This window comes from Nelumbo nucifera, chromosome 8 (genome assembly GCF_055504915.1).
Source record: "Nelumbo nucifera cultivar China Antique chromosome 8, China Antique-T2T, whole genome shotgun sequence".
In the NCBI taxonomy this organism is placed as follows: Eukaryota; Viridiplantae; Streptophyta; class Magnoliopsida; order Proteales; family Nelumbonaceae; genus Nelumbo; species Nelumbo nucifera.
Window position 1 is genome coordinate 4,348,413 of NC_142656.1, and position 144,179 is coordinate 4,492,591.

General features: G+C 36.6%; 5 protein-coding genes, 2 long non-coding RNA genes and 1 pseudogene across 66 annotated transcripts in view; 3 read left to right on the forward strand and 5 right to left on the reverse strand.

Moving 5' to 3' along the window:
* Nucleotides 1-2,542: 2,542 nt before the first annotated feature.
* Nucleotides 2,543-31,342, reverse strand: LOC104600658 (dihydrolipoyllysine-residue acetyltransferase component 3 of pyruvate dehydrogenase complex, mitochondrial-like). Of its 2 annotated transcripts, none has more exons than XM_010263731.2 (19): nt 30,966-31,342; nt 22,654-22,747; nt 18,001-18,137; nt 17,738-17,832; nt 17,612-17,652; nt 15,196-15,251; nt 15,031-15,105; nt 14,840-14,932; nt 12,394-12,636; nt 12,120-12,192; nt 5,985-6,088; nt 5,808-5,893; nt 5,624-5,699; nt 4,132-4,199; nt 3,958-4,024; nt 3,768-3,863; nt 3,560-3,662; nt 2,998-3,093; nt 2,543-2,920 (listed from the first exon to the last, which is right to left on the reverse strand). In XM_010263731.2, the coding sequence occupies exons 1-19, from the start codon at nt 31,002-31,004 to the stop codon at nt 2,850-2,852; spliced, it is 1,713 nt and encodes a 570-aa protein (XP_010262033.1). In that variant the 5' UTR covers nt 31,005-31,342; the 3' UTR covers nt 2,543-2,849. The 2 variants fall into 2 exon arrangements, with proteins under 2 accessions (XP_010262033.1, XP_088749297.1); XM_088893171.1 differs by lacking the exon at nt 30,966-31,342 and adding an exon at nt 24,295-24,848.
* A 2,589-nt stretch (nt 31,343-33,931) lies between these two features.
* Nucleotides 33,932-43,293, forward strand: LOC104600657 (uncharacterized). Of its 21 annotated transcripts, none has more exons than XR_016079484.1 (6): nt 33,956-34,406; nt 35,541-35,703; nt 35,963-36,170; nt 36,334-36,468; nt 42,438-42,470; nt 42,538-43,293. XR_016079484.1 is itself a non-coding variant. In XM_088893189.1 (6 exons), the coding sequence occupies exons 3-6, from the start codon at nt 36,078-36,080 to the stop codon at nt 42,754-42,756; spliced, it is 369 nt and encodes a 122-aa protein (XP_088749315.1). In that variant the 5' UTR covers nt 33,970-34,406; nt 35,566-35,703; nt 35,963-36,077; the 3' UTR covers nt 42,757-43,293. The 21 variants fall into 21 exon arrangements, 5 of the variants coding, with proteins under 5 accessions (XP_088749315.1, XP_088749314.1, XP_088749313.1 ...); XR_016079488.1 differs by having other exon boundaries at nt 42,581-43,293; XR_016079483.1 differs by having other exon boundaries at nt 33,966-34,406; nt 36,334-36,400.
* A 153-nt stretch (nt 43,294-43,446) lies between these two features.
* LOC148789573 (uncharacterized) lies at nt 43,447-48,351 on the reverse strand. The gene is made up of 3 exons (XR_016079495.1): nt 46,171-48,351; nt 45,782-46,077; nt 43,447-45,691 (listed from the first exon to the last, which is right to left on the reverse strand). It is a non-coding gene; the product is annotated as an uncharacterized LOC148789573 (long non-coding RNA).
* Nucleotides 48,352-50,493: 2,142 nt separating this feature from the next.
* LOC104600654 (ferrochelatase-2, chloroplastic-like) lies at nt 50,494-67,717 on the reverse strand (annotated as a pseudogene). Its single transcript, XR_016079435.1, has 9 exons — nt 67,685-67,717; nt 66,802-66,849; nt 63,595-63,688; nt 54,005-54,068; nt 51,987-52,087; nt 51,757-51,869; nt 51,505-51,657; nt 51,219-51,319; nt 50,494-50,944 (listed from the first exon to the last, which is right to left on the reverse strand). The product of XR_016079435.1 is annotated as a ferrochelatase-2, chloroplastic-like (transcript).
* LOC148789574 (uncharacterized) lies at nt 54,175-63,578 on the reverse strand. The gene is made up of 2 exons (XM_088893172.1): nt 58,666-63,578; nt 54,175-58,546 (listed from the first exon to the last, which is right to left on the reverse strand). The coding sequence occupies exon 1, from the start codon at nt 60,308-60,310 to the stop codon at nt 59,441-59,443; it is 870 nt and encodes a 289-aa protein (XP_088749298.1). The 5' UTR covers nt 60,311-63,578; the 3' UTR covers nt 54,175-58,546; nt 58,666-59,440.
* A 3,540-nt stretch (nt 67,718-71,257) lies between the features above and the next one.
* Nucleotides 71,258-84,090, forward strand: LOC104600659 (uncharacterized). Of its 29 annotated transcripts, XM_088893174.1 has the most exons (9): nt 71,295-71,913; nt 72,444-72,606; nt 72,856-72,909; nt 72,990-73,063; nt 73,226-73,292; nt 78,386-78,452; nt 82,069-82,112; nt 82,226-82,305; nt 83,609-84,090. In XM_088893174.1, exons 1-3 carry the CDS (start codon nt 71,669-71,671, stop codon nt 72,886-72,888), a joined length of 441 nt encoding a protein of 146 aa, XP_088749300.1. In that variant the 5' UTR covers nt 71,295-71,668; the 3' UTR covers nt 72,889-72,909; nt 72,990-73,063; nt 73,226-73,292; nt 78,386-78,452; nt 82,069-82,112; nt 82,226-82,305; nt 83,609-84,090. The 29 variants fall into 29 exon arrangements, 13 of the variants coding, with proteins under 13 accessions (XP_088749300.1, XP_088749304.1, XP_088749302.1 ...); XR_016079472.1 differs by having other exon boundaries at nt 71,258-71,393; nt 72,856-73,063; XR_016079469.1 differs by lacking the exons at nt 72,856-72,909; nt 72,990-73,063 and having other exon boundaries at nt 71,292-71,393; nt 71,631-71,827.
* A 7,538-nt stretch (nt 84,091-91,628) lies between these two features.
* Nucleotides 91,629-115,808, forward strand: LOC104600660 (uncharacterized). Of its 7 annotated transcripts, none has more exons than XR_016079789.1 (7): nt 91,629-91,937; nt 95,503-95,887; nt 106,035-106,256; nt 107,741-107,904; nt 108,413-108,963; nt 114,566-114,638; nt 114,715-115,808. It is a non-coding gene; the product is annotated as an uncharacterized LOC104600660 (long non-coding RNA). The 7 variants fall into 7 exon arrangements; XR_016079790.1 differs by having other exon boundaries at nt 91,630-91,937; nt 95,520-95,887; XR_016079791.1 differs by having other exon boundaries at nt 91,630-91,937; nt 95,602-95,887.
* A 4,375-nt stretch (nt 115,809-120,183) lies between these two features.
* Nucleotides 120,184-144,179, reverse strand: part of LUT2 (Lycopene beta/epsilon cyclase protein) — a 24,716-nt gene continuing 720 nt past the window's right edge. The window contains exons 2-11 of one of the 4 annotated variants that reach the window (XM_010263735.3): nt 140,779-140,950; nt 131,241-131,376; nt 131,027-131,137; nt 130,859-130,961; nt 129,367-129,510; nt 129,162-129,269; nt 124,698-124,794; nt 124,477-124,608; nt 123,104-123,236; nt 120,184-120,515 (exon numbers count right to left, since the gene is read on the reverse strand). In XM_010263735.3, the coding sequence (XP_010262037.1) occupies nt 120,350-120,515; nt 123,104-123,236; nt 124,477-124,608; nt 124,698-124,794; nt 129,162-129,269; nt 129,367-129,510; nt 130,859-130,961; nt 131,027-131,137; nt 131,241-131,376; nt 140,779-140,950 (1,302 nt within the window). In that variant the 3' untranslated portion in view covers nt 120,184-120,349. Of the gene's footprint in view, nt 120,516-123,103; nt 123,237-124,476; nt 124,609-124,697; nt 124,795-129,161; nt 129,270-129,366; nt 129,511-130,858; nt 130,971-131,026; nt 131,138-131,240; nt 131,377-140,778; nt 140,951-144,179 lie in introns of all 4 variants that reach the window. The other 3 variants (XM_010263734.3, XM_088893471.1, XM_088893470.1) reach the window with 3 other exon arrangements.

Here is a 144,179-nt window from a genome sequence, read left to right on the forward strand (position 1 = left end):
CTTGTTGGTCCATCCAATCCGTTCAAATTGATTTTGGTTTGGGCCCAATCCAAAACAGGTCCATTGATACCCCTTAATCGTATGCTCATTAGTTAAACTGTTTAGGGAAGTCTGGTTTTTGGCATATAAAGATGGCAGAGTGATTGATCCATCTATGATAAACGAGTCTGAAATTTTTGGCAACCAACTTCCTTGCATCGATTGATGACAAACAAGGCTTTTAGGTGGAGAAAATTTTCCCCTTTAGAAGTGGGCTTTTGTTTAAACTAAAGTAACTTTCCTTTCCGGGAAAGGACAACGAGGATTGAGGAGGGTGCCTTCACCCATATTTGATTCCTTCAGCTTTATCTTAGATATATTATTTAAAGCTAGTAGTTATTAATATTTCATGCTTATCTAATGGATTTGCATCAGCATTCATTAGAGATAGATAATAAGCATCTTGTGCCATGGTCGGATCCTCCTCTAGTTTAAGACTGAAGATATTGTTATTGAATGATCTGGTCTTTTGTCCACATTCCCCAAAACCTGGTTCTTCATCCAGCACCAGCAGATTACAGTAAGCACGTGGTGGCTCAATAAGATGTATAATTCACCAACCGAAGGCTGGTTCGTTGGTGTATTAGTTGATTTGTTTCAGTATTGACACAAAATCAAATCTCTCAACCAGTACTTTGAAAAAAGGGGTTAAAAGAAAAATTATTGGTGATGTATGTTATTTAATATAAAAAAATAGAAAAATTCCCGATTAATACCCTGTATTTTGGCTCAGTGACAATTTAATCCCCAAACTTTAAAATGAAAAATCTTCAAAATGTGACAATTCAGTATCCGAACTTAAATTGTCACTCGAACCAAATTACAGGATAAGGATAAAAAAAGACAGCACAACTCCAAACTTAAATGATCTGAAATTAAGTGATCAACCCGACACATCTATCGTACTTGACTTCTTCTCATCTCTCTGGTTAACTCAGGAAGTCTACTGAATTTATTTCAAGTGACTGAGAAATAGCAGACAATGACGTCTGGAGGCAAATTTCATTGGATGAATATTCGATCAAGTTGACAGAGAAGACAGTTACACAATTAATTCCATTTTCGGCTGTTAATGGCCACTGGAGTTTATTACGAGGAACGCTATGGTCTATGGAAGTGCCTGATGTTTTGTCATTTCCCCAAGTGGATGAAATTTTCATTGCTGAATGGTCCCACTTAGGTTTCGGTTCAGCAGCATTCCCCTGTTGTTTCTTCTTCTTTTCTTCTTGGTGGCACTCCCCTGTTATAAACTAACAGGATCCCCTCACCATCTGTCGAAATTGTATGGATCTAAAAAATAATCAGGATCCATTTGGTTCATAATTAGAATCAGAATCGGAATGGTTTATTCCTTCTTCCTGCTTGATTCAGACGGCAATCGGAATTGAAATCAGTTTAAATAAATTCTCATTCCCAAGGGAAGAGGAAAGGAATGGACATTGAATGCCATTCTACCAAGAATAAGAATAGGATTCTAATCCCACCCAATCAAACAGTTGGACCATTCCAGATCCCTATTCCCATAAACCAAATAGACCCTTAGTTATTTTAGTTTGGATAGGATTTAATGTGCATTTAGGTCCAAGAAATCCCTATATCAAGTTATTAACCAGCCTTTATCACCTTCTATTGTTTAATTTAAGGGAAAATTCTCAATTAGTACCTTGAACTTTGGGCCTAATGCCAATTTGGTCATCTAAAGAACATATAATTCAATACTTGAATTTTCAAATCATGTCAATCTAGTAATTGTTGTTAACCATCAATTAAAGTGACATTTTAAAAGACAGAAATGTCCTTCGAGTGTTATCTAATTTTCTTTATCAACCATCCAAATGTTGACAAAAAATAAACAGTCCCAAATCATTTTCTCTTCCATTCAAAAAAGTTAGTATCTTTGTCTTTTCAAATGCCACTTTAATAGCTGTTTTAACAGCAGGTACTAGATTGACACGATTTGAAAGTTCAAGTACTGAATTGTCATGTTTTAAAGTTCGAAGACCAAATTGGCACTAAGCCCGAAGTATAGGGTAACAGAAAACATTTTATTAAGCATTGATTTTCTACATTGGAGTAATCTATTAATATAACGTAGGCAATTGCTATTCATTTGGAGGTAAATTTCTGGTACAAAAATTTGAAGAATAATTGTAACACAATTAAGTCATATAATAGTGGTTTTTTATGTAAAATTTGAAGAATAATTGCTATATATGGTTCAGCAAAAGGATGGATCAGATTTTAAGGAGAAGATATGGAAAAAACTTATAAATAATATCATTAAAAGAGATAATTACTACAAGGGGAACATTATAATACAAAGTTGTATAAAGAATCAATTATCAAATTTATAAACAAGGTGGCATTTAATGTATTATTCTTTTTTTTTTCAAGCCCAATGTATTAATTTCTTAAAAGCAATTATATTGAGAAAAATAAAAAACCATAGCACTAAATCGAATGACATTGTCTTTGATAAATCAAGGTAATAGCAGGGCACTTGTTTGTCATCAAGAGGAAGCAGGGGAAGTGACTTTTTTTATTAGAACTAGGGGCTGTCCGGTTTTTACACTCTATACAGCAAACACCAGTTTATCAAGGTTCGACATCAATACCAGTGCCTCATCCCCCTTTGTCGAATGCATGTAAGATATGAAACCTTATCTCATTGAGGAAAGCTAGGTGGAAGAAATATTCTTCCTGATTGAATCCATGCCAAATGGATTCAAACTTACGTTGGGATCAGATTATGTCCCTTGTTTGGATCAATAATCGACAAAATTCTCTGAAAAAGATAAGTATCAATCAACTTAAAGCAACATGGATTCTGGATTCTCAATGTAGCCCTTGAATGCTTTCAACCATTCTGCGCCGATTGCACCTAAACAACAATTAAATGGGTGGAAAGTTAGGTTTGTTTAATCTAATACATTAAAAACTTGTATCCAAGTGTCTTACCATCAATTACACGGTGATCACAGCTTAGTGTAACTGACATGAAGGAAGCAAATTTGAATTGTTCGAGCCCAGAACCAGGTATGACCCTCCTCTCGGCTGCTCAAAACAAGTAAAAGCAGTCATGAAATAATAAAATGTAATTAAGGCATCGATATCTCATTGTTGGTACAGAAATTGAAGGAATGGAAGAACTGCATCTTTTTTTTTTTTTAATTTATATGGAAAAACTGTATCTTTGATAGGGCCAGCCCAGTCCCAGAAGTGATAGGGAAAACTGAACAAAAAATTGGTGTCCTCGGTCTCAATCCTAAAAGATTTTTCAATGTTTTTAGTGTGATCGATTCACAAGGCAAAGGGAGCAAATTATTTTTTATTCCTCCTTTGATGTCTAGAAGCCAATACACGTCTATGCTGGACATGGTTAATAAGGCAAGAATTCTTTGAAATATTTTATAATTTATATAACACAAAATATTATCACTTTAAGTATAAAAAGAAGAGCATTAGTGGTCCCAACAGGCTATAAGTATGATGCAAGTAAGGTGGTGTGCTTCAGTCTCACCTGACCCTACGGCAAGAATTCCAGATTGTGGAGGATTGATGATTGCACAGAACTGCTTGATCCCAAAAGGTCCTCCTAAATTAGATACAGTAAATGTGCCTCCCTGCAAAAGCGATCAACTCAATATTAATATCATCAATGTGGCCATAACCATTAGGCAATCAGTCACCACTGGCAACCATGTTAAGAGCTTAAAAGCACCAAGCACCTCATAGTCCTCAGGTTTCAAACTGTTCTCCTTGGCTTTTTGGGCCAAATACTTGACTTCTTCGGCAATTTTAGACAATCCTTTCTTGTCAGCACCCTGCAGTACAAAGTATTGATGGTTTTTCAAATACATCCTTACATAAGTAGGCTAATAGTCCTTCCAATAACATTGAGATGAAGCCATGACCCACCCTGATAACAGGGACAAACAATCCATTATCCGTCTGCACAGCAACATTGATATTCACATTGTGGTACCTGAATCAGCATACACAGATTTGTCAGAACCAGTGTCATAGAGCACATAATTAAGAACATCTGGAATTTTAAGTAATAAATGTAAAATGTCTGTACTCCATACTTACTGGCGGATGTACTCATTGTTCCATGAACTATTGCACTGAGGAACTTTGCGAAGGGCCAAAGCTGCAGCCTGTTATTATGGTTTCCCAAAGGTAAAACACAAAAAATGAAGATTATATCAAACACACCAATGTTGCAAATGATTTTACTAGATAGCTGACCAATCAGTTTAGGACCATACCAAATGCACCATCACTAGTCAGTTGATACCCGTTATGAAGCCTTCATAGTAAACTAAGTATCGACTAGGTTAACTAATCACTAGTTGACTTAGCCAGCCACAAGTATGTTCTACCTTTTTTGTATGCCCAAGTATTTAAAACTACTGTATATGTCTTAAAAGTTGTTATATGCATATGCACACGGATTGCTTTTGTTTTTGTGATGGCACATCACTATGTAAAGGTACATAAAATATAAACGAGGCATATAATAAAGGCCAAGAGGATTTCTTTTAAGTCTTCCACTTGGTAGTGTGCAGAGTTAAACACATTTAACAATAAAGGTCACCCTGTTCCTTTATGCCACCTTTTTTATGTGAAGAAAAAAGGATTATTATGAGGGTCCTTGCTTTCTTCCCCCTCCACTCATCACTGAAAAGCAAAGACTCTCCTGTCTTATCATAGTCCAGCAAACCTTCCTTTCATTTATTTATTTTGACGAAGAAACCAAATTATATGAGACAAACGAAAGGTGTACATGAGCAGATGTATAGAATGCACATAATATGGACACAGGCAGCACCAACCAATTCAAAACAATTCAGGCAGGATGCTGTCTTTTTTTTTTTTTTAATAAATAAAGGCCCCGTTTGGCATGTCTTTCCGTGTGGTCTTTCAGCTGTTTACAAGCCAGGCAGACCGCGCCACGGGTTCTGTTTGGTTCGTAACAGATCTAGCTGCCAAAAGTCGGTGTGCCGAAAAGACGCGAGAAGCCCATTTTGGGCTGATTTCGGGAAGCTCCAAATGGAGCTTTTTTGCATCTTTCTCGCTTTATTCTTGTGAGGAAAGACATGGAGAGACGGACGGTAGCCAAACTAGCTTCGGGCTGCTCAGATCTTTATCTTTTGACTGTCAGAGCTACCAGAAGATCTTCCCAAAAAGACTTGCCAAACGGCCCCAAAGTATTCAGGCAGGATGCTATCACTATACAAAAGACCTTACCAAACCTTCCTTTTTTATGTAGCAAAAGGAAATATATGCTTAAATATTCTATGCCATAATTACTAGTTGATGCTTAAATATAGTTCATATCCTCATTTGTAGTCAATTGGTCAGCATGCACACAATGACTAGTTGATGCATCACAAGGACTAAGAAGAGCAAAATGAGTGGTATGGTATGCCTGAAAACAAGGCATTTTCAAAATCAAAAGGATGTGATCATATTTTGTGCCATGTTACCTTCCAATATTGGGTTTTCTGATGTATTTAAGTTCATGTTAAACTGAAGATAAAAAGCTTGAACAATGCAATATTTCTCAATTGATGGATACCTTTATAACAAGATCATTAACTGATATCCGTTTCCCACCCGAAGCTTCTTGTATAGAATTAAGTTGGCTGCGCAAACTGTGGCATAAATAGGATGGATGAACATTAACCATCAGAAACAGTTTAGATTATAAGAATTACTATTTCTCTATCAGCAACACTCAGAAATGGCAGAAAACAACTCACTCCATCAGCTTGTCAACACAGGTGTCTACTGTTAAGTAATAATGAGGAATAGTTTGTTTTGAGAGTAGTAAGCGCGAAGCTGTGACCTGTCAAAAAACGGTAAAGAGAAGTAGGCATTTCACCATGATAATCTGTAGTTGTTTTGATATAAGCAGTGAAGAAGCTTTAAACAATTACTTTTCTTATCTGAGAATGTGGGAGGTCAGTGTAGTCTAAAGTTCCTGTTACCGTCGTATCCTTAGTCTTGGAGACTGGTGATGGAGCACCCTTCCTGCTGGACGCTGCATTATGGAGAAAATCATTAAGGGAAAAAAATGTTTTTTTTTTTAAAATAAAGGAATGAATTTTATTAAGCACCAAAGATAAGGAGTACAAACATCCCAAGGAGAGGCACGAGATACGACCTCTCCAGAAAAGTTAGATACAGCTTTCCAGACTTACTAGAACAAGACAAACTAGCCCCAAAAAGACCTTCCCTGGATACCCCTTGCTTGGCCAAGGAATCAGCCACAGTATTTGCCGACCTGCTTACCCATTTAAAATCAACTCTCATATTGCTGGTTAGCCACTTCACTTTTTCGAGGAGGTCTCTATAGCTCCAAATAGCAGTATCCAGATTTTACAGCCATCCTACTACCACTTGAGAATCTCCTTCAATTAAAAGATATTCCACCCCAAGTTGGTTGGCAAGCTGGATCCCTTGAACAAAAGCTAGTAACTCAGCTCTTGTGGAGTCTCCGACTCCCTCCAGTCTTGAGAACAAGAAATAATGTTGCTGTCCTTATTCCTTAGCACACCCCCTACACCTGAAGACCCAAGGTTACTGATAAGCCTATATTTGTACATATTTTCATACCTCTAACTTGATGATTTTGGTAATAATGTTTTTGGAATTAGCATGGTATTGCACTAATTATGATGAAATTGTCTTGCAAGATGATTTGGAGCTTAATTATGCAATTTTAAGGAGGAGTTCAATTTAATTGATCAAGATAATCATAGAGGAAGGACCATACAGCAATGATGCTCCATGATGTAGCCATGAAGGAGAGAATCCATTGAAATCGGATTTGATATGTATGCACAAAAATCAGGAAATTTCCTGTTTTGATATAGTTCTCGTATATTGGGTATAACTTTCTGCCTACAACTCGGATTGAGGTGATTCAAATGGCTAATTAAAGCTAAGAGCTGGGCTACAACTCTTGTGTTTATCACTCAACCTAATTCCGCCGCCAACCAAGTGCAATTCGAGCTACAAGTTTCGGGTCTGGCAGTTGGCAGTGCAGAATAGATAGGAATAAGAGACCTAATTTGTGTTAAATTAGGAGTCTGCATTGAGAAGCAATTGAGGGGAGGCTGCACTATAAAAAGGACCATAGACTCAAGGCAAAGGGGCACATCCTTAGAGAGAATTCAGCAGAGAAGAGAAGAGGAAACAGTCTCAACACATCAGAAGAGAAGATGAAGCAATTTCAGCACACCAGAGAAGGAGAGGAAGAATCTGAATTCAAGAGGGACAAAGGCTTAGTTGTTGCACTTGTCTTCTACCTTCAAAGGCTAAAGTTTTCTTGTTATTCTATTCATTCTTTAATGTGTTCTTGCTGTGTTTCCCCTTTAATTTTCTTAAGTATGTTGAATTTAATGATGTCTAGCTAAATTCTCTTAGCTAGGGTTTAGATGGATTTTGATCTTAAGATTATATAGTTATTTGTTTAATTCAATTCAAGACCTTTATTATTTGCATGAGGAATTTTTATTGTTGTACTTAATGCTTTAAAAGAATTGGCCAATCTTTTAATGATTTGATGATTCATGCATGATTGGCCAAAGGATTGTTATGAATTAGATCCCTAGGCAATAAAAATCGCATAATAGACTATGATATCGAAAGATGATTAGCTCATGTGTAGGAATCAAGGGAAGCTTAGTGAGTCAAATCCCCTTCTACGATTAGAGATTTCCAAAGAAATTAATGCTTATTTTTCCTTTTGACAACCACTTAGAAATTTGATGGTAGAATTGGATTAATAAAGGATTAATATGACTTGGGAAAGCTTATTAATTGATTTAGGGAAATCCACCATCACATGCAAATAACTTTAAAATACCTTAAGGTAATTTCGGTCTTGAGTTGGATTAAATAGGTAAATATATAACCTTGATTTAATGAAATCTAAACCCTAGCTGCATTCATCCATCAATTCAGTTTTTATTAAGTTCTTGGATTTGAATTAATTCTTTTAGTTTTTATTCATTCAATTGATTCACGAGTTCAACTTAGGTTAGTTTAAAAGTGATTTGGTACTATGATCTAGTCTCTGTGGGATCGACACTTTTCTCATCATTATACGCACATTTGACTAAGGTACACTTGCCTGAATTAACTGTGCATAAATTACACAACAGTTACCTTGGCTGCTCCCATCAAAGTTCAATTTAATGGCACCTTTTGAAGGAGGTTCCCACTCTACCACCCTTCTATTCTTCCTAGTGGAGGTATTAGCCACTTCTACCCAATTCCTCCAAAGATCAACGAAGGTGAATTCAGCAAACAGGGCCAATGTCTTCAGCCAATGGATTACTCTAGTTAAGATACAGTCCTTCACTTCAGCAATACTTCTTTCCTTCTCTAGGAAAGTTCTAGCATTCCTTTCCTACCAAACAGTCCATAATATAGCTGCCTTGATACATTTCCACATGATTTTACCTCTTTTCATATGCCACCCAAAAGTAGATGGATTAAACAGCATACTTACATCAGACGGCGGGTTCCACCTACATTCAGATAAACTAAAGCTCCAACTCCATAAGGTTGCAACAAAGGAGAAAGAAATCAATAGATGGTAACAGTTCTCATTCTGGGAAGCACCAATTAGGGGAGAGGCAAAGATAAAGTCTCTTTTTTTGTAAGTTTTCCTAAGTGTTAATTTTCCCACGGAATACTTCCCAGCAAAAAACAACAATTTTGTGGGGAATAGGTCTTATCCAAACTTCTTTAATTGGGAACACCCGAGGGCTAGAGCTGGCAGTGAGGGATTTTAGAAAGGATGCACAAGTAAAGGTCCCTTTTGGAAGAGGGATCCAAACTCTTTGATCAGATTTAGTGGGGTCCAAACAAACCAACTCAAGTAACTGAAGCAACTCAGAAATACCAATCAATTCAGCATCCCTTAATCCCCTACGAAAGCCAAAGTCCCAATTTAAAGACAAGTACCAGACTAGCGAGAAACTTTGAGATAAGCTCATTTTTTGTAAAGGGAGAGAGAATAGAGAGAGGGAAAAAGATAGCGAGGGGTTTGGTACCCACCCAAACATCCTCCCAGAATCAAATAGAAGTACTAAAGCAAGCTTCATACCTGATAAACCCAAGCGGTGGAGAATACCATGTATAGTCTTCCAAGGTGTTTTGAGAGTAGCCCGACAAGATATCCCAGCATCCCAACCCTTCTTTGAGCAACCATGAATGCTTAACACCACCTCATGCCATAATCTCTCCCTCTCCACAGGCCATCTCCATAGCCACTTCCCTAATAGAGCTTCATTCTTCTGAACTATGTTTCCTAACCCCAAACCTCCTTCCTTACTTTTATTGACTATCTCCCATCTAATTAGATGATCCTTCTTCACCTCTCCTAGTTCCCACAAGAAATCCCTCATTACCTTTTCCAATTTCTTAGCCTCCCTTGGGGGAATCCTAAAGACTAAAAGGAAGTAGGTTGGAAGGTTGGCAAGTGTTGCCCTAACCAAAGTCACTCTACCCCCTATAGAGATGTAATTCTTTTTCCAAGCTGCCAAATATTTCCCAAATTTCTCCACAATAGGGGACCAGAGGCTACTCTCTTTAGAATTTGCACCTAAGGGAAGCCCTAACTAGGTCAAAGGCCAAGAGGAGGTGGCACAACCTAAGCAAGATGCAATGGACTCTACCTCCCCATCCTCCAAATTTATTCCAGCAACACAACTTTTTTCAAGGTTTATCCTCAAATTGGAGGCATTCTCAAAGACCCTTATTAGATTCTTAAGATTGTCCATATTTCTTAAATCACTTCCCTTACCAAAAATAATAATATCATCTACAAACTGAAGGTGGGTCACTGGAACGCTACTCCCTCCTAATCTCCAACCCCTAATTAGATCTTGTTCATCTACTTTTGAGATCAATCTACTAAACACATCAGCAACAAGTGTGAGGAGGAAGGGAGAGAGTGGGTCACCTTGTCTTAGGCCTCTATTGGTTGGGAAGAAGTCCTTGACTACTCCATTCACTAAGAATGAGTAATGACAGGAAGTTAGACAACCACTTATCCAATTACACCATTTGTCCCCAAATCCTCGCCTTCTTAACACCTCCAATAAAAAACTACAGCCCACTAGATCATAAGCCTTTTCTAAATCCGGTTTGCACACAAATCCTTGACTAATCTCCTCATTTCCTCTACACTTTCATTTGCTATGAGGATCTGATCTACAATTTGTCTGTCATGTACAAAAGCTCCTTGTGTTTAACTAATGAGAGTAGGTAGAACTGCTTTGATCCTCCTGGAGAGTACTTTTTCCAATATTTTATAGATGCTAGTCACCAAACTGATCGGCCTAAAATCCTTGGGATGTTTAGCACTAGTCTTTTTGGGAACAAGAGCTAGGAATGTAGCATTGACTCCAGGATTCACCATATGTTTGTCCTCAAAATCTCTAATAACCCCAATTAGATCTTCTTTGAGTATATTCCAACAGACTTGGTAAAATGCCATTGTAAAACCATCTGGTCTTGGAGCCTTAGCTCTATCCATAGAGAAGACAACATGTCTTATCTCCTCTTCCTCAATAGTTCTTACTAACCATCTCCTATCCGTCTCATTCAAAGTTGGCCAATCCACATCCTCCACTCTCTCCCGAACCTCCAGAGGTCTTTGAAAGATTGATTTGAAGTGATCCACAAAGCAACTAGCAATCTCCTCTTGAGAGGTTATGTTAACTCCATCGACCTCGAGATTTACTATCAAATTTTCCCTTCTTCTCCCATTGGCCATAGCATGAAAAAATTTGGTGTCCCCATTCCCTTCCTTGATCCACTTATGCCTTGATTTTTGTCTCCATGAAATCTCCTCCCTCAATAGGACTTCATCTAATTCCTTTTTTCAGTTTCCATCTCACTTCTCGATCCTGCCCACTCATCAATCTTTGGGACTCTTTTGCATCTAGAATCTCAATCTGAGTCAATAAGGTAGCTTTTGTTTCCTCCACTTCCAAATTGATCCCTATTCCATTCTTTTCGTTTGGATCTCAATCTTTTTAATTTCTTGCGAAATCTGACCCCTTTCTATTTCACCCCCCCCCCCCCTCTCATTTCTTCACTCCACACCATTCCTTAACCTTATTCATGAAATTCGAATGTGGTAACCACATATTCTCAAACCTGAAGGGTTTGGGTCCGGTTCCAAGTGGTTCTTGTCCTACTTCTATAGAGCAGTGGTCGGAAGTAACCCTAGGTAAAGCCTTAGCCACCAAACCTCTCCAATGATTCTCCCAATGTTCATTGAAAAAAAATCTATCTAGCTTCGAGTAGGTTGCATTTTCCTAGAAGTTGGACCAAGTTAAGATAGCTTGTAATACGAGAAGCTCTCATAACTCACAGGAATTGATGACATCATTGAATTTACTCATACTAGTAGTTGTGGCCTATCTAGGATTATTTGACACGGAAGTAAATCTTATTGCATTAAAGTCCCCCCCCCCCTAGACACCATGGGCCTTCCCATAAGCCTTGGATGCCATAAAGCTCCTCCCACAACTCATTCCTCTCTCTATAATTATTTGGCCTGTACATGTTTGTTAAGACCCATGTAAAACCATCTTCCACCATCCTGAATTTTAGGGATACAGAAAAATCACCTATCAGCTCCTCTACTGGCTCTACAACATCCTCTCTCCATAGAGTTACTATTCCTCCGGATGCTCCCCATGAGGGAGCTGAACACCATTTCACTCCTCTTGTTTTCCAAATCCCCTAGTCCACTTTCTATCTAGTTCTGAAGGGAAAAAAGTGTTGTTTAACCAGAAACCAAGAAGAAAAAATAAAAGACATTTTAAAGAAACCAACAAGGCAGTTATAAAATCCAATTGTTGAGTAACTAAACAAAAGGAACCATATTGAATGAGAAACAATAAAAAAATGAGACCACATTACACCAAAAATATTAATACCATATCCCTTTGAGGTCAAAAGATATAAAGTTATGCAAAAATCCAAAATGTGGACTACATAACAATTGACAAATGGATCAAGAGAAGCATCAGAAAAAGGTGTACCCAAGTAATCTTCTATGTCAGCCTTTACAATGCGACCATCAGGACCTGTCCCTTTGATGCTTGAAAGAGGTATCTGTAGTTAAAAGAAGGCAAGAAAAACGAAAATAAAGAATAAGGTACAGGCAAAGTCCAAATAACACAAACAAGCTCTTAGAAAAGCAAATCTAAATGTTATATTTGAGACTAGAGAGAACAAGTAGCAACAAAAAGTAGATATAATTCTCATTAGCACACTGGAGAACAGAGCTTCAAGAGAGCAACTAAAGTCACTGACATTGTTATCTTCTGCCATTTTTCTTGCAAGAGGACTGGCAAAAATACGATCTTCTTCCATAGGAGCTTCACTAGGATTAGAAATCTTTGGGTCGGATGATTTTCCAGGCTCTTCAATGACATCTGTTTTTGGTGGTGTAGAACTGGACGACTTTTTAACTCCCTCAGCATCACTAGATTTTGAAGGTGTGTAATCTTTGAATTTGGCAATATCATCCTCTTCTTCAACAGTTATTGCAATCACCTTAGAAACACATACAAGTACCTAGTGTTAGTACAACTGTAGATCTTAAAAAGTATCACAATAAAAGTAATAGAAAAGAGGTTATCATATAACTTGAAGTGGCCAACTATTGTATAAACAATATTATTTAAAATTTAATGAATAACTTCCATTGTTTTTATCAATATAATTCTCACATGCTTTAATATCATTAACATCCATGGTCTAAAAGGAATGAAAACATTGAACTACATAGTACAGAAAATCAAGCTATTGTTTGTAGATTTAAAAAATCATGACGACACTGAGAAATTAGAACTAAGAATCTAGAATACCAAGTGAATGCAGCATAGTCTCATTTTATCCAGGAGGGCAGATCTTTGGGAGCCAAGGAGATCAGGAGGGTACATCTCCTTCTTCCATATTAGGAGATCAGCCAAGGAGCTACCACTATCAATTATGTAGGTATGGGTTGATTTGAAATCAAGCTTGGCCCTTCCAGAGTAGTAACTATTAGGAGTATTGGGGCGGGGGCAGTTGAAGGGTTGCTTGAATTTCTTTTATCCTTTTTGTTAATGAGATCTCTTTTGATCTTGTTAACAGTCAATAAGAAGTGGAACACCATGGAACCGCAAGGGGACAAATATCAACTAAAACAAACAGGATCTCATATGCAAATTGAAGATCAATTCCAAATACTAAAACGTTGTGAAATTTCATCTGCAATGGACATGAATATCAAAATTAATTGCATTCAATAGATGTCAATATCGTGATGCTCTTCCCCCTTTTAAACAAGAATGGTCAAGCTGCTATAGTGGAACTATAGTTTATCAGATACCAAAAACTAATTGGCATAACTAGGTTGTTCATTCTAGTAAGAGGGAGACATTAGACATTAATATTGTTTTTTGGTAATCAGTAGACATTAGTGTATAAAAATACCAAAATGACTACTACTTAATGCCAAATGTGGATACCCAAATTCCCTAAAGGAATTTTAAAAGCAAAGCAAAATAAGAGGATCACCACATTGTGAAGCCATACAAGCAAACAAATCAAGAAAATTAAAAGGGAAAAAAATCAGGAATTCTAACATGCCAATAGGAAATATATTGACATAATGACATCTAACAAGAATTATTTCCAAACCAAAAATACTCATTTCAAAAGCACAATATAGAACATAATCATTTCTGAAGATGATAAAAAAAGTACTGATAAAAAAAAGATGATAAAAAAGAGAAGCCATGGCTTTTTTGATCAGCAACCGAAAATGTTTTTATTCAAGTATATCAGAAATATACAGTACATTTGCATAGGATTAAAATGCAAAAATAAGTGTATGCACAGACACCTTACAAACAAGAAGTTTTAAATTAAGTAGGACTAAAACAAAATATATACTATGTAAATTTAATAATAGCAGGAGTACGAATCAGGTTTCACTTAGGATTGAAGAACAAGAGATAACTCAATGTGACCTTTTCCAATACCTTGGTTCAATAATTTATAACAAGGGAGAGACCGATGAGGATGTCGCCTATAGACTAAGCGCAAGATGGGCAAAATGTAGGGGTGCATCCGGAGTCTAATGTGATAAGCAAATACTACTTTGATTAAAAGGAACATTCTATAAAACAGTTTTTATACTATATGGAGCAGGGTGTTGGGCAGTCAAGAAACATGTCCAAAAAATGAGTGGCAGAAATGCGAATGTTGAGATGGATAATTGAAAAGGAAAGGATAGAGTCAGAAATTAAGTCATTGGAAGAAACCTAGGAGTAGCTCCAATAGGTGAAAGCGAGAGAAAGATAGAGAAAGATAGATTCGTCATGTACATAGAAGACCATTGGCAACATCCGTAAGAAGTGATTTGTTGCAAGTTGAAAGGGCTAGAAGGGCAAGGGGCAAACCAAAAAGGACATTGGTCAAAGTACTAAGAAGTGATTTAAACACTCAGAATTTAACATTTGATATGGCATTAAAAGGAACAGAATAGTAAAACAGGACTCACGTAGCCGACCACATATAGTTGGGATAAAGCTTAGATGACAATGACAACAACAATGATGATGATGACAACAATATATTTACATTAGTGTGTACTCTCTCTGTGTTGTAAAAATTAGACGTGGAGCTAGCTACACTGCTCCACCTTTGCACTTAAAAGAGAAACAACAGTTGCTAGCATCTTTGTCCTTATAGCAGTTAAAACAAATACCTCACCAACTCTTATCTCTTTTGAGCCATCACCATGTATTATCTTAGCAATATAGCCCTCCTCCATGCATTCCATCTCCACAGTTGCTTTGTCCTTGGCAAAAGATGTAAAAGTCAGATCAATATCAGAGTCAAATGCATAAATCACATATTTTACAAACTTGGACAAAAGACCAGCAGAAGGAAGCCTACAGTTTCAACTTCACAGAGTACTTCACCAGGAGAAACCGTGTCACCTTCTTTCTTCAGCCATCGTGCAATGTTACCCTATCATAAGACAATTACTTTGTAATGACAATACAGGATCCTTTTTCAGTCTCAATGTCCACATCATAACAAAATTTAACCTGTGCATACCTCTGTCATTGTAGGAGAGAGAGAAGGCATTCCAATTTCTTGGTGTGGAGGAAGCTCTGCAACCACATTCATACAAAAATTAGTAATATGGGTTATAAACTCAGTGCACTGTGGGAAAAACAACTAAACACTAAAAATCAACATCGTAAGGAAAGGTAAACATGTATTTTGGCAAATCAGTTTTAAGAAGCATATGATGGATGCATACAGATGCTCCAGAAAATCTAAAGCATGGATATACTCAGAATTTAATAGATATAGAGATGAGATCTGCTGAATGCACCAATCAGCAATAGAGAGCTGTTTCATCTGGACTCCTGTATGGAGGGCTTAAAGCCTCCAGAGCTCCACTTGACCTGTGCACAGGCCAAAACCATAACACATAGGATGGACAGCTGGCCATCACTAACTAGTGTGCACAGAACAGATCCAAACTATCTTGAGATATCCTAAGACATATGCAGAAGGTTGGAATGTTTATATCTAGCAGACAAATAGTCATCAATTGTTTCATCTGGTTCTGCACTTTCAAATGGATCCCTAGGGAGTTGAATCAGATTGCTGATAGCTTAGCTAAATCTGGGTTGGGAAGGGATTTGTATAGTGTATTGCCATCGTTTTTGATACTAAAAAGAAAATTTTATTAAAAGAAAAAAACAAGAATGCAAAGAAAAATACAATGCCCATTTTTTAGATTGAGCACATGTTCTTTTTTGTGTATAGTGTATTGCCATTGTTTTTGATAATAAAAAGAAAATTTTATTAAAATAAAAAAAAGAAGAATGCAAAGAAAAATACAATGCCAATTTTTTAGATTGGGCTCATGTTCTTTTTTGTGTATCCATGGCCCTTTCTTGTACATCTTCTCATGTACATCCCTTCCCTTTTTGAGGTTTTGAATACAAGTTACCTTTTCTCAGAAAAAAAAAATGTTTCTTCTGGTTTTGCTATTCCTTTTTCCTACAAATTGGGTAGTACTTAGGCCACTGGTTATACCCTAGCATGTGCACGTTATTGTGAACAACTGAATTTCATGGTAAGTTAATATTTATTTGCAAAAATCTTACAAATGGGATGGATGACAGTTGAAGATGAAGATGGAGGAAGACTCTTTTGTTAGGAAGTGCATCACCTAAAAAAGTGAAAAGTAATAGCTCGAAAAGTCTTCAGAGGAAAAGACCAGACAGGTGTCTATCTTCAAAAATTTGTCTCCTTGTAAACAGAGAAGATACTTTCCACTTGTTAATCTCCTTCCCTTTGCTATTGAAATTTGGGAATGGTTCTTTGCTCTTTTCGGGTGTAGGTGGACTTCAACATAATTACTTGGCTTTCTATTCTACTTATTTGAATCTACCATGGAAAAGAGGGAAGATCATCTGGGGATGCATGAGGAGTGCAGTATTATGGACTATGTAGGAAATGAGAAAGGACAGACTCTTGAATGGCAAGGCTCAGTCTAGACTCTAGAAGTGCAAACCATTGAGAGTATCACACTGAAAGTGACTCGTTGTGTTAAAACGGTGAAGCTTTTTGGTTATTCTCTTTTGATGACATCACAATTGGATGGTATTAGGCAGCAGGCTCCTCAACAGCCAGATAAATAGTCCCTTCACAATGGAGGCTCCCTAATATGAATACAATAAAACTATATTTTGATGGTTGTATCAGGGGAAATCTAAAGCTCATATGGCATACGAGGGATCTATAGAGGCCAACAGGTCAATCACGGCCTTGCATTCAGGTAATCAGGTCCTACAGGCCAAGGAAAAGCAAGGGCATAATAAACTTAAGTACCACGCAGTTTGAGGCTGGTAAGGTCTCTCAACTATAGAAAATTAGCAGTGGAAGGAGATTCAGAAGTGGTGGTGAGCTGGCTTAAAAATGACGGTCTGGTCCCATGGTTGTACAGAAACATCATAGGGTGATAAAATCAGATTATCAGAGTGATGGATAGGGATACAGTTATCAATCATCAGATAAGCCAATAATTTGGCAGATGAAATTGCAAAACAAGGGGTCAACGGGGGACATTTATTTTGGGGGCTGCTGTGGAACATGTAATGTAAAAGGAGCCATGTAGTTAAAACTTAAAAGGAAGTTAGGGCGACGTGGCAGAAGCCAACCTAGAAGAATTTACCTGGCATCATTGTATATATAATTCATTCTTTATTCTTTTCAATAAACCATCTCTTACCAATCAAAGAGAAAAAAAAAAACAAAGGGAAAAAATGATGCTTGTGATAGCAATTAAGACACAGACTCTAATAAAAAATATATATCTAAACATAAGAAGAAATCTCTCTAGAATGTTTTCATTAATACAATAGATAAATATACTGAACTTTCAAAGCCAAAAAGGGTTAAAGAATTCAAATCACGTAGTATAGATAATGTGAACCATGCTAGGATAGCCCACCTGAACCTGCTGAAAAACCTCTTTGCTGGCATGCTTGTGGACTGAAGGAATAAAGTAACCAAGCATTTACACATCTGAACATCAAGAGAAATATGAATAAAATGCAAGAATTATGCCATAACAAACCCTGAGAAGCCTTGGTTGAAAATTGATCCTGCCACAGCAACGCCCATTCTCATTGTTCCTGAAATTGTTCCCTTAAATCCCCCTACAGCACATGACTAAACAAGAACACATATGATACTTAGAACTCTGATAAAAAACATTTCACACTTGGGAGCTATACAAATAGAGATTAGTTCAGAAAATCAGCAATGAGTGATGAAGTAGAGAACAGTAAAATAGATGAAAGCATAAGAACAAAGGGAGTTCAAGAGGCTTGTAATCACCATGGAGAAGTCAGGACACTCTGTTACACAACTGTAGTTTAACCTGTTGATTGTACTTGGAGTGCCACCAATGGAAGAGTAGAAAGTCTCATCCTTCTTTCCAGGCAAAGAACCATGTTGACAACTCCTAATAATATCTGGAAAGATAGAGAAAAACTACTTAAAACAGACTAAACAATAGAAGCAAGAACCACCAACACCCCAAAACCAGATAATGACAGACACCAAAAAGCCTATCCACTTGGAAAACTACACTGTGGAGCATAAGCAAATCACTTCTCTAATCAAAACAAACACAATAATAAGTACAAATTTATATTTATTAACATTTTATTAGTTGAGAACTTAGTTATGCAATTTGTTTTTTAAGTTTTTTTTTTCTTTTTTGGCTTTGCAACTATTAAGTGCTTTCACAATTTAATATCTCCTAAAGTTAATACTTCTTTTGAACATAAAGGATTAACTCAGAAATTATTTGAGGTGTTCCCCTCTTCCTTGCTACCACTTATAATCAAGGTCAAATGTTCTTGAAGAATTTTTGAGTGTTTTAGGATTTTTTTAGAGAAATTTAACCAGATTTCATTGAAGGAATAAAGGGTACATGAGAAGATGTACAAAACAGGGGAAGAACCCCAAAAGATTACAGAGGAAGCTTGGCACTATAAAAATGATCCAAAAACACGCCACATTTTGCTAAGCCATCTGCTATATGATTTAGTTCCCTAGGAATCCAAGCTAATTTTGCATTTAAACAGTCCAAGGAGTCCCAAGTCTCTGCCAAGTAGTGGTTCAGTCTCCAAGGTCCCCCTTATCCCTTAACCATTTTATGGTATTTGCTGAGTCACCTGCAATGATTAAGTTCTGGATTCCCAAATTTTTTATTATTCTGATTCCTGTGAGAGCTGCCATCACTTCAGCCTTTGTGGAGTCAGCCAGTCCGATTGGACCACTGAAGGTCCAGCATATGTTACCCCTTTCGTCCCTTATTATGCCTCCAATTCCAGCTAAGCCAGGATTTCCCAAAGCACTTCCATCAAAGTTTAGGGTCACCACTCCACTGAGAAAATCTGGTTGTCTCAAGGTTATTTGAGAAAACCAACTTTGAGCTATTTAGGAATTTTGACCAGATCTAAATTAACAAAATCAGTAAAGATTGAAATTTAGAAGAAACCTTTATAGCCTGAAATTTGGCTTCAATTTTGAGCTTGGTTCCAAATGAGATTTAAAACCTGTTTGGGCATTGTTTATTAGGTGAGATAATGATTCATTTTCTGTCCACTTGTTTAACTGAGAAAATCCAACAGTTTCTCCATCCAGTTTCTTACTCTACATATATGATCAAAATATTTTAAATGTGTTATAAATATTTTAAGTTAAAAAGTTCATTCATGCACGAAAACCAAGATTTTACCATGTTTATCCAACTAATACAAAAAAAAATTGTATTAATTATGACTTCATGAGTTTTTTTTTTTTTTGAAGGTAAAGTATTTTATTGATTAAACTATGCAAAAGAAAGCACATCAACCCACGTACAATGAGAACCTGTAAATTGAGAATACGCAAAAAAGAAAACTCAACCAAAAAAAGGTCCAGCTTGCAAAAAAGAACTTAGTTGGACACCCTGAAATATTCTTTATACACCCATCCAGGAACAAAGCAGGACTATAAGATAACTTTGAATTTCCTCCATGTCAGAATTTGTTGCCAAAGAAAACGATGATTTCTTTCCTTCCAAATTAACCAGATGATAGCAACTGGAAAAGTATTCCATAATAGTTACCCCACCTGTTTAGTCCTTTAGTTGCCCAACCTTGCAGAAGGTGAATCACTAATTCTAGAAAGCAAAAATGGAAGTGAAAGCAGGAAACTGCCATTACCTACAGCTGGTATGAAATATGAATTTTTACAGTGGATGAAGAGATAATTTGGGGACTCTAGGACCTCTTGGAATAAGGAGCATAAAGCATTTGACAGGGGCGCAACCCTTTTCTGAATAACTTGTCTTTAGTTAAGCATCTTCCATGAGCTGCTGCTCAAGGACTCCAAAACAAGGAAGGCTATTTTTGATGGAATGTGGGAGCACCTTATTCTGGCACAAGGGAAAATGTTTTCCGGCATGAGGGATAGGTTGCCATAGAATGACTGGACTAAGAACTTACCTGATTTTTCCCAGGACCAGAAAGAAGGGTTATAAAGTAGTCCCAAAAGGTTTTACAGTATACTGCACAATATACCCAAAATAGCCTCCCAATAACAGGCCAAGAGAGACCACACAAAGCTGCAAGCATCCACTGACACATTGAGGAAGTCTTGAACTCATTTACAAGTGTTAAAATCTTGCATCACTAAAGTCAAATTCATAAGGAAGGTATGAGCATCCACAGATCACAAAGGAAACCATTGCCAAAAACATTGTCCCCTGATAGCCAATAGGACAAATAGGTCAAAACAAAAGAGAATAAACGAACATACATCAGACAAACAAACCCAAACAGTAGAAAAAGAGGCAAAGAAATCCCAGAAAGCTGTAAGTGATAGAATAACAAAGAAGTAAGTGAACCATGAATTCCATTACCTCTTCACGAAAGACGGACCTATTGAGAACCATGGTTTCAAATGTCGCGAAATTTCGCTAATGTCGCTCGACATATGTCGATGTCAAGGCTCAGTGACATGAAAATGGATGGTAATATAAAAATTACATTATTCCGGTCAACATTTCCTATATTTTAGAAATGTCAACCAAATCAGTCCAAATAACCAAAAAAAAAAAAGACAGTTTTTCCTATTATGTCGACAGGATGTCGACAAGATGTCAACTAATGCACATTAATAATATAATACATTAGTATATTATATTAGTATAATACAGTATATTAATATAAATTATTCCATTAATAATTTCTATTTAATATTTCAAATAAAATATTTATAAAAAATAATTAACAAAAAATAAAAACAAAAGAATAAATTAATTACTTTATAATATAAAACATAAAATATTTTTCAAGTAATAAAATATTAACTAGTTAGTATTTTTTAAATATTTATTAAAATCAGAAAATGTTTATTAAATTTTATAATAAATCATATTCTAAATTTAATATAAAAAATGAGAATAAATTTATTAAATTTCATACTATGCCATAATTTATTATAAATTTAGTATTAAAAATCATAATAAATTCATTAAGTTTTATACAAAATCAGAATTTATCACAATCTTAATACTACAAAAAGGAGAATCAGTTTATTAAATTTATAATAAAACATAATGTATTATAACTTTAATATTTAAAAAATCAGAATAAATGTATTTCTATTTACTAGTGTGAAATAAATATATTCGAATTTATAATAAATCAGAATTAAAAATAAGAAAAGAAAATATCGAATAACCTTGTAAAAACATCAAAATGCATAATAAATCAGTTGTCATTTACTAATTTATTATTGATCTTAGTTTCTTAGCTTTATATAATGGTAGGGAATAAGATAATAGTCTAGAAATATGTATTAATGCTTCTTTTATCATTTTACAAAGTATCATTGCATATTTCCACAATGCCTCTAATTTTTACAATATTTCCCCTCGACATTTCCAACATATGTCCTATATTTTGGTAAGCGACATTTCCATCGGCATCGACATTTTAAACCTTGTTGAGAACTGAAATGTCTCTGCTGATAAGGTGGCTGATAGTGAGGATTTTTTATCCAGGAAAAACAACCACATGGAAACTAAAGACTTGGAAATATACAAAGTTTAGCCCTTGTGCAAGTTTAAATATGATATATACATACATAGAGAGAGAGATGGATAGACAAATTGCCCCAACAAAAAGAAATATAGATTACTGAAAATTAAAACAAAGATATAGGTAGATATAATAAATTCCAATTAATTGTCAATCAAAAAAAAAACAGATATATAGGTAGGTATGAACTTCATCCTAGCACAATACAAGATCAACTTGTGCACATAGCACGTGCATATATCTAGATATCCAACACATTGAGGAAGAAATAAACAGAAGCAGTTGCATCCTCCAGTTTCACACATACACTTGGACCCCAACATGTATGGTCTTCCCAGTATATGTATATATATATATATATATATTTGGGCCCACAACTCTCCACGATACATGTTCATACACTCACATGGTGATGCATGCAGTCAGACATACACTGACATCTTTGATCGAAAAATATACATGTGAAAACATGAATACAACATGATCAGGCCTATGAAAAACCATAAGGACAAGCATATGTAATGTGCACCAACATCATGCACTCAATGGATGCAGAGAAAAGTAGATGAAATCTGAGCGTTAGCCCTTAGGTCATTTAATCGAAGGATAGAAAATGGAACCCTTAGAATTATGTGTCATACCCTGATCATAGAAACTTCAAATGTAAGACAAGATAATTACTTATCCAATAATCAAGTATAGATAGTTTCAGAATAATCTTTCATTTTTTAAGTGCACATGGATGGTATAAATCTATCAACCAGCATGTAAAAATTGATACCAACGGACAAAGAAAATAGTATGCAACACTTAATGACCATCATGAGGCTTGCTCCTTTGCTAGGTTGACAAATAAATATTAGACCTCATTAAAACTAAACCAACTACTTACCATCTCCTTTATTGATGGAGGGGCAAGCAGCTTTTGAGAACCAACGGACCAGAATGGTAGAGTCAGTTTGGAGTATATTTGGAGCAATCCTCAACTGTAAAACACATAAAGCATATAAAGTCAAATTCCAAATGTAATAATACAGAGCAGAGTTAAAAATAAGAAGAATGGCAAAGATATACCAAGAACTAATAAGGATGAATTAAGTAGTTAAAGAAACATACTAGAAAACTTTCTGAATGCAAAAAAGTGGACCAAATGCCAAATATTAATGGCCAGAAAAAGGAAATATGGTAAAAAAAATAAGGACAATCCTTAAAAATTATTAAAAGGACTGCTTATTAGTATATTATAAAAGAGGTCCAAGAGGAACCTTGACCAATGGTCCCTTAAACAAATCTAATATACTGGAAGTCCTCAAAATGCAACCATTTCTCTCCTTCTAAATGGACCATCAAAGGGGAAATCCAAGTCATTCCTAAAATTACCAGCTTATCATACCTATATTCCCACCGGACAAGCAATGAGCAAATACATGCTCTTTTAGACAATGTTTTCGAAATTGGTAAAGCTTAAAACATGCACAAAAAATTGTATGATGGATGTAACCATGTGAATACCAATTTTATCAATTTACTTTTTAGGAAGTCAAAGCTCAAATTTTGAAAACATTGGGAAATGAAACAAGAACATTTGAATATAAAATTTGAAATTAAAGCTGTCAAACTAAGAAAGTTGGGTTCCTTGTAAACTACATTTGAATATACATTACATCAACGAGTGTAATGTATTAATGTTTTATAAAATTAAATGTAACAAAAATGTATTTTGATCAATAAATGTAACAAAATGTAATTATGTAAGTACAAGTTGGTTGAAGAAATAGAGTAGGTTTGTGAAAAAATAGGCATATTATGAGGAAAAACAACAAGTTTGTTGAACAGCTACAATTTGTTCATAGGTGGACTCCAAGGCCAGCAATTGGCTGATGGACTGGCAAAACAGGGAGCAACAAGAAGTCATTTGTATTGAGGCTCGATACTCCAAGGAGTTCTGTAATTATGTAAAAATGGGGCTAGCTTATGGGTGATCATTTCTAGCTTGGATTAAAAATATTATATATACTAAACATAATGTATTTAAAGTCATAGGCCCAAAGCCCAATTCAGATCAGAGCATGCTTGAGCCTGTGATTTATTATAGGTGCTAAGCCCAGCCCAACCAAGCATGGCCCATCAGCAACTAAAAGGGGTGCTGGGCATACTTACTGGCTTACTGCACTACATTGTTTCTAAAAATTTTAACAAAGCACTGTAATTGTTACTGATTAAAAGATGTAAGTACTAGCTCACACAACTTGGAAAAAAAAATCTCTTGCAGTCAAATGGGTGCTGGGCATACTTATTGTATTACATTCTTTCAAAATATTTTGATAATGCACTTTGATGGTTAAGGATAAAAAAATTATAATTTTATTACTTTCATACAAAAAATTATAATCGCATCATAATCATAAATCATAAGGAAAATTGAATCTAGACAAATCAAATCGTGAATTTTATCATAAACTGTAAGATCGTTTGTGTATTTTGGAAATCTATAAAAAATTAAGAACATGTGTGCTGAAACCTAAATATGTACCATATATGTACTTTATAGTACATATTTTGAAGACTAGGTGAAGAAGTCCAACAGATTTTGAAGACTACAGAGGTGTTGCAGATTTCTCCCTTTGACGACCACAAGGCTGTAGTGTATTTTCAGGGGATTCCTCTGGATTTTGCTACTGTTTCGGCTGCAACAGAGCAAGGTGTGGTGGTGTTGGAGAAATGGAAGCCTTTATGCAATGTACAGTTGGTAGAACCCACAGAACTTGTCAATCTGAAAATTATTGGGTTGCCTTTCCATCTATGGAAGATGGAGGTATTCAGGAAAGTTGTGAAGCTATGTGGAGGCTAGATGGTTTCCTTCGATGCTTCCAACCTGAGAACCGTGCAGATTAATGTAGCTGGAGCAAAGCCAGAGCTTATCCCAAGGTCTTTGGATTTAACTTCAGATGATGTAGAACTCAGGGTTTGGATTGCAACTTCTACAGAAGCTAGATGGTGGAGATTGGGGAGGAGTGGGGAAGACGAAGATGACGTGGCCTCCAAGGTTCGAGTTAAAGGAAACTGTAAAAGCAAGGGATAGGAAAGCAGTACCCCAGTCTTCCACTTTAATTGGCAAATCAGAGGATCGGACTAGGACTTTTGCTCAGGTAGTAACGTCCAAAGGTGGAGAAAGTCTGTCAGAAGACTTTTTGAATTTGAACAAGTGTCCAAAGGTGGGGACAAGTGGAGGTAGATTGGAACAGTAACCAGGTGGATTGTCATTTGATATGGCCCAGGCCTGCAGTCAGGGAATCAATACTAAACTTTTAAAAAGACTGGGTCAGGTTCAAAATTATAAGGATGGGCCAACGGTAGAAGTGAGGGGTACTGGTGGGCCCATTCTTAAACTTCAAGTGGATGGGCCTGGAAATAAGACCAACAGTAAGTAAGCCCATAGATAAATCGGGTGACCACTTAAATAGGCACGTGAGGTGGAACAAGGTTCAAAAGACTATGGACATTCGCTGTGGTATATCTTCGTCCTCTTCAGATTGGTCTGCAACTGGCTCGAAAGAAAAATGTTTGTCTGGTCCGACTTTAGCGTGGCAGCCAAGACTGGTCTCTTACTCCACTAGCCCAGATAAACCTAATCCGAGATATAATCACACGAGGTTAGAAGAGGAGGATTCTGCTTCAGACTGGGTAAGTGTAGATGATGAGTCTCTGAAAGAGGAGTTGTATGTTGAAGAGTCCAGCTATGGTAGTATACAGAGTAAATGTCGTTCAAGGTTTGGGGAGGAAGATGACCCAGGATTAAAGTTACTGTTCGAAGAAGAGGCTTGTACACTTCCAGGTTTGGCCTAGAAAAGAGTTGGAAAGAAAGAAAACAGGCTCGGGTGAGGAGAAAACTGAAACAGGGAGAAAAGGGGATTCAATCCTTTATAAAGACCAGGGAATGGGTGCTTGTATGGTGTGTGTTGGCAATCTGGTTCCTCCACTGCAATCAATCCAGATCTTGATTTCGAGGGTCCTATTCCCAGCGAAAGTCAAACAAAAGGGGTTCAGGCTATTCCAGCAACTCATATTGTGTCTTCTTCCTCCCAAGGTTTGGATTGTTTTCAGGTTCAGTTTTTGGTTACTAACTCTGTTTCCCCAAGTCCTGTGTGTGTCTGGCCTACAGGTGATTCCAGCCCAACTTTAAAGTCTGCCAATTCGTTTGATACGGGACAAGTGACAGAGGTAGTGGGGAGATAAATTCAGAAGCAGAAGAGAGAGAACTAGGGGACAAAATTTGGGAGTTGATCTTGGAACTATTTAGAATCAGAATGGAAGAGGAGCTGAATGTGAAAGAGGGTAGGGTTGAGGAGGAGATTATTCAGTTTCCCAATACAGTGGAGAAAAGTGGATACAGTGGAAAATCAAAAGGACAACGGAAAAAGAAGAAGAAGGGGTCAGGTAAGAAACTAGAAGGAATTGAGAAGGTGGAAGAGTCTAGTAAGAAGGTAGGAGAACTTTCTAAGAAGAGGAAGAAAAAGCTGAGTGAGGTGGAGAGGTTGAAGAGTGGGGTGGTTTATGATAAAGCGAGTGGGGGTAGGAAGGATAGAAAAAGGAGTAAAGAGGATGGTTTGGTTGGGGCTACCTGAATTGTTTGTCCAAGAAGTTAATAAGCTGGAATGTAAGAGGTTTGGGAAGTTCAAAGAAAAGGCGAGTGATCAAAGACTTCTTGAGAAGAGAAAAGCCAGATGTGGTCTTAATACAAGAATCAAAATTGTCTGAGGTGGACAAGAAATGGGTGAGGAGCATTTGGTCAACAAGAAATTTGAGTTGGGCCTTTGCACAATCGTGGGGAGCTTCAGGGGGAATTATTACTTTATGGAGAAATGAAGACTGGGAGTGTGAAGAATAATTAATTGGGAACTTCTCGGTGTCAATAAAATTGAAGAGAAAGGAAGATGGGTGGGCTTGGGTGCTAACTAATGTCTATGGTCCCACCTCTTACAGGGAAAGGGAAGGTTTCTGGGAAGAACTAGCAGCTGTTAGGGGTTTGTGGGATGGCCCTTGGTGTTTGGGTGGGGATTCCAACATAATAAGATTCTTCAACGAGTCCAATAACCCCAGTCGTAGGATTACATCTAGCATGAGAAAGTTTAATCTTTTTGTGGAGAATTTTGCATTGCGGGACCTCCCTCTTCAGCAAGCAAATTTTACCTGGTCAAACTTCCAAGAATCCTCTTTACAGTGGATTGGGAAGCTGAATGGGGGATTTTAGGTGTTACAGCATTGCCGAGACCTATTTCAGATCATTACCCAATCAGGTTGTCTCAAGAAAGACTAAATGGAGGCCCGTGCCCTTTTAGGTTTGAAAACATGTGGTTACTTCATCCAGAGTTTCTAGCTAAGGTAAAAGAATGGTGGGAAGTGGATCAGGTGGAATTCGGATGGAAGGGGTATATGTTTCACAAGAAACTACAACTCCTGAAAGCTAGACTCAATATTTGGAATAAAGAGGTTTTTGGTAGATTAGAGCAAAGGAAAGTGGAAATCAGTCAGAGAGTGCAAGAGTTAGATGGACTAGAAGCTGAAAGAAGGCTGGGGGAAGAGGGTAGGGTGGAAAGATGGAATTTGAAACAGGAACTGGAAGATCTTCTTACGAAGGAGGAGATAAGTTGGAGGCAAAAATCCAAGTGCAAATGGCTAAAAGAAGGGGACATCAATACAAGGTTTTTTCATTCGTTGGCAAATGGGAGGAGAAGGAAGAATTCTGTTTCAAAATTAGAGTGGGATGGGCAATTGCTGACAAGGGAAGATGATATAGCTCAAGCTTTGGTTAATCACTTCAAATTTGTGTATGACAACCCAGGGAGACCTAGTGAGAGCTTAGAGGACTTGGAGTGGAGGGTGGAAGATAGTGTCTTATTGGAATCTTTGGAAAGAATATTTGAGTCCCAAGAAGTGAGAAATGCAATCTTCTCCATGGATCGAGCTAAAGCTCCTAGGCCTGATGGTTTTTCGATGGCCTTCTATCAAGATTGTTGGGAGATAATTAGAGAGGATTTGTTGGAGGTTTTTGAAGAGTTCTATGAGAGAGGCAAATTTAACTCGGGAGCAAATGCAACTTTTATTGCCTTGGTTCCTAAGAAGAAGGACGCCCTCCAACCAAAGGATTTCAAACCTATAAGCTTGGTGGGAAGCATGTATAAGATCATCTCTAAGGTCCTAGCGCTAAGATTAAAAAAGATCCTCCCGTCTCTAATCTCACCGTATCAAGGGGCCTTTGTAGAAGGAAGACAGATTGTAGATCAAATACTTATTGCCAATGAACGCGCTGAAGTGAAGAGGAGGAGAAAGGAAAAGGGGTTGGTTTGCAAATTGGATCTTGAAAAGGCATATGACATGGTGGACTGGGATTTTTTACTAGAGGTTCTCAAGCAGAGAGGGTTTGGGGAGAGATGGTGCAGTTGAGTAAAGGGATGCATTTCTTCATGTCATTTCTCAATATTGGTGAATGGTGTAGCTAGGGGTTTCTTTCCTGCAAAGAGGGGTATTAGGCAAGGAGATCCATTGTCCCCATTCCTCTTTACCCTAGTAGCTGATGTGTTGAGAGCCATGATTTCGAGGGCCGATGCTAACAATTTGATAAGAGGTTGGAGGATTGGTAGGGAGGAGGTGATGGTCACACACTTACAGTTTGCAGATGACATCATCTTGTTTTGTGACGAGAAGGAAGGGGAATTACGAAACTTAAAGAGTCTAGTGCTTCACTAATCTCATGTCCCTTTGTGTTCTTTATTTGATCTTGGTTCTCTTCTCTCTTTGGCTACAGGTGGACTCCCTCCTCAAGCGTGGTGAACCTCTTTGATCCAACTTTTTATAGGCAACCAACAGTTCGTGGAAGGATTATGTGGAGAGTCACTAGAGTTGCTGTATTGTGGTCAGTGTGGGAGGAAAGAAACAATAGGATCTTTAAAGGTAGATGTAGATCCAAGGAAGAGGTTGTGGAAGGAATAACTACTAAGGTTATCCATTGGTTGAAATCCTGTGATCTTTTGAAAGATTTCTCAGTTGAAGACATTTATAAAAGTTGGGGTATTGTGGCATCTACTACTACATCAAAAGCTATGATACAGGAAGCTTGGTCCCCACCGGCACGACAAAGGGTGAAACTGAACTTTGATGGCAGCTCTATAGGTAATCCAGGCCCATCTGGTATAGGAGGTGTTTTCAGAGATAATGAAGGCAAGATAATGGCTTTGTTTTCAGGTCCAATAGGAGTTGGAGATTCCTTAAGAGCGGAAATCTTGGCACTACATCAAGGTGTAAAACTGGTCAAACAGTTGGGGGTACAGCAGATTGAGATAGAGGGAGACTCCAAGTTGGTAATTGGGTGGATGCAATCAGGGCAGCTGGGAATTTGGCAATATAGACAGCTGATAAGGGAAATTCTTAGCATAACAAGGGAGGTGGGTGTTTGGTTCAAGTGGGTAAGGAGATCAGCAAATGGTTTTGCTGACGCCCTAGCAAAACAAGGGACTGCAAGGAAGAGTCTTTTTTGGGCAATGCTGTAATGTTTGATGTTTATTGGATCAACCTTTTCTAATAAGGGTTGAATTCTGTATTTCAGATTAATTTATCTCTAATGAAAGTTATCGTTTCTGATAAAATATATATATATATATATATGTACTTTATAGTTAATACAATGGAGTTTACTGCTTATGCACTAGAAGCATTAAGATGATATAATTTAAGTTTAACCTTAAAGTCAATTAACCCACATAAAATGGCTCTTTAACTACGTATTATGGAAAGTAAACTCACTAAGGTTTCTAAACAGGTACCGAATAATCTAAAAAAATCTTAAAACTAGTAAGGATTTTAAAACAAGTGTCCTTGAAGAAATACAAAAAACAAGGAAATGACAAAGTAGAGAACCCCTCAATTAAAGTGATTAAAAGCACATTAGTTGTATATATTTAAGATTCAATCAATAATAGTAAAAGTTTTCTGAGAAACGAACTCAAAGTTAAGATTCAAATTGAAATCCTTGGGATTCACTATTCAACTCATAGATTGTATAATAAATCGAAAGATTTTGACAACTCTATTCTCCAGTTCAACTAAATCTGCCCCAATCCATAATCCAACCTGTAAAATATTGTGCATCTCCCTCTATGAGCCAGGGCTTTGGAAATGATAACAACTTGTGTATCTTTTTATCTCTCTCTATGTTTTATTCAGTCAGTAGGCAATTTTAATCAATCAAAAGTCGTGGTAGGCAACATTCACGATGTTAGAATATGGACAATGGATACAATGCTGGAAAAGACCATCAAGAATGAGTTCCTATATTCCAATACTACATAAATGATATTCTGATTATCGATAAACTTTCATTTATTGTTGTTTGAGGAAAAAAAAAAAAAGGTAACCGTATAAATTATACTATATGGTAACTCCTACCCCATTCCTTGCATAATGGCATAGCTTGAGACAAACTGATAAAGCAACCTTTAACATCCGACATCGAGCTAAAACTTGATGTTGGTGATAATAATAAGTTCAAAAATCAGGGGGAAAAAGAATGTTTCAGATGGTTAGATGTACCGGGTTAACTTTTTTGTTATCCCCTTTCAGAAGTGCTGCTCAGTGCTTGACTACTCCGAGTTAGTAAGTAGCTAAGTGCATCAGTGCTCCTAAGTCCTAACCTAAAAATGCATCCGCGGTGGAAATTATCAAATCAATCAGGTAAAGTTGAAAACACATTATTCCGGCACTACTTGCAGGCTAGTAATACAACTACCAAATTCTTCATGGTCCCAGAGCGTAAACTGGCAATGAATGTTGTAAACAAAGGATCCTTCTGTGTCGGGAATCGGGTTCCGGGTACTACTCGTACTCTGGATTAGACACGGCATGAACAGAGTATCATAGTACGTCTCATAACTCAAATGGTTTCTGGGTGAAAGCATTCTTATTGAATTACACAGTTCGAGCTCAAAGTTATCAGAGAAGTAATATCTCTACATCAATAATAAAAAAAAATTAGCATGCAAGAAATCACAATAAATAAGAAACAATAAATGAATTGAATTACACAGTTCGAGCACAAAGTTATCAGAGAAGTAATATCTCTACATCAATAATTTAAAAACAAAAAAAAAATGAGCACGCAATAAATCACAATAAATAAGAAGAAATAAATGAATTGAAGGATGTCAGTACCTTCTTGGATTGACTCAGTAGGTGAGATGTATAAGTCATGATTTTAATCTACAATCAAAAACAACGCAGGAATCGAAGATTACAGAAACCTTCACCGGCTGTTATTGGCCGAAGAAAAGATTATCAGAGACAGAAGCCCAGCCTTTTTGTTCAATTGAATCGAGCTCGGAACCTTGAATCTTAGGTAGATCAAAGACGTTCCTACCTAACCAAAGAAAGGAGAGGCTTCAGCCGTTTCACTTGATTTGCCGATCAGCAGTTGCATTTTGACCGATTTTTTTCTTTTTCCTCGATCCCTATGTTGTCCTGTTTGGCCCGTTCCTTAGTCATGTCAGATCACTCCGGATAGTTTTTCCTCTTTTGGTTAAGCAAGCAATGTGAGACATGTACCTTTTGGCGGGCAACACCTTATGGTAAGACCTGTTCATGGGCCGGGTAGCCCGGCCCGGCCCAGCCCCCGGATGCGCTTGAACACATATTTGAATCCGCAGGCTTGACCTCGGGCCTAAAAGCCTGAGCCTAACTATTTTATGGGTCGGGCTCAGAATTTGTTAAAAATGTCGGGCCGTTGGGCTCGGGATTTGTTAAAAAAACCCTTTCCAACCCGACTTTTAGGTTAAATAAAAAACCCTAAATATCCTAAGTTCCTAACCCCACTCTCTCTCTCTCTCTCTCTCTCTCGTTCCTCTTCTCACTTATTCTAGAAAGTTAGAATCTAAGACATGAACTCAGGCACCGGTGAGGCAATGAACATAGGCATCAGCGGCGATGGTGAGTCCTCTCTCTCTCCTCTTCTCACTTCTTCTCTCTCAGAATCTCATACATGAACTCAGGCATCGGCGAGGCGGCGAACACAAGCATCGGCAGTGACGATGAATCCTCTCTCTCTTTCTCAAATGCGAACTCAGCACTGGTGAACACAGTCAACGGTGATGCTTCTTTCTTCTGTTAGGTCGGACTTCGGGATCGGACCCGAGCTTTGGGCTTTTTATTAGGGCTGGGCTCAAGCTCGGGCCTAACAAAATCATATTTATAAAGAGTAAAAGCCCGGCCTGAGCTCGATCCATGAACAAATCTACTTATGGTGTGCTCATTTGGTAGAATCTTTGTTTCACTGTAGCAGAGACCCAATATCAAATCTCCCTACCACCAACGTTGGGCAAAGAAGAGGAATGTAAGTGTTTCGGAATTACACATTATAATATCGGATACGTGCATATAAATGTTAATCACGAAACATTTTAGTAGCTAGGTGCAAAGTTACAAATTTGTAAAGGAATAAGGCCTCAACTCAAAGTAACCCATCTCCATGTTCATTATGTAGCCTCAACAAAGTGCAGGTAAAGTAATGTTTTCGAACCCCCATTTACCCGTATAGCTGGACCATTTGCACCGAGAACTGTCAGGCAATCAAATTTTGTTTTACTCCAAATTTGATCTCTGGCCAAAAACTGTTGAATTGGTTTTGATCTCTGGCCAAAAATCCATTGACCCAAACAATCGATTTGTTCAATGGTTTTTGGCCTTTTATTTTAATTATTTTTTTAAATTTAATTTTTTTTCCAAGATGGGATGATTAAATTTAAATTTAAATTCAAATGGGCCACCCATTTGAATCAGATGATTAAACCGTCAACCCATAAACTAGTGGCCATAATGGTTCTAATTCTGAGTTGGTTTTTAAAACATCGAGGTAAAGTAATTAATTAGGTTGGTTTTTAAAACATTCTATACACTATAGAATATAAAAATGTATTTAATAATATATGTTAGAAAAATATATTTTTATATTCTATATATAATATAAGAATATACTATATATTTATAAAATATAAAAATACATTTATATTAAATTCTAATTGAGTCTGAATCTCAAGGTAAGTTTGATTAGTTATCCTATTTCGAGTTAGACCAATAAAAAATCCAGCTTAAAAGCTCACAAGCTTGACTTGATTAATACATATATACAAATACTCAAGGTTTAAAATATCAACATGCTCGATATGTTGGTAGAGGCATATCGGGCTGTATCGATAGTTTTTTTTTATGTCTTATTTTTTTTAAAACCGGTCAGAGGGGTCAATTTAAGGCCCGGCTACCCTTTGAACCAGTGGCTTATTCGATAGAACCCTTGGAGGGACGTATTGGGAAGCCATCGACACGATACATATCAGCCGATATGGGCCGATATGTATCAATACTTTGAGCCTTACATGATACATATCAACTGATACGGGCCTATACGTATCAATATTTTTATATTCTATATATAATATAAAAAATATATCATATATATATATATATATATTTATTTATGAAGTATAAAAGTATATTCATATTCAAGCTTTCAATTGAACTCAAACTCAAACTTAAACCTAATGGTATTTTATTGAAAACAAACGGATCATATATTATAAACCCATACAGCCCATTGCACCCATTTGAAAAAAATTCTCTCGCTGTCGCTGCAAGAAGAAACTATTGGTTCTTTACATTTTTTTTTTCTTATTCCTTTTTAACCATTTTTCTCATGTTGGAAGTGATTTTGTGAATTTTTTTTTGTCAAATGAAAATAAGCTTTTCACTTTACCCCCTATTTTGTGGTCAGTTTTATCTGTAATGCCTTTGATTTTTTATCGTTCTTACCAAAATAGGTTTCAATTACCAAGAATTTTATTATTTATGTCTTATTAATTCATAAAGTCTTTGGGGGATTTCTGTTTGGAAACTTCTAGAAAAAACCCGCATGAATTTTCTTTCAAGAATCAAGGTGTTGCTAACTTTTTACAGTTGCACATAAAGAGCCTCGTGCGGCCGTGCGTAGTGAGAACCATCATTTGAGCATGAGAATATCAACCGTTGGATTCGCAGAAAGGAATGAATCCGTGTTATCTTAAAAATTGGATAAAAAGTATACGCAAGGTCATTTGGGCCAATGAACTAGGGGCCACGGCCTGTTACCACCCAGACCCGAAATCAGTGTGGGGAGTGCGTTGTACGCACTCATCGTAGTTTAGAGGTTAGAACGTGGAAATAAGGAAGAAAACATATATTTACAGAGTAACGGATGGTGGCCGTTGTCGTGGTGTTTTGGAACGTCATTTTATTCTCTTTTCTTGCTTTTCTCCACTTGTGACCTTGGGTAGTCTCTGGTCTGTCTCTTGCTTTCTCTCTCACGCACACTCTTTTCTTCTCAGAAATACACAGACCTCGATCTTCGTCTCTGAACTGTATGGGTTTATAATATATGATCCGTTTGTTTTTTGAGAAGAAAATGAAATGGAAATGGCGGCGTTTCGTCATGCCAGGTTTCTGATATTGATTTTGGGTATCGTCTTCTTGCCGGTGGTGTTTTCTGGATTTCCGAAGAACCTGAAGCTCGAAAAAGCCTTTCTGGTGGACCAGAGAGTTGAGCTGATTGAGCTTAGAACTCGTGACAGGGTAAGGCACCGCCAAATCTTGCAGGGTGGGATCGTCGATTTTTCCCGTTGAGGGCGCCTACAATCCTTACACAATTTCTTTTTTTGTCCGTGGTTGATTTTAAGATATGAATTTAATTGAGGATGGCGTTTGACTTCCGCGTCTTGTTTCTTGAATTCGTTTTATTTCGTTCCTTAATTTTCTCTTATTGGCTTCCGGTCTGGTTATTTTGTAATTTACATAGATGGGTTTTTTTCATATTCTTTGCTTCTTTACTGTTTTCCTTTTTTTGTTTAATGGGTTCTTGATTGTTCTTGATGTTCTGAGTTTTTTTAGTTTGTAAATTGACAGCTATGTGGGTCTACTATTCTTTTTCTTTTGATGCTTTTAATGTAGTTCAAAGATGAGTTTGATGTTGATTCTTCTTCTCTATTTGTTTATTTTCTTCGGCTTTTGATCTCTTTAAAACTCTACAGGGTGGGGATGTATGGGTGTCCAACAGCGCAAGGGCTTCTCTTTTTCTCTGTTCCTAATATTTTATTGTAAGGGTTTTGACACATTTGTTTTTCTTTGAACGAGACTCTATTTTACGAGAGTGAAATCGGGGACAACTCCAAAAAAATTCTATGTTTAGATTGACACCGGAAGTGACGTCTTGTGTGTCACCTGCAATGCCTGCAGTGGTTGCCCCAAATATAGCGGTAAAAAGAAAGAAAGCTTGACATTCAGGCCTCTATATTTGGGGCAATCACTGCAGGTGACCCACAAGACATCACTTCCGGTGTCAATTTGAACATAGAATTCTTTTGGAGGAGTCCCCGATTTCACTCTCGTAAAATAGAGTCTCGTTCAAAGAAAAACAAATGTGTCAAAACCATTACAATAAAATATTAGGAACAAAGAAAAAGAGAAGCACTTGCACTGTTGGACACCTATAAATCCCAAAACATGCTATATCATCTCTTCCTGTCTTAACATCAGTTTGTCTTAAAGCATTCGCACATCTTTTATTCTACATGAGGTATCATAGATGGCAATCATTGTGTGCTAAACATTCAATGTTAGACAAGTATGTGCATAAGAAAAATCAAATTTAGTTCATTTTAATTCTGGTTCTTCATTGGGTTTGATTCCCTTTTGTCTCAAAAATTTCAGGCATCATTATAATTTGTATCTGCAGAGCATTGTTGTCAATGGGCAAATTCTGCCCATTGATCCAGCAGTTTTTGTTACTTAAAGCAATAGAGGAACCATAATTGATTCTGGAACAACTTTGGCATACCTTGAAGCAGAAGCATATGATCCACTTGAAAATGTTGTAAGTTACAGGAACACATTTTTTTAACAATTTAATTGATGCGAAACACTTTGTAACAGGCTATGGAAAGGATTATAATAAACCCACAGCTTTTATTTTTAAAAGATTGAAGTTAATCAACTGACTACTTCATTTTCATTGTTGGGGAAGGAAATAACCATGACCTCTGAAGTTCATTTCATCCAATTTTCTTTAATGTTGTTTCACTATCTGCTTGTTCATTTCTTTCTAACGGAAATCAATGTGATCAAATCATCAGCAGGTACCATTGTAATACAACTTCCTACCTTAATGGATGCTAGACTTTAAAAAGGTTCATCGTCAGATCCTTAATTTAATATTTGAAATGCATATGTCCTTTGCATTCAGTGTTGATGGGGATATTCCCTACAGTCAGCTTAAACTTTGCTGGTAGTGCATCCATGATCTTAAGTCCCATGGAGTACCTCATAAAACAGGGTGGTGTTGTAAGTTTTTTAACTTGTGATTTTTATGAAATATACATATAATGTACTTGTAGAAATGGTTTTATTCTTTATTCTTTTTCATTTTTTTTGGGTAGTAGAGTGAATGAAGTATTGCTATTATGCCACCAAAAGGTTTCATCCAAATTTTTAACTTTTCTCCCAGGATGGGGCAGAATTGTGGTGCATTGGCTTCCAAAGAATTCAGGACCAAGGGATGACCATTTTAGGAGGTTTTGAATCCTGACTTAAATGTTTCTCCATTGTATGCTCTATTCCAAAAGGCAGTGAATGAGTATTGGTTAGATGCTAGCTTTTGCATTTATGTCATGTGTGCATATCCTTGTGGTTTCTAGCATACATTATAAAATATAAACATATGTTTATATTTAGATGTATTAATGTAAATATATTATGTATGTATTTGTATACATGCCTAGACATGTATGTATCTGTATCTTTTTCATAAAATTCATTGTAAAAAGGTTTTATAGATAATTATGATGTATACATGAAAGCATTATTTTGCTTAAAGTAATCACCCATTAAATTATTATTCTTGATGGCATGTAAAACTAAGAAATTAAACATATTTAACAAAATAAGGAAATTCTTATATATGTTAACAGTTGACACTGCTCTCATTTTTTGAAGTTAAAATAGAAATTTTATTAAATAGAAAAAATTAAGTTAGATGCAATAGGTGACAAGATGGCACCTAGCTTACAAAACAGAGCAGAGTGAACTAAGGCACAGTCCAAACTAAGATTGATACAATTTACATCAACTGAATCTCAAGCATGCTCTAGAAATTTCCCCCCATATCTGATCTTCTCACTTGATCAAAATCTAGTAACACCCGTACCCAATCTGCAATTAGCTTCCCCACCAGAGCCACCAGAACTTGTGTGTTCTTGAATTTGTCTTCAAGATCCCCTTGTTCCTTTTGTTCCATAATATCCAACACAACAAAGGGGATGCAGCTCCATACTATCCTTGCTTTCCTACTTCCCCCAAATCTTGGCTAGACGGAGAAAATTTCTGCTGTTGAACTTGGCTGAATAGCTCTTTTCCCGAATAAAGATGTGTAATAACTCCGCATGATTCTTGAAGTCTTGTAGGTGGTAAATAAATGTAAAACAGATTTTTCATCCGAACTACACATGCCACAAATGTTTGCCATATAAAATCCTCTACTCTTCAAATGATCAGTTGTTAGGATGCTGTCCATGGAAACCCTCCTATTACTTTACCCAAGGCCCCATACGTTCCAGCTCAGTACTCTCATCCTTCCTTCCCACTTCCACTCCTTAGAGCAACTCTTTCTGAATTCTCACATATCCTCTTCTAGCAATTCCTTTTTGCCCCCTTCCTCATCCCACTCTTTGTTCAACCCACTCAGTTCCTTTGTCTTACCCTTCTCCTCCCTCTTGTCCTTTTCAAATTGTGCGAAGGCACTTCTTGCAACTTCTTCTCCCCCCTAGAAAAAATATCCTAGGGACTTACTATCGATACTTCCCTCTTAGTGAGTTTGTCAATCTCTACTACACCTTTTTGAGCACTCTCCAACCCACCCGGCTTCTCACCCCTTCTCCCCTGCTCCTTCCTCTCCTTTCTTATATCTTCATGCTCCTCTTCCTTATCTTTTCCCCCCTACTCTCTTTCTTCAATACCTAGGCTGCCTCCCTCCAATCTTCTCTTTCTGTTGTACACTTTCCTTGATTCTTCTACCCTCCTCCCTTCTATAGAAAACTTTCTTTTTCTTCCTCGACTCCTTCTTCTCCTTTTCCTTACCCCATCTTCTTCTCCTCCTCCCTCAATTGATTCCCACCGACGTGGAGACTAAAGGAATTGAGATTTCAGAAATTCGTACCTCTTCCTCTATTTGGGTCTCCTGGAACGAAGTCGAGCCTTCCCAACTCTCAAGATTCCTCTATCTAGTTGTTGCCGCACTAGACTCACCTTTTGGGCCCACCTTTCTTCAGACCAGTAGCCGTTCAGTCACCGGCTTTGGACGCTGGCCTTGGTTCTGTGTAGTCACTTCCTGGTTTTGTATCTCATGATTAGAGACCGTGATAACATGGTTTTCTACGAGCGGTGGCTTTCCAGATATGCCAGTATCTTCTTCAACCGCATGCACTCCAGTTCTGACGCCTTCAGTTGTGCTTGTAGTGTGTCTTTAGAAACTAATTGTTTTCTTCTCTCCTTCGAAACGAGCAACCACCCAAACCCACTCGTCTTCCTGCACTCCTGAGTTCTTGCTCTTCAGTCTATTTCAGCTTAGTCTTTTAATTGTCCGTTTTTGGATCAAGCCCTTTCTCCTCCTTATTTCCAAACTATCTATATGGTGGCTCGATTTGTTTCTATCCGGTTCGACATCCTTAAAGTGGGCCCCATTTGAATTCGAGCCTCCCCCCACTTCGCCCACCTCTTGACTAAGTCCTCTTTTTCTTATATCGTAAGGGCCCATAGACATTGCTCTCATAGACTATATTCTATGATATTGTAAGGACCAATTATTGTGATTTGCGTAATTGCCATCTCAAACTTCCTTAGATAGACGATAGTTGGGATTTCCCTATAAATAATGTAGAGAGTACACATATCTAAAAAGGCCATTATCCAATGGTGGCCCCTACTACTATCTAGGGTATTGGGAGAGGTAGATTGGATAGTCCTAACTCTTTAACCATTGGTATTCTCTTTTGCACAAAGTGGCTGCTCTCACTCTCACAATATGAGGGTGCACATATTTTTCATCCAGAAATAGTATTCGGAGAACTTTTAAGCAGTTTATTTCTATCCAATCCATGCCTGACACTTCATTGTGAAAAGTTGTTTATTAAATATGGTTGTTGCATAACTTGTGCCCACTTTCTGAATGTTTTGACAACTAAGCCTCTATGCTGTGGATAAATAGTGGAGATACCTTGAAATGGTTTTTACATTGCAAATGCACTTATGAAATTCTTCTTTATTATATCTCTCTATTGGATATGGTGTCATGCCTTGATTTATTTCAATGTATTTAGGAGTTTTTGTACACACTAAACAGATTACATTTGAAAATGAGTTTACTAATGACATTTCATGTACCCAAAAAAGTAGAGAATTACCAACAAAATCACAAATCATAAATACAAAATTAGGAAAAACAAAAACTCAATTATACTTCACATTTACATAACCTCCAAGACTTAAAATCCAATAGATCAAGGGCGGGTGACACAAGAAGAGCTAGGGTTAGACCAAAAAGGGCATGGGCACAAGTATTAAGAAATGATTTAGGCACTAAATAATTTAATAGTGGATATGGCTTTATATTGAATGGATTGATGAAACAAGATTCATGTAGCCAACCTCAAATAGTTAGAATAAGACATGAATGATAATGATGATGGCATATTAGGGATGATTGTTTTTGACCTGACTCGGCCTGCCTGGCTTGCAAATTTCTGGGCCCAAGCAGCCACATTTCTCCTTGGCGTGGCCTAGCTTGAACCCACATTAAGTCTGCAAAAAATGCAGATCGGTGATGTTTTGCTATACTAGGATAAACTTGATATTAGTTGTAAACTCATGATGGCTTTCAGCCTTCAGCCATTAATTGTGACCTCAAAATGGACTTTCAGTCAAATTTTTATCTCGATATAACTGATGTGATTGCAGATCTATAGTTAGAATTGTCTTGAGAAGTCCTACAACTTGTTTGTGATGTTTGGGCACACATTAAACTTTAATATCTTAGTATTTTTTATTATTTTATGAATATATAATTATTTTATTAGTACATTGTTGTTATTATTTTATTAGTTTTTAATAATTAATTCCTAGTATGTATAATGAATTTATGAATATTTTATTAAAAATTATTATTTTATTATCATTTTATTATTAATATGCTATTATTTTTGTTTATTATTTTAACATTAATTTATCATTATTTAATAAATAACATGTTACTATTTTATTATTACTTTAATTATAACATATCAACATTTTATTTGTACCTAATTGTTATTTTATCATTATTATTTAATAAATTAGTATCTTTGCTTTTTTATTATTAACTTATTAATACTTTACTATATTATTATTAGTTAATTTAATTATTAATATACTCTTATACTTTATTATTATTATTACCTTATTATTAGTTTTATAATATTTTATTATTTAATTATTAATATTTTATTATTATTTTAATTATATTGCATTAATATTTTATTATTATATTTAATAATTAATATCTTCATGTTATTATTAAATTATTAATATTTTGTTCTAGTACTATTATTGTATCATTATTTTGTTAATAATGTATTAATATTTTATTATGATTATTATTATCATATTATTAATTTAATAATATTTTATTAAAACTAAAATATTGAAGTCTAATGTGTGCCCAAACATCACAAATAAGTTGTAGGATTTCTCAAGACAATTCTAACTACAGATATGCAATCACATCAGTTATATCGAGATAAAAATTTGACTGAAAGTCGATTTTGAGGTCACAATTAATGGTTGAAGGCTGAAAGTCCATCATGAGGTTACAACTAAAATCAAGTTTATCCTAGTATAGCAAAACATCATCGATCTGCATTTTTTGCAGGCTTAATGTGGGTTTCGGCTAGGCCACGCCTAGGAGAAATGTGGTTGCTTGGGCCCAGAAATTTGCAATGCAGGCTGGCCGAGTCAGGTCAAACAATTATCCCTAATATGCCATCATCATTATCATTCATGCCTTATTCTAACTATTTGAGGTTGGTTACATGAATCTTGTTTCGTCAATCCATTCAATATAAAGCCATATCCACTATTAAATTATTAGTGCCTAAATCATTTCTTAGTACTTGTACCCATGCCCTTTTTGGTTTAACCCTAGCTCTTCTTGTGTCACCCATCCTTGATCTATTGGATTTTAGGTCTTGGAGGCTGTGTAAATGTGAAGTATAATTGAGTTTTTGTTTTTCCTAATTTTGTATTTCACGATTTGTCATTTTGTTGGTAATTCTCCACTTTTTTGGCTACATGAAATGTCATTAGTAAATTCATTTTCAAATGTAATCTGTTTAGTGTGTACACAAACTCCTAAATACATTGAAATAAATCAGGGCATGACACCATATCCAATGGAGAGATATAATAAAGAAGAATTTCATAAGTGCATTTGCAATGTAATAAACATTTCAAGGTATCTTCACTATTTATCCACAGCATAGAAGCTTACTTGTCAAAACATTCAGAAAGTGGGCACAAGTTATGCAACAACCATATTTAATAAACAACTTTTCACAATGAAGTGTCAGGCATGGGTTGGATAGAAGTAAATTGCTTAAAAGTTCTCCGAATACTATTTCTGGATGAAAAATATGTGCACCCTCATATTGTGAGAGTGAGAGCAGCCACTTTGTGCAAAAGAAAATGCCAAAGGATAAGAGTTAGGACTATCCAATGTACCTCTTCCAAAACCCTAGATAGTAGTAGGGGCCACCATTGGATAATGGTCTTTTTAGATATGTGCACTCTCTACATTATTTACAGGGAAATCCCAACTATCGTTTGTCATAGGTAGTTTGAGATGCAATTATGCAAATCACAATAGCTGGTCCTTACAATATCATAGAATATAGTCCGTTAGAGCAGTGTGATCTGTTAACATATATAAGAACTTCCTTATTTTATATCGAGATAAAAGATAATCTACAACAACTAATCAAGTTATATCAAGATAAAAATTTGAAAGTCCATTGTGAGGTTTAGCTACTTCTCCAACAATCTTTTTTCTCATCAGTAATTGTTTTATCATTAAACTTCATTTTTTTAATCAACAATGGATTTCCTACATTGTTTTAGATTCTCTAAAACCTTTTTACTTTAAGACATTGGAAATGCTTTCATTTTTATGAAATGTTAAATTGTTGCATAGCAGTTCTGCTGTCTGAAAGAAAATCATGATATTGGCAACCCCATTTTGAATGACGTTGATGCAATGCCAATACAAGTAATCTTGCGTGTATATTTTGCCTCAATGGGTATATGAGTTATTAAAGTTGTAAGTTGTTAAGCCTGACTAAAGAGAAGAAAACTAACATTTTTATTTCTTGGCAGACCCTGTTCTAAGAGATTTTCTTTTTTTTTTTTAATGATCTAGCAAATCAATCCATTGGATGGACTAATTATGATTGTAGGTTAAACAGACAATGCAAGTCCTTCAAGTTTTCTGTGAATAATGTTGATTAAGTTTTACATTTCAATTTTCAGGTTCATTGTCTGTAAATATCTCCACAATTTCTGGTAAGGATGAAGTTATCAACACAGGACAACTAAGTGTGAGCAGTTCATGACAGATTGTTCCATGCAGATTGATATCAAGCAGTACAATGGCTATGGTGTTTCAATTGCAGGTGCATCTTTGTATGGAGGTTCATCTCTGACCCGAGTACCCCTTGTCTTCAGAGGCGACTGTACGCAGGATTTGAGTAATGTTGGCCACAGGATTGTTGCGTGCAAATGCACGTGTAGCTATAACAGTAAATTTTTAGGAGATCACAACATTGATCTCCAGTATGTCCTGTGGTGAACGAAGGATCAACAAAGTTGTTTAGCAACTTCAACATCATATATGGAACCTCCATGGCTTGTCCTCGTGTGGTGGGAGTGGCAGCACTTCTGTAAGCAGTCCATCCTGAATGGAGCCCAGTGGCCATTCAATCTGCCATGATGACCACAGAAGATTCACTTGATACCACTCTCAAACCCATCACAGAATTCTTAAACTATTAGCAACCCATGAGTCCTCTAGCCACGGGAGTGGGTCACCTCAATCCTAAAGGCGCTTGACCCTGGACTTGTATATGATGCAAATACAGAGGACTACGAGATGCATCTCTACGTTCTGAATTACACTGAGAAGGAATCAAGAAGATAACAAGGTCATCCTCTGACTAGTTAGCCTGTGAAGCGCAAAAGTTTGGTGATGCCTCTTCAACCTTCAATCCAAGAGCTCTTCCTTATGATCTTAGTGTAATTGTATCTAGTGATCTATGGGGACGTGCTACCCCCTGTCTTGTGTAGCCCCTTCCAATATTATCAAAAATAAAAAAAAGTTTGTGTTCCACTGGAGTTCGCAAACAAGGTTCAAAGTATTGATACACCTGTGTATCGTTTAACTAAACCCTGCACTTTTTATATTTTATTTAGTTGTTGATTTACTTACAGGAAAAAAATTGGTCCTGGTACAATTACTTTAAGATGGATGATTAGGACATAGGCCGTACCTCCTTGTTTTGGTGAAAATTTCTAATAATGAATGATGTGGCTTTAGCAACCACTATGAAAAGGTTATTGTACCTGTAACTATGGGTGCAAATATTCAATTTGAGTAGGCTTGGGTTGAGATTTTTTTTCAAAATTCGAATGGGCCTGGCCTGAAGGCCCAAAGCCATGGTTTTCGAGCCACCATGGTTTTCTATCTGTTGTTGATGGATCTTTGCATTATGCATGTCCCATATTAGTCTGAAAATGATGAAAATTTTGGCAATATACCTCTGTTTGTGGTTTGGTGGTAAGTTTTTTTAAGTTTGCTGTTATCCAATCAGTGACTAACTGACTCAGCTGTTTGTTATTTACTCCCACGGGGTTAATTCCAATTTGGGCTGTAAGTCAGATGGCCCTCATAGAGAAACACTGAAAGAAGAGATGCTGCCATGATTCTATAGCAGCATTACATAAAGTGCAGAGTTTTTCTGTTTCCTGTAAAAAAAGGAGTTTGTCTCTGGTTTTCACTCCCCCCCACAATGTGGTCCTGAGGAGTTTGTCTCTGTTTTCTGGATGAGATTCCAGTTCTCATGTGGTCCTGAGGAGGATGGTAGCTGATCTATAAAGAATTTGTACCCTGTTTTGACACTGTTTGTTGCTTTTCTTGAACACTTCCAATAGAAGTTTGTCTGGGTCTGTGCATGGAATTCTGTTCAGTTGTATGATGTGGTTTATTGTTTCTTCCTCAAATAGCTGCTGTAGTAGGGGAAGGTTTCAATGCCCTTCTTGGTTCCTTGGCTCACTGACCCTTTCTATATGTAGTCGGTCGGCCTTGGAGGTTAGATTTGAGTGTTGGGGTGCCTTTACTATGGATGGAATCCAAGGGTCAAGTGGGTAAATGGATTTTTCCATCTTTCAGTTGCTAAAATGGATTCCCTTTCAGCTGGTCCAATAAAAATACTACTTGCTTCCACCACCAAAAGTGTCTTGGGTTTTTTGTTAGCTTGAAGATAGACTTGAATTTGATATACTTTTGTTTGATGATTTTGGCCCAGAGTTCTGATTTGGCTGTGAAGAGTCTGTATATCTGTTTTGAGAAGAGAGCCTTGTTGAATTCCTCAGTTTTCTTGAAGCCTAGACCTCCTTGATTTTGGTTTTACAAATATGGAACCATGGGATTGTGTGTAAACTTTGTTTGTGTTGTTTCCATCCCATCAGAACCTCTTCTGGATTCTTTCTATTTCTTTAATTGTTTTTTTCTGTAATAATGAGTGGGACATTAAGTAGGTGGGTAAGGCTTCTAACACTGTTTTCACTGGTGTAGTTCTCCCTGCTTGTGACAACAATTTTGCCTTCCAAGTAGCCAGCCAGTCTAGTGTTCATTTTATACACAATTTCCCAATGGTCATTCTTTTGTTTACCTTGGAAACATAACTTGCCTCCCAGATATTTTTCTTGAATCTTCGTGTGTTTCATTCTGAGAAATCTGGGGACATTTTTTTCCTTTCTTCTATGTATTCCTCTACTGAACTGAGCCCCTGCTTTTGTCAAGTTAATTTTTTCTCCCAACCAGCTTTCAAACGTTGCCAGTATTTCTTTGACCTTCCTTAACTGATCAGGTTCAGCCTTACAGATTATACCAGTCATCTGCAAGTAGCAGATGTGATATTGATGGACCATTTCTACATAATCTTATACCGTGCAGTTCCTTATTGTCTTCAGCTTTCTGGAAGAGGCTAGACAGTGCTTGCATCCCTATAATGAATAGGTATGGTGAAAGTGGATCACCTTGTCTTATTCCATTCATAACCTGAAAAAAATCTTTTAGAGTTCCATTTATTTTAATCGACAACTTGGTGCTTGAATACAGAAATTCAGCATTTTGCACCAACTTTCTGGGAATCCCATTTTCTCCTTCATTTTCACTAAAAAAAATCCCTTCGGGTTCTATTATATGCCTTTAACATGTCTATCTTCAGCATGGTCCATCCTCTGCACTGTTTCTTCATTTTGTTTGCTATCTCTTGTGCTATGATGATACTATCAACACCTTGCCTGCCCTTAATGACTGCAGCCTGTTTTGGAGCTATTAGTTTTTCTAGTTTTTGCTGCATCCTTAACACATATTTTACAAAGTTACAAACTTGGACTAAAGACCAGCACCAAGAAGCATACAGGTTTAACTCCGCAGAGAACGTCACGTCTTCACCATGAGAAACCTTATCACCTTCTTTCTTCAGCTATCGTGCAATGCTACCCTTTCATAAGACAATTACTTAGTAATGACAATACAGGATCCTTTTTCAGTTTCAATGTCCACATCATAACAAAATTGAACCTGTGCATACCTCTGCACTGTAGGAGAGAGAGAAGGCATTCCAATCTCTTGAACCTGTGCATACCTCTGCATTGTAGGAGAGAGAGAAGGCATTCCAATCTCTTGGATATAATAGATATACAGATGCTCCAGAAAATATAAACAATGGATATAGAGATGAGGTCTGCTGTGTGCACCAATCAGCAATAGACAGCTATTTCATCTGGACTCCTGTGTGGAGGGCTTAAAGCCTCCAGAGCTCCACTTTCTTTCTTCACCAGGAGAAACCGTATCACCTTCTTTCTTCAGCTATCATGCAATGTTACCCTATCATAATACATTTATTATTTAGTAATGACAATACAGGATCCTTTGTCAGTTTCAATGTCAACATCATAACAAAATTGAACCCATGCATACCTCTGACATTGTAGAAGAGAAAGAGAAGGCATTCAAATCTCTTGGTGTGGAGGAAGCTCTGCAACCACATTCCATACAAAAATTAGTATTATGGGTTATAAACTCGGTGCACTCTGGGAAAAACAACTAAACACTAAAAATCAACATCACAAGGAAAGGAAAACATGCATTTTTGGCAAACCAGAATTTAATAGATATAGAGATGAGATCTGCTGTTGAGTGCACCAATCAGCAATAGACAACTGTTTCATCTGGACTCCTGTACGGAGGGCTTAAAGCCTCCAGAGCTCCACTTGACCTGTGCACAGGCCAAAACCATAACCCATGGGATGGACAGCTAGCCATCAGTAATTAGTGTGCACAGAAACATATCCAAACAATCTTGAGATATCCTAAGTCGTAAGCAGAAGGTTGGAATATTTATATCTAGCAGACAAATAGCCATCAATTGTTTCTTCTGGTTCTGCACTTTCAGATGGATCCCTAGGAGTTGAATCAGATTGCTGGGCTTTCTATTCTTCCTGTTTCAATAGGAAAAGAGGGAAGATCATCTGGGGATGCACGAGGAGAGCAGTATTATGGACTATGTAGGAAGAGAGAAAGGACAGACTCTTGAATGGCAAGGCTCCGTCTAGAAGTGCAAACAATTGAGAGCTATTCTCTTTTGATGGCATCATAATAATTGGATGGTATTAGGTGGCTGGTAATCAGGTCCTACAGTCCAAGGAAATGCAAGGGCATAATAAACTACAGTGCTACACAGTTTGAGGCTGGCAATGTCTCTCAACTATCGAATTTTGGTAGTGGAAGGAGATTCAAAAGTGGTGGTGAGCTGGCTTGAAAATGACGGTCTGGTCCCATGGTAGTACAGAAACATTATGAGGGTGATAAAATCAGATTATCAGAGTGATGAATAGGTATAAAGTTATCAATCCACAGATAAGCCAATTATTTGGCAGATGAAATTGCAAAACAAGGGATCAACAGGGGACATCTCTTTTGGGGGCTGCTGTGAAACATGTAATGTAAAAGGAGCCGGAGCCATGTAGTTAAAACTTGAAAGGAAGTTAGGGTGACTTGGCAGAAGCCAACCTAAGGAGGGGTTTACCTGGCATCATTGTATATATAATTCATTCTTTATTCCTTTCAATAAACCATCTCTTACAAATCAAAGGGAAAAAAAGGGTTAAAGAAGAAATCTCTCTAGGATGTTTTCACTTAATACTGAACTTTCAAAGCCAAGAAGGGTTAAATAATTCAAATCACGTTAACTATAGATAATGTGCACCATGGAAGGATAGCCCACCTGAACCTGCTGGAAAACATAACACTACACGAGTAGTTTTTAATCACATCTGCAAGGATAATCTTGTTAAAAACCATTAATTCATCACGTTAACTATAGACAAGGGTAGCTTTTCGGTTTTAATAGCAATTAAAATTACATACTTCATATAATAACTAAAATAAGACAACTTTTTTTAACAAATATAAAAAAAAGAGCAGCTGTATACGAAAGGGGAACACCGTATGAGATACAATTCGTATATCCATTTCTTAGGACAAAATTGCCCCTTTATTAAGTTTAACAAAATCTACCCATGCTCTCTCTCTTGCGAATGTTTTCTTCTCTCTCCCTCTCTCGAGTTTCCATTTCTTCTCTATTCTCTAATCACTCAAATCTCCCAGCATCTCTCCTTCTCTTGAGTCTCCAATCTTTTTCTCCTTCTCTATAATCACTTGAGTCTCCCTGCGTCGTTCTCAGTTCGTTGGAATGAAGCTCTACGTCTCTCTGCGTCTTCTAGTTCTTACTCACTTGTTCGAGTGAAGGTCTGCACATTTTGGTTCTCCCTTTTATCAGTTTCTTTCTTTGCCTCTTTTCGCTACTTTTCTAGGTTTCTTTGCCTTGCTTTCAACTGCTGGGGTTTTTCCATTTCAATGTATTCAGTAATAATGGTTAAGATAATCGTGACCAAGTCTACGAATTGTCTCCATTCCAGACTCAAGAAGTTGTTTGTTCCTTTCTTTTTTTCCCATCTCTAGGGAGATTGAAAACTCTACGAAATATAATGATATTTCACTGCCTTATTCTTTTATTCGAATCTCCATTATTTAGTTTCAAATGGGTTTACTTTTGAAATTACTATACATATAATACTACGTAAATATATATATACACAATCGATGAGATCATTCTATTCCCTTTTCTTAATTAGGTTTTATGTCAACTGGGTTTTCTTTAGATTAAACTCTCTCCTTTCCTTCTCCTTTCTAACTTGAAAGTTACACAGTGATTCTTATAAGACTAAAACAAGATGGCAAATATTTAGGAAAAAGAAAAAAAGAGATTCACAAGATATAAGTCCTCTCTTCTAAAGTTCGACTCCAAGCGCTTTATCATTAGAATTACTTATAATGGTAGCTTTACAGCTTTACACATTAGTTTGGTTAAGTTTGCTACATCTGAATCAACTAGCACTTTTCAAATGTTTATAATAATGGTGATAATAATTCTTACAGAGTGTTGCGTAGAGGTACAACCGAGTACTAAGAAATAGCACTTTTAGACACAAAGCACTTTAGGAAGGTAACTATGTTTTTCTTCTCTCCTTCAATCTAGTCATTAGTGTCAAGGTATGCAACATATGGATTATTAACCCAAACGAGTCGAGAGAAATTTTCATCACTTGTCCCTAGATCTTATGGATAGTGCTGAGGACCTTTCTCGGTTTCTGAAAATAAAGAAAATTTACGGAACCCATATGAGGCCATGTTAGAATAATTTTTCATCAATCTGGCCAACGATGTCTAAGTTTACACCACTGATAACTCTGTATTTTGATGCCTTAAGGGCATCATTTTAGGGGTATTTTAGACCTTAGACTAGCTAATTTGTACCCTTTTTAGTGGTTAAATTTAATATTGTGACCTCTGAGGATCCCTATGCAAATTCTGGTAAAAAATTGGGAAAATTACAAAGTTTCCTATAGATTTTGGGAAGCTGGTGCGAATTTCAGCTAAGAGAGAGTGCTTCTTTGAAAAATTGAGCACAGGAGGGTGCCTCTTATATGCTAAACCCAGATAGGCGCCTTTCCTGTGAAATAACTCTCTCTTTTAAGCCCTAGGCGCATCTCCCTCATCTCTTTATCTCCTAGCCGCCCCCAGCTCTGCAAATCCCCACCTTTCACTACAACCTCTCTCTAATCTCGACCATCCAAGCCTTAGCAGCCCCTTATACCCGTAGATCTCTTCCTATATAGCATCCTAGCCTTACACCTCACTCCTTAAACCTCAACCAATCACCTTAGGGTGCCACATCACACCAACCAATCACATTTCTCCAGTTCTAGGCGCCCAAATCTCAGCCCTACAGATATTTGGGCACCCTCTCATTCTCTTCCCAGCCTTAGGATCTCCTTAGAAGAATCCTAACCCTCCATTCTCAACCCTAGGGCACCCATGTTTCTGCAAAAACCTAGTTGCCGCCCCTTTCTTTCTCTCTAATCCCAAACTATCATTCCTTCTCTATAAAAGGGACCCAAAGGGTCCTGAGAAAGGGTTGGATTCTGCCCTCAAGTAAGACAGAAGGTTGTTCTTGAGAAGTTCAAGGTTAGAGGAAGAGGAGAACGCCCAGGCAAGAGGAGGGGCTCCTGCTTGTAGTTCGCCTAGCCTCTACCACCACCTCTGGATCCAGATCCCAACCAGTTTCCCATAGTTTTAGATTTACTTTTTACGCGTTCTTTTATTTTACGTTATTTAATTTCCAGTTTTTATTTTGTTTCTGCAATTTATTTTTATCAAATTTAATTTTTGTCTTCATTTTCGCAAATCTAAAATTCGGCCAGGTAAGACGGAAATCCCAACTCGAGGAGTTCGAGGGTCAAAGGATAGATCTAGAGAGTGGTACCTCTCTAAGTATTGGGGAAAAAAATTGTCACCTTGGCCATCAGTGCCAAGGTATCACTACAAGAAAAATGACTTTTAGCGGCAGCCACTAAAAGTCTTAAAAACTGCCGCTGAATGTTTTACTGGCAGTCAGCAAACTACTGCTAAAACAATTGTCGCTAAAAGTTCTAGCAGCAGTTTTCCCGACTGCTGATAAAGCTTAAAAACTGTTGCAAGTTATAGTTTTAGCAGCAGTCATGACTGCCGCTATAGAGATGCACCGACTGCCGCTAAAACTATTATTTATATTTTTTTTCACACCTGCCCAAATAACCTGAAATTCGTTCAAAATAACCTGTAATTAATTTTAATTAATAAACAAGATTTTAATTTGCTTCAAATAACCCATTTTATATTCAATCATCCAAATTGAAATGAAATACAAAAAAAAACAAAAATACAAATTCCATTAATTCATCCATTCATTCTAAAAAATACAAGTTTCGTCCATTTATTCTTAAAAATATCAAGCTCCATTCAAAAGACTTCTTTACAAAAACTTCTTCGGCTTTTCCCAAAAACTTCTTTACAAAAATACAAGCATGGGTGGTGGCATAGTATGTGTATGGATGGCTCTGAAAATGCTATTGATTGAAATTGCATATTTGACTGGATCCTCAGTATCGTCTTCAGATGTGCTTGTGGTAGACATGATTGTGGCTGAAGGTAGAGTTTCAGCACAGCATCTGCTAAATCAGAGATGAAGGAAGAAGTACAACCCAGAGCAGGGACTCAACCCCAATTTTCAATGCCAGATTCAAGAGCCAAGTGCTTGTGCTTGTACTCCATATCAATCTCTTCCAGAGTTTCTATATGCTCGCTTACAAAACTGAATACCAAAATAGGCAGTCCAAATGTTAAAAGAGAGCAGACTATAATCTTCACTTGAAAGCTAAAAATCAAGAACTGAGACCTTTTGGCTATATGCCTTCTATCCAGATTTCAATTTTATCAACAATTTGTACTATACTAAGAAGCCTACCATCTTAAATACCAGAATTAATTTCAACAGGATATGAAATTACATAAACCTACCATCTTAAAACTGGTGACTTACAGAATTTAGAGCAGTTCTTTATGACAGAATGACAAAAAAATCATACCTTACAGGGACAGCCAGGAGACTTTTTACACCTTTCTGACCAAGATCAACAATAACTTCATCGGTATAGGGCTTCAACCACAGTACAGGTCCAACTCGGCTCTGGCAATATAGAAGTGGAGAGTTATGTCATCTTAAAAACAATTTGGTATCAGATCTTAGAAAAAAGAAAAAGCAGAAACAAACAAGGAGTATTTAGATCAGGTTCACTGTTAGACAGCATTTAGAAAAGGGTACAAACCCTGCAAATTATGTTTAAATGGTAAGAAGATAGATCTTAAACCCACCTGATAAGCAAGAGTATGATCATTATTAGTTCCCCTATATTTCAACTCTTGCATGATCAAGCTAATGCACTCCCCCATCTGATCTCTGTATGGATCTCCTGCCTCTTCAACATAGCTAGCCGGCACCCCATGTGCACTGAAGAATATCATCACCTATCATTTTACTACAGAATGTGAGAAACTCATTCACAGGAAAGGAAAAAAGAGGCAACCAACAAAAAGAAATAACAATTGCAATGGCCACTGATATACGCAATTTTCTTCAGGCTTGGAGAAACTCTGCAGTTCCTTCTCTATTAAGTTAGCCATTGACTTGATATAACCTTCTCGTTGATACCATGACTTTATAATAGAGACTGGGAGCGCTGAAAAATTTCCCAATTTGAGTTGAGTCAACCAAGGTGAACCAGAATATAAATATCCCATTAAAATCTCTAAAAAAAGGAAGTTTTAAGACTGAAACAGGTATGCAAGTTTTCTACCTGAAGATACTTTGGAGAAGGTGAATGCTTGACCCACTTGTAGAAATGGAGAACTGAGGATAAAGTGGCAACACAACAAGCCTTGTAATTCTGTCCTTGATCTGTCAACAGAAGTGCAAATATGCCTATTAATGATGATTAAGCTAATTTTTAGGTGTAAATAAATTATTCAATTGAAGAATGACTCAATGTAGGACCAAAGACACCATAGATGCATAAAAAAACAAGTGAAATTAGAGCCACTTTGTAGTAACACAAATACAGTAAAAATCTATAGGTAGAATGAGTCAATCCAGTAGGAATAACTTATATATCAATCAAATTTAAAAAAAAAAAAAAGAATGGCAAGACAGTTGCTATATAAATAAAGATCATTGAAATGCAACCACAAGTACATGAAATAGCTGAAAACAACTTAAAAGATATTATTTCTAGCATTAATGCAAAATGTGTCTACAAACAAGAATTTTAAAGCCCTTTTAACAGCCCAGGATATCTGCATTGTCAAAAAGGAAAAGATTCAGTCCAAGAATTATTCACAACAAAAACAACACTCATGCAGAATTGCATAGAAAAACCATAGTTCCCCAGCCAATCAATTCTTCTACTGCATGTGGAACAAGCTATCTAACCTAGGCATTTTATTTTGTATGCACAAGTAGCATCACACCCCCACCCACCCTAGAAAATATTATCTTTGTTATCCAAAATGCTAGGATCTAGACTACCAGTCAAGTCTTTATTAGACCCAGGACATGCCGTCCTTAAATAATTTCCTTGTGAATACATGCATACTGAATGCCTACCAACAGTCTTGTACAGATGGGTGTGCTCCAGCCATTAGTTCTGTTTAAACAATTTTAAATCCATACAGTGTACACCTATAAAAAGAATGAAAAGACCAGTTCAAAAACTACTATAGGTCTCATGCAAGACAGACCAATCTCCACACAGTGTCCAACCCGAAGAGGTCAATCAAAGTCTTACTAGCTAACAAGTTTACCTACATTGTTTTTGGCTACCTGGCAACAAAGTTTATGAGAGAAATAAATACTAGTGGGAGCCCCTCTCAAACAGACCAAGACCCACCACACAGACCACTAGAACAACAACAGGACTGAAGAACCTGCAAACGAACCAAATACATGGTAAGAAACAATACAAGTTCTAATTTCAGGTCATGACCTTAGTCAGAAGAAGACAACATTTTTATCTTCATCATCAAGATCAAAATTCTATACCTTGTGAAATTTCCCCATGCCTTACAATACCCAGTCAAGATGTTTGAAAAATGAAGAGATTATCAGAGATCCTTGAATAGTTTTCATGGTATGGGTGAATCTCTGCATGCATCATAAGAATGCATAAGTAAAATTTCTTTCTAGTTGTTCCAAGCAAAGGCATCAGTGAAATATGAGAACTATGAATCATAGCCCCTTATCTGTGGCCATACTCATAACTTTGCAAGTTAATGTCTTACACAAATTGAAGCAGAAAATTGCCTTGGTAGAGTAGAACAGAATTCAGTGCATACGGTTTTAAGAGTCGCATGCAATCAAACGTGTAGGAGATAGAATTGAAGGTCAAGGTAGTACTTTCATCATCTTTAATAGAATTTCTGTTATCTATTCTCCAAAAAAAAAAAAAGAATTGAAGGTCAAGGTAGCTCATGGTAGTGCCACAGTGGCACATTACAAATCTTGTAGCTTGTATATGTCTGTATGCTTTACCTATGAAACAGGGTATGGACTAGGGGGGAGGGTTTCTTCTTGCCCACCCATCTTGTAGATTGTGTATCAATCAGCACAAGACAATGTTGGACTATCTTTTTTCATGTGAGATCAGGAATTCAGGATTTTGGCATGTTATTAGGATCCCAGACATACCTACCTCCTAATGGCTAGCGTCTGCATCATCACATGTAATAGCCACATAAAATAATTTTTTATCTTTGCCATAAAGCATAAGTCTGCATTATTAGTGGAGTTATATGGAAGTGTGAAGTTATATGGAAGTACCTGACTCTTTGGGTCCAGGTGAACTCAAAGCATGCTGAGTAGCCTGTGGATGAATTAAATTTGCCTGTTGCAAAGAAGTTGATGTAACGGAATTTAGACCTACTCCCTGAACCCCAAGACCTAGTCCAACTTGAGGTGACAATGATGATTTTTGTGAATTAAACTGCATAGACCATGAATTTTCAGATCAGGAAAAGAAAATAATATAAAAATCAAATGGAACATGAAAAATAATTACTTGACTTTGAGAATGTACCATTTAGGTTTTATTAGTATTTATTTACACATATTTGCTTGCATTAGTAATGAGTGAGCTGGCTAAACATAAGCCCAATCAAGTCAACCTGAGCTAATTTTCCTTTGTATTATGTATGTGTTTTAGATGCCTCAAGTGGTTGTTAGGAGTGTTTTTTTTTTTTTTTTTAAACGAATTCAATTTAAATTTGCCTTCAGGGAGATTCCTGAAGGTTGTTATGAGATTCATTGGTTTTTTTATAAGCATATCCTTGGAAAGTCATCAAACCATCTTAGTTTACTTTCTCTCATTTCATCACCTATTGGAGTTACTCCTAGGTTCCTTGAAATGATTTCATTTCTGACCATATCCTTTCTAGTTTTTCTACTCATCCATTTCAGCATACGAATTCCTTTTTGAGTTTATTGGAGGCTTTGTTATTTCTTCTCTTGGGTGATTTCTAGTCACTTCTCTAAGTTTCTTTTTCCTTCTGTAAAGTTTTTTTTTTATTTAATCTTCAAAAAACTTATCAAAAAGTATTGGAGACCATGCCTTCAGTATTGAGTTTATTGGACGCACGGTCTCTTGGGTGACCATGCCTTCCGTAAAATGTCAACTCATCAGCATCATCATATTTTTTTTGGGTAATATCATGTCAACTCATCAGCATCATCATAATAGCAATGATTGCCCATATTCTAACAACTCAGCAGCATAGTATAAAAGATTCAATAGAAGCATTCAGTTTAAAATTTTCAGTCTTCTACTCTAGTATGCTTCTCAATAAACACTACTGTATTTAAATTTTCCTTCAAACTTGCTAATGACTAAGTTGCCCTTCTACTCTAGTATGTAATGCAGAAGCAGACTGTTCATTTCCCTCTTTTAATAACAGATAACTTTATGAACAGAGAATAAATAAAGTTATAATGTCATATAGATAAAAGGGTCAAGGTTCCCAAGGACAAAGGAGAAGCTATGCAAACCAAATGAAGATGGAAACCTTGAGCATTCAAAACGTTAATACACACACATATAATGGCAAAGAGAAGTCCTACTAAGATTTGAATAAATTAGGAAGAAATATGACTAAAAGATAAAATTTAAGCTATGAGACATCACTAATAGAGTGCAGGAAAAATTGCCAGAGCAAATACAAGTGATAGTTCCCCATTTTATAATTGATAGAGAGTGCACAAAGGTTTGGCAAATCCATTTTTGATTTATTATGAAACAGACAAAAAAACTGGGTTGGAGTCTTGGACATTTGTCCAAGTAGCTACCCGAACAAAAAAAACTTACTTTTGAAGGGGCCATAATTTTCCAAACTGCCCTGTGAGCTACTTCCACCTAGTTGACCATTACAAAACAAATGAACTGAAAATGAGCCTGACTGTGCCAACCTCAGATTCTGGAATCTTCCTCCTGAGGATTATACATAGCTAGCCTTCCAACAAGGCCAAAAACTGGGTCATCTAATCCAGTTCCCAACCATTGAAATTAAATACCAACAGAATGTCGGATTCCACACTATTCTGCCCCTGTCTAGGCTTTAAGACTCCACTACTGGGGCCTCTTGTTGCTAGTCAACAATAATAGAAAGGGAAACAAATCCTTAAATCTGATGCCTATCAGCAAACCAGGCTTCATTCCAAAAGATAAAATTGTCACCCTTTCCAACCTTAAATCTGATGCCTCTCAATAATTGAGGGAGGCAGTTGCAAATGCCTTTCCATGGACACTGAGGAGGTTTGAGAAACCCCCGCAGCCCACTCATTTCTGCTCAAGCCGTACTTTTCCATAATGAGCTTCCACCACAAACTATCAGGTTCAGAACTAATACACCAAAACTAGTGACCCAGCAAGGCAATATTGAAGAGTTTCACACTTCTAATACCCAGACATAGGACACCATCTTCTAAGGGTCAGCAATCCTTGCACCCCAGTTCCTCAGCTAACTCCTCTGTATTAAACACTTGGCCAATGGGAAGCATCTCACTCTTGACTAAGCTGACTTTCAAACCTAATACCACCTCAAACCAGTACAAGAGGAAAAAAGCAATTACGTAATACATTTCCTTTACAATTTACTTATTACTTTACATCTTTGGCTGCAAATTCTTGTTGATCTACCAGTGGATTTGGGGATTGAACAGCTTCCTCCATTCCGTGGATATTTCAGATTTGACACATGAGGGATGCATAAAAAATAATGAATAAATGTCAACAGACGTTGCTTATTTGGAATCTGGTCCTAATCCTCTTTTCAAGGGTTTGATTTAATGGAGATTCAACGAACTTAATAACTTGTATATATAACACATACCATACTTCGAACCCTTGTTTAAAACAAAACCGCTTCACATGATACTGATGTTGCAAAGTATCAAAATGATTCAGCCAATATTGACTGAAACATGTCAATATTTTTGTTCTATGCCTCTACCAATGAGCATCTGAACACAATTTCATATCAAGATTTAATCTTAGACATTATTCCTGTTAGTAAACCCTAGTTGATTCTAGGTCAGAAGAAGAAAGAAGAAAGAAAAGAGAAAGAAGAAGAAGAGTATTCGACCAGACTATAAGAGAGAATGTAAAATCACCTCTCCTAGCCGACCCACTTGAATTTATTCAAAAAACTTAGAGTTACAAGAAAGACTATTTTGTCCCTCATAGAAGATGGGACACATAACTTAAACTCGGATACAATAGACCTTTCACTTTCAAGAAGATAAACCAGAATGACCAAAATACCCCTGACTCGAGCATTCTAACACTCCCCCTCAAGCTGGAGAGTATATATCATATAGTCCCATTTTGTTACAAATGTAATCTATTCTTCCCCGAGACAATCCCTTTGTGAAGAGATCTGCCCACTGATTTCCTGAGCTCACATGAGATGTAGTTATTACCCCACTTATCACTTTCTCTCTCACAAAGTGACAATCCACCTCAATATGTTTAGTTCTTTCATGGAATACGGGATTGGATGAGATGTGAACAGTAGCTTGGTTATCACATTATAATTTCATGGGTTTGTCAATTGAGAATCCCATCTCCTATAGTAAGTTCTTCAGCCATACTAGTTCACATGTGGTATGGGCCATAGCCCTGTACTCTGCTTCTGCACTACTTCTTGCCACCACTATTTGCTTCTTGCTCTTCCAAGTTACAAGATTGCCACCCAGGAAGGTACAATACCCTGTGGTTGATCTCCTGTCTGATATAGAGCTAGCCCAGTCAGCATCTGTGTACCCTACTATCTCAAGAGTTCCTCCATTTTGGTATAACAAACCACGACATGGAGCACCCTTTAGGTACCTAACAATTCTCAGAACAACTTCCCAGTGAGGAACCCGGGGATGTTGCATAAACTGACTCACCACACTCACAGCAAATGATATATCTAGTCGGGTAATGGTCAGGTAGTTCAACTTTCCCACCAACCTTCTGTATCTTCCAGGATCATCAAACTCTTCACCTGCATCCACACTCAACTTGGCATTGAGTTCCATAGGAGTCTCTGCTGGTTTAGCACCTAACAACCCTGTTTGTTCAAGTAGATCAAGAACATATTTTCTCTGACATAGGTTGATCCCCTGTTTTGACCTCGCAACCTCTATTCCTAGGAAATACTTCAGCTTCCCCAGATCTTTCGTATTGAAGTGGTCCTGTAAGAATTTCTTCAGCCTGTCAATTCCATTGTTGTCATTTCCAGTTATGACAATATCATCCACCTACACGACTAGCAAGATTTTCCCATCCTTTGAGTTATACCTGAACAAAGAATGATCAACCTGACACTGTTTCATCCCAAAGGCCTTCACCACTTCATTGAACCTGCCAAACCATGCACGTGGAGATTGTTTTAGTCCATAGATTGCCTTTTTGAGCCTACACATCTTACCAGCCTCCCCCTGAGCAACAAACCCTAGTGGTTGCTCCATATACACCTCCTCAACAAGATCACCATGTAGAAAGGCATTTTTTATGTCAAGTTGTACGAGAGGCCAATATACATAGCAGCTAATGAAATCAACACCCGAACTGAACCAATTTTAGCCACAGGAGAGAATGTCTCCAATATAGTCCACACCATATAACTGAGAATAACCCTTGGCCACTAACCTTGCCTTCAATCGTTCCACACTGCCATCAGGAAGATACTTCACTATATAGACCCATTTGCACCCAACAGTGTGCTTACCAGGAGGAAGAGTGGTGAGTTCCCACGTGTGATTATGTTGTAGAGCAGAGAGTTCTTCTTCCATGGTTTGCCGCCACCTTAGGGAGGTAAGGGCTTCCTGTACAATCTTGGGAATGGGAACATATGAGAGTAATGATATAAACTTGCAATGAGAAGTAGAAAGGTGAGCAGTGGAAACATAGTCTGAAATGGGATGAGAAGTACAAGTACGTTTACCTTTCCGCAGAGCAATAGGGAGATCAAGATCTGAGGGAGAAGGAGCAGTAGCAGGATCTGTTGACAGGTGCTGAAGTGGAGGAGGGGCCGAAGCACTTCTGCGGGTATACACTTGAGTAATTGGCGGCCTCTCTATAGTAACAGGCATAAGATGTGCATCTGCAGTAGGAACGGGAGCTACGGGAAGAGTGTCCACAACTGGTACAGGAACAGGAACCACAAAGGGAGAAGAAGAGACCCCGGCATTTGAGAAAAATGGAACTGATTCGAAGAAGGTGACATCAGAGCACACAAACGATTTATGAGAAACACTTATACCCTTTCTGAGTCCTCGAGTAGCCAAGAAAAATACACTTCGTAGCTCGAGCATCTAGCTTGTCTACTCCAGGCCCTAAGTGTTGAACAAAACAAACACAGCCAAAGACTTTTGGGGTGAAAGGAAATGGAGACAAAGTGGGAAACAACACGGAGAAAGGGGATTGACTTCCAAGGATTGACATGGGCATCCGATTTATCAGAAAACAGGATGTAAGAACAGCATCACTCCAAAAATGCTTTGGGACATTCATATTGATCATCAAGGACCGAGCAGTTTCAAGAAGATGTCTATTTTTCCGTTCAGCTACAACGTTTTGTTGCGGGGTGTAGGCACAAGAAGATGTGGGGGGGGGGGGGGGTTGGGTCAGTTTGCTGGCTTTCAGTAATTGTGCTACTACTCTTAGACGTAGCATGGTGAGCCCAAGTGTTGGGTGGACCATGCAAATCATAGCAGAAATTAACTGTGCCCCTCTAAGCCACAATGTGTACACTTTCTCTGAGCATTACTCCTTCCTTTTCCACGGCCTCCCCCTGACTCCCGGCCTCCAGTCCGGCCACTAGCCCGGTTAAACATGTGTCCATCACGGTTGCTTGGAGGTCCACTGCTGCCACCACCACTTCTACTTCCACGACCACTCCCTTTAGTCACTACCAAACCAGATCTATCAGAGAAGGAAGAATGTTCTACCGGTTCAATGGATGTCCTCTTAAGACGGGCAAAAACTTCTTCAAGTGAGGGGAGAGCGGATCCCCCCAATATCTGTGCTCTAACAGGCTCATACTCAGCCTTCAAGCCCACAAGAAACCTAGTCACATCAAGTTGTTCACGTTGCTGTTGTTGGATCTGGACATCGGATGTTAGAGGGTGATACACATTGAGCTCATTGCGGATGTTCCTCAAACTAGCATAGTACTCTTCTAAGCTTTGACTCCCTTGCTTCAAATTGAAGTATTCTTGGTACAACTGATATACCCTAGTTGTGTTGTCTTGTCCAGAGTACAACTTCCTAGCATGATCCCAGATTTCTTTGGCTGTATCTAGGAACATGAAGTTCACACTAATCTTTGGTTCCATGCTGTTCCAAAGCCACGTCATTATCTGTGCATCTTCTTGTTCCCAGTCACTGAACCCAGGGGAATCAGAGGGAGGTTTCTCCTCTCTCACATGTTTTACTTTCCTCTTGGCCTTTAAGAACACCTTCACGGATTTTGCCCATGGTACATAATTCTCACCATTCAACTTGATGGATATCATTTGAATAATTAGATAATCTGGAGAAGGCATGATGCCTATTTTGTTGTCATTCCCATCTGCAAATGAAGCCATCTTAATTATTTCACCTTCAAATATACACCACAACCTCACACACTTCACAAGACTTATCTCATTTATGATACCACCAACTCCAACTTCTTCAACTGCACATTACACACTAAACACTAAGGCTGAAATCATTCAGTCAACACATCAAACACCTTGACTACACACTGCAGGACCATTTACCATCAACACGCCAAGGCTGAAATCACTCAGTCATTTCATCGAACACTTGTTCTTCATACTGCAGAACTGATTACACGCAAGGTCTAGGAGTTCACTTTTAAGCATTTAGAATCATAGATATATCAGCCACCACGACACAACCACCACCACGCCACTGCTGTCGTGGACTTCAGCAGTCTACGACTCTTCTTTCAGCACACATATGAGCAAGAAAAAAAAGAACATGACTGATATGCGCATCAGTCTCACCAAGCTCCACAACAACTAACTTTTGAAGCACAAAATAGCATTCACAGTCCATTATTTGAGCACACGACAACAGTGTTCATACCTGTCTACGTTCAGCCCTCTTCGTACACTGAATAGAGGGTCTAGTGTACCACTTCAACGACTACCACAGCACCGGGCAGAGGCATTCTCACCTCCAGGCCTTCAAAACGACAACTCCTTTTTCAGCCCTTTATCAAATCTCCAATCAGGTCAGCTGAAGGATGAAAACTACTGTGAAGCTGGCGGCGAACCCAGGAAGAAGACAGCAGCAAGAAGAAAGAATACGAAACCTGGCTCTGATACCATGTTAGTAAACCCTAGTTGATTCTAGGTCAAAGTAGAGAAGAAGAAAGAAGAAAGAAAAGAGAAAGAAGAAGAAGAGTATTCGGCCAGACTAGAAGAGAGAATGTAAAATCACCTCTCCTAGCCGACCCACTTGAATTTATTCAAAAAACTTAGAGTTACAAGAAAGACTATTTTGTCCCTCATAGAAGATGGGACACATAACTTAAACTCAGATACAATAGACCTTTCACTTTCAAGAAGATAAACCAGAATGACCAAAATACCCCTGACTCGAGCATTCTAACAATTCCAAAATCTTATTCATGGCAAGTTGAGCTCTAAAATTTGTGTTATCAAAGTGCTTTTAGTCCATGTTTGGTTTGGCACAAAAGTACCACAAGTTCTGAGGGAAAATTGCCAACAAATTATGTGAAATTCGTTCTGAAATATCCCTCAACTTTCTATTTCTAACTTATTCATCTATCAAACTAAGCACACCTTCAATATTTACGTAGATTTTCACAACATATTCACACATACACCTTTAATCTTTTTCAAAGTGATGCCCTGATTTTCACGCATATCTCTTTGCTTGTTTGAAATAAGAAACTGTTTGCAATGGCTAATGGCTAGATTACCTAACTTCCAAATGGGAAAGGAATTGAAAACCATCATCACAGAACAAGCAAATGAAAACCTTACGAACATTGCCTTGTACCCAACCATCTGCCTTTATATGTTGTATGGATGGTTAAGAGGTGATTAGGGTAGCCTTAGTCGGAATCCACATCACTAACGTCTGATGTTGCTGGTCTAATGTTGTCGGTTGGTGCTGTTCGGTGAAGGGCAAAAATAGAACGGTTGGGGCAAATCCATACCATAACACATACAAAAGAGTGAGAGGGAGAGAAAAAGCTCAGTTCACCTCTTGATGTAGACATCGTTGGTTAGGTGTCCTGGTGGAGAGAGAGAGAGAGAGAAAGATAGTGCAGTTCCTATTGACGCATACATGGTTGGTTAGGTGTCTCGGTGGTGGGAAGGGAGAGAGGGAGAGAGGGAGAGAGGTGTTGTCCAGTGGTGAGAATCCACATCGCTAACGTCTGATGTTGCCGGTTGGTGCTGTCCGGTGGAGGGAAAAAATAAAACGGTTAGGGAAAATCCATAACACACACAGAAGAGTGAGAGGAAGAGAGGAAGAGAGAAAGAGAGAGAAAGCGCAACTCACCTGTTGATGCTGACATCGTTGGTTAGGTGTCTCGGTGGTGGGAAGGGAGAGAGAGAGAGAGGTGTTGTCTGGTGGTGAGAAGGTTGAGATAAAGAGAGGGAGAAGGAGACACAAAGAGGGCGGGAAGAGGAGAAATGTGCTTTGGGAGGAAAGGAGGCTCTAATTCATCTTTCGCGCCTCCTCGACTTCAGCAGCTGGCCCTAATGTTTTTAGCAGTGGTTTTAAATAATTGCCGCTAGAGTGTCTTATTCTACCAGCAATCGACATTTAGCCCCTTCTAAAACTGCCGCTATTTGTCAATTTTCCTGTAGTGTATGCATCATATGGATTATTAACCCAAACGAGTAGAGAGAAATTGTTATCACTTGTCCCCTAGATTTTATGGTTAGGTCTGAGAACCTTTTTGGGTTTCTGAAAACCAAGAAAGTTTACGGAATCAATATGAGGCCAAGTTACGCAAATTTTTCATCAATCTGGCCATCGGTGTCCACGTTTAAATCACCCAGATTAGTAACCCAAGCACAAAGAATGAAACGGTCACTTGGCCCCTACATCTTACAATTTAAGGTTCAGAACCTTTCTCGGTTTCTGAAAACCAAAAAAAGTTATTGAACCAAAATGTGACCAAATTAGAAAAAAAAAATTGTCACCTTCGCCATTAGTGTCAAGTTATGCATCATATGGACTAAAAACCCAAATGAGTAAAAAGAAATTGTCACATGTCTCTTAGATCTTGGGTTTAGGGTTGAGAACCTTTCTTGGTTTCTAAAAACCAAGAAAATTTACAGAACCCATATGAGGCCAAATAAGACTAATTTTTCATCAATCTGGTACCGGTGACGAAGTTTACATCACCCGGATTAGTAACCCAAGCACAAAGAAAGAAACCGTCACTCGGCCCCAAAATTTTAGGACTTAGGGTTCAGAACCTTTCTTTACTTCTGAAAACAAGAAAAGTTATTGAGCCCAATTGTGGCCAAATTAGAAAAGAAATTGTCTCCTTTCTATATTTCTGAGTGTTAGCCCTTAGGTCATTTAATCAAAGGATAGAAAACGAAACCCTTAGAATTATGTGTCATACCCTGATCTTAGAAACTTCAAATGTAAGACAAGATAATTACTTATCCAATAATCAAGTATAGATAGTTTCAGAATAATCTTTCATTTTTTAAGTGCACATGGATAAATCTATCAACTAGCATGTGAAAATTGATACCAACGGACAAAGAAAATAGTATGCAACACTTAATGACCATCATGAGGCTTGCTCCTTTGCTAGGTTGACAAATAAATATTAGACCTCATTAAAACTAAACCAACTACTTACCATCTCCTTTATTGATGGAGGGGCAAGCAGCTTTTGAGAACCGACGGACCAGAATGGTAGAGTCAGTTCGGAATATATTTGGAGCAATCCTCAACTGTAAAACACATAAAGCATATAAAGTCATTCCAAAATGTAATAATACAGAGCATAGTTAAAAATAAGAAGAATGGCAAAGATATACCAAGAACTAATAAGGATGAATTAAGTAGTTAAAGAAACATACTAGAAAATTTTCTGAATGCAAAAAAGTGGACCAAGTGCCAAATATTAATGGCCAGAAAAAGGAAATATGGTAAACAAAATAGGGACAACCCTTAAAAATTATTAAAAGGACTGCTTATTAGTATATTATAAAAGAGGTCCAAGAGGAACCTCGACCAATGGTCCCTTAAACAAATCTAATATACTGGAAGTCCTCAAAATGCAACCATTTCTCTCCTTCTAAATGGACCATCAAAGGGGAAATCCAAGTCATTCCTAAAATTACCAACTTATCATACTTATATTCCCATCAGACAAGCAATGAGCAAATACATGCTCTTTTAGACAATGTTTTTGAAATTGGTAAAGCTTAAAACATGAACAAAAAATTGTATGATGGATGTAACTATGTGAATACCAATTTTATCAATTTACATTTTAGGAAGTCAAAGCTCAAACTTTTTGGGAAATGAAACAAGAAGAACATTTGAATACAAAATTTGAAATTAAAGCTGTCAAACTAAGAAAGTTGGATTCCTTGTAAACTACAATAACTATACTGGCACTTTTATGGCTGATGGATTTCTTAACTCTTCTTTTTTTTCCTGATCTACATCAACGAGTGTAATGTATTAATGTATAAAATTAAATGTAAAAAAATGTATTTTGATCAATAAATGTAACAAAATGTAATTATGTAAGTACAAGTTGGTTGAAGAAATAGAGTAGGTTTGTGAAAAAAATAGGCATATTATGAGGAAAAACAACAAGTTTGTTGAACAGCTACAATTTGTTCATAGGTGGACTCCAAGGCCAGCCAACTTTTTGGCTGATGGACTGGCAAAACAGGGAGCAACAAGAAGTCATTTGTATTGAGGCTTGATACTCCAAGGAGTTCTGTAATTTTGTAATAATGGGGCTAGCTTATGGGTGATCATTTCTAGCTTGGATTAAAAATATTATATATACTAAACATAATGTATTTAAAGTCATAGGCCCAAAGCCCAATTCAGGTCAGGACATGCTTGAGCCTGGGATATAACCCTTATTATAGGTGCTAAGCCCAGCCCAACCAAGCATGGCCCATCAGCAACTAAAAGGGGTGCTGGGCATACTTACTGGCTTACTGCACTACATTGTTTCTAAAAATTTTAACAAAGCACTGTAATTGTTACCGATTAAAAGATGTAAGTATTAGCTCCCACAACTTGGAAAAAAAACCGCTTGCAGTCAAATGGGTGCTGGGCATACTTATTGTATTACATTCTTTCAAAATATTTTGATAATGCACTTTGATGGTTAAGGATCAAAAAATTATAATTTTATTACTTTCATAAAAAAAATTATAATCGTATCATAATCATAAATCATAAGGAAAATTCAATCTAGCCAAATCAAATCATGAATTTTATCATAAACTGTAAGATCGTTTGTGTATTTTGGAAATCTATAAAAAATTAAGAACATGTGTGCTGAAACCTAAATATGTACCATATATGTACTTTATAGTTAATACAATGGAGTTTACTGCTTATGCACTAGAAGCATTAAGATGAAATAATTGAAGTTTAACCTTAAAGTCAATTAACCCACATAAAATGGCTCTTTAACCACGTATGATGGAAAGTAAACTCACCAAGGTTTCTAAACAGGTACTGAATAATCTAAAAAAATCTTAAAACTAGGAAGGATTTTAAAACAAGTGTCCTTGAAAAAATACAAAAAACAAGGAAATGACAAAATAGAGAACCACTCCTCAATTAAAGTGATTTAAAACACATTAGTTGTATATATTTAAGATTCAATCAATAATAGTAAAAGTTTTCTAAGAAACGAACTCAAAGTTAAGATTCAAATTGAAATCCTTAGGATTCACTATTCAACTCATAGATTGTATAATAAATCGAAAGATTTTGACAACTCTATTCTCCAGTTCAACTAAATCTGCCCCAATCCATAATCCAACCTGTAAAATATTGTGCATCTCCCTCTATGAGCCAGGGCTTTGGAAATGATAACAACTTGTGTATCTTTTGATCTCCCTCTATGTTTTATTCAGTAAGTAGGCAATTTTAATCAATCAAAAGTCGTTGGTAGGCAACATTCACGATGTTAGAATATGGACAATGGATACAATGCTGGAAAAGACCATCAAGAATGAGTTCCTATATTCCAATACTACATAAATGGTATTCTGATTATCGATAGACTTTCATTTATTGTTGTTTGAGGAAAAGAAAAAAAAAAAAAAAGGTAACCGTATAAATTATACTATATGGTAACTCCTACCTCATTCCTTGCATAATGGCATAGCTTGAAACAAACTGATAAAGCAACCTTTAACATCCGACATCGAGCTAAAACTTGATGTTGGAGATAATAAAAAGTTCAAAAATCAGGGGGAAAAAGAATGTTTCAGATGTTTAGATGTACCCGGTTAACTTTTTTGTTATCCCCTTTCAGAAGTGCTGCTCAGTGCTTGACTTCTCCGAGTTAGTAAGTAGCTAAGTGCATCAGTGCTCCTAAGTCCTAACCTAAAAATGCATCCGCGGTGGAAATTATCAAATCAATCAGGTAAAGTTGAAAACACATTATTCAGGCACTACTTGGAGGCAAGTAATACAACTAAACAAAAGGATCCTTGTGTGTCGCGAATCGGGTTCCGGCACTACTCGTACTCTGGATTAGACACGGCATGAAGAGAGTATCATAGTACGGCTCATAACTTAAATGGTTTCTGGGTGAAAGCATTCTCATTGAATTACACAGTTCGAGCTCAAAGTTATCAGAGAAGTAATATCTCTACATCAATAATAAAAAAAAAATGAACATGCAAGAAATCACAAGAAATAAGAAAAAACAAATTAATTGAATTACACAGTTCGAGCTCAAAGTTAACAGAGAAGTAATATCTCCACATCAATAATTTAAAAAGAAAAAAGAAAATGAACACGCAATAAATCACAATAAATAAGAAGAAATAAATGAATTGAAGGATGTTAGTACCTTCTTGGATTGACTCAGTAGGTGAGATGTATAAGTCGTGATTTTAGTCTACAATCAAAAACAACGCAGGAATCGAAGATTACAGAAACCTTCACCGGCTGTTATTGGCCGAAGAAAAGATTATCAGAGACAGAAGCCCAGCCTTTTCGTTCAATTGATTCGGGCTCGGAACCTTGAATCTTAGGTAGATCAAAGACGTTCCTACCTAACCAAAGAAAGGAGAGGCTTCAGCCGTTTCACTTGATTTGCCGATCAGCAGTTGCATTTTGACCCATTTTTTTCTTTTTCCTCGATCCCTATTTTGTCCTGTTTGGACCATTCCTTAGTCATGTCAGATCACTCCGGATAGTTTTTCCTTTTTTGGTTAAGCAAGCAATGTGAGACATGTACCTTTTGGCGGGCAACACCTTATGGACCTGTTCATGGGCCGGGTATTCCGACGGCCCGGCCCGACTTTTAGGTAACCCTAATTATCCTAAGTTCCTAACCCCTCTCTTCTCATTCATCTCTTTTTAGCCGAACCTCTTGGGTAGACAGAACCAGCAAATAGTCACCGATGCAACCAGCGAACTCTGGCGGACCAGCAGTGAGTTCTCTCTCTCTCTCTCTCGTTCCTCTTCTCACTTCTAGAAAGCCAGAATCTTAGACGTGAATTCGGGCACCAACGAGGTGGCGAACACAAGCACCGGCAGCAGTGGTGAGTCATCTCTCTCTCTGAATCTCATACGTGAACTCAAGCACCAGCGGGGTGGCAAACACAAGCATCAGCGGCGGCAATGAATCCTCTCTCTCTCTCTCAGAATCTCATACGTGAACTCAAGCACCGACGAGGTGGCAAACATAGGCATCAGCGGCGGCAATGAATCCTCTCTCTCTCTCTCACAGACGCGAACTCAGCACTGGCGAACATAGTCATCGACGGTGAGTTCTTTCTTCTGTTAGGTAGGGCTTCAGGCTCGGGCTCGGGGCTGGGCCCATATTGTAGGCCCGTTGGTCGGGCCGAGCTTGGGCTCGGTCCTAACAAAATCATGTTTATAAAGAATAAAAGCCCGGCCCGGCCCATGAACAGGTCTACTAATGGTGTGCTTAATTGGTAGAATCTTTGTTCCACCGTAGCATAGACCCGATATCAAATCTCGCTGCCATCAACATTGGGCAAAGAAGAGGAATGTAAGTGTTTCAGAATTACAAATTATAATATCGAATACGTGCATATAAATGTTAATCACGAAACATTTTAGTAGCTAGGTGCAAAGTTACAAATTTGTAAAGGAATAAGGCCTCAACTCAGAGTAACCCATCTCCATGTTCATTATGCAGCCTCAACAGTGTGAAGGTAAAGTAATGTTTTCGAACCCCCGTTTACCCATACATTCTGACCGTTTGCACTGAGAACCGTCTGGCAATCAGTTTTATTTTATTCTAAATTTGATCTCTGGCCAATAATTTTTGAATTGGTTTTGATCTTTGTCCAAAAATCCATTGACCCATGCAATTGATTTATTCAATGGTTTTGGCTTTTTATTTTAATTATTTTTTAAATTTAATTTTTTGCCAAGATGGGATGATTAAATTTAAATTCAAATGGGCCACCCATTTGAATCGGATGATTAAACTGTTAACCCATAAACCGGTGGCCATAACGGTTCTAATTCTGAGTTGGTTTTTAAAACATCGAGGAAAAGTAATTAATTAGGTTGTAAGAAATGTGCAAGATGGGAGTTCGCCTTCGATTAGTGCAAGCCCGTGCTCACACCATTCAAACAGCCTCTTCCAACCTTGTATTGGGAATAGACCTGTTCATGGGTCGGGTTAGGCTGGACTTTCACTTTTCACTAACAAAATTTTTAAGGCCTGAGCCCGAGCCCGGCCTTCATAAAAAATCTAAAGTTCGGGCTTGGGCCCGAGCCCAAAGTCTAAAGCTCATGTCATTGCTATCACTGAAGCAGTTGAATAGAGAGAGAGAGAGAGTGATTATAAAGAAAAAATAGAAAATGTATATATTAAATATTAATACATATATATATATATATATATTATATAATAAATGTTATATATTTTATATTATATAAATTAGTCGGGCCGGGCTGGGGGATTTTTTGACAAATCCCGAACTCGCCCCGAAACACAATCGGGCTTGGTGTTTTGGGCCTGATGTCAGGCCCACCGGCCTAACTACATGTCCAAGCCCGATCGGGGTGTGGACCGGCCGTCGGTCTACCTGGCCCATGAACACTCTTATTGGGAATATCTCCTCCCCAATTCAAGAAGATATTTTGTGCTATCCCATTGGCAAGTTCGTGTGCGGAAAGCTGATTTAGTTTATAAGAAAATAGTGGCAGGTATTACCTACTATTATGCACACGACAATAAAATAAATGGAAAATATTAAGATATTATATATTTAGATTAATAAATTATTGGTTAACAAAAAAAAAGAAATTCTAAATCAACTCTATTTGAAATCTTAAACTTTAAATATTGAGTGGTTGAGAGTGTCATTTGGTGTGTGCTGTGGGTTACACTTTGAATCATATGGGAACACATCATACATAGCATGGGCACTCTGGCTCACATATGTGGAGAGATTAAATGGCTCGTTATATTTTTATAATAAAATTTTATATTAAAAATAATTTCAAAGTAAAAAAAAAAGAACTTGAGAATTATAAGAGATTAAACAAAGAAGGGAACTCTTGCAAACCAAATCCCACAATTGGGTGGATGCCATTAGCGATTGCAAACCTCCTTTTCATCCTTAAGCTTTCGAAAGGGGTAAAAATTCTATTTTATATTGCCAAATAATCCCGAAAAGCCTCACCACTCCATAAGTAAGAGAAGGGCTGAAATCAAACACAGCCCTAATAGAATAGCTTGGGTTTAAGTTCGATTAGAATTGATTTGAATTCAATTCTGACTGAGTTAGAATCTTAAGGTAAGCTTGATTAATTATTCGAATTTGAGTTCGACCAATGAAAGATTCAGCTTAAAAGCTTGCAAGTTTGATTCGATTAATACATACATACATATATATATATATATACTATAGAATATAAAAATATATTTAATAATATATGTTATAACAATATATTTTTATTCTATATATAATATAAGAATATACTATATATTTATAAAAAAGATATCATATATATTTATATTAAATTCTAATTGAGTTTGAATCTCAAGGTAAGTTTGATTAGTTATCCTAATTTGAGTTAGACCAATAAAAAATCCAGCTTAAAAGCTCGCAAGCTTGACTTGATTAATACATATATACATATACTCAAGGTTCAAAATATCAATATGCTCGATATACTGGTAGAGGCGTATCGGGCTGTATCGATAGTTTTTTTTTTTTTTGTCTTACTTTTTTTAAAACCGGTCAAAGGGGTCGGTTTAAGGCCCGGCTACCCTTTGAACTAGTGGCTGATTCGATACAACCCCTAGAGGGACGTATCAGGAAGCCATCGACATGATATATATCAGTCAATATGGGCCGATATGTATCAGTACTTTGAGCCTTACACGATACATATCAACTAATATAGGCCGATACATATCAATATTTTTATATTCTACATATAATATAAAAAATACTATATTTATAAAGAAATATATCATATGTATATTTATGAAATATAAAAGTATATTCATATTCAAGCTTTCAATTGAATTCAAACTCAAACTTAAACCTAATAGTATTTTATTGAAAACAAACGGATCATATATTATAAACCCATACAGCTCCATTGCACCCATTTCAAAAAATTTCTCTCGCTGTCGCTGCAAGGAGAAACCATTGGTTCTTTACATTTTTTTTTTCGTATTCCTTTTTAACCATTTTTTTTCATGTTGGAAGTGATTTTGTGATTTTTTTTGTCAAATGAAAATAAGCTTTTCACTTTACCCCCTATTTTGTCATTCGTGGTTTATTTTATCTGTAATGACTTTGATTTTAATAAATGTTCAGTCCACCTCTAAATAAGTGTCCATTTGAATTTTGAATTTTGAAGTGGAGTGCAGTCAATTATCCCTTAAAAAACTTTTGATCTATTTTTTATCGTTCTTACCAAAACGGGTTTCATTTAGCAAGAATTTTATTATTTCTGTCTTATTAATTCATAAAGTTACTTTGGGGGATTTCTTGTTTGGAAACTTCTAGAAAAAACCCGCATGAATTTTCTTTCAAGAATCAAGGTCTTGCTAACTTTTTACAGTTACACGTAAAGAGCCTCGTGCGGCCGTGCGTGGTGAGAACCATCATTTGAGCATGATATTATCAACCGTTGGATTCGCAGAAAGGAATGATTCCGTGTATCTTAGAAATTGGATAGAAAGGATACGCAAGGTCATCTGGGCCAGTGAACTAGGGGCCACGGCCTGTTACCATTCAGACCCGAAATCAGTGTGGGGAGTGCATTGTACGCACTCATCGTAATTTAGAGATTAGAACGTGGAAGTAAGGAAGAAAACATATATATTTACAAAGTAACGGATTGGTGGCCGTTGTCGTGGTGTTTTGGAACGTCATTGGGGTAGCCTCTGTTGTTGTGTCTCGCTTTCTCTTCACTTGGGACCTTTGGTAGCTTCTGGTGTGTCTCTTGCTTTCTCTCTCACGCACATTCTTTTCTTCTCTTTCTGAGCTTTCAGTGATACAGAAAGCTACAACTTCGATCTTCGTCTCTGAACTGTATGGATTTATTTCTGGTCTTTCTCTCTCACGCACACTCTTTTCTTCTCTTTCTGAGCTTTCAGTGATACAGAAAGACACAAACCTAGATCTTCGTCTCTGACCGTTTGTTTTTTGCTTTTTTGGTTGCCGTCGGGAGTGAGACAGAAGAGAGGGTGAGAAGAAAATCAAAAGGAAATGCCGGCGTTTCGCCATGCCGGGTTTCTGATTTTGATTTTGGGTGTCGTCTTCTTGCCGGCGGTTGTGTTTTCTGGATTTCCGAAGAACCTGAAGCTCGAAAAAGCCTTTCTGGTGGACCAGAGAGTTGAGCTTATTGAGCTTAGAACTCGTGACAGGGTAAGGCACCGCCGAATCTTGCAGGGTGGGATCGTCGATTTTTCCCGTCGAGGGTGCCTACAATCCTTACACAATTTCTTTTTTTGGTCCGTGGTTGATTTTAAGCTCTGGATTTGATTGAGGATGGCGTTTGGCTTCCGCGTCTTGTTTCTTGAATTCGTTTTATTTTGCTCCTTAATTTTCTCTTATTGGCTTCCGGTGTCAATTTGAACATAGAATCGAGTCCCCGATTTTACTCTCGTAAAATAGTCTCGTTCAAAGAAAAACAAATGTCTCAAAACCCTTACAATAAAATATTAGGAACAAAGAACAAGAGAAGCACTTGCACTGTTGGACACCTATAAATCCCAAAACATGCTATTATCATCTCTTCCTGTCTAAACATCAGTTTATCTTAAAGCATGTATATCTTTTATTCTACGTGAGGTATCCTATCATAGATGGCAATCGTTGTGTGCTAAACATCCATTGTTAGACAAGTTTGTTATTTTAGATAGTCATCTCTTTTTCAGTTTCATTGCTACTGTTGTTTATGTGCATAAGAAAATTCAAATTTAGTTCATTTTAATTCTGGTTCTTCATTGGGTTTGATTCCTTTTTGTCTCAAAATTTTCAGGCATCATTATAATTTGTACCTGCAGAGCATTGTTGTCAATGGGCAAATTCTGCCCATTGATTTAGCAGTTATTGTTACTTCAAGCAATAGAGGAACCATAATTGATTCTGGAACAACTTTGGCATACCTTGAAGCAGAAGCAAATGATCCACTTGAAAATGCTGTAAGTTACAGGAACACATTTTTTCAACAATTTAATTGATGCAAAACACTTTGTAACAGGCTATGGAAACGATTATAAACCCACACCTTTTATTTTTAAAAGATTGAAGTTAATCAACTGACTACTTCATTTTCATTGTTGGGGAAGGAAATTACCATGAAGTTCATTTCTTCCAATTTTCTTTAATGTTGTTTCACTATCTGCTTGTTCATTTCTTTCTAACGGAAATCAATGTGATCAAATCACCAGCAGGTACCATTGTTATACAACTTCCTAACTTAATGAATGCTAGACTTTAAAAAGGTTCATCATCAGATCCTTAATTTAATATTTCAAAAGCATATGTCCTTTGCATTCAGTGTTGATGGGGATATTCCTTACAGTCAGCTTAAACTTTGCTGGTAGTGCATCCATGATATTAAGTGCCATGGAGTACCTCATAAAACAGGGTGGTGTTGTAAGTTTTTTAACTTGTGAATTTTATGAAATATACATATAATGTACTTGTAGGGATGGTTTTATTCTTTTTTCTTTTTCATTTTTTTGGGTAGTAGAGTGAATGAAGTATTGCTATTATGCCACCAAAAGGTTTCATCCAAATTTTTAACTTTTCTCCCAGGATGGGGCATAATTGTGGTGCATTGGCTTCCAAAGAATTCAGGACCAAGGGATGACCATTTTACGAGGTTTTGAATCCTGACTTAAATGTTTCTCCATTGTATGCTCTATTCCAAAAGGCAGTGGATGAGTATTGGTTAGATGCTAGCTTTTGCATTTATGTCATGTGTGCATATCCTTGCGGTTTCTAGCATACATTATAAAATATAAACATATGTTTATATTTAGATGTATTAATGTAAATATATTATGTATATATTTGTATACATGCCTAGACATGTATGTATCTGTATCTTTTTCATAAAATTCATTGTAAAAAGGTTTTATAGATAATTATGATGTATACATGAAAGCATTATTCTGCTTAAAGTAATCACCCATTAAATTATTATTCTTGATGGCTTGTAAAACTAAGAAATTAAACATATTTAACAAAATAAGGAAATTCTTATATATGTTAACAGTTGACACTGCTCTCATTTTTTGAAGTTAAAATAGAATTTTTATTAAATAGAAAAAATTAAGTTAGATGCAATAGGTGACAAGATGGCACCTAGCTTACAAAACAGAGCAGAGTGAACTAAGGCACAGTCCAAACTAAGATTGATACAATTTACATCAACTGAATCTCAAGCATGCTCTAGAAATTTTCCCCCATATCTGATCTTCTCACTTGATCAAAATCTAGTAACACCCGTACCCAATCTGCAACTAGCTTCCCCACCAGAGCCACCAGAACTTATGTGTTCTTGAATTTGTCTTCAAAGATCCCCTTGTTCCTTTTGTTCCATAGTATCCAACACACAACAAAGGGGATGCAGCTCCATACTATCCTTGCTTTCCTACTTCCCCCAAATCTTGGCCAGACGGAGAAAATTTCTGCTGTTGAACTTGGCTGAATAGCTCTTTTCCCGAATAAAGATGTGTAATAACTCCACATGATTCTTGAAGTCTTGCAGGTGGTAAATAAATGTAAAACAGATTTTTCATCCGAACTACACATGCCACAAATGTTTGCCATATAAAATCCTCTACTCTTCAAATGGTCAGTTGTTAGGATGCTGTCCATGGCAACCCTCCTATTACTTTTCCCAAGGGCCCATATGTTCCAGCTCAGTACTCTCATCCTTCCTTCCCTCTTCCACTCCTTAGAGCAACTATTCTCACATATCCTCTTCTAGTAATTCCTCTTTGCCCCCTTCCTCATCCCACTCTTTGTTCAACCCACTTAGTTCCTTTGTCTTACCCTTCTCCTCCCTCGTGTCCTTTTCAAATTGTGCGAAGGCACTTCTTGCAACTTCTTCTCCCCCTAGGAAAAATATCCTAGGGACTTACCTATCGATACTTCCCTCTTAGTGAGTTTGTCAATCTCTACTACACCTTTTTGAGTACTCTCCAACCCACCCGGCTTCTCACCCCTTCTCCCCTGCTCCTTCCTCTCCTTTCTTATATCTTCATGCTCCTCTTCCTTATCTTTTCCCCCCTACTCTCTTTCTTCAATACCTAGGCTGCCTCCCTCCAATCTTCTCTTTCTGTTGTACACTTTCCTTGGTTCTTCTACCCTCCTCCCTTCTCTTTCTTTTTCTTCCTCGACTCCTTCTTCTCCTTTTCCTTACCCCATCTTCTTCTCCTCCTCCCTCAATTGATTCCCACCGACGTGGAGACTAAAGGAATTGAGATTTCAGAAATTCGTACCTCTTCCTCTATTTGGGTCTCCTGGAACGAAGTCGAGCCTTCCCAACTCTCAAGATTCCTCTATCTAGTTGTTGCCGCACTAGACTCACCTTCTGGGCTCACCTTTCTTCAGACCACCAACCCTTCAGTCACCGGCTTTGGACGTTGGTCTTGGTTCTATGTGTAGTCACTTCCTGGTTTTGTATCTCATGATCAGAGACTGGGATAACATGGTTTTCTATGAGCGGCGGCTTTCCAGATATGCCAGTATCTTCTTCAACCACATGCACTCTAGTTCTGACGCCTTCAGTTCTTGTAGTGTGTCTTTAGAAACTAATTGTTTTCTTCTCTCCTTCGAAACGAGCAACCACCCAAACCCACTCGTCTTCCTGCGCTCCTGAGTTCTTGCTCTTCAGTCTATTTCAGCTTAGTCTTTTAATTGTCCGTTTTTGGATCAAGCCCTTTCTCCTCCTTATTTCCAAACTATCTATATGGTGGCCTGATTTGTTTCTATCCGGTTCGACATCCTTAAAGTGGGCCCCATTTGAATTCGAGCCTCCCCCCACTTCGCCCACCTCTTGACTAAGTCCTCTTTTTCTTATATCGTAAGGGCCCGTAGACATTGCTCTCATAGACTATATTCTATGATATTGTAAGGACCAATTATTGTGATTTGCATAATTGCCATCTCAAACTTCCTTAGATAGACGATAGTTGGGATTTCCCTATAAATAATGTAGAGAGTACACATCTAAAAAGGCCATTATCCAATGGTGGCCCCTACTACTATCTAGGGTATTGGGAGAGGTAGATTGGATAGTCCTAACTCTTAACCATTGGTATTCTCTTTTGCACAAAGTGGCTGCTCTCACTCTCACAATACGAGGGTGCACATATTTTTCATCCAGAAATAGTATTCGGAGAACTTTTAAGCAATTTATTTCTATCCAACCCCATGCCTGACACTTCATTGTGAAAAGTTATTTATTAAATATGGTTGTTGCATAACTTCTGCCCACTTTCTGAATGTTTTGACAACTAAGCTTCTATGCAGTGGATAAATAGTGGAGATACCTTGAAATGTTTTTTACATTGCAAATGCACTTATGAAATTCTTCTTTATTATATCTCTCTATTGGATATGGTGTCATGCCTTGATTTATTTCAATGTATTTAGGAGTTTGTGTACACACTAAACAGATTACATTTGAAAATGAGTTTACTAATGACATTTCATGTAGCCAAAAAAGTGGAGAATTACCGACAAACTCACAAATCATAAATACAAAATTAGGAAAAACAAAAACTCAATTATACTTCACATTTACACAGCCTCCAAGACATTCCAAGACATTTACACATTTACACAGCCTCCAAGACATTTACACATTTACACAGCCTCCAAGACATTCCACATCATAACAAAATTGAACCTGTGCATACCTCTGCACTGTAGGAGAGAGAGAAGGCATTCCAATCTCTTGAACCTGTGCATACCTCTGCATTGTAGGAGAGAGAGAAGGCATTCCAATCTCTTGGATATAATAGATATACAGATGCTCCAGAAAATATAAACAATGGATATAGAGATGAGGTGTGCTGTGTGCACCAATCAGCAATAGACAGCTATTTCATCTGGATTCCTGTGTGGAGGGCTTAAAGCCTCCAGAGCTCCACTTTCTTTCTTCACCAGGAGAAACCGTATCATCTTCTTTCTTCAGCTATCATGCAATGTTACCCTATCATAATACAATCATTATTTAGTAATGACAGTACAGGATCCTTTGTCAGTCTCAATGTCAACATCATAACAAAATTGTACCCATGCATACCTCTGACATTGTAGCAGAGAAAGAGAAGGCATTCAAATCTCTTGGTGTGGAGGAAGCTCTGCAACCACATTCCATACAAAAATTAGTATTATGGGTTATAAACTCAGTGCACTCTGGGAAAAAGAACTAAACACTAAAAATCAACATCATAAGGAAAGGAAAACATGCATTTTTGGCAAACCAATTTTAAGAAGCATATGATGGATGCATACAGATGCTCCAGAAAATCTAAAGCATGGATATACTCAGAATTTAATAGATATAGAGATGAGATCTGCTGTTTAATGCACCAATCAGCAATAGACAACTGTTTCATCTGGACTCCTGTACGGAGGGCTTAAAGCTTCCAGAGCTCCACTTGACCTGTGCACAGGCCAAAACCATAATGCATGGGATGGACAGCTAGCCATCAGTAATTAGTGGGCACAGAAACATATCCAAACAATCTTGAAATATCCTAAGGCGTAAGCAGAAGGTTGGAATATTTATATCTAGCAGACAAATAGCCATCAATTGTTTCTTCTGGTTCTGCACTTTCAGATGGATCCTAGGGAGTTGAATCAGATTGCTGGGCTTTCTATTCTTCCTGTTTCAATCTACCAAGGAAAAGAGGGAAGATCATCTGGGGATGCACGAGGAGAGCAGTATTATGGACTATGTAGGAAGAGAGAAAGGACAGACTCTTGAATGGCAAGGCTCCGTCTAGAAGTGCAAACAATTGAGAGCTATTCTCTTTTGATGGCATCATAATTATTGGATGGTATTAGGTGGCTGGTAATCAGGTTCTACAGTCCAAGGAAATGCAAGGGCATAATAAACTACAGTGCTATACAGTTTGAGGCTGGCAATGTCTCTCAACTATCGAATTTTGGTAGTGGAAGGAGATTCAAAAGTGGTGGTGAGCTGGCTTGAAAATGACGGTCTGGTCCCATGGTAGTACAGAAACATTATGAGGGTGATAACATCAGATTATCAGAGTGATGAATAGGTATAAATTTATCAATCCACAAATAAGCCAATTAATTGGCAGATGAAATTGCAAAACAAGGGATCAACAGGGGACATCTCTTTTGGGGGCTGCTGTGAAACATGTAATGTAAAAGGAGCCGGAGCCATGTAGTTAAAACTTGAAAGGAAGTTAGGGTGACTTGGCAGAAGCCAACCTGAGGGGTTTACCTGACATCATTGTATATATAATTCATTCTTTATTCCTTTCAATAAACCATCTCTTACAAATCAAAGGGAAAAAAGGGTTAAAGAAGAAATCTCTCTAGGATGTTTTCACTTAATACTGAACTTTCAAAGCCAAGAAGGGTTAAAGAATTCAAATCACGTTAACTATAGATAATGTGCACCATGGAAGGATAGCCCACCTGAACCTGCTGGAACACATAACACTATACGAGTAGTTTTTAATCACATCTGCAAGGATAATCTTGTTAAAAACCATTAATTCATCCGGGGCACCAAACCAGCAGGATTTCTAAATTCATATCCCTTCTAATATTAGGTATAGAAATCTTCCTTTCATACCAAAATGTAACCTCTTTCTACCATGACTCTAGAATGCATCCAAAATACATTCCAAATTCTCTTGCTAATCTCCTGCTATTTATATTTGGTATCTCAGACCATTTCTTTTTCTGTCTTTTCAGGTGAACAGCCCCTAGGGACATTGACAGCTAATTTAGGCCATCATACAGGAGACGCCTACGTAATCAAGTACTAAAGTTCAAGAATGAAATCTTGCATAATGCTAGTTCTTTTAGAACTTTTAATACATACAGGAGACTTTGTGGATTGCTAAATGGACCATGGCCTAGTTCACATTGTTCCCATACTCTACTTACTTGTTGAGCATAAAGCCTCAAGTGAATCCTAACCAACAAATTTGAGGTATGATGGAATAGAATTTATTGTTGGGCTCACCCACTTGATAAAACCACAAAGCATTTGAATGAAATAGCAACCAAGAGAATTCAATAGCAACACTAGAAGAAAAAAGAATCTACTCTTACATCAAGAGCACCTCTCCAACCGCTATTTTTTTCTTCTCCAACAAGAAAAAAGCCAAACTTCTAAACCCTACATATAAAAGAAACCCTTTAGATGTAAAACCCACCTTAACCTAAAGGAGGGACCACACCAACTATTAGATTACAATCTGATCTAATGGTTGAAAAATCAGATACAATCCCAACATTTTATTTTTGGAATTCTAGCTGATAAGGGTAGCTTTTCAGTTTTAATAGCAATTAAAATTACATACTTCATATAATAACTAAAATAAGGCAACCTTTTTTAACAAATATAAAAAAAGAGCAGCTGTATACGAAAGGGGAACACCCGTATGAGATACAATTCGTATATCCTTTTCTTAGGACAGAATTGCCCCTTTATTAAGTTTAACAAAATCTATGTATGCTCCTTCTCTCTTGTGAATGTTTTCTTCTCTCTCTCGAGTATTCATCTCTTCTCTACTCTCTAATCGCTCAAATCTCCCAGCATCTCTCCTTCTCTTGAGTCTCCAATCTTTTTCTCCTCTGTAATCACTTGAGTCTCCCTGCATTGTTCTCAATTCGTTGGAATGAAGCTCTACGTCTCTCTGCGTCTTCTAGTTCTTACTCACTTGTTCGAGTGAAGGTCTGCACATTTTGGTTCTCTGCTTGGGAGTTTCTCTTCACCTCTGCCTGGTAAGATATTTATTTATTCCCTTTTATCAGTTTCTTTCTCGGCCTCTCTTCGCTACTTTTCTGGGTTTCTTTGCCTTGCTTTCAACTACTAGGGTTTTTCCATTCCAATGTATTCAATAATAATGGTTAAGATAATTGTGACCAAGTCTACAAATTGTCTCCATTCAAGACTCAAGAAGTTGTTTGTTCCTTTCTTTTTTTCCCATCTCTTTATTTCATGCTCTGATACGAATTCATTGAATATATTGAAGATGTTTTAGTTGTGAATGATGTTATTGATATGTATTGAAGTTGTGTTGATGTAAGTTGGGCCATTACTCCAATCCAAAAAGTTTATTTCATGTAAATTGACATGCTTTTATTGATATGTATTAACAGCTAAGTTTTTTATATGCTCATTGAACTTTCTATTAAATTCTTAAGAGAACCGTTATAAAATCTTCCAATTATTGTATTCCATATTAATTGAAAAACATGAAAATGTCTTGCTTATCGAAGTCGTCCCAATAAGCAAAGATTTGTTGTTTGGATTCAATAAAGGTTCTAGTATTAAATATGTTGGGCTTAATTTTCTTGACCTTGTTGTTGTAGATCTTTGGTGTTTAAGGTGTTGGAGAGAGAGAGAATTCAAGTGGTGTTCATTATAAGTAACTATGTGTGGCTTCAATTGTTTTCCTTTGTCTTTAAAACTGTTCTGTGAAAAAGTAGAGAAGAGAAGTTTCGGTTTTCCACTTCCAAATCATTTTGTCTAGCACACCTAAGGTTGGGCAACAGCTTTGGAGTTTGGATAAGAGAGCTACTATCTTCTTTAATTCCCAGTTTTGTAACTTTTCAACTCCTAATCTTAGGTTGGGCAACAACCTTAGAAACCGGTAGAAGAAATCACAGCCCTGCTCGTTGAATATGTGAAAACATGATGAAAGCTTTTCATTGGTCCCACTATGTTGGTGCTGAGTTGTGTATGGAGACAATTACTAATTGTCATTATGTATATAATAAGCATCAAAGGACCCCTTGGACATGGTTGTAGAGGCCTCAACCTTCAAAGGGACCCTTGGACATGAACATGTAACTTATCTCCTTTTTTATATCTATTTGATGACAATGTAGCTTTAGTCATCTAGAGAATTGATTCCAAGAAATTGGTTGCTATCGAACATGATTCTATTTTCGAGAAACAGGAAACCAATGGCTACACCAAACATATTTGGTGATTTTCATTGACATGAACCTTTTTGGGTCAATTGAATTTGAATTTGTACAAAGGGTAGCTAGTTTTGTAGTTGATTTGTTATTGTACAGTCTTGTGGGGGATCAAGGTGTAGAAGGAAGATCCATTAGTGATCTAGTTGATTTCTTGCATAGAGGTGTAAATCAGGTTGTGTAGGGTCAGCATGACACGACTTTGCCCTCGCCTGTGCTTGGTGTGTCGTACTGTGCTGGCCTGGCCCTTTATAGGTTAGGCATGGCATGGCCCATGTCGTGAGGCTTGGCGGGCCCGGGCTAGCCAAGCCATGAGAGGCATCTTTTTTAATAAAAATTGAAAAAATAATGAAAAATTTATAATAAATTAAAAAATAGGCAAAATTTTTAAAAACTCTTAAAATTTTATTTTATATGAAATTTTATGTATTCAATATGTAATAATAAAATGAAATTAAAAAAAATTACAATATAATTGGAATAAAATAGTATAATAAAATTATAAATAAAAATGTATATATATTATATTATATATATATATACATAAACATACATATATATATATGTATGTATATATAAAAACATGCATGATATTTATGTGAAATATCATTTTATAGTTTTTTGCTATTTTAATGTTTTTAGGGTCATTATCTGTGTGATAACAAAGAAACAACATGTTGAAAGAGGAAAGGAGGAGAAAGCGAAAACAAAGAGTGTGCTCATTTATACAAATATGGACAAAAGATTTTGAAGAAGATGGATCTTGAAGAAGTCAAGATTTTCTTGTATGCAACTAAAAGTCGAGATTACTTGTTCCTGATGGTATAAAACTTTGGTGTTTCAGCTAGTTGTAAGGGCCATTCTTGATCTAGACAAAGCAGAAACCTTTTTATGGCTGTTCTTTTGGAAATTCGGGTTCATCTGGGGTGTAGGACATGTGTTTTAAGAGTCTTGTGGCTTATTCAGGTCCTAGTTGGTCTTACAAATCAGGAAGCTTTTCCCTTCCTACTACGGCCTAGATTGTTTTAGTTGCACACCAATGAAAAAAAGGCAGGTTGAATTTAACTCCTTGATGCTCTAAAATTGTGTGAAGGGAATCAAAGTGGGAATGTGGAATTTGTCTCCTGATGTAATGACTGCAAGTTAGTGCTCTTTATTTGTCTCTGTTTCAGTGTTTCAGTGCAAGTTATCACCATTGATGCACACCTTGTATTATTATTTAATCCTGGAAGCCGATATATATCTTACAATATAGTGTCACATATTTGATGCTTTCAACCTTTATTGGAGAATTGACATGGCAATGTTGCACATATTTTTTCATGGGCCCCACCTTATCTCTGGGGTGAAACTTGCTTACCAACATTTCTCTTATTAGAATATATATCTTTTGGTGTTTCCACATGAACAAATTTTTGACTGTGTAAGCTATTCATTTGCAGGTTTAATTTCTCCTGCTATATCCATGAAGCCTAAACAAGCAGAGGTTTAGTGTCCTTGAACGGATTCTGCAAGTTTTTAGTCTTCCATTCAATATTTTGTACTTTTATATTTCTAAGTTCCATGCTAAGTAATTTGCTGTTTTTTTTTTTGTTGCAGATTATGTTGAAGAGTCCTGCTGGCTACTGGAATTGTGCAGCCGGAGCAATTTGAGCAAGTCAAGTTTAGACTAAAGCCAGGTGATGATATCAGTGTTGGATCTCCTAGGTTCCTCTGAATATCAGTTATTGTTCGTAATATTGTACAGTCACAGTTGTAATTGATCTCTACTTCTAACCATTATAAATTGATACCTAGGATCAGTCGAAATTCACTGAATCCTAGAGTTTCTTCTTCAGTTATTATTTGTTCTTTCTCCTATTCCTTTTGTTTTTACTCTCAGCAAGGAGAGCTTGCAATCAGGTTTTATATTCTACGTTTCTACTCTTGAACTTAACGGTATTTATTGCTCAAAAGTAAACCAAACTATTTGTTCCCTTCAGTGTATTTATTATTCATTTCTAACTTTATCAGCTAAGATGTTCTAAGTCTTGTAGATGGTTTGGGACCCTGATACACCATGTGTCCCATAGTTTCATAGGAGACTGCATATATTATAATCAACCTATGCATTTCCAGGTTTCCTTTAAGTTGCAGTAGAGCTCTTTCCCACCAGACAAATGAACCCAATAATATGTATATAGTTATATAGTTACAGGTTGGCAATCATTGGTTTGGCTTATTATTAGCCCATCCAATCTCTGAAGTTGGTCCCATTCAATATGTGTGCACATCTGCTAGACTGCTACAAACATCTCAAATTGTTGAACTGCCTAGATTGTATTATGAATCATTTAACAACCCCCACCCAAATCTGAAATATTGCTTATTAATTCTGTTCTGGTATCTTGATCTGTAGTTGCCTAGGTGATTTTTTTTTTTAAGTAAAAATTATCCTAGGGTAGCTCACTAGGTTCCATAGCAACGAGCAACTGTATTTCCATGACAATTGTCCATGATTTTCATAAGTATAAACTTAATGTTAAAGTATAGAAACTCAGCAACGAAGAATAATTTTATTACATTGAGTAGAGATAAAGTAAACAAAGATTGAAAGGATGGTCAGCCTCAACTAACCTTCAAATTCAGGTTCATTGTTAAGTACAAATCCCCCTTGTTGCATTCCCCAAAACATAGAACTCGTCACCCCCTGTTTTGCCAGCAATTCAACTAAACCATGGCCCCAGAATAGTCTGTGGGCAGAAATTACTGTCTATTCTTTCACATAAATATGCAGGCAGTCTGAATGTCTGACCATTCAATATCCATTCTTATTCTTAAGAAATCCTATACAGAATTAGCAGTTGGATATGTTAATGACGGTGATTTGATTGTTATTTTATTTTTCTTGCATTCAAATATAGAATGGAATCTGTGATTCATAATCTGTGGTCAAGGATATGTTGATGATATCTAACCTTCTGTTTGAACTCAACCTGACAGGATTGATGAGAACATGGATGACGCACTGGCAAATGAGAACATGGATTGATGAGAACTCAACCTCAACAGTATCTCATCCAACCGGTGGCTGATGATTAAGATAATCGTTGTATTGATTGTATTCCTCATGATTTTCCTATTTTTTGGGGGCATAACATTATATCAAGAATAACTAAAAAGAAATAGAAAGAAAGTGCCTTTTCAAAGGCCACGGGCCTTACACCATCAAGTGATCAAGTCTCATCCAACATTTCAAAAATTATATTTGCAGTTTTGCACTGCCTTGTTGTACATAACATCATAAGCTTTTTGTGTGTATATACAATGAGAAGTCTACCATTATTCTTCCCTTATATTTTCTCGGGTAAGTTGCTGTTAGGATGACATGTCTTCATAGCTTCTTCTTCAGTTCTTTCCCATTTGCATTTCATCAGTGTGTTTGTGTGTTTGAAAATTGAAACAGAGAGCAGAATTGGTATAAATTCATTGAGTGGTCGTGCTTATTCTCAGTTGACGTCTGTGAATGAACAAAAGTACTAACTATTAACTATAAAGATTATGCATTTGGTTTGGCGAGGTTAAGATGTATCAATTATCGATTTGAGTGTGAGATTGATGAACTCTAGCAAATTGTTAAAATATTGGTGGACGCTGATATTGCATTTTCTTGGCACTCCATTTGTTCTCATTGTAGTTTCATTTGAGTGCAATCTGGTCTACATCTTTCATTACTTTGCTTCATCTTTTATTTTCCTTGATCCATACTGCAAACAAACTAACCCATGCTAAAACTCAATACTAAAATAAACCAGAATTTGCACTCAATAGTCAATTTGTTTACAAACATGGAAATGGGATCGCACAACAAACTAACAAGTAACAAGAGGGGACTAGGGATCCTCTTAAGAAGTAAGAGTTAAGAGGAAACAAACAGGCCCACACTTTAGCCTAGATTAACTCTTAGGCAGAAGCCACATATCCTAGATTCGCCCTTGACACATTAATATAATTCTCAAAAGATTTGACCCATAACCCTACAAGGATTTTGGTTTTGTATCAGGTTTGAGTCTGAAAAGAACTGATCCATACATTACCAACTAAGATATTTACCACTGTTAATTACTCAATTTTCATGTTTAAAAGAACTGATATTTAGCCATCACCGTGTCTAGAGAACACAGGCTTCGGTTTCACCAAATGGGCTTAAATTATAACTAAGTTTTAGGAAATGGACTTATATGTTATACACCCAACTGTTTGCTAAATCCTTTAAAATGCCTTTACATTCTAACAATTGACTAATTGTATCAATACTGTCACATTCCATTGGCACGTGATTGTTGTAACTTTTTAAAACCCAATTTTCTCCTTAAAACCATTCACATTCCATTGTTGTTAGATTTGATAAGGGTCACCAATTTTCAAGAACCTACACCTAGCTATTTGTTATAACTTTATGTGGACCAAACTAGATTAGACTTTAAACTTTTTACTGATTTTCAAGGGGAAAATTTCCAAGAGAGGAGGGTGATGTAAGCCATGGGGCTGCATGGTGCAGTAGCATAATTAGGGGTGCAAATGGATCGGATCATGATCCGATTCGATCCTATTTGATTGAATTTAGTTCACCTCTGTTCAGATCTTCACATCGGATAATATGATCCGACCAGAAAGTGGATCAGATTAGGATCAACCGAATTACAAAGGGTTAGCAAATGGAGAAGATATGGGAAGATGATGAGGATGAAAACAGACATTTGTAGAAGATGAGGATGAGAACTCCAATTTCCAGAGACAAACCTGTGTTCCTTGTCTGCTAAGCACCTAAAACACATGGAAGGAAAAACGTTCTTGATAAAAAAATGCAAAAATAAAACATGGATGATGTGCGAAACGGAATTCTGTCTCCTTGTCGTCTGAGAAGATGAAGACAAGGTTACCATCGCTAGAGAAGACAAAGACAATATCCTATCTCCTTGTTGTCTGAGATCTAAGATCAAAGTTGATGGAGGAAGAGAAGGGTGTTTTTCGTAGAACAAAACACCAAATAGCCTGAAAGCCTGAAAGGGGATGTGAGTATTTACCGGAGGCCGTAAACCTCGCTGGAGATGAAAGATAAAGTGGTTGGAGTTCAGACCGTTGCAGAGGTGGGAGATGAGAACAGTCCACCCTCGACAAAATTTTCTCACTCGTCATGCAACTTTTGTGTCTCACTAGGGTCGCACCTATTTAGTGAGACCCCGCGTCCCTTATTTTGAGAATACTAATCCCATCTAATCCTATTTTCTCATCCATATTGCATGAACCAAACGGACTGCAAGGGAAATGTTCTATATTTTTCCTTTTATATGTTCTAACCTCACCTCTAATCTTGCCTCCTTCACCCTCGCTTCCCCCCTCCTTCAATCCCTAATTCTTTCTTCCCTCCACTCTCCTCTGCTGAACCTCTATCCCCTTTTCCTCCTATGCTCCCCAACAGCTCTTCCACATCCCTCGTTTCCTTTTGCCCCTTCAACCCCGTCCACTTCATGTCCTTGTCTGCTCTCCCCCTTTTCTGTGACTCTACTTTCAATACTTCTCCACAAAGGCAAAATAATCTCCCCACTCTGTTTTTTATTACTACCATATGTTTTAAGGGTTCAATTTAATACATGTGTTGGACATAATTGGTAACCTAATTTCACATGTTCATATTTGTAGGTTTATTTGGAGTGAACCCATCTATAAATCCTTATCCACGAGTACAAAATGTTCATATTTCCTGGAGTGAAACCATCTATAATTTCACATGTTCATATTGTCTGGAATTTGTAATAGCTTGGAAGCTGCTTTACATTGTGTACAGAATCAAATCAATGGTTGTGCATTTTGGTTGGTCCATCATCATCTGGTAAAATTTCAATTGTTAGGTTCCTCATTTTTCTAGATTTGTCGCTCCACATCATTGAACAACTGAAGCTGGATTTGGAAAAATATCAGGTACCTGTATCTTGGACACACAAGGACCTGAGTAAGACTATGAAGAATATCCTAAACCTGCAAGAGTGTTGCAATAAACAGCCATTTCTACTCAAAAGGAACTTATCTTTTCTCTCTCTCCCATTAACTCTTTTAATAATATATGTTCATTAATTATGCCATTAACTCTCTCCTTCCATAACTCATGCCACTACTTCTCTTTCATCTCAGTTACTCTATTAAATTGCATAAAATACGTTAACTTTATTTATATATCCATTTCAATTTAACTATATTTTTATATATATTAGATATATTTGCATGGAACTATAATTATTATTAAAGATTAATTATATTGAAATTGGGATATTCCATGATATATAATTGCACTAAATAATCTACTTCCATTTAAAATTATAATCCATTTATATTCTATTTGAAAAAAAATAAAAATTAATTAACCATAATAAAAGTATTACAGTAAGTTACTTAAATAATTAATTTTATTGATAAAAATATTTTTATTAATATAATAAAAAGAATTTAATTAATAAAAGGAATAAGATAAATTAAAAACTAAGATGGAATTATCAAACAATTATTAGTTTTATAATTAAATTCAATTTAGAACCAACTTAAGTTCTACTGAAAAATAAAAATTTATATAGTTAATTAAATTTCCTAAAGAATTTAAATTTAACAAAAACTTAATATACTTAAATAAATTCAATTTTTACTAATTTAAAGAATTAATTTTAAATATGGTTTGTTATTTTAAAATCAATTTAAATTCAATTAAAAATAAGGAAAATTATAAAAAAATAAAAAACTCATTGGGTTTTCTAAAAAACTTATGAAACTCCCCACTTTTTTGACCTCAACAAAAATCTTCACTATTGTTTTGAAGAAAAGGTGCAAATACCTTCCTTTTGTCAGCATTCCAAATAAAAAAATTTGGATGTAATGCATGAATTTTACTTCACATCAGCCTTTTTACCTTTGTCCAAGAAGAGTAAGGAGAATTATTCTTTGAATGTTGTCTAGTAAAATAAACTAGTGGAGGTTAAAGTTGAAACTCTAATTATGTATGGTAATGCACAAACAAGGATAATAGTATTTTGATAACTTCAATGCCTTTGTTGCCGAAAAGCCAAGGGAAATGGGGTATTTGCACTTTTTTCTCAAAACTATAGGGGAGGCTTTTGTTAGGGTCAAAACACAAAGGTGGTTTATAAAATTATTATAAGAGGATAATTTTTTTATAATTTTACCTAATAATAGTATAAAAATAATAACAAACCAATAAAATTAGCATTAAGATATAAAAAAAATACAAAATTATCTAGAGAATAGGAAATTGTCACTCTCATTAAAGCGGAACTTATATTGTGATTGGATAAACCAAGTAGAACCCCCAAAAATAATACTTTAATTGAACTTAGATGGATACTATTTAATTAAAAATGTCATAGAGCTTCATCTTCAACTTTGCTTATAAATAAAGTCCATGCGTCGTATGAGTCCTAACTAGTCTTCACTTTATTTTCTGTAGTCGTAACTGCAATTTTCTCTCCCAAAGAGAGAAAGAGGGGAAATGAAAAAAGTGAGGAGAGAGAGAAGGAAATATATTTCTAATAAACAGTGAAGTTTTTGGAGGATATTTTCGGTACACGTGTTCCATAGTAGTAAAATAATGGGACAACCATCGGTCCGTCCGTTATCTGACGCATTGGCGCTCCTATTTCATGCCAATTGCCAAGTTCGCTGCATTGGATGTAACCCACTGGTGCTCTTATTTCATGCCAGCTGCCAAGTTCGCTTTATTGGATGTCGAATGATCCTAATAGTAGCTAAAAGTTTTATGTTAAACTCTGCACAATACATCGGAACCGTGTATTGGGAACATCTACCAGTGACAAGTACGGGAGATGTTCCCAGACTGATGTGATCTCCCAAGTTTGACATAAATGGTTGTTAGAACTTAGAACTGTCAATTGCCTCTAATGCTGCCGTTGGACTGCTAAAGTTGATGTCACCACTTCACCAACTACACCAACACCATCCACCGATGTACTGAAGTAGGCAACTAATTCAGCACTGATCTCTTGACGATTAACTCATGAATCATGTCCTAAAGCCCTATGCGTGCCTCACTTTTAGAATCCATATTTACCCACATCACCTGCACCTAAATTTCTATGATCCATTCAATTAGTTCTTGTTGCTTTCCAACCGCAAGGAGAGAGCAAAAGGAGGGAAGTTGCTGGAGAAAAAAAATGTCAGCGAAGATACTCTAAGCAAGGTTTAAGACATGATTCAAGCCATGAAAATAGGGAATTATTTGGGCAATATTTGGCAGCCAAGTATTTTGGGATTCTTTTCATGAAAATATTGGCCAACATAACCTTTGGGTATCTTTAGGAGCTAAAACATTGTAAAAAAATGTGCTTTTTTGTTTAAAATACCAGTTTGTTTTGTTATTGTGATCGCGAATGACCACTGTAGCTAAAAAATGAGTGAGGAAGGAGATATTGTGTCGGGTTTGGACAATTCAAACCGGATCCCAATCCATATCTATGTTAACATTAGTTATATTCAGTCTAGTCAATCAGTCTACGCCGTTTTCTAAGTCCAAACAACTCAGGCCCGACCAACTTGTCATTCATTCTATCAACTCAGGCCCAATTAACAATGGTTTGACCACACTTGTCAATTTAGGCCTAGTTAATAGTGGCCCGACCAACCCAAATTAGGGGTGTTCACGGGTTGGGCTGGGTCGATTTGAGTGATTTTCTTAAATTGACCCGACTTTGTCTGTTTACTTATTGATTAAATCGAAACTGATCGACACAAACAGACGGTTTATCGATTTAGTCGATTTTTAAATATATTTTAAACTGAAATATTTATATCAAAATATCTACTTATATTTAAGTTTATTTTTTTAGTTTTTATGCAAAATCAAAATATATATTTAATTCGATTAGTTTTCTTGTACAAAACTGATTTTTTTTTGTCAATATATATTTAAATTTATACAAAACTGAACTAAATATTGTACCATTATATTATATTTGTATTGGTTTTGCATTTTTTTGTTTTTATCATAAGTAACCATAATAAAATATATTGACATTTAACATATAAGATAGGGACTAATTAGTGATTACATAAACAAAGTATCGGTTTGACTTTCACACGTGAAAGCCGAAACCGAACCGAGTTGTCGGTTTATTTTCTCACACAAACTGAAACCGACCGATGGTTTTGAAAAACTGACCAACTCGGGTTGGGCCGGGCTAATTTGGTCAGTTTGACATTTAATGTGAACACCCCTAACCCAAATTATTGTTAATAATTAATAATTCTAGAAATACTATTAATAATTATAAAAAAATATTAACATGAACAATTTACCATAATTTTTAGGAAAATATTATTAACAAAACCATCATTATATTACTTCCTTTAAATTATGGAAAATTACCTATACTAATTATTTAACTAATCAATCAATATTAAAATTAATCATCTATGATAATTAATATTATTCAAAAACTAACAATTGAATCAAGATAATTAGTTAATGATAATTAATATTACATTAATATATCTGATAATTTTTGATAATGATAATTCATATTAAAATTAATATTTCAGATAATTAATAGAAAATGAAAATTGATTTATGACAATTTTTATATCCACTCAAAATTATTTACTACAATATTTTTTATTTTCTATAATAATTATTTGAAATAGTAATTAATAATTATAAATTAACAACAATTATTAACAATTAATAGAAATTATAAAAAATATTCATGATAATAATTTTTAATAATAATATTGATAATGATATTAATAATCCTTTGATAATATCTGATATTACTTAATTTTTTATAATAGTATTGATTTTAATAGTAATTATTTATCTTTGAAAATATTAATAGCAATTAGTACTTATTAAATATTTATGAAAATTCTACAATTTCTAGAAATATTACCAATTTAATAATATATGAAAATATTAATAATTGATTGTAATTATTGTTAATAATAATTAATTAGTATCATCCTAATAATATTTGATATTTCTTAATATTAATAAATAATTATAATAAATTAGTTGAAAATAAATTACTAGAACTTACCAAAATAACCAGTAATTTATGACAATAAATAAATAATTATCAAAAAATATTAATAATATTTTCTACTAACCATAAATTACCAATAATTATCATAAATTAGTAGAAAATAAATTACTAGAAATTACACGAAATCTTCAAATAAAATAACCAAAATAAATTACCAATGATTGTCAAAACTTATCATAAAATAGTAGAAATTTCTAGGAACTAGCACAAATTATCATAGAATAGTAAGAATGTCCAAAAATATCAAGGTTTTTAAAACTGGACCAAACAATAACTATTTTGGGGACCGGTTCCTTGGTCGAATGGTCGGACCGTTTGGTCTGAATGGATGACCATTCTGACAAAAAAAACAAAAAACAGCAAAAAATCGTTATTCAGGCTGACGATTCGATGGTTTGACCGCTCGGGTCAGCGTTTTGTTGGCCAAATCAACAGTTTTTTGCCAAAAACCGGTTTTGGGGTGAAACAGAACCTGTCAGATGACAATTTCCTAGTTTCCAGTCCGACTGTTTGGTTTGGTTTGGTTTTGAAAACACTGAAAAATATAACTATACAATAGAAAAGACTAGAAAATAACCTGTTATTTTCTAGAAAATAATTTGTCAAAAATAACCTGTTATTTCCAGAAAATACAATAAATTACCAATAAGTTATCTTATAATTAGTATAAAAATTTAGTAGAATTTGACCACAAATTATCAGAAAATAGTAGAAATTTCATTTGCCTATAATTTCTATTATTTCATTTTTGTTTAATACAATGTAGGTTTTGCACTCCACATCTTTGTACTTGGTGATGGCATATAATATTAACGTCATTTTTTAGTTTATTAACGTCTACAGGATCCGATTTGAGATCGACGAGTATCCAATTTAACCGTTAAGAGGATCCAATTCGATACGATCTTGATTTCCTTTACCGAAGGTTTTGGCCGGGAGTGAAGGTTCCGAGAACCCATTCTGATAGCAAGAGTAGAAATAGGGGGCTTTGGCCTGGAGTGAAGGGTCCGAGAACCCATTCTGATAACAAGAGTCGAAGTAGGGGGACTGCGACGCATAGCCAAAAGATGCAGGTGAGTTGAGTCGCAGAAGGCAGGGGATTCAGAGGCGACAATGCATCTAACGCCACAGGAATAAAGCAAAGGATCGGAGCCAAAGTCCATCTTAGCAGAGAGGTCTGCCGGCCGGTCGTCGCCTGTCTGAATAACGAGGTAAGTTCTGGTCCTTCTCCCAATATTTCCCCTTCGACGAGGGTGGGATCTTTTTCTAAAGAGGTAAGTTCTGGTCATCCTCTCTTGTAGGTTTTTTCCTTTGTTCCCACCTAAGTAATCTCCAAGACCAAGTTGTGACTTCCTGCTAAACTTTGTTGGAAGTTGCAGAATAATTTCAGATGGTAGGGGGTGGCAGGGATTTGTTTTCTCATAACCAACTCTGCTGGAGCAGTATTGTGGGCTTATAGTGGACCTATTGGCATTACAGACGTGGTTGAAGCTAAAGTCAAAGCTCTTTTTATGGGCTTAACCGCGTAAGGATGGCTAGAACTATTCACTCTGCCCTCTTTGTGGTGGAGGGTGATTGAAGAAATGCCATAGGATGGGCTGCTAATCAAGAAGGGGGTCCTGGGGTTTTGGCCCGCCTGCTCAACGACACTCAAGAGCTTTTTGTTCTTTTAGATGGGTTTTTAGGGAACTGAATATGGCTGATTCTTTAGGAAAATCAGGGGTGGATAGGGCTTCATTGTATAGTGATAACACATTTCCTTTGTTTTTTTTTTTTTTTGTTTGGCTTGTTTGGGCTCTCTGTTTTTTGTACATTCTCTCATACACACCCCCTCCATTTGGTTCTTAATGAAAGTTACCTCTCTTTTTTTTTTGTTTTTTTGATAAGTAAAAATTAATGAAAGTTCCCTCTTGTAAAGTATACCTGACTTAGGGTCAAAGGTGAAGAAGGCACAAGTTTAGAAAGTTTGGAAAAAGACTGTGTTTGGTTTGAAGGAAAAGGTAGGGAGAGGAAGGGAAAGGTAGGAGACCTGTAGGTCCTGTACAAAGTTGCAAACCAAACCTGTAGGGAATTGATTTTATTATTTTCTGATCTTCATTATGGATTCAATATTTAAAAAATGACGATACGCAATTGTTATATGCAGAGAGAGAGAGAGAGAGAGAGGTTGGAATTTATCTTATGTTTCTCTCTGATGAGTAGCTTTTGTGCTTTATGAATGATCTTTCTTTTAAGCTTTATAAGGGACATGTTGGGATTTTCTTTTAAGCAATTGTTATGCATGCTCCAATGTTATTATTATTTCCAATCAATATTATCCTTGTATTGGTTTCAACTTTCTCATGAAGTAGATAGAGTTACTGAATTGAATTTGTTCTCTTCATGTGCTTATTGGTTTTATAGTCAAATTGCACAATTGCATGCATGTTTTTGTGTCTACATATATTGGTCTCGTCTTACTATATGGTTGTTATGCCATTGATGTATAATATAGCCTTATTTATGGTGTTCTTTCTACCAACAAAATATCATATGCACCTAAAAATTGAGTTCTGGTTATATTTCAGCAATTAAGAAATAAACCTCTGAAATTCACCTACAAATCTAGTGCCTCTAAAATTTAATAGTTGTACAGAGAATGGAAAAAATGGATCATGGTCACACATATTCTCTTGTTCAAACAAACTTCATTAAGTGCACGACAGCCTAAGTTGAAACAAACTACATATCAACTTTCTGTTTCTTTCTTATTTTTCATCAAACCAAATACAACTTAAATCATTTGTTATTACTTCCACCCAATGTGTCCTGTTTTTCCATTTCATTCATATCGCGTTTGTGTATTTTTCGAATTTTTAATTGGAATGAACATTCCTGTTGATGGTACTGACTAGTGCGTCTGATTCTGAAACTCTCCCTGTTAAAGCTTTGCTATATTCAAGGGTAAGAAATACATCCTGGTTTAACGCATGAAAATACTAATGTATTCTTACCAGATGAACCTTTTCAAAAGCTTTTCATGCAAATACTAATGTTATTAACATGAACAGTTAACCATAATTTTTGAATAATTTTTAGGAAAATATTATTAACAAAACCATCATTATATTACTTTCTTTAAATTATGGAAAATTACCTATACAAATTATTTAATTAGTCAATCAAAATAAAAATTATCAAAATGGTTATTAAAATTAATCATTTCTGATAATTAATATTATTCAAAGACCAACAATTGAATCTAGATAATTAGTTAATGATAATTAATATTACATTAATATATCTGATAATTTTCGATAATGATAATTCATATTAAAATTAATATTTCAGATAATTAATAGAAAATGAAAATTGATTTATGATTTTTTTTTATATCCACTCAAAATTATTTACTACAATATATTTTTTATTTTCTATAATAATTATTGAAATAGTAATTAATAATTATTAATTAACAGCAATTATTAACAATTAATAAAAAATATTCATGATAATAATTTTTAATAATAATATTGATAATGATATTAATAATCCTTTGATAATATCTGATATTATTTAATTTTTTATAACAGTATTGATATTAATAGTAATTATTTATTTTTGAAAATGTTAATAGCAATTAGTAGTTATTAATTATTTATGAAAATTCTACAATTTCTAAAAATATTATCAATTTAATAATATCTGAAAACATTAATAATTTACTGTAATTATTGTGAATAATAATTAATTAGTATCGTCCTAATAATATTTGATATTTATTAATATTAATAAATAATTATCATAAATTATTTGAAAATAAATTACTAGAAATTGCCAAAATAACCAGTAATTTATGACTATGAATAAATAATTATAAAAAATTTATTAATAATTATCATTGATAATATTTTCTGTTAACCATAACTTAGTAGAAACTAAATTTCCATAAGTTACCAATAATTATCATAAATTAGTAGAAAATGAATTACTAGAAATTACATGAAATCTGCAAATAATATAACCAAAATAAATTACCAATGATTGTCAAAAATTATCATAAAATAACAGAGATTTCTAGGAACTAGCACAAATTATCATAAAATAGTAGGAATGTCCAAAAATATCAAGGTTTTTAAAACTGGACCAGACAAGAACCATTTTGGGGACTGGTTCCCTAGTCGAATGGTCGGACCGTTCGGTCTGAATGGACAACCCATTTTGACAAAAAAAAAACAAAAAACAGCAAAATCAACGGTTTTTTGCCAAAAACTGGTTTTGCGATGAAGCAAAACTGGTCAGGTGATAGTTTCTTGGTTTTCTGGTCCGACCGTTTGGTTTGGTCCGGTTTTGAAAACATTGAAAAATATAATCATACAATAGAAAATACTAGAAATTAGTAGAACTTTGTCAAAAATAACCTGTTATTTCCAGAAAATACAATAAATTACCAATAAGTTATCATATAATTAGTATACAAATTTAGTAGAAATTGACCACAAATTATCATAAAATAGTAGAAATGTCCTGAAATTATTAATAAATTACCAAGAATTAGCACAAAATTACAGATAACTACTATTGATAAATTAGTAATATAGATCATAAAATTAGTAGAAATTTTCTTAAACTTTATTAACTTTCAATATAGATCATCTTATATTTTTTGTCAACTAATTGGATTTATTTCATTTGCCTATAATTTCTATTATTTTATTTTCGTTTAATACAATGTAGGTTTTGCACTCCACATCTTTGTATTTGGTGATGGCATATAATATTAACGTCATTTTTTAGTTTATTAACGTTTACAGGATCCGATTTGAGATCGACGAGTATCCAATTTAACCGTTAAGAGGATCCTATTTGATACGATCTTGATTTTCTTTACTGAAGGCTTTGGCCTGGAGTGAAGGGTCCGAGAATCCACTCTGATAGCGAGAGTCGAAATAGGGGGCTTTGGCCTGGAGTGAAGGGTCCGAGAACCCATTCTGATAGCAAGAGTTGAAGTAGGGGGACTGCGATGAATAGCCAAAAGATGCAGGTGAGTTGAGTCGCAGAAGGCAGGGGATTCAGAGGCGACAATGTATCTAACGCCACAGGAATAAAGCAAAGGATTGGAGCCAAAGTTCATCTTAGCAGAGAGGTTTTCCGGCTGGTCATCGCCTGTCTGAATAACTTGGTCAGTTCTGGTCCTTCTCCCAATATTTCCCCTTTGACGAGGGTGGGAGCTCTTTCTAAGGAGGTAAGTTCTGGTCCTCCTTAACCGCTTAAGGATGGCTAGAACTATTCACTCTGCCCCCTTTGTGGTGGAGGGTGATTTGAAGAAATGCCATAGGATGGGCTGCTAATCAAGAAGGGGGTCCTGGGATTTTGGCCCACCTGCTCAACGACACTCAAGAGCTTTTGTTCTTTTAGATGGGTTTCTAGGGAACTGAATATGGCTGATTCGTTAGAAAATCAGGTGTAGATAAGGCTTCATTGTATTGTGGTAACAAATCTCCATTGTATTTTTTTGGCTTTTTTGGGCTCTCTGTTTTTGTACATTCTCTCATGCACACCCCCTCCTTTTGGTTCTCAATGAAAGTTACCTCTTGTCAAAAAAAAAAATGCATATTAAGTAATTTAATATAGCAGCTCAATAAACGATCCTTGTCCCCAGATATACATTCTATACATGGTTGATTAGTATACACCATGAAAGTCATATGCAATTATATAATAAGTATTCATGCTTATCGAAAGATGCAAAGATATTTTTCCATCCTATTGATGTCTAAAGTTTTGTACTTCTGGCCTTCAAAGTACTTTAATATAGAGGTCCAGTCCATTAGGGTTCTTTCAATGCAACCAATGGGGGCTTCCATGGCTGAGCTTTTGTTTATTGGATATATGTCTATTTCAGTCTTTCCACATGAAACCATGAGCAAGCTTAGAAGAGAAGGGGCTTCCATGGGTGAGCTTTTGTTTATTGTCATCTCAGGAAGGGATTTCTGACTCTTGTGCCTTACCATTCTGATTGGTTTTTTGCTGACACTGTAAGTATAGGACAAACCATATACCATTCTTTTGCCATCTTGGTACTACTGGATCTTCTATGAAACTTGGAAATGAAAAGAGGATGGGGAATAAAAGAGGTGGCAAATGATCCAGTTTGCTATTTCTTAAATGTTATGGTAGTACAGCACATACTCTCTCTCTCTCTGACACACACTGATATACACTAGAACACATGCACACAGATACCTCTGAATAATGAAATATCTAACCATTCAAATTAGTGTTTTGTGACAAATGAAATACCTAACCATTCAAATTAGTGTTTTGTCGGGAGACTTTGATAATAATCTCTAAGTAGTCTAGAAATCTCCAAGTAGGTATCATACCATTCCAGCATCATAGATTTACACCAAACAAGGGTTGACTGATAACAAATGGGAGACTTTGCTGCTAATGTTTGTTTCTTTTTGCCTCTTTTTTTTGTAAAGTTCCAAATATTGGGGAGACATATTCATCCTATTTCTGTACATCACTTATATTTATATCTAATGAAATTACTGTTATTGATTAAGAAAATAATTTTTTATTAAAAAAAGGAAGAAACTTGTTTATGGAATAAGCATACCTGTACAAGTTTGTGCAGTCTTTAGCATATTGGGGTGTTTTCAGAACCTAGAACTTCGTACTTGTGCTATTTTCTAGAGAACCAAGTGCTGCTAAAGTTTTTTATCATTCCAGACTTATTTCTTCTTGGTGCAGGTTGTTTGTTAAAGGAAAATATTCTTTTCTTTAACTGAATAATGCAATTAAACTGTTGAAGAGACTGCCCTTTCTGAGAAGCCAAAGGTTAAAAAACTTAAAACCCAACCAACTATTAGGCCACCATGCTGGTTGGTTGTTAGAATTTATGAACCATTGGGACAGCAAAATAGAATGGAATATTAACTGGGCCTGAATTCTTAATTCCATCTTGCACAACAAGTATGTTGGACCCAAAAATATTTAATATACATCGACCTTGTTATCTACATTTTGTTGTTGTTGGGATTCTTCTTGACCTTTCTTTTACATGTAGAGAGAAAGAAGTAGATGAATGGAATGTTAAGAATGATTTAATTGGGCCTTTCTCCATTAGATTCCAGCAACTAACATGTTTGTGTGCATAGTTATGTATTGCAACTCTTTGATGTTATTAATTTGTTTACTGAATCCATTTATCAAAAAAAAAATTGCTTACTGAATCTAATTACCCAACAAAATTTTGCTTTTTAGGGTAGAAGATGGGAACTTTGTTAAGTATTTGGTATTTGGTGAAGGCTGTCTTGCCTGAGTCAGCTTAATAATATATAGGGCTAGGTTGGTCCCAACTTCCAAGTTAGATAGGAAGATGAAAGCTGCATTGGTTAGGGGATAAGTGTTTTTTACTTTCTCAATCTGTTATGTGGATATTTTATTGCTTTGGCAAAGGAAACCCTTTACATATTGTGCTCATTTTATTCAACAATCAAGAATACTATGCTGACCCCCAACCCCAAGCAGTAAAGAAATGTTGGACTGACATGGGAGTTTTAGCAAAAAAAATGCTCTATACCAAATTGATGTAGGATCACTGGGTAATCTTAGTAAAGTATACCTGGTTTAGGGTCAAAGGTGACGAAGGCAAAAGTTTAGAAAGTTTGGAAAAACTAAGGCTGTGTTTGGTTTGAAGGAAAAGGTAGGGAGAGGAAGGGAAAGGTAGGAAGCCTGTAGGACCTATACAAACCAAACCTGTACAATTAGGGAATTGATTTTATTATTTTCTGATCTACATTATGGATTCAATATTTAACAAATGGTGATCTGCAATTGTTATGTACAGAGAGAGAGAGAGAGGTTGGAATTTATCTTATGTCTCTCTCTCTCTCTCTCTCTGATGAGTAACTTTTGTGCTGTATGAGTGATGTTTCTTTTAAGATTTATAAGGGAGAGGTTGGAATTTTCTTTTAAGCAATTGTTATGCATCTTCAATTTTATTATTATCATCTCGAATCGATATTATCCTTGTATTGGTTTCAAATTTCTCATGAAGTAGATAGAAGTTACTGAATTGAATTTGTTCTCCTCATGTGCTTAGTGATTTGCTAGTTAAATTGCACAATACCATGCATGTTTTTGTGTCTACATATATTGGTTTCATCTTACTATATGGTTGTTATGCCATTGATGTGTAATATAGCCTTATCTATGGTGTTTTTGTTTCTACATATATTGGTCTCATCTTACTATATGGTTGTTATACCATTGATATGTAATATAGCCTTATCTATGGTGTTCTTTCCACCAACAAAATATCATATGCACTTAAAAATTGAGTTCTGGCTATATTCAGCAGTTACGAAATACACCTACGAAATTTACCTACAAATCTAGTGCCTCTGAAATTTAGTAGTTGTACCGAGAATGGAAAAAATGGATCATGGTCACACATATTCTCTTGTTCAAACAAACTTCATGAAGTGCACAGCAGCCTAAGTTGAAGCAAACTACATATCAACTTTCTGTTTCTCTCTTATTTTTCATCAAACCAAATAAAACTTAAATCATTTGTTATTACTTCCACCCAACATATCCTGTTTTTCCATTTCATTCATACCGCATTTGTGTATTTTTCGAATTTTTAATTGGAATGAACATTCCTGTTGATGGTACTGACTAGTGCGTCTGAAACTCTCCCTGTAAAGCTTTGCTATCTTCAAGGGTAAGAAATCCATCCTGGTTTAACCCATGCAAATACTAATGTATTCTTACCAAATGAACCTTTTCAAAAGGTTTTCATGCATGGGTGTATCTGTCTTTTTAGTTTCTTGGGTGGGATTTAATTTGTCTTGGTGTCCAACATTGGTCATTCAGAGATCCAATAACAGATCTAATAACAGTTTTGGGTGGGATTTAATTTGTTTTGTTGTCCAAGTTTTGTCATACAGAGATCTGATAACAGATCTGATTTCAAACTGCTTTCATTAGATGCCAAACAAATCAGTCTTCCAACAATTTCAGATTTACTCAATCTTTCTAGGTCCATTACCCTGAGAACAAACACAAGTCTAAAAGCTGAATTGTGTCTGCACCTGAATGTCTTTAGTCCTGTGATGTTTAAAAATGGAGGTGGTAGATTTTGCTGCGACCTCTGAGTCTATGGACACTCTTTCATCTCTTCTTCTTGTGGGAAATTCCCAAAGAGGGCCCTTCAACTGAGTCAATAATTAATATGTACAGGAGCTCCGCCTTTTGACTGTGGATTTGATATTTAGGAAGGGTGGCGTACCTTGGTTTACAACTAAATCTTGCCAGAAAGATGAACCCCTACAACTGTTGTCACACTGATAATTTAAATATGATTTGTTCTTGGAACTTGTATCTTACACACTTTTCCTCATACCCAGTTACCCCTTTAATGTCCAATTGAGTTTTTTGTATAGGTAAATGTGTGAGTAGGGCCCATTTTAATATTTTGCATAGGTAAATGCGTATGTGGGACCCACAAATAATATTTTCATGTTTGAATGTGTTATTGGGTCCCGTACATGACATTTAACATGTATGTAAGAGGGATTGACAAGTATGCTTGCCAAATAGTCTTTTGGTCTTTCTAGCTTTTGAAAAGATCTTTAAAATTTTGCAACCAAACAGTCTTTGGTCTTTGAGGATCTACCTGTGAAAGCTCACCAGTCTGTTGAGATATTGAGCTTTTGGAAAATATTCCTAAAAAAACTCGCCAAACACCTCTTAGGTTAGTGGCATCTGTGGGTTTTTCTGCTGCTGGCTGGATTATGGTAATGTCTGAATTGATCAAGTCAAGAAAAGGTAGATAAATAGAGAAGTTAAAAAGGCTCCATGTTGGTCCCAAAAATATTTAATATATATCAACCTTGTTATCTACATTTTTTTGTCATTGGGATTCTTCTTGACCTTTATTTTACTTGTAGAGAGCAGGAGTAGATGAACGGAATGTTAAGAATTATTTAATTGGGCCTTTCTCCATTAGATTCCAACAACTAACTGGTTGGTGTGCATAGTTATGTATTGCAACTCTTTGATGTTATTAATTTGTTTACTGAATCTAATTACCCAAAAAAACTTTGCTTATTAAGATAGAAGATGGGAACTTTGTTAAGTATTTGGTATTTAGTGAAAGCTGTCTTGCCTGGGTCAGCTTAATAATATGGGTAGCTAGGTTGGTTCCAACTTCCAAGTTAGATAGGAAGATAAAGGCTGCATTGGTTAGGGGATTAGTGTTATTTACTTTCTCAATCTGTTATGTGGGTATTTTATTGCTTTGACAAAGGAAACCCTTTACATATTATGCTCATTTTATTCAACAATCAAGAATACTATACTGACCCCCAACCCCAAGCAGTAAAGAAATGTCGGACTGGCATGGGAGTTTTAGCAAAAAAAATGCTCTATACCAAATTGAAGTAGGATCACTGGGTAATCTTAGTGAAGTATACCTGATTTAGGGTCATAGGTGAAGAAGGCAAAAGTTTAGAAAGTTTGGAAAAACTAAGGCTGTGTTTGGTTTGAAGGAAAAGGTAGGAAACCTGTAGGTCCTGTACAAACCAAACCTTTACAATTAGGGAATTGATTTTATTATTTTCTGATCTACATTATGGATTCAATATTTAAAAAATGATGGTCTACAATTGTTATGCAGAAAGAGAGAGAGGTTGAAATTTATCTTATGTCTCTCTCTCTCTGATGAGTAACTTTTGTGCTTTATGAATGATCTTTCTTTTAAGCTTTATAAGGGAGAGGTTGGAATTTTCTTTTAAGCAATTGTTATGCATCTCCAATTTTATTATTATCATCTCGAGTCAATATTATCCTTGTATTGGTTTCAAATTTCTCATGAAGTAGATAGTAAGTTACTGAATTGAATTTGTTCTCCTCATGTGCTTAGTGATTTGCTAGTCAAATCGCACAATAGCATGCATGTTTTTGTTTCTACATATATTGGTCTCATCTCACTATATGGTTGTTATGCCATTGATATGTAATATAGCCTTATCTATGGTGTTCTTTCCACTAACAAAATATCATATGCACTTAAAAATTGAGTTCTGGTTATATTTCAGCAGTTAAGAAATGCACCTACGAAATTTACCTACAAATCTAGTTCCTCTGAAATTTAGTGGTTGTACAGAGAATGGAAAAAATGGATCATGGTCACACATATTCTCTTGTTCAAACAAACTTCATTAAGTGCACAACAGCCTAAGTTGAAACAAACTACATATCAACCTTCTGTTTCTCTCTTATTTTTCATCAAACCAAATACAACTTAAATCATTTGTTATTACTTCCACCCAATATATCCTGTTTTTCCATTTCATTCATACCGCATTTGTGTATTTTTTGAAATTTTAATTGGAATGAACATTCCTGTTGATGGTACTGACTAGTGCGTCTGAAACTCTCCCTGTTAAAGCTTTGCTATCTTCAAGGGTAAGAAATCCATCCTGGTTTAACCCATGCAAATACTAATGTATTCTTACCAGATGAACCTTTTCAAAAGGTTTTCATGCATGGGTGTATCTGTCTTTTTAGTTTATTGGGTGGGATTTAATTTGTTTTGTTGTCCAAGTTTTGTCATACAGAGATCTGATTTCAGACTGCTTTCATTAGATGGCACACAAATTGATCTTCCATCAATTTCAGATTTGCTCAGTCTGAGTTTTCTAGGTCCATTACCGTGTCAAAAGGATTGATTTCTAATCACCCAAACAAAACTCAAACTAGGTCCATTAGCATGTCAAAGCTAAGATCAAACAAAAGTCTAAAAGCTGAATTGTGTGTGTGCACCTGAATGTCTTTGGTCCTGTGATGTTTAAAAATGGAGGTGGTAGATTTTTCTGCGACTTCTGAGTCTATGGACACTCTTTCATCTCTTCTTCTTGTGGGAATTTCCCAAAGAGGACCCTTAAACTGAGTCGATAATTAATATGTACAGGACCTCTGCATTTTGGTGTGTGACCTTTTTTTATGGGCAGATGCAATTTTTTTTTTTGTCTACTACCATATCTTACCATTACTACCTAAGGCTTATGGATTAGACAATATTGCAGGCATCAACAATCATGTAGCACCGGGATTTGGTAGTTTAGCAGCTGGAGCAAGTAAAAAGGGGTTTGGAGATGATCCAACCCATGATTGCCAAAGACAAGTTATAACATTTGGCATCAGTCCTAGCCCTCCTGATGCACTTAGTGAGAGGCCTAACTCCTTAGAAATTCTGAGGGCCTACCAGCAAAAGAATCAAAGATTTTATTTGTTGTTCGCCTTCAAAATGATTGTACTAGAAGACAAGTAGTTCCTCTAGATGATCCAACCCTGATTGCCAAAGACAGGATATAACACTTGGCATCAGTCCTGGCTCTCCTGATGCACTTAGTGAAAGGCCTAACCCCTTAGAAAGTCTGAGGGCATACCAACAAAGGAATCTAATATTTTATCAGCCCAGCCCTCATTCAATGGGCCCTAACATGTAAGTACTTTAATAGGAATCTAAGCTGTGTCCTCCTCTCTTCTAGGTTAGTTCCTTTGTTCCCACCTAAGTTATCTCTAAGGACAAGTTGAAAATTCCTGCTAAACTTTAATGGAAGTTGCAGAATAATTTCAGATGGTAGGGGGTGGCAGGGATTGGTGTTTTCATAATCAACTCTGCTGGAACAGTATTGTGGACTTGTAGTGGACCTATTGGCATTACAGACATGGTTGAAGCGAAAGTTGGCGGATCCGGACTGCACCTTATGTAACGGAAATGTGGAGACTGCTCTATTACTGCACTGTGACCTCACTTACTGGATTTGGGTAAGGTTGCTGGAGCTTTGGGAGTTAAAATGTGCTTCCCGGCTGATGTGAAGGGCTCATAGGCTGGAGCTTTGGGAGCTTTGGGTAAGGTTGCTTGCTGAGCCTATTTTCCCCTTCCTTTTTCAGGTGGCACATGAAAAGGGGAAGGACTATGTGGAGAGGTCTGAGGGCTGCAGTATGCTGGACATTATGGGAAGAAAGAAATACTAGGATCTTCTTAGAAAATGAGAGAGGGGCTGGAGAATTGAGGGCTGTGATCCACATAAGGGCAATACAGTGGCTGAAATCACTAGAACTATTTACAGATTACACAGTGGAAGACATGTTGAGAAAGTGGGGCGAGATTGCAAATTGCACTCAGGTCAAACCAATAATAAGGGTGTCCTGGACTCCCCCACCTGCTGGCTTCTTAAAGTTAAATTTTGATGGGAGTTGTAGGGGGAATCCGGGACAATCAGGGATTGGAGGTGTTTTTAGGGATGAGAACGGGTTCATTTATGCCCTGTTCTCAGGCCCAATTGGTGTGGGGGATTCCCTTAGAACTGAGATCTTGGCAGTTATGGAAGGAGTTCAGAAAGCCAAAGAGATGAATGTCAGGAAACTCATAATTGAAGGGGACTCGGAGGTGGTGATAGGGTGGCTGATTAAAGATGACTGCGGTTTATGGAACTACAGAAATGAGAAGAGGAAATTCAGGTGGTTGGTGCGGGAGATGGAAATCAAGATGAGTTGGGTTAAGAGATCAGCCAACTCTTTAGCTGATGGATTAGCTAAACAAGGGATAGAAAGGGAAGCAATGTTTTGGGCTAAGCTGTAACTTAATTGTTTCTTTTTCTCTTTTTCTTTCTTTGGAGGGTTTAAGTTGTATTCGGAAGATAAGAGTTCTTGTCTTCCTTGCTGTAAATATTTTGATATTTCAATGAATTGAATGAATCTGTTATTGATCCAAAAAAAAAGGGCTCATAGGCTTGGTTCTTAGGAGGCCTTAGCAAGGCTGGTAAGGTAGCTTGGAGCATCATCCCCTCTGCTGTTTTCTGGGCAGTGTGGGGTGAAAGAAATAACAGACTTTTTGAAGGGAGACAAAAGTCAAAAGAAGAGGTGCTCAACAGGATTTTGGGAATGGTATTTTCGTGGATGACAAATCACTCACTTTTTAATGATAGACATACTTGTTCTTTTTTTGAGCTTGATTTCCTTTTTGTAAGAAACATATAGTGCTTTTTTGGGTTGATTGGGGGTTGACTTTATTGAGTTTTATTGTCTTTCCCACTGTACAATTTCTCGTTGTACCGGGGCCCTATTGTTTTTTGGTCTTTTGATATTAATGAAATGCCTTATATTACATTTTAAAAAAAGTTTAATATTTTTACTTTTTTTTTTTTGCGTCTTGCTTTGAAAAGGTGTGTGCCTTGCCTTGTGCCTCAGGCAGAAATTGCCCCTTGCATTTTTTTTTTTTGAGATTTGCACTTTTAAATCACAGTTTCTGGGTGATGTTCATTTTTTCTTCCCCGTTTAGATGGATTTTTTGTTTTTCTCTAGTTGATGACTAATTTGTTAACTTGGAAATAGAAATCTAGGGTTTGACTATTGTCAACCTTGAATGGGTTATGTTCTCCGTGCAGTTGATTGAAGGTGGTGTCAGTAGTTCTTTGGAGTTGTAATAGCTGGGGTTGGGTTATCTTAGTGTAGGTTGACCAACTACGTTGTTTTTTGATGATTCGTCTGGAAAGTATATTATTGTCAACTGCGATGGATTCCTTTTAGTGGTTATGAGACCTGTGAAAGTTTAAGGGAAAAAGTCCCTCTTCTTTAAATGGTCAGTTGTGAAAATACTGTCCAATGTCACCAACCATGCAAAATACTTCCACAATAGGGGGAATAGGATTGCTCCATATCTCTCTGATGTCAGAAATCTCTTTCTGGTTTCTAATAACAGCATTATGGTATAACTTTACCATAAACTGATTTGCGGTATTTTTTCCTGCAATCTAGCATCAGTTTCTGAAGGAGAGAAAACTTTTCAGCTTCAAGTTTTCTAAGCATAGAAATGCACTCAAGCTCCCAATCCCATAAAAACAATAGGCCCCTTAAGCTGGAGCTTCACTCGAATATTTCATTATTTTATCCATTAAAAAACAAATCAATAAGTCATTCAGTTCAGCCCCTTAAGCTGTTATCAAGCAGCCCCATAGTCTTGAGTTAAGACGTTCACTACTAAACAACACTCATTGCAAAATCCTTTTAATGAACAACATTCTTTAACCACCTTTAAGGTTATCTTGAATGGACTAGAAATGAGATTTGCGGCCTAAATTTCTTCAACTCAACAGTTCCCGTTTTTTTGGAATTAAGGATATGAACTTTTCTCCGCCACCTTTGCATTATAGATTGCAGACCTCTTTAATTAATTTTATCATTATGCTTTATTCCCACTCGCCCCACTAAAAGCTGCCTGGATTTCTTTCTCTCTATTGATCCAGCATTATTCTCCCCCAACTTAGTAAGCATTATTCTGGACGGGGCAAAGAAGCCAAGGACGTCGAACTATCTCCGTTGTGTTGAATCTTTGGCGGTTCTACACTTCTACTATCCAGAGTCGGGAAGATCTCGCATTCACATGCTATAATCCTTGGGGAAGCGCTTGCTCTGGAGGAGTATGATCTGGTGTTCCCTAGTGAGAGTTCTCTCGCCAGGCAATGTAGGTGAGCGTCAATATTTTGGCGCATTACTTGAATATGGGTGTTCTTTTTTTTATTGCACAAAATATGATTCACCTTATTTTAACAGTAGAAAAAGGACAAAATTTGAGGCGTTCATTGAATATGGATATTCTTATTTTTGAATGTGGGTGTTTTTACATAGAATTCACTTTTTCTATTTTTATTAGAAAATCCAAGTTTTGATGCAATTAAAAAAAAAAATAGATGAGAGTGAATAGGGAAAAACTGAACCTGTATAATGATTGGGTGGTCGCCGGTGATCTCCCTTCCCTTCTGTGTTTTGTATTGAAAAAATAAATGATAAAAAATAACTTAGCAAAACATGTAAAGGATGTTAGAGAGGGATGAGATGAGAGGGACGGGGAGTACTTCCGGTGTATTTGTCGGAGTGGTTGTCTTTGACAGAGTTCTCGCCATTAGTTCGGATGGACGAATACAAGGGTCAAGAGATGAGGCCAAATCAAGAGTTGGAATTTGGAGCTAATGGGATGAGCTAACGTCTGTCCTATTAGCTCCACACGTGCTGAGGGGGAAATCGTGTGAAAGAACACTTGGCACCTTCCGATTGTGCGGGGCGTCCGGCCGTAGGGCGCATATTTGAACTCGAGGGTCAGAGGCTTTCTAAGTCGAAAGCGGGATTCGAGAGCGGAAATATACATAAAATGGGTTTGGGCTCATTTTGGAACTAACTGGACAAGCTAACAGCCGTCCCGTTAGCCCTACACATGAGAAAATCTCAACCATGCGGCTGACAAATGGCGCACTCCCATTGTTGGGACGTTGGTAGGGTGGAAGCCCATGGGGCGCAGATTTGAATTCGTATTTTTTTTTACGGTTACGAGTGGGGTGCTCCACAACGTCTCGCACATCCCCAATCCGGAACATCTCACGATCATATTATCATCATTTCTGGTGGTACATCATCGGGAGATATTTCCAATACACGGTGAAGATATGCAGTTAGACGTTGTGGGGCGCCTCCTAGTGTGGAGCCTGGGGGCGTAGATGTGAATTCGATAGCCTATCATTTGAGAATATCATCCGTTGGATTTGAAGAAAGGAATGATTTCGTGTATCTTAAAAATTGGATAAAATGGATACATAAGGCCATCTAAGCCGGTGAATTGGGGGCCCACAGGCTGTTACCATCCAGACCCGAAACCAGTGTGGGGAGTGCGTTGTACGCACTCATCGTAGTTTAGAGGTTAGAAGGTGGAAGTAAGGAATAAACTATATATTTACATTTTACAGAGCAACGTAATCTGATTTTGAATCCTCTGTTCGTGGCCGTTGTGGTGGTTTCGTGGAACGTCTTTTTTATTCTCTCTTCTTGCTTTCTTTCCCATGCACACTCTTTTCTTCTCTTTCTGAACTTTCGGTGATATATAAAGACACAGACTTCGCCTCTGAATTGTATGGTTTTATAATTTAAGAACCGTTTGTTTTATTGTTGTTGTTTGGAGAAGCAAATCAAAAGGAAATGCCAGCGTTTCGTCATGCCGGATTAGGTTTTGGGCACCGTCTTCTTGCCAGCGGTGGTGTTTTGTGGATTTCCAAAGAGCCTGAAACTCGAAAGGGCCTTCCGGTGGACCGGAGAGTTGAACTGAGTGAGTGTAGAGCTCCTGACAGGGTAAGGCACCGCCGAATCTTACAGGATGGGATCGTCGATTTTCCCATCGACGTACCTACAATCCTTACACCATCTTGCCTTTAATTCTTTTTTGGTCCGTGGTTGATTTTAAGCTCTGGATTTAATTGAGGATGGCGTTTGGCTTCTGCATCTTGTTCTTGAATTCGTTTTATTTTTCTCTTTAATTTTCTCTTCTTGATGTAATTTATATTGATGGGCTTTTTGATACTCTTTGCTTCTTTACTGTTTTCCTTTTCTTCGTTTAATGGGTTCTGGATTTGATGGTTCTTGATGTTCTAAGGTTCTTTAGTTTTTAAATTGACAGCTGTGTGTTTATACTGTTCTTTCTCTTTTGATGCTTTTGATGTAGTTCATAGATGGGTTTTCGAAGATGTTGATTCTTCTTTTTTATTTATTTATTTTCTTCGGCTTTTGATCTCTTTAAAGCTCTACTGGATGGGGACCAAGGGGTGACCATTTTCTTTGGCTTTCGATGCTTTTGATGTAGTTCATAGATGGTGCATTGGAGAACAGAGGGCTATCCATTTCTCTGTTTTGATCTCTCCAGGTAGTGACGGAGAAAACAGAGGAAAAAGGCAGATGGAAACCCAGAAGCGTGAAAAACATGGAGACTAGTGGTTTATAGATTGGCTACAATGTCCCAGAGGAAACTCACTGCATGGATTTAAAGGAATATCCTTGGCGAAAACAGAACGAATCTGTATCAACCCTTTCTGTCTCTTCCTCTCCTTTGGGGTATCGCTTCCGAATTACGCAATACAATGTGGTAGGGCTGGACTGTCAAGTCATTCGTTCGCTCTAATCCCTCAACGCTGTCACCGTCACAGAACCAGACTCACAAGACTACTAATACGAGAGAAGATAAACCCAGTTCGGATCTCACTCACCCAGAACACAGCAGCCTCGAGAATAAATACAAGCATTACAAAGACAATGACCAGAAAGGAAAAAGTAAGAACACTCGCAAGTACAGAAGGGATGTTTCTCCATTGTATGCTTTTGATGTAGTTCAGGACCAAGGGATGACCATTTTTGGAGGTTTGAATCCCGACTTAGATGTTTCTCCATTGTATGCTCTAGTTTAAAATGCAGTGAATGAGTATTAGTTAGATGCAAGCCTTTGTATTTATTTTACGTGTGCATATACTTGTGGTTTCTAACATATATTGTTCATTGTAAAAAGGTTTTATAGATAATTATGATGTATACATGAAAGCATTATTCTACTTAAAATAATCGTCCATTAAATTATTATTCTTGATGGCATGTAAAACTAAGAACTAAAGCATATTTAACAAATTAAGAAAGTTCTTATATATGTTAACAATCGACACTGCTCTCATTTTTTGAATAGTAAAATAGAAATTTTATTAAATAGAAAAAATCAGTTATATGCAATAGGTGACAAGGTGGCACCTACCTTACAAAACAGAAATACTGAACTAAGGCACAGTCCAAACTAAGACTGATACAATTTACATCAACTGAATCTCAAGCATGCTCTAAAAATTTTCCCCCAAATCTGATTTGCTCACTTGATTAAAATCTGGTAACACCCATACCCAATCTGCAATTAACTTCCCCACCAGAGCCACCAGAACTTCTGTTTTCTTGAATTTGTCTCCAAAGATCCTCTTATTCATTTCGTTCCACAATATCCAACACACTACAAAGGGGATACTATCCTTGCTTTCCTACTTCCCCGAAATCTTGGCCAGGCAGAGAAAATTTCTGGTGCTGAACTTGGCTGAATGGCTCTTTTCCTGAATAAAGAAGTGTAATAACTCCACATGATTCTTGCAGTCTTGCAGGTGGAAAATAAATGTTGAACAGATTCTTCATCTGAACTTCACATCACACAAATGCTTGCCATATAAAATCCTCAACTCTTCAAATGATCACTTGTTAGGATACTGTCCATGGCAACCCTCCTATCACTTTCCCCAAGGCCCCTCACGTTCCAGCTTAGTACCCTCATCCTTCCTTCCACACTCCTTAGAGCATCTCTTTCTCAATTCTCACATATCCTCTTCTAGCATTTCTTGTTCACCCCCTTCCTTATCCCACTCTTTGTTAAACCCACTTAGCTCCTTTCTTTTACCCTTCTCCCTCTTGTCCTCTTCAAATTGTGTGAAGGCCCTTCTTGCAAAATAATTCTAGGGACTTACCTATCGATACCTCCAATCCACCTGGCTTCTCACCCCTTCTCCCTACTCCCCCCTCTCCCTTCTTCGATCCTCTTTCTCCTCTTCAGTATCTTTTTCCCCTAATTCCTTTCCTTTTTTGGTACCTAGGTTGCCTCCTTCCGATCTTCTCTTTCAATTGTACACTTTTCCCCCGACTCCTCCTTCCCTTCCCCTCGTCTTCTTCTCCTCCTCCCTCAATTGATGCTCGCCCACCGGCTTCGAGACTGAAGGAATTGAAGATTTCAAGAATTCGTATCTCTTCCTCTTGGGTTTCCTATAACAAAGTTTAGCCTTCCAACTCTCGAGATTCCTCTGTTTGGTTGTTGCTGCACTATACTCACCTTCCGGGCTCACCTTTCCTGAAACCAGCAACCCTTCAGTCACTGGATTTGGACGATGGTCATGCTTTTGTGTCATAGTCACTTCTTGGCCCTGTATCTCATAAGACCGAGATAGCCTAGTGTTCTACGATTTATAGCGTCCTAATTAAGCCAATCTCTTCTTCAACCTCATGCACTCCGGTTCTAATGCCTTCAATTGTGCTTGTAGAGTGTCCTTGGAAACTCACTGTTTTTTCTCCTCCGAAACGAGAAACCACCGAAACCCATTCGTCTTCCTAAGTTCCTAAGTTCTTGCTCTTCAGTCTATTCCAGCTCAGCCTTTTGGTTGTCCATTTCTGGATTGAGCCCTTTCCCCTCCTAATTTCCCAAACTGCTCGTTTGGAGGCTCGATTTTGCTCTATCTGGTTCGAATTCTTTAAAGTGGACCCCATTTGAATTCGTGCTTCCCCTGCTTTGCCTGCCTCTTGACTAAGCCCTCTTTCTTTTACCATAGGGCCTATCGACAGTGCTATCATGGACTATGATATTGTAAGGACCAATTATTGTGACTTGCACAATTGCATCTCGAATTACTTAAGATAGACAGTAGTTGGGATTTCCCTGTAAACAATGTAGAGGGTGCACGCACATATCTAAAAAGGCCATTATCCAATTGTGGCCCCTGCGCTACTTGGGGTCTTGGGAGGGGTAAATTGGATAGTCTTAAGTCCTAACCTTTGGCATTTTCTTTTGCCCAAAGTGTTTGCTCTCAGTCTCACAATATGAGGGTGCACATATTTCTCATATCCATAAATAGTACTCAGGGAACTTTTCAAGCAGTTCACTTTTATCCAACCCATGCCTAACACTTCATTGTGAAAAGTTGTTTATTAGATATGGTTGTTGAATAACTTATGCCCCATTTCTGAATGTTTTGGCAACTAGGCTTCTATGCAATGGATAAATAGTGGAGATACCTTTAAATGTTTTTCACATTGCAAACACATTTATGAAATTCTTCTTTGTTATTTCTCTTTATTGGACATGGTGTCATGACTTGATATATTGCAATGTATTTATGAATTTGTGTACATACTACATAGATTACATTTGAAAACGAGTTTAATAATGACACTTCATTTAGCCAAGAAAGTGGAGAATTACCTACAAAACCACAAATCATGTAATACAAAATTAGGAAAAACAATAAGTCATTTATACTTCACATTTGCATAGCCTCCAAGACCTAAAATTGAAGAAATCAATGGGTGACACAAGAAGAGCTAGGGGGTAGAGCAAAAGGGACATGGGTAGTAGTAAAAAATGATTTAGGCACTAATAAATTAACAATGGATATGGCTTTAAATTGAATGGATTAGTGAATCAGGATTCATGTAGCCAACCCCATATAGTTAGGATAAGGCATGGTTGATAATGATGATGACATACTAGGGATGCTTGTTTATGAAGTTTCCTGGCTTGCTTGGCCTGCAAATTTTTGGGCCGAGGTAGCCACATTTCTCCTAGGCCTGGCCCAGCCTAGACCGACAGTAAGCTTGCAAAAATGCAGATCTGTGATGCTTAGCTATATCAAATTGATATTAGTTGTAACCTCAGAATGAACTTTCAGCTTATATCCGTTAATTGTAACCTTAGAATGAATGGACTTTCGGTCAAATTTTCATCCTAATATAATTGATGTGATTGCAGATCTGTAGATTTAGAATTGTCTTAAGAAATCTTACAACTTATCTATGTTGTTTGGGCACACATTAGACTTCAATATCTTAGTATTTATTATTATTATTTTATGAATATATAATTATTATTTTATTAGTTTTTAATTATTAATATTTTAGTATTTCTCATTAATTTATGAATAAATTATTAAAAAATATTATACTATTATATTTTATTATTATTTTCTTATTACTTTATTAATATGCTATTATTTTTTGTTTATAATTTTAAAAATAATTTATTATTATTTAATAAATTATATGTTAGCATTTTATTATTTAATAAATTAATATGTTTGTTTTTTATTATTAACTTATTAATTTTTTATTATGGTATTATTTTTTACGGAACATTTTACTAATCTTTTATTATTATTTTAATTATTAATATACTCTTATTTTATTATTGTTATCTTATTATTAATTTTATAATATTTTATTATTCAATTATTAATGTTTATTATTATTTTATGATTATTTAATTATATTGCATCAATATTTTATTATAATATTTAATAATTAATTTATTGATATTTTGTTATAGTACTATTATTTTATTATTATTTTACATGTATTGTTAATAGTGTAATAATATTTTATTATTAATATATTATTCTTTTTATTATTATTATATCTTATTATTTTAATAATATTTATTAAGATATTGAAGTCTAATGTGTGCCCAAACAACATAGACAAGTTGTAAGATTTCTTAATACAATTCTAAATCTACAGATTGCAATCACATCTATTATATCAGGATAAAAATTTGACTGAAAGTCCATTCATTCTATGGTTACAATTAACGGATGCAAGCTGAAAGTTCATTCTAAGGTTACAACTAATATCAATTTGATATAGCTAAGCATCACAGATCTGCATTTTTTGCAGGCTTACTGTGGGTCTAGACTAGGCCAGGCCTAGGAGAAATGTGGCTACCTTGGCCCAAAAATTTGCAGGCCAAGCAAGCCAGGAAATTTCATAAACAAGCATCCCTAGTATGTCATCATCATTATTATCCTAACTATATGGGGTTGGTTACATGAATCCTGATTCACTAATCCATTCAATTTAAAGCCATATCCATTGTTAATTTATTAGTGCCTAAATAATTTTTTACTTCTACCCATGTCCCTTTTGCTCTACCCCCTAGCTCTTCTTGTGTCACCCATTGATTTATTGAATTTTAGGTCTTGGAAGCTGTGCAAATGTAAAGTATAAATGACTTTTTGTTTTTTCTAATTTTGTATTACATGATTTGTGGTTTTGTAGGTAATTCTCCACCTTCTTGGCTAAATGAAATGTCATTATTAAACTCGTTTTCAAATGTAATCTATGTAGTATGTACACAAACTCATAAATACATTGCAATATATCAAGTCATGACACCATGTCCGATAAAGAGAAATAACAAAAAAGAATTTCATAAATGTGTTTGCAATGTGAAAAACATTTAAAGGTATCTCCACTATTTATCCATTGAATAGAAGCCTAGTTGTCAAAACAATCAGAAATTGGGCATAAGTTATTCAACAGCCATATATAATAAACAACTTTCCACAATGAAGTGTTAGGCATGAGTTGGATAAAAGTGAACTACTTGAAAAGTTCCCTGAATACTATTTATGGATATGAGAAATATGTGCACCCTCATATTGTGAGACTGAGAGCAACCACTTTGGGCAAAAGAAAATGCCAAAGGTTAGGACTTAAGACTATCCAATTTATCCCTCCCAAGACCCCAGGTAGCGTAGGGGCCACAATTGGATAATGGCCTTTTTAGATATGTGCGTGCACCCTCTACATTGTTTACAGGGAAATCCCAACTACTGTCTATCTTAAGTAATTCAAGATGCAATTGTGCAAGTCACAATAGTTGGTCCTTACAACCGATAGCGCAGGGGCCACCATTGGATAGTGTTGACTGTTAACATATATAAGAACTTCCTTATTTATCTAGGGATAAAAGATAATCTGCAAAAACTAATCAAGTTATATCAGGATAAAAATTTGACTGAAAGTCCATTCTGATGTTTAGTTAGTTCTGCCAACTCTTGACTTCTCCAACAATCTTTTTTTTTTCGTAAGTAATTGTTTTATCATTAAACTTCCTATGTTTTTTCAATCATCAGTAGACTTTCTCCATTGTTTCCGATTCTTTAAAACATTTCCACTTTAAGGCATTGGAAATGCTTCCCTTCATTTTAATGAAGTGTCAAACTGTTGTATGGCAGTTCTGCTGTCTGAAACAAAAATTTTTGAATGATGTAGATGCATTGTCAATACCAATAATCTTGCGTGTATATTGGCCTCAATTGGTATATGAGTTATTAAAGCTATGAGTTGGTAAGCCTGATCAAATAGAAGAAAGCTAATATCTTTTTTATCTCTGCAGACGTTGTTCTAAGACATAATTTTTTTTGTCTATGATCTAGCTAATCAATGCATTGGATGGGCTAATTATGAGTGTAAGTTAAACGGACAATGCATGTCCTTCAAGTTTTCCATGAAGAATGTTGATTAAGTTGTACATTTACTTTTCAGGTTCATTGTTTGTAAATGCCTTCACAATTTCTGGTAAGGATGAATTTATCAACACAGGACAGCTAAGTGTGAGCAGTTCATCAGAGATTGTTCCATGCAGATTGATATCAAGCAATACAGTGGCTATGGTGTTTCAATTGCGGGTGCATCTTTTTAGGCGAAGGATTTGTGTAACGTTGGTCACAAGATTGTTGTGTGTGAATGCACAATTATCTATAACAGTAAATTTATAGGTGATCACAACATTGATCTAAAAATCCCCAAAGTTCACAACGCAGGTATCTGGAGCTATCTTCTCATTTCCAGCCGTTCTCGTGGGTCAAGCAATCCTGATACACGTACTGGAACAATCCTGAAGTAAGTACCTGAATGAAAGCCATGATACAAGAGCAACTCTTGAATTTCCTAATACACGTATCGGAACAAAGCCAGCACCCAAAGTTGCTTTTTACAGCTCCAGAGGATCATCTGCAATTTGCCCCCATGTTCTAAAGCCTGACCTCATAGCCCCCGGCTCCTTTGTTCTTTTACATCTTGCCCTCCAATAAGTCCTATGGTGAACGAAGGATCAACAAAATTGTTTAGCAACTTCAACATCATCTACGGAACCTCCATGGCTTGTCCTCATGTGGTGGTAATGACAGCACTTCTGAAAGCAGTCCATCCTGAATGGAGTCCAACGGCCATTCGATCTGCCATGATGACCACAGAAGATTCACTCAATACCACCCTCAAACCCATCACAGAACTCTTAGATGGCAAGCAACCCACCAGTCCTCTTGCCACGGGAGCGGGTCACCTCAATCCTAACAAGGCGCTTGACCCTGGACTTGTATTCAAATACAGAGGACTAAGAGAAGCTTCTCTGCGCTCTGAATTACACTAAGAAGGAATCAAGAAGATAACAAGGTCGTCCTCGGACTAGTTAGCCCATGAAGTGCAAACGTTTGGTAATGCCTCTTCAAGCTTCAACCCAAGAGCTCTTCCTTATGATCTTAGTGTAATTGTGTCTAGTGATTTGTGGGGACGTGCTACCCCCCGTCCGTCTTGTGTAGCCCCTTTCCAATATTTTATCAAAAAAAATGTTTGTTTCATTGGAGGTCACAAGCAAGGTTCAGAGTATCGATACACCTCCTTGTTTTGTTGTTGATATACTTACAGGAAAAAAATCGGTCCTGGTACAAATACTTTAAGATGGATGATAAGTACTTTAACATCCACATTGAATAAGTTATTGTAGCTATAACTATGGGTGCAAATGTACAATTTGAGTAGGCTAGGGTTGAGATTTTTTTCAAAATTCGAATGGGCCTTGCCTGAAGGCCAAGGCCAAAGCAGTGTATAAAATGCTAATTTTTGCACCCCTACCTAATTTAATGGGATCCAAAAGTTTTTCTACATGCAACGCATTAGTCATGATTTCTGTCATTTTTTTTATCAAATGCCCTTAATGGACTTTTTTTTCAAAAGAACAAAACTGCATTACCTGCTCATGGGCAATTGTATTAAGAGTTCTACAAACATACTTGATATATGTAGTATTAAAAAAAGTAAATAGGTTAGTGGCTACTTCCCCGTGGTGTATCACTTTCCAGTCGGTGCTTTTCCATTGATACTATTTACAATACTTTCGGTATCAGACAAAAGAGTTGCAGATTGATTTTCATTGAGATGCTTTTTGCAGTCCATGGATTATTACCCACCCTTCAGCTTGAAGACTTGAAGCAGCTCTGTTGAAATCATAGATTGATAATTATTTAGTAAGACAATACCTGTCCCTGCTGTTGCCCTTGCTGGGTCGTATGAGCCATCCACATAAATATAGACATCTGTGTTCTGTTGAGAGTCTCCCCAAGCATTGTCTGCTGCTTGTTCAGAGTTTGTCAATGGGTTCTAGGTTCTATGTATGAATCAGCTTTCTCTATCAAATGTATGAGATCAAGTATGTGTTGTTGATGGATCTTTGCATTATTCATGTCCCATATGAGACTGAAAATGATGAAAATTTTGACAACATACCTCTGTTTGAGGTTTGGTGGTATGTTTTTTAACTTTGCTGTTATCCTATCAGTGACGAACTGATTCAGCTGTTTGTTATTTACTTCCTCGGGGTTCATTCCAATTTGGGTTGTAAGCCAGATGGCCCTCACAGAGAAACACTGAAAGAAGAGATGCAGCCATGATTCTATAGCAGCATCGCATAAAGTGCAGTCTTTCTGTTTCCTGGTAAAAAAGGAGTGTGTCTCTGGTTTTTACTCCACCCCACCATGCCTTATACATGAATATTTGAAACCTGAAGGGCACTTTTGTTTTCCAGATTCCTGTTCTCATGTGGTCCAGAGGAGGATGATAGCTGATCTATAAATAATTTGTAGCCTGTTTTGACACTGTATAATGCTTTTCTTGAACTCTTCCATAGGAATTTGTCTGGGTCTGTGGATGGAATTCTGTTCAGTTGTACGATGTGGCTTATTGTTTCTTCCTCAAATAGCTCTTGTAGGGGGGGGGGGGTTCCTTGGTTCACTGACCCTTTCTATCTCCATATCTGTTTTGAGAAGAGAGCCTTGTTGAATTCCTCAATTTTCCTGAAGCCCAGACCTCCTTGATTTTTGGTTTTACAGATATGGTGCCATGGGATTGTGCATAAGCTTTGTTTCTGTCATTTCCTTCCCATCAGAACCTCTTCTGGATTCGTTCAATTTCTTTAATTGTTCTTTTCTTTAATAATGAGTGGGACATTAAGTAGGTGGGTAAGGCTTGTAACACTGTTTTCACTAGTGTAGTTCTCCCTGCTTGTGACAACAATTTTGCCTTCAAAGTAGCAAATCTAGTGTTCATTTTATCCTCAATTTCCCAATGGTCGTTGTTTTGTTCACCTTGGGAACAATGGAACATTACTTGGATCCCAGATATTTTTCTTGGATCTACATGCGTTTCATTCTGAGAATTTTGAGGAGTATTTTTTTCCTTTCTTCTCTGTATTCCTCTACTGAACTGAGCCCCTGCTTTTGTCAAGTTAATTTTTTCTCCCGACCAGCTTTCAAACGTTGCCAGTATTTCTTTGACCTTCCTTAACTGATCTGGTTCAGCCTTACAGATTATAACACAACCATCTGCAAATAACAGATGTGATATTGGAGGGCCATTTCTACATAATCTTATACCTTGCAGCTCCTTATTGTCTTCAGCTTTCTGGAAGAGGCTAGACAGTGCTTGCATCCCTATAATGAATAGGTAAGGTGAAACTGGACCACCTTGTCTGATCCATTCCAAACCTGAAAAAATTCATTTAGGGTTCCATTTATTTTAATTGCTAACCTTGGTGTTTGAATACAAAAATTCACCATTTTGCACCATCTTTCTGAGAATCCCATCTTCTCCATAATTTTTACTAAAAAAACCTTCGACTTCTACCATATCCCTTTGACATGTCTATCTTCAACATGGTCCATCCTTTGACATGTCTATCTTCATTTAGTATTGGTGCTGCAGATACAGTACCGTTTGCCAAGAAAATGGTGTTTTTTTTTCTGTTTGAAACGTTACTGTCAGGTAGGATGTTTCCTGGAGCAACAACACTTTCTGTTTGGTACCTATTCTCTTTATCTATTTTCGGTACTGGTATCATTTATAGAAAGTACACGTTATTATCATATCATGTCCTCGTTGACAGCAATGAGTTCCAATCTGAGAAAACATCAAATTTGGCATTGCTCTAAACCACACCTTTTCGATTTCCAAGGTGTGGCTTGGAGCACTATTTTTTTTATGAAAAAACAGTTCCAAATAAATTGGCGTTTCTTGAAGCATCATTTTTTCCAACGACACTGATGTATCACCGTTTTCTGGAGCAACAGCACTGATGCCAAGTGTCAACTTAAATGAGTTGCCATTGAATCAACTTAAATGGTTTGAACTGGGTCGGGTTGTGGCCTTGTGGACACCTATCGGTTAACCACTTCTCATTATTTTCTATTGTCCCTTCTGTGGATATAAAGTGTCAACGGGTCAGGTTTGGTTCGGGTTTTGCCTTGACCCTAACCCAACCCTCTAATGTTCCCACCTGAACTCGACTCAGAAACATATCATTCCCAAACCCACTCCAATGGCCCAACCTAGCCCCACAGCCTTTCAATTGTATTTTTTTTAAATTGAATTTTGGTTTATAGGTTAGGTTTCACCTCTTTCATTAGCGGAAAAACAGAAAAACCGAAATAAACATCAAAAGAAATCCTTAACTTTAAGGCTGGATAGTCCGACCCATTGACATCCTTTGGACTTTATTTAAATTCAAATAAGTCATTGCATTAACTCATAATTACTGCAATTAACTCTCAATTTATAATTAATGCATTGACTTCTCAACTCATGCGCGACCCTTGTTAGCTCGAAACCCATCCTGTCTTCAACATCTAATCCAGTTCGGACCGATCCAACCAACCAATATATAGAATCAACCAGTCCAGACTCCACTCCGATTAGTTTTCAGACCACTAACAAATCTGATTAATTGGTTCAACCATAATTCGGTCCGGTAGGTTTTCAGACCATTAACAGGTCTAATTGGCTGGTTCAACTATGGGTTAAATTCCCATTGTCCTTCCACTTAAATACAAAAGCATTAACTACAACCATCAGCTTTCATTAGGCTCAATTTGGGAAGTGTGTAAATAGAAATGTGCACTTCAAAACCTTGTATACGGTATTTCTAAACTTTGTATTTTCACACATCCAAACTGGGCTTTAAATATTAATCCAAATGATTAATTCCACTTAAATTCTCTACGTAAAAACTATGTGCAAGTGATGTGATTTGAACAAAGAACACTTGTGTAAAAGACAAGTATTCTTATCATTAAGCCATATCTAACCAAGTTAAAAAATGACTTGGCTTTAACCTTTAAGCCATTTTCATAAGACTTTGTCACAAGGTTAATGAGTTGGACGGGTTGGGTTGAGTCAAGACAGGTTTGAATTGAACCCAATCAATTTAATTTTATTAAAAGAATCATTAATGGGTTTTCGGTTTAGAAACCCAACGCACCCAATTGCCACCCCTAGCTCCAAAGCTGTCATTTGGTTATTTCTGATGCCTTGTGGTTTTGTACTCAACCACTCACAGTTACTCCATTTGGCAACAAAATGGTATTGGTATTAACAACACCCAAAATGATCCATCAAGTGCATATTCACTCATTCCTGAGATGGTAGGGAAAATATCTCTTCCATAATCCAGCCTGCTCTAGTTATTGGCTGGGATCACGTAAGAGAGCATCAACAGACAAGAAAGCTGTAGCAAGGGAAGTGAACAAAATGAGAGAAATTATCTAATGGGATAACAAAGAGGTATCCAAGCCTACATACCAAGTGATGAATTTCCAGAATGAAGCAGGTGACAACAATTTAGAATCGATGATGGTGACCATTTGGATTATATTGGTACACCAGGAATTGTAAGCTAGATGGAAATTTTGGATGAAAAAATACCTATCAATTATTATGAATTGAAAATATAAGATTTCAGAATATACGAAGAAATGTATTATATACACAACCTTCCAATGATTCATACTTCTACGTTAGAGTAATACAGTAGGATAGAACAATATATGTGTTTAAACTTGACGCACTCAAATTATAAAGTCAGAAAAGTTCTCACCATAGTTGATCCAGTAGGATCAGAAAGAAGATGTCTAATTAGGCACATTCTCATGCTATTCGGTGCCATAACAAACATATAAAAAGCAAACACTATGAGGTTTGCTGATGAAAGGGTAGAACCAAGAAAACCCTGCCACATCCTGCAAGAAAGACACCTCCATTTATCATTCTACCATAAGTCGAAAGGCAAACCAACGAGGACTTGCTCATTTGCAGATAGCTTGTAGCATTTGTTAAGAAAGCAGTTAATATTCATAAGCTATTATTGTTCCCCGTTTCACTTTGCAGACCTTTGTATTAGCAGCTTCGTTTTGTTACTATGGGTTCTTGCTCAGACTGCATGTCTCTTCCATGATTCTCAATTGTCAAATATAGGATTCAAATTAGGTGTATTATGCAGTCAAAACAACAAAAAAAGGAAGAATGAAAGAAAAAGTTTCCAAGGGAACACAGCAGTAGCTGTTTTCCCAAATTGGCTAAGCATAGAAATCCCAAACTCCAAGTGCCAACTGAACTGGTATCTTCCCCATGCATTCACCCCCATTGTAACTAGAAGTATTATTATAAATAGTAAGTCCAAATTTACTATAGATAGTAATTTTGTTCTACTAAAAATAGCGATCTTGTGCCATTTGCTTTGTTGTTCTTGAATTACATGTTTTTTAAGAATTTCTAGATAATTTTAGAGTAATTTTATATGCCTAGAAAAAGAGTTGTGTCTTAGTTAAGAGCCATGGGCTTCCATGAGTACTGCATTTGTATGAGATTTGAGCCACCACGAGTACCATCTAATTAATTGAAAACTTGTCTTGCCATGGGAGGAGCCGAAAGTATCACCCTGAGTACAATCAAGCTCATTGGATCCCTACAGGTGTGGTGTAAGAGCTAGTGCCAGCATGTTGAAATCCTCAAATTGACTTATTCAAGAAAATCTCTAGGGTATTGTTAGCTGGTACCAGCTTGACTGGAGTTTCTATGAGGAAGGGTTGTTTTAGGAATAAAAATATATAGCCAAGGAAGAGAGATATCAACCTCACTGGGGGAATTACTTGTAATTCTGGATAATTTTAACATTATACAAAGAATCTCTCTAATTAGAGAGAGAGAGAGAGAGAGAGAGAGTTTGTGGTATAACGATCTCTACTCTTCTCTTTTTTCTTCTATTTTCTTCTTCTCTCACCTTATTCATAAAAAAGAAATAGTCTATACCTGTATTACAATTAACACAACAGAAGGTTAGGTGTCATGTTTGGTCATATGCATGTATTAGCTACACAACACAACATGAGTAGTTTTTAATCACATTTGCAGGCATAATCTTGTTAAAAACCATTAATTCATCAGGGGCACTAAACCAGCAGGATTAGATTTAAATCCCTTCTATAGTAAGTTTAGAAATCTTCCTTTTATACTAAAATGTAACTACTATCTACTATGACTCTAGAATGCATCCAAAATAAATTCCAAATTTTCTTGCTAATCTCCTGCTATTTATATTTGGTATCTCAGGCCATTTCTTTTTCTTTGTCTTTCAGGTGAACAGCCCCTAGGGACATTGACAGCTAATTAAGGCCATCATTTTCCTATTCTAAAAGAAATTGAGGTGCACCAAAACAGCAGTCTTTTGGACAGTTTGGAATGAAAATGCAAGGTTTTTTTTTCCTAGCAAGGAGCAAACAAAGAGACATAAATAGAATGATCACAAGTGCCTGTCTGTTCAGAACTGGTGGGGGTTCAAATCAAAGCATTCTCTACAGATGAAATAATCAGAAGATGGCAGCATATATCTTCTTCTTCAGCAAGACATTCCAGTACCCCTCAAGCCCTGGTCCTTTTGAAAATGCCATTAAGCTGAATTTCAAATGGTTGCAGTAAAGGAAATTCAGGAAGTTCAGGAATTGGTGAAGCCTTTAAAGAGTCAAGGTGAAACTTTAATGGGCTAGTGACTGATAAGAGCTGAATCCCTATCATTATTTCAAGGGCTGATATTGGGTACCCTTTAAGGTAGAGCAATTTTCAGGAGAAGAAAAAATCTCAGCTGGCAATTATATGGATGCAAGGAGACAGTCTGGACCACGGCAGTAGAGAGTACAGATACATTATTAGGGAGGCTAGATACTTGGAATCATCATGAATTCTATTTTTAGATGTGTTCAGAGGACAAATGGTCAGCAAATTCCTTGACAGATCAGCCAGTGAGGGTGTTTAGCAGAAAAGAGATGTACTGGGGGGTAAACCACTTGTGCTAAAGGTCTGTAAGGATATGTATTGGGTAACCCATCAGTTTGGAGAGGAGTAACCATGGGGCTAGACGAAGGATTATATGAGGAGTGCTTGTGCACTAACTTCTTCTGTATATTTTCTTTTTCATCTGATAAATTGAGCTGCTTGATCAGCTTCTCAAAACAAGTTTTATAGTTCAAGAGGGGGTTAAAACTGAAGTACTTAACACTTCAAGTTGTAAAAGAAAAATTGTCCTCCCTTATTATATCCTCAACAACTACCAAGTCCCATTATTTTGTTTTGCAGATGGAATAGATCAAGATTTAAATGTCATTTAGTCTGCCAGAAGAAAAAAAAAAAAAAAGTCATTTGTTTCTTACAGAGAAACATGAACTTCCATGCATGCATCCAAACTTATATAGAAGATTACATTACACATGCTGCATGCAATCATGTACACAAGTCGTATGATTGTAAGAGTAAAAAGTTGGAGATTTGATCATACCAATTAGGTAAACGGAAGAAAGTGTGAAAGAATGTTCTGATGCCTTCAATATCCAATTGCAAAATTAATGCCAGTCCAAAGAGAAAAAATGATCTCTGACGTTTCCTTTCTTGTGGCCAAAGAGAACTCCAAGCTGATGATGAAAATGTAGTTAGAAGATTTTTACATCATGCATCCAGTAGTAGAACAATTTCTGTCAATTATACTGCACCAAATGGTGAAGACTACCCAGGGAAAGCAACATTGTTCTTGAGAGAGAAATATATACTTATGATGATTGTGTTGAACACCTACCACCTGGTTGTATTACTTTGGTTGATTGCTCATTTTCCCACTTATCTGACACTTAAAATAGTGCCTTTAATTCATATTCAATTTGATGTTCCAATGCTAGGTAAGTATATCCAACTTAAAAATTTCTCAAAAAAAATAGAACAAAACCAAGGATCAAAATTCCGCTATGTATCAGGCATATCATTCCAATTACACCCCAACACGCTAACTACTCAAGGTTTTGGATTTTTGATATTTTTAGGGGGTAGTCAGGCCTAAGACCGACTCCCTGTAAAATTATAAAAAAAAAAAGAGCTGCATGCCTTTGTTTCACCCAAGATGCAAGTTTTTGCATATCAATACTTTGAACCTTGGATAGAACCGTTCAAACATATTTATATATATATATCTATATATCTATATATATATATATTAATATATATATATATATATTACAAAGTGTAGTGTTTTTTTCTTTTGCTTTTATTTAATGAGCTCCAGGCAATTCTGTTGTCATAATTCTGAAATGCAGGTCATATTGTATGGGTATTTATGTATCCCCTCCCCCCTTTTTTGATTAATAAAATAGATAGTGGCAACCCTCCACCAGGAGTAAATTTTGGGGTTTGAAAAAATGTTATATTGTTTTTAAAAGGTCCAGAAGATGAGAAAAGAACCTTGCATTTAGATACACACTTGTACAGATACTTATAATAATATATCTAAATAAATTACACCTTACCTCATAAAAATTTAAAATAAATCTAATGTTTGTTTCGTCATATTTGCCGGTATATATCAACTATAAATGGTTTTTTCTGTCAGAAGCAACATATACATTAGACATAGGTATGCCCAAATAAGACCATGCATCTTCAACCTTTTTAATTGCTTCATTATTACACTTTTACCAATAAAGAATTATATTTGCAATTATTTAATTACTGGTAAAAATTTATCAGTAAAAGACCCTGGATATTGAGAACCATCATTGGTTAATGGCCCTTCATGATGAAGAATGGAGTACCAGTTATTCCTAACAGAATAAACAATGACTTTTTATCAGTATGACCAAGGGTTGATATTAACCACATATGTACCTTGCATTGAAATATTTCCAATGTTCTTATCAGGAGTCATTACATGCTTGGAATCCATTCCTTGCTTCAATATATTTGCAATTACAGAAGCATATTTTGGAGCCTCTGATAAAGATCTCACAACTGAATAGCCTGTTTGGAAAAAGTAAAACAGAGGGGCACCAATTTAATACAAATGATTAGGAAAATAAGTGGATAATGATAATGTCATTGTTTTCTACCTGTAGCTGGATGCACCATGCTAGCTGCAGCACCAAATGCTAAATTCTTTTGCTCTGTATTTGGTAATGATCCACCAACAGGTATATAGGACCACTCCTACACAAAAGACTCAATGATTACATCTACATTCCAGGTAGTGCCCAGAAAAAATAATGATGTTCAAGCCTTTTTTTCCATATACATAGAGGACATGTCTGCTAGTCAGGTTAAATGACCCTGGAGAATTCAATATGGGAATGTATTCGGGAGCTCAAAAGGGCTACTACATGTTCCTGTTGTTACCATAGGTTTATCATCACCATCATCATCATCTGAGCCTTGTCCCAACTATATGGGGTGGCTACGTGAACCCTGTTTCGCCATTCCATTCTGTTCAGTAACATATCCTTAGCACTTAAATCATTTCAGCTAAAAAAACTTACTATGTGGCCAAGACAAGCCCTTATTTGGACACCATACTTAAATTAAAATGTTGAGACTTTGAACAGATTATTTAACTTTATGGAGAACACCAATACAATGGAAATAGGGCTGATATGGACTAGGGGAGTGATAAATGGCTGAACTAGATGTTTCCTTATCGAATGGATAAATCCAATCAACCGCATGGCAGAAATAGGTAGTAGGGTCATTTAGAAAAATTCCCTAGCTGACCAGCTTTTGGAAAATGTGTTTAACCATCAAGAGTATAGCTGCCCATTAGTACCTATTAGTTATGTTTTAATGTTTTTAAATTTTTTAATTGCATGATCAGTTAAATCTTTGATATTCTAACACAATTTTCAATTGACTATCTTAAGATTTCCTATAAAATCTCTAACTGTAACAGAGACCAAAGGGCCATTAGCCAATGTTGGTGCCGGCTATGGGGTCTCGGGAGGGATAGACTGGACAAGGACCTATCATTTGGCAATTTTTGCACAAAGTGGCCATTCTTATGCATAAAAGAGGCCGGTTTGGTAAAATATTAAATGAAAAAAGTAGATAGTAATAAAAAACAATACATTCCAGAGAGAAATGTAGGACAAAGGACAAGCAGCCCAATGCTGACAAGTAAATTATATGTCTTTAAATATGATTTTGGTACTACAAGTCCATAAATGGACCAGGCATAACCCAATTCAAAACATATATAATGATTTTAATATAAGATCATTGACATATATAAAAGATAAAAACTATAAATGAATAAAATGCCACTGTAAATAAGCAAATCACTGAAATCAACACAACAACATCACATGATGAATATGTTGTGTCAAGCATAATAGCTTCTATACTTAGCTTGGGAAAAATAAAGACTTCACCACTATGATGTAAAAATGTTGATAATAGGAGTGAGCAATATAGCAATTTTTAGAGTTAAACACAAAACACATAGAGATAGAGAAGACACAAATAGAGATCAGTGGATCATATTGGGTTTCTTAAAATATAGGGTTTCTTTCTTCATTTTTTCTTTATCTTTACCTTTTAAACATTTATTTCATGAGAGAGATAATATTTAGAATCAGAGTCACCGAAAATAAAATTTTATTTTTAATAAATATAATAATAAATAAATAAATAAGCAGGATTATATGCCTCCTTGAAACTTTAGAAGAAAACTGAGAATAAAGAGGTTGGATCATGTGCTTTCCTTAAATTAAGGACTGCAATTACCTTCTTTTTAGGTACTAAACCATAATTGTCTTGTCATGTTAAAGTTGACCATATTTATAAATTTTTTGAAGAGTAAATAATAAAAAAAGAAGTTAGAAATATAGTCAACTTACTAACTTCATGATAAACTAATACTTGTGGAGGGAGTGAACAAAGGATGATTGGGCACCTTAAGGGCTTGGTGAAGAAATTTGAAGCTGTCTCAAATCTCAAAGTCAATTTTGAAAAGAACTGCATTGCAGGGATTAATTTGGAGGATAGAGAATTAGAGGCTATTGTGGAAAGGCTTGAGTGTTCCATCTCTAGTCGGCCTTTGACCTATCTGGGGCTTCCTTAGGTGCAAATCCCAAGGAAAGTAGATTTTGTTCTCCAATATTAGAAAAGTGTGCAAAAAGGCTAGCAGTGTGGAAGAAGAATTACATATCCTTGGGTGGGAGGATTACTCTAATTAGATCAACCCTAGCAAACCTACCCTTATATTATTTGTCAGCATTCAGGATTCCACAGAAGGAGGCTAGGAAGATTGAGAAGGTAATGAGGGACTTCCTATGGGAACCAGGGAATGAGAAAAAACATCACTTGCTGAGATGGGAAATTGTGGTTAAAGATTCAAAATAGGGAATTTGATTTGGGGGTGGCCATTGGAGATGGACAGATTGTGGCATGAGGTGATAGCTAGCATTCATGGCAGGATGAACTCTGTCTGGGATGCAGGAGTGTCTCAACGGGCTACTCTTACTTCACCATGGAAAGAAATTAACAGGATTCTTCACCAATTTCTCAATTTCGTCAAGTATGACGAAATTAGAAATTTCATCAATTTTTTTTTCTTTTCTTTTTTTTTCTTTTTTTTTTGGGGGGGGGGGGGCGGTAAAATTTTTGACCTTTGGGTTGGTTCTTCAACTCTTAAAGATTTGTTCCCTTCCCTTTACTCAATTTCTTTGTACAAAAACAAGTGTGCTTCGGACTTTATCGCTCATCCTATCCTTCTTTTAAATCATAATTGGGATTTTGGTTTCTGAAGAGGGTCGAGGGATGCTGAAGTGGTAGAGTTGAATGGGTTACTACAACTTCTTGATTATGTTTGCTTGGATCCTACCAAACCAGATAGACATATCTAGGTTCCTCATCCAAAAGATATTTTTTCTTGTGCTTCTCTTGTTAAGTCTCTTTGTTTGTCTTCTCCTCCTCAGCCTTTTCTTATTAAGGAAGTGTGGTGTCGGCCTATTCCTACCAAAATTTGGAGCCTTTTGTTGGGAGGTCCTACAGGAAGATCAACACCATGGACATGATACAAAAAAGAAGACCCTTCTTATGCTTATCCCCAGACTGATTCACTCTATGTAAATCCAATGAAGAAAATTGTTACCACTTACTAATATCTTGTCCTGTTTGTTGTAGATATTTGGGAGTGGCTTTTCTCTTTGCTTGGTTGCAAGTGGTCCTTGCCAACAGAGGTAGATAAGTTTTTTACCCTTCTACCTTTGTCTGGACTAAAAGGAGGGGAAGAATTATGTGGAGAAGTGTAGAGCAGCAATAGTATGTACCCTGTGGGAAGAAATAAATAATAGGATCTTCTCAAGAAAGGATAGATCCATAGAAGCGGTAAAAGATTGTGTTTTGGTTTGGCTTAGGACCCCAAATTCTTTTTCATCTTGGTCCTTTGATGATATAGGGAGAAATTGGGAGTTAGTGGCCAGAAGCTCTTCCAAAAAGGAAAAGAAAAGATTCTTTGGGAACACCCAGCTGAAGACTACATTAAACTAAACTTTGATGGGAGTAGTCAAGGAAACCCGGGCCCTTCAGGCATAGGAGGGGTGCTGAAAAACAAAGAAGGAAGTATCATTGCACTATTTTCTGGTCTTGTGGGAGTGGGAGATTCCATCAGGGCAGAATTACTTGCGGCTATGAGAGGGGTACAAATAGAAAGTGAGATGGGTCTAATAAATGTGGAGATCGAAGGGGACTCAGAATTGATGATAGGGTGGTTGAAGGATCCAGAGTCCATAATCTGGTGTTTTAGAGATGAGATGAAAAAGTTTAGTTGGCTAACCAGAAATATGAACTTGGAAATCTGTTGGGTTAAGAGAACTGCTAATGTTATGGCAGATGGGCAAGCTAAACAAGGGGTAAATAGGGAGAGTTTGTATTGGGCACAATTGCATTTGATTTTTGTTTCTATCCTATTAAAGCTTCTGTGTGAAAGGCAACACCTTGTGCCTCTCCGTGGGATGCTTGTAATGCCTATTCTCATTGAGATTCAATAAATACTTTGTTTACTTATTAAAAAAAACAGCATTACAATCATAATTATAACTTCAACAATAAGGTCATAATAAAATCGATACTGGGTATTTACTTTGAAAATCTTTATGGCCTCTCCGTGGGATGCTTGTAATGCCTATTCTCATTGAGATTCAATAAATACTTTGTTTACTTATTAAAAAAAACAGCATTACAATCATAATTATAACTTCAACAATAAGGTCATAATAAAATCGATACTGGGTATTTACTTTGAAAATCTTTATGATTGCTATATCATAATTTTCTTAAAAGTTAAAATTTTGGAGGGTCCTATGGTAGAACATGAGTACCTGTCAACTTCATAGGTCCCCCCCCCAACACACACACACACACAAACACAGGCTCTGCCCCTGAATATGATCAGGCTCACCTATGAGACTTTCTCATCTGAGACACTGCAAGTAGATTGTCCAATACTCTAATGTAGTGATAGAAATGTCAAGCTTCATTTGTAGCCAGTCAAAGAGATATTGTAATCCCATCTAAAGTATTACCTCTTCATAAGTTTTTATTATTCGAACACCCATGTTATCCAACCTAGACATCAATTTTTTCTTCAACAGATCAAAGGGCATGGCATCTCTTGAGGCCAAACAAGTCTCCTGCAATTAAAATTTTCTAAGCATCTTAAAATGTTATTGAACTAACATAAAAATAAAATATATTTTGAAACCCAAAACTAAAATAAATCCAACAAACCTCAAAGAAAACTCTTGTTGGTGACATGGGCATGACATAAAGAAATGTTGGATATTCTGCTTCCAAGCATTGAACTGCCGGTTTTGTGTAATCTCTATAGTCCATGAAAACCATTAAACTAGGATCATATGGATTGTTTTCCACCTGGGAGAATGCAGAAAGACAAAGCAAATTACAGGTTATGACAAAGTTGAATCTTCAAAGTGAACTTTTCACAAATTACCCATAAAATACTATCAAGAACAATAATTAATCAGTGAGAAAATAAATGGAAAAAAAAATCTTATAAAGTATCAGACTTTGTCTATAGAATTTTTTTACATGCATAAAAAGAAAAAAAAAAGCATGTTATGTTTTTTTAGAAAATTCAATCATTCACACAACAAACAACATAGAAGTTCTATGTTAATAAATTTACTATTTGGTTATACTTATCACTTCCATTTCCACTCTCTCTCCCTTGCACAAAAAAAAAGTAAAATAAAAGACCTATTCAGACTGACAACGTGAAATTAATAGTCAGCATAGTCAACAAAAGACATACAATTGTCAGAGGATGAGAATCATAAGAGTATACACATAAAGCTCAGATGTTATGCACAAAAAGGATAACCCTACAAGATTTTCTTCTCCATTTCTATAAAAAACAAACGATAATTTAGCCTTATAAATTCCTTTAACTTGATCCCCATCTATATAGCATCCCTCCTATTTGCCAATCATCTTAACCACCATCTAGGATCTAGCATTTTCCTTCCCTCGGCTAGGGAGGAAACTATAATATTTTACCTCTTCTAGTGAAATCTCTAACTGGCCACTCCTGTAATAGCATAGAAATATCTTTAGGAATCATTCAAAGATATCCAAATAGAGGCAACCTCCTAAAATGTTGCACTTCTAAAGGGAGAATTACATAATGTCGCACCTTGCATCCCTATTTGGATGATTGTCTTGTAAAACTTTGATGCAATTCCTTCTCTTTCTTAATAAAACTTCATCATTTATCAAAAGAAAAAAGATGTGATAGCTGTTCTTTTACAGAAGAAATGGTCTTAGAAAATGGAGGAAAAAGATTTGTATTGTTGACACCCTAATATCCCTTGCTTAGACACATTATAAAAGTAAAATAGGAAAAGTCTGAGCTGGTTTTTATACATACTAGTAAACGTGTACGTGCATTCACACATGGCAATATCTCTAAGGCAAAACTATTTATAATTCATGGGCAGTTTCTGAACGGTTATAACTTATAAGTGGGTAGTTTCTGAACAGTTATGAGTGGGCAGTTTCTGAAGTGAGACTAAAGGACATATATGCCCTCTTTATGCCCGCTGTGTGCTTAGACAAGAGGGGAAGAAAACGTCCAACGAAAATTCCAGAAAAAAGGGGAATTCGCTTTTTTATAGGTAGTATAGATTTCAATAAAGTCTTGTACTCCTGTTTGGGCAGAAACATGGAACAGTCCTCTTACATATTTTAGTAAATATCTTACCTCAACTTCTACCCCATAAGCTGTTTGCACAGAAACACGGGGCCCCCCCACCTCATACTGCAAGAGTTTCCCTGAAGCTGCTCCAGATGCAACAGTTGCAAACCTGTAAAACCTTTTAAGTTGTTAAGGACAACACTTAATGGAAAAATTAAGAGCATGTCAATGTACCTGCAAGGAATAATAATATCTCTTTCACAAATGACAAGACTATGGCCATCTGTAGCTTCAATGATCCTTTCCACCTTTGAATTAAGGTATGAAACACCTGACTCGACACACCTAGGAGAGATTAATAGGCATTAATATCAATTAAGGCTTCGAACCATAAGTGTTAAGAAATTGGTAAAGAGAGTTAATAGAAGACCAACAAGCCTCCTTTTACCTTTTCAATAACTCTTCATGTAACAAATGACGACTAACTCGTCCATATGCACGGCCAATCAGAATTGGATCATCACTATCAAGATAAACAATGGTGTCTTTCCAAACATGCTCAATGCACTTTTCAAGCCCAAGACCTGAAAGGTGTAACAATTACATTTGATGAAGTATGGAGTCAAAGTAGGTATGAAATTTTTGAACTGCATAAGAAGTTGTATTATATCATAAAATCTATTTGTACAGAATGATATGATAAGTTTCATATCAAGATATGCATGTAAGAAGATGCAAACAGGAAGAACCTTGTAAACATATATGCCCTCCCCCGGATTAAAATAAGAAAAGAAAAAGTTGCATACAAAACATGCTAAATGTTGGAACCCATGGTTAAAAGTCACAATGGATAAATAAAGAATATAGGAGTTAAAGAGAGAGAAAATACTTGACAAAGCTGTCCATTGATTTTACATAATAGCACCTATGAAGTATGAACCCATGGCTATAATGCACATATATCTTCCATGACCCCCTTACTTTCAAACTTATTTATCTATTTCAGGAAAAAAAAAATGAATATGAAGCTAGGTGTACATATGCAAGCCAGGCTCAAATTATGTAAGTTCAACCAACCCAACAAAATCTTTAAGTTAGATTGTTCACCTTTTAAGACTTCACATTGGGATTAAAATGAAAAATCCTAAACCAACCTTACATAGAGTAGGTTTGTTTTGGGGCTTCAAAGAATTCAATTGACCTGACCACATGAATGCTTTACCATATTATTTAGCAAAAGGTTGATATGAAGCTGCAATATCCTTTTTTCTATAAATATACTTGTCTAATAAAGAAAAGAAGAAGAAGAAGAAGAGAGAAACGAAGGAGAGAAATAAGAGAAAGAGTGTGGTGGTTAGAATTGCCGCCCCACTCAGATATTTATATGTTTACAATCTAAAAACATGGTGAAGTTCCACTAATGCCCCTGCTGCCTACATAAACTGCCATAACTAGCATAACTAACATTAAAACAAACATGCAGCATTGATGACCACATTAATAATTATTGCTCTACATCTCTACAAATATGAAGCTACAATATCCTTAAATGACCTAGGGCCCCATAACTTTTCTCTTGTTCCATATTCAGATGATGGAGACCCACCATTAGATGGGTCCCACTGTGGAGATTAATTGGGCTAAAAATCAGGTTTAGACATGATTGCACCAATGCATTTTTATTGCAGACATTTGCATGGTGGGAATTCAACCATGGAGGCTACCTTTTTATTGATATGACTAATAGAAACCTTTAAAGATGAAGAAGAGATATCTTCAAATGGTATTCATTGATCCGGAGAAAGCATAAGATGAGTTCCTAGAGAGATAATATAATAGGATTTAAAAAAGAGTGGAGTGCCAAATAGGTACATGGCTTAATTAAGGACATGTATAAGGGTGCAACAAGCAATGTCAAAACAACTGTTAGAGAGACATCAGAGTTTCCAATTATGATGGGACTTTACCAAGGCAGAGCACTTTGCCCTTATTAATTTGGATTTATCATGGAAGAAACTGACTAAACATATTCGAGAGAAGATCTCATGGTGTGTGTTGTTTGTTAATGATATAATTTTAATTTATGAAACCAAATAAGGATTAAATGCAACATTAGATTTAGATTCATGGACATGTATCTTAAAAACAAGAGGTTTTAAAATAAGTAGTGTGAGTGGTGTGGTAAGGCTACGTACGGGGGTCTCCTTGAAGAACGAAGAAAGGTTGAGGGCAAAGGGTAGACTAAAGGCTATGATTGACCGAATGTTATTCTCGTTACGAGTCAGGCCTCCTTTTATAGGGAGAGATCTCAAGGTCCCGAAAGGAATGAGCTAAAAGTGTTTGATTCCCACTAGGAAAGGGAATCTTTGATTCGATGTCAATTGTCAGGGAACACCGCTAGAGTTTCGCCATGGGCCTTATGAGATATCTCAAGGACGAGGTTTCCTTTCACCTGAGGATTCTCATAATGCGCGTATGCTACTTCCTTTTGCGAGTCTCCTAAACTGACGTGATACGGATGACGTCAATACTAATCTTACGTGTCTCTCTTAATCCTATTGGGCACCTAATCACGAGTAATGTTGGTCGTTCGTCACGTTCTTTTGCCCGCCGCTGATACGCGGTGGTCGTGAGCTCATCACAGGTTTGCGATGGATCTGAGCTCATCACAGCCTCGCAATGGCTTTATGCTCATCGCAAGCTCACGATGGCTCTGAGTTTGTCTTTGGTATTGCGGCTTTGGGCCTATTGCGGGCTTGCGGTGGCACTGAGCTCATCGCAAGTTCGTTTTGGGTTTTGAGTTCATCGTAAGCCTGTGCAAGCTCAGAGCTCATCGCAGGTTTGTGCCGAGTCCTGAACTCGTCACAGGTACCTTTGTGGCATCGGTTTAGCACCTTTTGTGCTATTACGGTGGTGGATCAACATGTACCTACAAGTAGGACTAAAAAACAAAATATATGCAATGTAAATTTAACAATAATAGGAATACAAATCAGGGTACACTTAGGATTGGATCCCAAGATATTTCTCAATTTGACCACCTCCATTACCTTGGCTCGATAATCCATAACAAGGGTGAGATCAAGGAGGATGTTGACCATAGAATTAGAGCAGGATAAGCAAAATAGAGGGTGCATCCTGACTCTTACATAATAGAAGAATACCACTAAGGCTAAAAGGAAGATTTATAAAATAGCTACGAGGCAAGTAAAGTTTTTATGGAGTAGTGTTGGGCAATCAAGAAGCAATACGTCCAAAAGATGAGTATGGCGAATATGCAAAAGTTGAGATGGATGAGTAGAAAAACTTGAGAGGATAGGATCATAAATTAATTTATTTAAAAGAACCCAGGAGTGGCTCTAATAGGTGATAAAATGAGGGAAAGTAGACTAAGATGGTGTGGACAGGTGTAGAGAAGACCATCTACAAAACCAGTAAGAAGTGATCAATTTAACAATGAATACGGTACTTGCTAGAATGCTCGAGTCAAGGGTATTTTGGCCATTCTGGTTTATCTTCTTGAAAGAGAAAGGTTTATTGTATCTGAGTTTAAGTTATGTGTCCCAAATGAGGGACAAAATAGTCCTTCTTGTAACTCTTAAGTTTTTTTAATAAATTCAAGTGGGTCGGCTAGGAGAGGTGATTTTTTACGTTCTCTCTTCTAGTCTAGCCGAATATTCTTCTTCTTCTTTCTCTTTTCTTTCTTCTTTCTTCTTCTCTACTTTGACCTAGAATCTACTAGGGTTTACTCACATGGTATCAAAGCAATAAGGTCTCGTGTTCCCTCTTCTTGCTGCTGTCCTCTTCCTGGGTTCGCCACCAGCTTCACAGTAGTTTTCATCCTTCAGCTGACCTGATTGGAGATTCGATAAAGGGCTAAAAAAGGAGTTGTCGTTTTGAGGGCCTGGAGGTGAGAATGCCTCTGGCCGGTGCTGTGGTGGTCGTTGAAGTGGTACACTAGACCCTCTATTCAGTGTACGAAGAGGGCTGAACGTAGACAGGTATGAACACTATTGTCGTGTGCTCAAATAATGGACTGTAATGCTATTTTGTGCTTCAAAAGTTAGTTGTTGTGGAGCTTGGTGAGATTGATACGCATATCAGTCATGTTTTTTTTTTTTCCTTGCTCATATGTGTACTGAAAGAAGAGTCGTAGACTGCTGAAGTTCACGACAGCAGTGGCATGGTGGTGGTTCTGCCGTGGTGGCTGACATATCTATGATTCTAAATGCTTAAAAGTGAAATCCTAGACCTTGCGTGTAATCAGTTCTGCAGTATGAAGAACAAGTGTTCGATGAAATGACTGAGTGACTTCAGCCTTGGCATGTTGATGGTAAATGGTCCTGCAGTGTGCAGTCAAGGTGTTTGATGTGTTGACTGAATAATTTCAGCCTTACTGTGTAGTGTGTAATGTGTAGTTGAAGAAGTTGAAGTTGGTGGTATCATAAGTGAGATAAGTCTCGTGAAGTGTGTGAGGTTGTGGTGTATATTTGAAGGTGAAATAATTAAGATGGCTTCATTTGTAGATGGGAATGACAACAAAACAGGCATCATGCCTTCTCCAGATTATCTAAGTGTTCAAATGACATCCATCAAGTTGAATGGTGAGAATTATGTTCCATGGGCAAAATCCGTGGAGGTGTTCCTGAAGGCCAAGAGGAAAGTGAAACATGTGAGAGAGGAGAAACCTCCCTCTAATTCCCCTGGGTTCAGTGACTGGGAACAAGAAGATGCACAGATAATGACGTGGCTTTGGAACAGCATGGAACCAAAGATTAGTGTGAACTTCATGTTCCTAGATACAGCCAAAGAAATATGGGATCATGCTAAGAAGTTGTACTCTGGACAAGACAACACAACTAGGGTATATCAATTGTACCAAGAGTACTTCAATTTGAAGCAAGGGAGTCAAAGCTTAGAAGAGTACTATGCAAGTTTGAGGAACATCCGCAATGAGCTCAATGTGTATCACTCTCTAACATCAGATGTCCAAATCCAACAACAGCAACGTGAACAACTTGATGTGACTAGGTTTCTTGTGGGCTTGAAGGCTGAGTATGAACCTGTCAAAGCACAGATATTGGGGGGGTCCGCTCTCCCCTCACTTGAAGAAGTTTTTGCCCGTCTTAAGAGGACATCCATTGAGCCGGTAGAACATTCTTCTTTCTCTAATAGATCTGGTTTGGTAGTGACTAAAGGGAGTGGTCGTGGAAGTAGAAGTGGTGGTGGCAGCAGTGGACCTCCAAGTAACTGTGGTGGACACATGTTTAACCGGGCTAGTGGACGGACTGGAGGCCGAGAGTTAGGGGGAGGCCATGGAAAAGGAAGGAGTAATGCTCAGAGAAAGTGTACACATTGTGGCTTAGAGGGGCACACAGTTAATTTCTGCTATGATTTGCATGGTCCACCCAACACTTGGGCTCACCATGCTACATCTAAGAGTAGTAGCACAATTACTAAAAGCCAGCAAACTGACCCAACCCCCTCCACATCTGCTTGTGCTTCTAGGCAGGAAATGGTGAGTGTACCACATGTAGTATATGAGTAGTTCCTTCAAACATCTCAGCAAAACACCGCTACACTTGCCCATTCAAGTATGGCTTGCTTAGCTTCCAAAGCCTCACCCTAGGTCATTGACTCCGGAGCCTCGAACCATATGTCTGGGACTCTTGATGTATTTTCTTCCCTTTCTTGCTCTTCCAAGTTACAAGATTGCCACCCAGGAAGGTACAATACCCTATGGTTGATCTCCTGTCTGATATAGAGCTAGCCCAGTCAGCATATATGTACCCTACTATCTCAAGAGTTCCGCCATTTTGGTATAACAAACCACGACCTGGAGCACCCTTTAGGTACCTAACAATTCTCAGAACAGCTTCCCAGTAAGGAACCCGGGGATGTTGCATAAACTGACTCACCACACTCACAGCAAATGATATATCTGGTCGGGTAATGGTCAGGTAGTTCAACTTTCCCACCAACCTTCTGTATCTTCCAGGATCATCAAACTCTTCACCTGCATCTACACTCAACTTGGCATTGAGTTCCATAGGAGTCTCTGCTGGTTTAGCACCTAACAACCATGTTTCTTCAAGTAGATCAAGAACATATTTTCTCTAACATAGGTTGATCCCCTGTTTTGACCTCGCAACCTCTATTCCTAGGAAATACTTCAGCTTCCCCAAATCTTTCGTATTGAAGTGGTCCTGTAAGAATTTCTTCGGCCTATCAATTCCATTGCTGTCACTTCCAGTTATGACAATATCATCCACATACACGATTAGCAAGATTTTCCCATCCTTTGAGTTATAGCTAAACACAAAATGATCAACCTGACACTGTTTCATCCCAAAGGCCTTCACCACTTCACTGAACCTGCCAAATCATGCATGTGGAGATTGTTTCAGTCTATAGATTGCCTTTTTGAGCCTACACACCTTACCAGCCTCCCCCTGAACAACAAACCCTGGTGGTTGCTCCATATACACCTCCTCAACAAGATCACCATGTAGGAAGGCATTTTTTATGTCCAGTTGTACGAGAGGCCAATCATACATAGCAGCTAACGAAATCAACACTCGAACTGAACCAATTTTAGCCACAGGAGAGAATGTCTCCATATAGTCCACACTATATAACTGAGAATAGCCCTTGGCCACTAACATTGCCTTCAATCGTTCCACACTGCCATCAGGAAGATACTTCACTATATAGACCCATTTACACCCAACAGTGTGCTTACCAGGAGGAAGAATGGTGAGTTCCCACATGTGATTATGTTGTAGAGCAGAGAGTTCTTCTTCCATGGCTTGCCGCCACCATGGGGAGGTAAGGGCTTCCTTCCTGTACAGTCTTGGGAATGGGAACAGATGAAAATAATGATATAAACTTGCAATGAGAAGCAGAAAGGTGAGCATTGGAAACATAGTCTGAAATGGAAAGAGTTCTATAACAACTCTTACAAAAGTCTGGGAACAATACATAGATCTGATGCCTTGATCAAATTGTTTACTGGTGTGGGCACTTTCATGGATAGAACCCATTTAATGATGGATCCTGATCTTCTAAGCACACAGTATTGTGATAAGTTACAAGGGCCCCAGTCCAAAATTTTATGTCCTATTACTCTTGTAGAGGGAGACACAAGCCACTCCTGTATATATGATAAGTATTTGTTTAAGGAACCATTTGAAAACAGCTGAAGTGGCCAAACTAAATGAATTATTGACTTTTCTTAAGAGGTTGTGAGCTCCTTAGAAGCTGAAGCTCAAGTTGGGCTGATTAATATACCTTCTACTATTTCATTATTTAATTATTTTATCTGCTAAAAGACAAAACAATAAGTCATTCAATTGATCACTTCAGTCATTATCAAATGGCCCCTTAGTGAACAGAGTATTGCTTAGCCATTTAGAAGACCATAGCCATTTAGAAGACCAGAGTTCCAAACCTTATAGCTCAATATTATGTCTTTTCTGTTATGTGACACCCTAACCAAGCCAAAGAGCTTGCAAATCCAACCAAACTTAAACAATCTTGAACTATGCTTTGTTAAGGAATAAACCCCTCAGGATTGGTTTAGGTGGATGAATTTGGATTGGTAATGAGATTTGGTGACTTTGGTCAAGTTAGGATTGGCCCTAACCCTGATCCAAGTCAACCAAGTTGAAACTCTTGTTGGGTGCACATAACTATTATATAATGTTTGGGATCAGATGTCTCCCTTGCTAGAGGGAACCAACAGAATGGACTTTTACTTGGGGCCTTCACCAGGGAAGTAGGTGGTTTTGTTGGAATTTGATGGTTCTTATGCCTGATGGGTGATGCAGGCTGGTTTCAGCCTTTTATCTTCTTTCCCCTGTACATATCTTTAAAATTTTTTAATTAAAAAATTGTGTTTGATCTGTTAATGAAAAATAATTGAGATCAGGTAATGTCTTGTCAGCTCAGATCACTTAACAAAAATAGCCTATAGCATGGAACAGTGAACTCAAATTAATAGCAATGTCATGGGAAACCTAACATCTGATCATGTGTAATTAGTTTCAGCTTGAGCGAAGTGAAGGATTGGGTAGAACAAAGTCAATTAAATATGTCAAAAATTCTTAGAAGGAGTTACTATAAGTTGGGCAACTGGTCTTGGTTGAGATTTTGGTTGGACTCTTGGTGTGGTTCAAGGACCTTGGCTGATTCTTACCCTAGTCTTTTCAATGTTGTCATCAACAAAGAGGCAACTGTGGCTGATTATTTCTTTGTTTAGGGAAATTCTGGTACCCGGTCTCCCATTTTTAGAAGGAACCTCTTTAATTGGGAAATTGAGAATCTTGAGGGCATGCTCCTCCATCTCCAGAAATTTCAGCGAAATGACTCTGAGGATAGCAGAATTTGGAAGTGGGATAAGAAAGGGAATTTTTCAGTCAAATCAATGATGCAACACTTAAGCTTGGGTAACCATTATTTCCCCTACAGAGCTGTTTGGGCACAAAAACTCAAAAAGTGCCTTCAAAGGTTGCCTTTCTTGTGTGGACAGCAGCCCTAGGGAAATGCCTTACCAAAGATAAGCTAAGTAGGAGAAGTATCTCTCTCACCTCCCCTAATTGCCCTCTGTGCAATGCTGCTCAGGAGACTGCAGACCATCTCTTTTTGCACTGCCCAGTGAGCAGACTTATCTGGAGTCATTTGATGGTCAACCTCCAGTTGAACCGGGTTTTTCCTAGCACAGTTTCCAGTTTCCTTAACAGCTGGTTCATTGAAGGCCTCTCCAATAATGGCAAATTAATTTGGGGTATGATACCAGCAACTGTGTTTTGGACTATTTGGATGGAGAAGAATAGCAGAATTTTTTAAGGCATATTCCCCCAAATAGATGAAGTAATACACAGCATGCCAGCAAAGGTTCTCTTGGGCAACAGCATCTAATTTCTCAATCGCTGACCTTTTTGTAATTAATAACTCATAGTTCTTACTGCGGGATTCCCCTAATGTGCACCTTTTCTCAAAAAAGAAAAACAAAAGTCAAAGTGTATGGGTTTTTTATATCAAGTAAAATCTTGCTCAAGAATAGACAAGAACTAAGAAATTATTTGAGTGCAGCTGAGGAGGTATGCAAGTGACTAAATGTAACCATTAATTTGGTAACTATTGTCATAACAATAGGGTATTTTGTTAAAACTTCCAATTTATCCAAAGAAAAAACCTCGGTAAATTTATATAAGGGCCTTTTCTAGAGAGAGACTGGGATGTTAAAAAATCAAAGGCTACTGGTTTAGTGAAACAAAGTTCCCAAGGAAAAAAGTTGACACACTTCAGTCATTTCATATTTGGGTTCATAACTGCAGTGGTTCTCACCAAAACTCTCTACTTGGGCACTACTGAAGGCTTCTTTAGCATTGCCCCACTGAATGGAGAGATCTAACACAATTTACGCATTGTATATCTCATATTTTTTTGAAAAAAAAAATATTGAAATTATAAATTATAATTTCAAAAAAATCATATTTTACCTTCAAGTTAAAAAGGTATTGAAATTAGAAATTAAACGCAAAAGAGGAGAAAATAACCTATTTTCCACCATGTATATCTAGGTACCACAATTCTCATCAAATGTCATCCACATTATTAGGCACCACCAAAAATTTATTTACTACTGGCTCCCTGAATAGAAACATAAGTAATGGCCACATCATTCAATAATTTAAAGGAAGAAATAGGAAGAAGAGCAACAAACTATGAGTTCTTAAGATTGATGTAGAGAAACTTCAATAATTGAAGTGACAAGCATGAGGAGGGCAATCCTTGTATTGCAAAATCATGGAAACAAGAAAAGGATTCACATCATAAGCTCTCAAATATTAAATTATAATGAACTTTAGCTGCTTATAATGCCCCTAGTTTGCAATAAAAGAATTAAAGAATCACAGTGATCACAAATAAAAAATGCATTTAAAAATCTATATGCCGATTTCCCAAAGAAATAAAAGCAATACCTTTAAATTCGTCCTCCCACACACCATAATTATTCGTAAAAGGAAGATCTGGTCCAACGAGGCCAACTTTTAAGCCTAACTTAGCCGATTCTGCAGCCAAAGAGAGGCCAGCCGGACCACAACCAATCACTACCAAATCAAGTATAGACTCTCCAACAGTTATTGATGGCAACTGCATCATGGATAAGTAATCAGGGATGTTATTGAAGTAATAAGAAGAAGAAGAAGAAGAAGAAGAAGAAGAATGCAGGTGCATAGTAGAAGTGTAACAGTAATACCATCTTAAAAAGACATAAGAAAATAGAAAATGAAAACTCACTTTCTACTATCCTATATGGTTTGTTTCCCTATTAACAAACCATCACCCAACCCAAAAACTCAACTACTATCCTAGATGTTAGATCCCCAATACAAGTTTTAACTTTGAACAACCCCTCTAGCTAGGGAGTCTGCCTTAGTATCCAGTTAAAGCTCAAAAGTCAGAACTAGTAGAATTACCTATTCTAAAGGGACCAGAATGAACCATAAAAACATCACTTCCATAGTTGGTGAACACCCTATTACTGAATATCTTGGGTTGCCAACTGTTTCTAACCATCACTTCCATAGCTCAAAAGTCAGAACTAGTACATGCAATCAGTATGATTTCTTTACTCTATCAAGAAAAGTGGGAGTTTTAAACAATCTATTCAGAAAAAAAAAAAAAAAGAGTTGTGAACAAAATAAACTATGAAAACTTGGTCATAACACCATATTGAACTCAATGGCATATGAACAAGAAACAATTTTCAGAAATTGATCCTCCTCAGAGACAAGTCAGCATGCCTGAGATGATGTCTATATTAGCAACTTGCAAAAAATAGACAAGCAAATTATAACTTTGATAGATTGCAGTGTTCATACCCAGACCATAGTTGTCAAAGTGTCGCCTAGGCAACAAGGCACCTATGGAGGATCATCTCGCTTAAGTGCCTACAAGGCACTATAAAATATTTTTATTTTTATTTTTTAAGATTATAATAATAAACTAGACATTATTAGACTAGATTATTAATTTTGTGGGTTTAAATACTAGTTTCCTTTTATTGTTTTCATATTTGTTAGGGTTCAAACAACATGCAAGTTAGCTTATGCTGTCTTGAACCCTTGAAGACTTAAAACTTGAACAATAAGCAATGAAGAACTTAAATTTTTGTCCAATCATGAATATGTTGAATTTTTTATGATGGATCTTAATTGTAACATGATTCCAAACACTTTGGGGGGGGTAGAAAAAGATAACAAGTCACCATTATGGGGTGATTGGGGTACCTGACACTATCATTCTTTTAAATATATCCAATTCCTTTTTCAAATCAATAAAGTTTACCTATTACCAATCAAAAAATATGTTGATTCTCTATGTTTTTATATGAAATTTATATGTTATATGAAGATTATTGATAATTATTATCCTCATCTTGGCACTTTGAGAACCATGACCAAGGCCCTAGTTTGAGGTCTTTCTGGGTTCGGGCCTGGATATGAAACAAGTGGTTCAAGACCCAAGCCTACCAAATGATCATAAATAATTAGGTTTGTGGAAATTGATAAAGGGAAAAAGTGGATTTACTCTCTTCCCCCACACAAATTTCAACATTCATATGCTAAAATATTTATGAGTATTTTCTAACCAATTCCAGTGATGGACCCAGTTCTTAAAGGATCTTAAATCTATGGGCCCAAGTTCGAAGAAATTATGCTCGACACCAATTTTTGTCCACACAAACCCTACTAACTAGACCAGGTGTGTTGGGTATCAAGGTAACCACCACCACCCCTATGCTGGATGGAGTATGGTGTCAGCTGTTGAGTTGCATTAAGTACTCTATTAACCTTTTAATGAAGAGAATTTTTATTATTGAGAAAGAGTATTGCAATAAAACATTCATCTCTTCGATTTACATGAAAACATCAAAAAGGCAAAATAAAATGAAAAATAAAGAAAGAAAAAATCCACCATATATCAGCATTGACAATATAATTAGACCCAAAAGATCTCTTAACATCTTCAAATGAAAATTAATATTGTCAACCCTTAACCAATATTTAGCGCAACTACACAGTTGGTACAAGCATAAATGGGCTTAGTTGCGTGTGATAAAAAGATTTTGAGCATTGTTGATCGGAAAAATAAAAAATGATTTTGGGCATTGATTTGTGTAAAGGATGGTGGAGCTCACTATTCAATATATGTACATGGTACTCTTTTTTCCATTCACTTGAGGATGTTTGTAGGAGAATCCATGAATGTGTTTATGATACTCAAATCAATTTCAATGATAGTAAGAACGCAAGTCTACTACAACACAAACTCAATGTACCAATGTTATAGAATGCAGGTTATTACATTGTCAAACTTTCATCCTTTGCACATGAGCATTCCAAAATCTGAACAGCCATTATGTGGTCTAATTTGAATGGTTATCTAGGTTCAATTAAAATGCTAGGATAATCTTGTAGGTTGTGGTTTGAGGGGCCACTAAATGAGGAACTTCAAAATAGGCAATATATTTCTTGTGGCAATATGGATCACAGGATTATGAGATTCTCTTTATGTTCCTAATATAAAGTATGCTAGTGACAGAAAGAGAATCAAAAATCTTGATCAGGACATGGAGATTCCTTTTCACTCAACTCGCAGCATATAAATAGAAGCTTCATAAGGTTAATTTCTTTTCAGAAAAAATAAATAGAAGCTTCCAATATAGGTAGGAAAATGAACTAATTGCTTAATTTAACGATAATAGATCAGGAAAATAAAATGTCAAAACCATTTGAATTTTAGAAGGGATCAAAGGTAAAATCAATACGTGTATAAGTGGATTAAGGGTCGTTAGAAATAGAAGCAAAAGCCTGCCCCACCATCACCACCATGGCACCATCCCCATGAGAAAACATTTATTATCCATCTAGCTACTTGCATGAAAGCACTAGGGACAGTAGATACGTGCCATTTTTAGTCTGGCAACCAAATCGTTTGGTATTGGATGATCAATAGATGTAAACTGCCACACAATTACCTACCAAATTGCTTCACGATTCATTTGGAACTCCAAAGGACTCGGTAATTAGTTAAAGAAACTCTTGCTCAACCAATTTAAAATAAACAAAGAACAAGCCTTCAAACAATTTGCTTTTAAAAAATGCAACTGGTATGTTATGCAAGTCCTCCTAGGTGTATAAGTGGATTATGGGTGACTAGAACTAGAAGTAAAGGCCCCACCCTCACCACATTGGCGCCATCCCCATGAGAAAACATTTATTATCCCTCCAGCTACTTACAAGCATGAAAACACTAGAAACAGTGGACATGAATTTTAGTCTAGCAACCCTGTGGTTTGGTATCGAGTGATTAATAG

Bases quoted from the DNA above. Each gene is read 5' to 3' on its own strand.
- LOC104600658 (XM_010263731.2), bottom strand. From the start codon at position 31,004: ATGACTTATACATCTCACCTACTGAGTCAATCCAAGAAG. The intron at 18,138-22,653 runs GTAAGTAGTTGG...CTATCTTTCCAG, and splicing joins CTCCATCAATAAAGGAGATG to ATATTATTAGGAGTTGTCAA. The intron at 14,933-15,030 runs GTAGGCTTCCTT...TCTTTTGCCAAG, and splicing joins TACTCTGTGAAGTTGAAACT to GACAAAGCAACTGTGGAGAT.
- LOC104600657 (XM_088893189.1), top strand. From the start codon at position 36,078: ATGGGGATATTCCCTACAGTCAGCTTAAACTTTGCTGGTAGTGCATCC. The intron at 36,171-36,333 runs GTAAGTTTTTTA...CTTTTCTCCCAG, and splicing joins TCATAAAACAGGGTGGTGTT to GATGGGGCAGAATTGTGGTG. The intron at 36,401-42,437 runs GTTTTGAATCCT...TTCAATTTTCAG, and splicing joins AGGGATGACCATTTTAGGAG to GTTCATTGTCTGTAAATATC.
- LOC148789574 (XM_088893172.1), bottom strand. From the start codon at position 60,310: ATGGCTTCATTTGCAGATGGGAATGACAACAAAATAGGCATCATGCCT.
- LOC104600659 (XM_088893178.1), top strand. From the start codon at position 71,669: ATGCCGGCGTTTCGCCATGCCGGGTTTCTGATTTTGATTTTGGGTGTC. The intron at 71,914-72,443 runs GTCCGTGGTTGA...CAAAATTTTCAG, and splicing joins TTACACAATTTCTTTTTTTG to GCATCATTATAATTTGTACC. The intron at 72,607-72,855 runs GTAAGTTACAGG...TCAAATCACCAG, and splicing joins ATGATCCACTTGAAAATGCT to CAGGTACCATTGTTATACAA.